Raw genomic sequence first — 126,359 nt, 5'->3', positions numbered from 1 at the left:
AAATAGGGCCATCTTAATTAGATGCCCAATCCACAATATATCAACTGGCTTTTTTTAATTGCTCTACACTGAGCCCCTCATCCTGTCCCCAAGGGTGAGCCCAAACAGCCTAAACTATGAGGGAAGGCAAAAACCAAGTGACTACCGAACAGCGTTGTTTGCACTCTACGGATGATTCATTTTTATTTTATTACACATTCTTCCTAACTTGAATAAACGCTCTTTTGCATTAGGCATGGAGCCTCTCCCTTTATATACCCATGTTGTCTTTTCGAACATTTTGCCCTTCTCCACCTTTTCCTCACAGATGAACTTTCATCGCAAACAAGAAAAATAAAACATCCAAACTGCAATTACTTGTTTTTTTGTCGTTGTTTTTTTTAACCCACTGCTGAGTCGTATTAAAGACCTTCTGATGTCCATTTCTGAAGAGGTGATCGGCTGCCCGGCTGCTCATCACATTTCTATTAGCACTGGAGCAAATGCTGCTGCAATTACTGTCACTGTTATGGCTGTCACAAGTGGCACAATCCTGGTGATTAGAGTCAGGCTTTGGCTCACTCTCATGGAAATGCAGTCACACACACACACACAGTTGGTAGTTGTAACTTGGCTAAGTGGATGCTCCATCGCTGCACTCAGCCACCTGCTGCCATCTCCGTACCTTCGCTTCAGGCAGGATCATAGCAGTGCCTGAGACATTAGACATTAGTCATTAATTGAGCTTAATCACCTCATTGTTTAATTGTCTGAGACCAGCCTAATGATTATGACAAACTCAAGTGCGCTAAACACCTGGCTGCAATAAACGTGAAGCCGTGAGTTTTTTAAGTTAAGGGTGGGGACTGGAAATGGGAAACGGGCTCTCTTCTGCTGGGTGCACCTGTGATGAGAGCCGGTAACTTTTAATGAGACAAGCCGGGACAAGGCTGAACTTGAATCCAGGGTTTAAATCTTTATAAACACATATGGAAAGTTTGTGTGTGTATCACCTGTCCATAAAAAAATAATTCATTTTAGGATGAATTGATTGTTAATATTAGATTTAGCGTTCAGGAACAAACACAGGCACTGTAATTGTCCTCATACCCATAGTAATACAAACGTGTGTGTTTGTGCCTGGAGCAAAATTCCAATTACTGCAACTGTGACATTCTTGTCTGGCAGGACTGTGACAGTTAGCTAAAATCTCCAGGATTTGTTGGGTAAGTGTGTGTGCACACACACTTACATACACACATGTATTGTTTCAGTCGGCTGGCTTCTGACTCAGGAGGCTGGAGCAGCCATTGACGGTCAGATCGAATGGAAGGCCATGTGGATGGAGGGATGGAGTGTGGGGCGATGAGAGGAAGGATGCATGTGGCAGGGTGGAGGGGGTTTTGAGGGTTATTGGGTGGACGACTGCCCACCCTTTGTGCTCCAAATCCGGGGGAATCTGCTGGCCATTGTGGCTCCCTGCTTGTTCACCAGCCAGAGAGCTGAGAGAGGGGATTTCAGCTCCGCAGAGCCGATGACAAGCAGTTTTTTTTCAAAATCGTCCTCTCTGGGTTTCTCTCTTGCTCTTTTTGTCTTTTCTCGCTGTCTCTCCGCTTTGTTCTGGATGCAGTGCACAGTCAGCCCCGGCCAGCTATAGTATAGTAATCTGTGAATGACTGAGGTTAGAGATCCAATTCTGGGGTCTCATTTAAGTTTTAGGGGTGCCACCTGTGTCTACAGTGGAGCGTGTGCTGCAGTTTATCATGCATGCGTGTTTAGTGCTACATTGTTTTCCATTTTGTCTTGGTTAACAAGCGAGGCAGAAATAGCTCGCATTCATTTAGACCAGGCTATTTTTGTTGAGTCAAAATCTCTGCTTATCCTCATATTACCTGCACAGCACTGTTCGTCTGTGCGGAGAAGCCTCTGAAAGAGCATGTAGACCTCAGACATCAGACAAGTCTCAGCTGAAACCAATACTAATGAGATTCTTTCAGGTGGGTTGGCAGTGTCTCAAGGCGGAGTGACACACCAATTCCAGTGGTAGAGAAAACTACTGTGCAAATCTATTTAATATGTCACAATCTGATTTAAATGTGCATTCCATTTGAAGTTAAATGAAATGAGAGATTCTACAGCTTACAGTGATATTCTTTTTAAGAGGAAAGGTCTGCTTGTTGGGATGTTGAGCCTCCTGTAGTTGCTATTGAATGGAGTTTTACTTGTTTCTGCTGTAGCAACATATGTGGGCCAACATGTACAGTATATGTCACTAATGCAGGATGACTCTGTGGTTTGCAGTATATAAGGTATTCAGGGGACAAAAACAATCTCTGGTGGTCATATTATACATTTTCAGTTATATATAACAGCTGATTGTGTTTCTCAATGTGCCACTTGGCCATCTTAACAGACCTCAGTGGACATGTTAAACGTCTTTGTCATTTTTAGGGCCGCTGTGGTAAGGACTCAGCCTTACACGTGGTACATGCTCTACCAGGTGTGCAAACCGTCCACCACAGAGTTAGAGGTCAAAATATTTCCTGACGTGAGATCCAAAGCATTTACAGCTTATTCAAAACTATATCCCAGCATGTTGGATATGTGGGGAATAATCAGTTGTGAACGAAGCAGAAAAGAAGTGCAGATGTGTGTGTGGGTTTGGGTCCAGTCTCGTGCTGGGCTGTCGTGTCTCTTTGCTCTGTGGGCTGTCGCAGGGCCTGTAGGAGGGGATGTGGTGGGAGGTGGGATGCCTGCTCTCCTTTAAAATGAAAAGGACATAACATGAATCAGTGGTTCATGATGAGGGGAGGGAGGGGTGAACTCACTCCAGTAATTGCAGGGACGATGGTCCAACAGTGCATAGTTTTTTTTATTGGGGTTGTAACCTGTTGACAAAATAAAATATAACCCTGAGAAAGAACTGGTGCTACATTGTGAGTTATTTGAAATTTTCAGAAAGTGATAATTAAGTAATGGCAATATTTTGTTGGTCGGTGAAAGTGACACTAACATCATCTTTTGAAGACTGTCTTGAGGCTGGGATTCATGCAGAGACACCAAAAGTTACAAAACACAGTGAAAACAAACTTCAAGAAATCAGTCTGGCTGATCTGTCTTTAATAGAAACGACCATTGAAAGGAAAGAGGAGAGAAAGATAAAAGGAGAGACAAAAGAAGGGAGGGAAGGAAAGAATAAAAAGTGAGAATGTTTTTATATGTCATGAGAGAAAGAGACAAAGAAAAATAAATAAATTAGGAAAGAAATGCAACACAGGGATGCAACGAGGATGCACCAGAAGTGATGGAAAAATTAGTGAAAATAGTAAAGATAGTCCAAATAATGAATGGAAGGTTGGAGGAGTCAATAATCAAGTAAAGTACACAGAGAAAGACTGAAACAATTCAATTCTATGAACATAACAGGAGAGCAAACAGGCTGAACCCAAACTCTCAAATGTTGAATCTGACAACAAAGTGAGCAGAGTATGAATGAATTTTTTTAAAAAAGAGACCGTGAACCGGTTCGAGAAGCTTAACGAAAAACGCAGCGTAACATCAAGATGAGCCAGCGATACATTAAACAGAGAACTTCCAACTGGAAGCAGAAGGAGCTGAAATACACAGCACGGCGTAAAGAAAAAAAAAAGAGAAAAGAATAAGGAACTGGGGGGATGAAAGACACGAAACAGGAGACGAGTTGCGTGCATGTATGTGTGTATGTATAAGTGTGTGTGTGTGTGTGTGTGTGTGAGAGTGAGATCCTGTGTGAGCCGTGTGGAGCTCGGGCTGCATGGCTGAGCAATTCCTGTGCAGTTGGCTGGTTGGCTGTGAGTGTGTACGGTAGGGGGTCCCAGGGAGAGCTTTGATCATTACAGAGTGTGACAGAAGACTTCTGACAGAGAGGTAACCCCCCCAACCCAACACACACACACACACACACGTACCAGTAACAACATCACCATGACCACTAATGTTACTCCTATACACAGGCAGAGGCAGAGATCTGGCAGACGGTGAACCTAAAGTCAGTTTACCTGCTTTTTAAATGACTGCAAATCACACTATTTGCACTGTTTTTTCAATTTTTGCTTCACCTGACTTGTTTCTCAAAGTAAATTAGCAGCTAACAAATGTTGTCCCTGTCATTTAAACTAAGTAGTGACTTAAATTAACTTATTTTGTCTGAACAGTCAAAAACAATGATTTCCAATGATTAGAAAGGGAAAAAGGCCAAATTACAGTCTATGCTCTATGCTACGCTATGAAAAGGGCCCTGAGATAACTTCAATGCTGAACAAACTAACAAGTACTGCCTAAATATTACTGTATGGGTTACAGCCACTAAAGAGTGCAGTCATTTTAATTCAAATGCATATACATCCGCTGCAGTGAACATGGTTAGTGTACTTTATTCTTGCCCAGAGATGCAGTTCACACTGTTTTACTGTTTGAGCTACACCGGCCATGTTTCAGTGAAATGAAGGAATGTGTCACCCAAATTCAAAGATGTGGCTCTTTGAAGTTTTAATAGTTTGTGGAGTTCTGTTGCACCGAGGCGGAAGCTACATCGTCAAAAGTATGTGGGGACCCAAACATTACACACCCACATGTGATTGTTGACATGGTTACAAGTTGTTACAAGCTGGTACAGCCATAAGACTTAGTGGTAATTAAATTCCCCAGACATAACCACAAATTATTTTATCAGTATTACCTGTGCCGTGACATTGTTGAACAGCTGATTTGAAAGCCATGAAATTGATACGCTGCTATAACAGCCTCCACTCCTCTGGTAAGGCTTTGTGACCTGGCTGCAGGGATTTGTTCCCATTCAGACACAAGAGCATTGGTGAAGTCAGCCACTTTGCAGTTGGACAATAAGGCCTGGCATGCAGTAGGCGCTCTGAAAATCAATATTCTTAGGGATTGTCTTATAGCGTTACACACACCTGTTATGACAACAGACTCACAGTATTCAACACTCTCTCACTCATGTCACACATGTGGTTCTACACAAAAACTCACACTCAGATATAAATATATATGTATCCACTACCATTTCTGCAGCACAGTAATGCACCATTTCTAATTTAAGTGCAAACACAGAGCAACATATAAAACCACATTAAACAACACAACTGAGGTCAGAAAAATAGGCTCACGGCATAATGCTCTGTAACATTAATACAGTCCAAGACAAATAAAAAATATGGGGGCCAAAATTAAAATGCACAGCCTCATGCAGCTGAAAAAGCATGTGCTTGTTTGCTGTTTAAAATTTGGTATTTGCTTATTTAAAATTAAAGGGATCTTAGCCTCACAAACTCAGTGTCTATTTGCCAATATGCAGTGCAACTGTGTTATTGTTCATAGTTCAATAAAACTGCCCAAGCTTGCAGATGGACCAAAAGTGACTCTAAAGGCGATCAAATCATCAGACACTGTGAAAAAAGCAGCCCACACACACTCTCTTGGTCCAATAATAGAACATTAATTTCCCAATTTATTTTGGCTCTCGTTGCCAACCTGCCAGTCCTTCAGGTGCTTTCATTGAGGTTCGGGTTTCTCAGACACTCCGTGAACTGGTAATTAGTTTCCCCTGGCTTTCTGTCTCATAGCCTCATAGCCGTGTGTGTGTGTGTGTTGGTGTGTGTGTGTGAGAGAGAGAGAGAGAGTCACATCCAGACAGAAATCAATTTCAGGCGGAGATCTATCAGCTTTTGTAGCCAGCGATCCAATCTTCAAATAATGCATCTGATATCACGCTGTCGAGGTGGTCTGATCAGGGAATGATTCACTCTCTTTCTTTATCTCTCTCTCTCTTGTTCACTTTCTCATTCACTCTCTCTCCGTCCAATTCTTGTCTCCACACACACACACACACACACACACACACACACACACACATACAGCAAGGTGATGGATAGTATTTGGAAACACGTCTTTACCTCAAAATCACCAGAGGGAAAACCCTCCTTCAGGTTCTTTTATACTGTTAGATATCATCAGTCTGAGATGTTCACAGCACGACAGGGGATATTTTCAGATTAAGTCTTGGCCAGTCTCGGCCAGGTTATTCAAAATCATAATGTGCTTTACCATTTTTATGCTGACGACAGCCTAGCAAATTTCCCAACTTGCCTCTCAGATATCAAATCCTGGATGTCCCAAAATTTCCTTAAATGTAATGACGATAAGTCTGAGGTCACTCTGTTCAGTCCCCTAGATTCCATCAGCTCTTTTGGTGCTAATCTTGGGCGGCCTGTCAAATAATATTAAGCATGCTGCTGGGAATCTAGGGGGAATATTTGAAGCTAACCTCTGCTTTGATGATCACGTCAAAAATGTACTTGCATGTGCCCTCTCGACCACTAAGATCTGTGGGTGGAGCCCTGCTGGTAACTCCCAGGTCACAGTTTGTGAGAAAAGGTGATCAGGCTTTTGCTATTAGAGCCCTTACACCATCGAACTCTCTGCCTACTGAACTCAGACACACTAAGTCTCTAAGTCTCTTCAGTTTATTGTCTTTACTTCCTATGTGCTTATGTGCTTATATATTCTTTGCCCTTATTCTCACTTTATCGGCCCTGTCTGGTATTATTTCCTTTTGTAAAGCACTTTGTTAACAAAAGTTAAATATTATTATTATTATTATTATTATTATTGTTTTTTTGTTTTTTTTTACCTCAACCGACTTTGTCTTCTTCTAATTCAGTAAGTGATCTCCTACTTGTCCCAAGATGCATTGAAATTGCATCCAACTGCTTTAAGCAACAGTCGGAGTGATAGCACAGTGAGAACAAGAAGGATGTTTGTTTTGAAGGTAAGAGCTGTGCCTCCTCTCATTTAAAACGGTCATGTGTTGCTGCTGCATTGTTTTCTGGTTCAACTGCAGAAATTGTACATCTACCTCTTGTTTCTCCCAGCATTCAACATCTGATTGCTGCTCATTAAAGGATAATTCCAGTTTATTGCAACTTGGATCTTATTTTCATAGTTTTGGTCATTATTCCTATCTGTAACAATCGTGAACTCACCAAATCAGTTACTGAGATCTGGGAACGCTGCAACATCGCTGTAAGCGTTTAGCTGGGGCTATACAATCATTCAGACGATCAGGCAGGCTGTCAACAAGACCCCTGCTTTGCCAAACTTGTTTTGAAGAGAAAACAGAGGTGAAAGGTAAAATTATTACCCAAAATGTCCATTGCAAACATGCAGTTTACAGACCAACTTCCTGGTCCAACTTTGACCTTGTATACCAGGGGTGCCCAACCAGTCGACAGTACCAGCTAGCCAGCTGTCCCATTGTCCTCCTCACTGTCAGTGTCAAACCGGAGAAGCTGAGAGCTGTCCGTGTACATCAATTAGCTAGCTAAGTTGATTCAGAACACAAATATGTACAAAAAAGGCAGGTACACACACACACACCGCTCTACAATGTGGTCTCAGAGTACTTCAGAGACCTGCACGCTTCCCTCTAAGTGTTAACAGGTTTTCTTCATGCTCCACTTGAGTGTGTATGCATCCCTCTCTCTTTCTCTGTGTGTGTGTTTGTGTGTGTGTGTGTGTGTGTGTGTGTGTGTGTGTGAAGTTAATAGCTGTGTGTGTTTCTCCACTTCAGGCTGGAGTGCCGCACACCTGCAGCTTGGCATCATGTGTTTGTGTGTATTTCTATGTAAAGCAGCAACTATGTGTGTGTGCTTACCAGCTGTATTCACTCACAGTGAATGCATGTTTTCTGTATATAGTGTGCGTGTGTGTGCGTGTGTGTGTTTTGGGGGTTAAACATTGATGTCATAATGCATTGAGACAGATAGCTTCTCCCACTGTGATGTCGTCATGGTTACCACACGAAGAAACAACACTTTGACTATATATACATATAATAAACCCTCATCGTCATTATTCTAATATGCAGTGTATGTATACACATCTCTGTCTGACAACACACAAACAATTATCTTTCTATCCCAGTAAATTATCATTCACACACATCACTACCTCTCTCGCCTTGTTTGTTGCCTCTCTCTCTCTCTCTTTCTCTCTCTCTCTCTCCTTCAGGAGAAAGGTCAGCTCTCACCAGGAGACCCACCGGCCTGTCAGAGAGAGAGAGAGAGAGAAGGGGAAGGGAATGATGGAGCACAGCTCAGCTGGCTAAATTTGAAAACGCCATTTCCATGTGAATATGAAGTGTGATTTCAGGTCGTTTTCAGATCTCCCACCACACTAAAAACAATTGAACAATAGGAAAATGGTTTATCTCTTCTTTTTCTTGCAATTTGGATTCACAAACAACACAACTGTGCATAGCAGCCAACATGTGGTAACAAGCAGGACGGACACAGCACGGTTACTCTGTTCTGTTTTCTTCCTGCTCTCTGTCATTTCCTGTACTGTGTTTTAATACTGTCATTCATTTACACATTTTTCTGTTGTCAGATAACTGAACAAGAGTAGTATAAAATAGTCACTCTTTGGTGATCACTTACACAATGCTACACTCATCCCCTCACAAGATGACGAGACAAAAAGATGGGGTTGTTATGACGATAAAGAACTTACACCATGACTGGAAGACTTCAAATGTCTTGGACAACAAAATCTCATGTTCCTAACATAAGAACCAGAAGAGGACTCTGTAGGAATAAGGAGGATTGCTGGGGATGTTACATTAAGCATTCAAGCCTAATTGTCTATATGGAGCCCCTTTGTTTTACTACGAGACCTGTTTTTCATACATATGTGAAAAGATATATACAAAGACTTTCTTAAAACATTAATGGCTGTTTTAGATTCTAGATATTCGTACAGAACCTGAGAAGATTCTTGGCTAAGGCTTATAAATCATATATTTTTAGGCTATGCCACCATAGATGATATATATATCTCAATATAAACATTTTCACTAAAATAACATACTGTAAATTGTAAGTGATTTTATGCAAAACAAGTCAAGTGAAAGCAAGACATACTACAGACTACTGTCACTGCTTCAAACCTCCAACAGAAAACAATAGCTGTCAGCCACAGTAACTAAATAAGCCAGGTCTCTTAATCATACTGGAAACCATACCGGGTGATTGTTATGACCCATTTAAAATTGTATTGCCAGCACTTCTAGATGTTACATGAATTCAAATATTGAAACACATGCATACAAGCATAAACATTTCCACTGCTTTGACAACGGAAGTTGATCTCAGGAAAATAATCCAAGCGACGAGGTCAATTTATGAGCTTTAGTTGATTTCAACCACATCTCAGTCTTGATTCAGTTAACTTAACGTGAATGTGGAACTTTGATGATAAGAGACAGTGATTATAATGTACTGCCACCTGTTACAGTATCATGTGACCAATGCTTCACTCTCAGGTCTTGAGCACTGATTCTCCTGGCTGATGAAGACTTTGAGAGGTGGCTGTGAAAGCTTGTTAGTGGACCTTGGCTCTTTGGTGATTGTATTACACATGTCCTTTGCCCTTTCAAAAAGTTGTATCCAATTGAAAAACCAAGATTATTCAAGGTAAAACCGTTAACTCACGCCACTTTAAGATCTGTTTTGCCTCTTACTACCAACAGAAGTATATAAAAGTGCTTCCTAAAAGAAAAAAGAAAATAATGAAATAATACTGGTGATACCCTTTAAAGCTGCAGGCATCCTTGACTGTCCTCTACAGAGACTAGACAGGATTTTACTCTCTTTTCATCCTGTTATTTTCTTTTTTCTTACATTTCACCTTGTCCTTGTCTGTTATATCTTCTACTTTTAGCGAGATGTCTTCTGGAGAAATTCAGCCACATAATGCAATTTTACATCCATGTGTAGATACTGAATGTACATCTGCTGATTGTGCTTTATAAACAGCATTTATGTGAGTATTTTTTCATACTTTTGAGTCGGTGTAAACAACAAAATCTGAAGTAAATCTACACAGACCATTATACTTACTTACTCACCCAAACACACACTACAGCGAGGAAAAGAATAGAGAAAAGAATAAGACCTTGAGCCGGAGAGGGAATAAGAAGAATAAAAAGATGAATTTGAAGGTGGATTTGATTCCCTCAGGCAACTCCAAGGAGACTGACACAGGTGGAATATGAATGAGGAAAGAGAGAGTGTGAGGGGTGGTGGGATGGGGGGCAAGGGTCGAAGAGCCTGAAAGAAAAACTGATGGAAGAGTGGAGAGACACACTGGTAAGTGAATGAAACTGAGGACAATAAAAGAGAGACAAAAGGAATTGATAGATAAGAGGTAAAGGAATAGTGTTGGCATTTAAGTGAAGTGAAGTGAATTACAAGCTATGAGAAAAATGGTGGGAAGGTCATGTACGAAAAGTCAGACTTCAACAAACATTTTCAATAACGATAATTTCCAAAAGTGGTTAAATATGACCATGCTGATGGTTTAGGCAGGAACAACTGAGCATTTGGAAAATTCTGACATTGTTGTGTGGCCTTTGTCGTTTTCTTTTTGTTCAGAAGCCAAATTTCTGTTACCTGTGGTGACGGATGGAAAGGTAATGGAGGACTGACGGTAGCGCAAGCAACATCATGGCAGCATAAGAAATAGGTGAAGTATCGACCAAATAAAATCCCTGAAATCCAAGTGCTTTTGTTCACTCAATCTGATCTAAATCTGGGGATAATGAACAAGGACAAAAATAGAGAGACACAGTCTGGCTGATGGGGCTTCACAGAGAGAGAAGTGGAAAAAGAAGCTACCGTTAGATGAAAATGGCAACTCTGAAGACGAAGGGTCCACACCCGCTACTACTCAACTCCATTCGTAAAATGGTTAGAGAAGTTATGGCCAGACAGATGAGTGACCTGAAGTCCGATGTGGACGCAACGGGCCAAATCAAGGAATCTGCCCGGCGCCTGGGGTAAGTGGAGAGAGATAGAAAAGTGTCGGAGACTCTAATCCAACTACTTAACAACCAACGAGCACTGCAGGCCAAACTGTCTGATTTGGAAGGCCGAATATACGGTGTCCCATGAAGGGCACCTCCACGCACCTTTTTGTTGAGGACTGAATCAAGACAGAAGTGAGAGATTTTATGGGCTTATGCCAGGGGAAAGAACTGGGAATAGAAAGGTCTCAACAAGCACTGGCCTCCAAACCACCAGCCAGTACATCACCACGTTCAATTGTGGTTCAGTTCCTGCGATTTACAACCAAGGAGTAGGTGCTGCACTCTGCCTGGAAGAAGAAGATTCATGTGCAAGACAAGAGGGTGTACTTTGAACATGACTATGCTAAGGGGGTGCAGCAGGAAAGAAAAGAATACACCCTGATCAAGAAAATGCTTAAGGAAAAGAAAGTTTGCTTCCAAACTCCACTAATCAAAAGGATTTGACATAGTGAGGCATTTCGGTGGGACCTATTTGGACCGCGGGCATCAAGGAGGAGACCCTCACCAGTTTTCTACCATGGAGTACAGCCAGAGTATGCTGAGCTGAGAGTAAACCTGACTTTCAAGAAGTCATAGGAGATAAACTCCAGATATCAGAGGATGAACAGAGAGGAAGATTGATGTTTTTATGTTCCCCTTCTCGTCTGGAAAAAGGTTTAAGCATCAAGTTGTGCCTCGCTGTAACAGTTTCGTTTGTGAAATCACCTGTTGGGGGTAGGGAACTTTAATCTATTTTTCCTATTATGCTTGACAGCGTGAACAGATAATGCACATTATAGTGTCCTAATGACCTCCATAAGACTTTTTGTTGTAATCAAGGGCCGATACAAAAAATGTAAACCATGAGCCTACCAGGAAACTGCAGACCTGGGAATAAAGCGTTTGTAATCATGGCTATCAGTTAACTATTAATTATTACTTTCCTGGAAATGTATTGAATAAATTATCACGCTTGAGGGACTATTATCTATCTACTCAGTTAAGATCACTTGTGCGCTGGTGTAACTCCAATACTATACTATAATACTAAAAAAGAAAGTCAGATGGAAATGTGGAAGATGAAGAGGACGAGAGACGGAAGAGTAGAAGGGTCAAAGAAGGGAAGAAAGAGATAATGTCACAAAAAAAGTAATGGGAGGGAAATGCAGAAAAAAAAATTGGGGAAGGTTGGATTAAAGGGAAGAAGATGGGAATAGGAATGGACAAAAAAGAATAGAAAGGTCAGGAGAGGACAAAAAGACACATAAGAGAACAGGAACTAAAAAGAAAAAGAAGAGTGAGAAAGGCAGTCAGATGAGCATAAGAATGAGAGAGAGTGAAAAAAAGGCAGACAATCAGGAATAAAGCGAGACTGACAGATCGACAGGAGGGAAGGAGGAGGGAGTCGGTCTGGGGATCAAACTGGTCTCAGAGATCATTTGACAGGAGATGAAAAAAGGAGGTGATGAGGAGCGAAATGGTGGAGATGAACAGACAGGGAAGATGAATGCAGACGAGGAGTGGAGGTGATGAGATAAAAGAAAGACAGGAGGAAGAAAAAGAAACAGCGATGGAAGACTTAAGCACCTGTGGTGTCACCTTTGTTGGTGCATGACGCCACCGCTCTGCAACAATATGAATGGAGACAGCGTGGGCTGCCTCGAATCCCAAATTCTCACTCATGCCATATTTACAGTGCCTACAGAAAATCATCATAGCCCTTTGAAATAAATCTTATTGAAGCCTGAAATCAAAACCCATTAAAAAATGTCTCCAGCTTTATTTACACATGAAGCCTCACAACATTCAACTAACGAAAAAAAACTGTTGTGAAAATCAATAAAAAACTGGCTTGGAAAGATTGATCAGTCCCCTGATTTAATACTTCGTAGAGCCAATTGCTTTAATTACAGCCATCAGTCAGGTTGGATATGCCTAGCTTTGGACACACAAGATTGGGGAATATTTGTTCATTCTTCCTTGCAGAATTTTTCAAGTTCAGGGCTCTGACTCTGCCGCTCAACGAGATTCACCTCCTTAAGCCACTGTGTTGTGCTTTTGGTGGTGTGTTTAGGGTCGCTGCCTGCCCATCTTCAGCTGTCTGGCAGAGGGCCACAGGTTTTCATCAGGAATTTGAATGTATTTGGCAGCATCCATTTTCCCTTCAATCCTGATCAATTGCCCTGCAGAAAAGGAAACACCCCCACAACATAATGCTGCCACCATCATGCTTCACAGTTGGTATGCTGTGTTTTGGATGGTGTGCTGTGTTTGGTTTTTGCCATATATAAAGGTTATTCAGTTATTTTACCACATGGCAAATACACGTGAAAAGCAACAATGAGATGAGACAAAAGAAGTGGGCTGGAATCAGACTTGGTACTGGCCTTGAACCACTGACCCACCCTGATACGTCCGAGGCTTGTTCACTTTTTGACACGTTACTTTCCTCGTTACACCATCATGAAGGTGTGAAGGATGCATCAATGTCAGCAGATATCAACACAGCATGTGCAAGCTGAACACTAGTCTGTCCACATGGATTTTCAACACATCTATGCCTTAATTAGGCACAATAAATCCACTATGACTCTGAACTGCTGGTGACATACTGGTGCCGCAACATCTTGAAAAGTGACCCAACAAAAAGGTTTATTAAAAGAGCTGTTGGTCAAATATTCTTATGTGGTGTTTTATTAGTAGTTTCCTGATCTTGAATTTTTCTTTTTCTCGTAACATTGTGAAAAGGGACATTTTTGAATATTTTCTCTCTTTATTTTGATCCTGATCCAGGTCAGATATCTTTTAAATATCAAAATATCACTAAAGTAACTACATTTAGATTAGGCAGGTACGGATGAGTGACAAATCAAGAAGAAAAGTCAACATAAAGTGTTTAAAGGAGCACAGGGAAGGCTTCCTCCAGGGCCGATGGACTTCAATTTTACCCAGCAGCTGGGAAACAAGACACGGGAACTTCCTGGGTAATGAGGAGCTGCAGCGTTTATTCATGGTCAAACCTACACTGTACATTTACTGCCCCTAGACAACTTCACTGCTAACCACACACTCACTATGCACTGCGCTATTCCTTAAAGGAGCCACGCTACCAGGAAAGACCAGGTGAGCTGGTGAGGACGGGCTGTGAGTAATTAATATTCAACATACATACATACATACATATAACAAAATATATAAAAAATGGTACCTTCTACAGGAGTAGCCCAAAAGATGATGACCCCCCCCACCAAAATAAAAATGTAAATGTATGTGCTGTTTTCATCCGCTCATTTAATCCAAGTGTCTGTTTTGATGCAACTCTTGTTGAGAAACTTACAGCAGTTGGTGGTAAAAGGAAAAAGAGAAGAAAATGTCTTTGAATTTGACTAAAATTTTGAAGTTTAGGGGCAAGTGTCAGTCAATACTGTATTCCTCCTATTGTCAACAAATCCAGTTTCCTAAAACAGCTGGGCACTGTGGTTTTTAGTAAACATTACTCAAGCAGGACTAAATAGTGCATTTAATAGGGACTATTTTCAATGGTGGATTAATACATATTTGGTGCTCTAGTGAGTATTTACAGCCGCAGAATGATGTATGTGGGAAATAAAAATAAACTACAGTGTGTGTGTGTGTGTTCATGGCGATGAAATAACATCCAGTGAAATAGTGATGCCCACTGATGTATTTTTACTAGTTTTCTTTATGGCAGAGAGGAATAAGTCTTTTTGTTGGATTTGTTGACAATAAGAACAATGTAGAATTTCACCATTGTTGTCCTTAATTAATAATAATAATTTTAGTAGTCACAGTAATTGAGTTATTTGTGTGCAGAAACCACACAGAGTTAAGAGGCGAGGAAAGGAAGAGGAACGTGAGAGAAAATAGAAATATAAGGGTTCAAATGAAGACAAGGAGGAAAGTGAGAGCAACAGCGTGATGGAGAGTATGATGAAGAGTACACCTGGCTGGTGTTTGAAGGATCGACTGATTTCATTCGTGAATGGAGAGAGAGACACGCCGAGGGAGGAGAACAGGGTGGGGTGGGGGGAGTAGGGAGCAGGAGAGGAGGAGGAGGGCGAGTAAAGTGAGTAACGGTCGTCTCCATGGTGAAGCAGTGGTTGTCATGGTTACCCACAGAGCCCGGGTCAGCGGCTTCAGGAATGTGCATGCTGTTTGCACACACACACACACACACACACACACACACACACACACACACACACACACACACACACACACACATACGCTGGTCATTATTTTCTCCACCTCTGTTGTGTGTGTGTGATGACAGATGAGCCCTGTTGTCAGAGTCACCAAGGGGTGTGAATGTCTACACTTCAGGAGGTAAGAAAAGAGGTGTGTGTTTTTAGTGTGTGTCAGAATGAAAGAGGCATTAAGTGTGCATTATTTCATGTTTTTACTTCCTTTTGGGGACACAAATACATGTTTGCATCTGGTGTGTGTGTTGTGTTCTGTTTGTGTAGGTGTGTGTGGCCGGGTCAAATAGGTTCATAGCAAGGAGGGCTGACAAGACAACTGTGACTCAACTGAAGCTACCACATGCAGGCGCCTGGCTGTTTGTGTATGTTTGTGTGAGTGTGTGAATGTGTGTGTGTGTTTAACACAGCAAGGAGCATGAGTTAACCAACGTGCACTGCTGTGCTGCCATTTCTGTATCAAAAAACATCCAAATCTTTTTGCAAGTGGTGGTATAGCACATAGAGACAAACACACACACACACACACACACACATACACACACACACACACACACACACACACACACACACACACACCCTCCGCCTCCAGACATGCTCACCCGAGCAGAAAATCAGAAGTTCAAGCAAGAAATTCACTCACTATTTACCCAGTGTCTTTCCACTACATTTAGGCTTCAACTGTGATCCACATGGTTAATATGACATGCAGGCATGCCGCAAACATGCAACACCACACTGCTCTAACGTGCTCTAATGTGTTTGGATACATGTGACTGTTTCTTATTGATGTGTCTCCTTTTTGAACCCCACCTGCTCTAAAGCCCCTGGATCCAATGAACTGTACCGCCGTCTAAAAACATACAGCTGGAACAGTGGATGGCACAGGGTTTAATGATCAGAAACATATCAGTTGATTGAAAACTGTAATATGTACAAATCTCCACACTGGAGTAACAGTAGGATAAGTGTGTAATAAATGTGTTCACACCTGTGGCTTTTTGGCCGTGCTAGCAGCCATTTTAGTAGCACGGCTAAAAGAAGATACCCCACAGTATGCTAATTATAGGCATGTTAACTTGTTAATGTCAGTGTTTGCTTGCTAATATCAATGTTACCATGGTACCATTAATGTTAGCATGTAACACAGCATGCCAAAACTACACTGATATGTGTTATCATATGATAACAGCCTATGCATAGCTGAGACTGACAAAAGATGAGCCAAGTTTGACAATGTAGAGATGAACCTGACAAGGGTCTGAAATGAGGTTTTTTCCTCACCTGCCACTGTGGCAGTTACTGAACATTACCTGCCACTCAGTGTTTATTTATTTGCCACTCCTGAAATCTACGCAGAATTGTAAACACTGAATCAGCAGGACCTGACAGTAGAAATATGGAATATATCATATATAACCTTAATCCCTGACTATTGACTGTGTTTATTTCCACCACACTATTCTTAAAGCTGGAGTGTGGGACTTTTACATATAAATGAACGTCCATTACAATCAAGCTGTTGCCAAACAGCTTTTCATAATGCTGATTAAGCCTATCACCGCCAGAGAAATCTCTCTGTATTTGTCAGTGTACAGAGTTTTCAAATCTGGTGTCTGTGGCGACATTCCTGTGCTGGTGCACCAGTATTGATGCGTTTTACATCAACCAGCAATGATTGGTTTGTGACAGAGTGCTACTGCCATGGCTACAGCCGAGCCATGTAGAGACAGAGCATCAAGGAAGTTCAAAATGCTTCACGTGATTCACATGGACTTCAGATAATTCCGGGAAGTTCTTGGCAGGCAATTTAAATGTGTAAAAATAATACATCCATGGTAAATACAGAGAGTTTTGGTAATTAGTTAGAGAATGGAGATGACGTAACTCTCTCTCTACATGGCTCTGGCATACGCCAGAAGGGGGAGACAAAAGTTCCGCACTACTTAACTTAATTGCTTTTTAAAAATAATATTTATTAATAGAAAAAAACGTATGGCACGTGACCTGAAATTTTTACCCGCCACAGCCAACATTTACCCTGTATCTGGCAGGTGGCAGATGCTAATTTCATTCGTTGCCGTCAAGCTAAGTCTGAACAAGGTCATCTCTCCATTTTCTGTCCATCCAGTAATTTGTCTTTGGTGTGTAATGAGCATCACAGCTTCATGGGACAAGCAAGCAAAGCATACCTCTGCCATTAAACCTTTAAACCCTGGGATTATCATGTTCAGTGGCAGTATTTTCTCATTGATTATTCGTACAAAATAATGAGTTAAGGTTAGTGATTAATTGTAGTTATGAATATTTTACAAAAGCTAACACTCCTGCTGGCAGGAGATGGAATGAAACCAGGGTGTCTGATGTCAAAAGCATTACACGTAGTTTGACAATCTTGACAATCATGCTATCCGCTTTACTATACTAACATCATCACTGCCCGCAAATTCCTGATGGAAAGGAAAGCCAGACATTTGTCACAGATTGTTTACTGCTAAAATACCAGACACTTTGCTACTGCAGCTTACAACAAGCAGTGTAAGAAGAGTGCAGATGCTTGACTGCTGTTGTCAAAATGCACCACCTCAAGGTAAAAAGCTGCACTTTGTTGCTCTGAGTGACACAGCTGAAGTGAAGCAGTGATGAGCAGCAGCGAGTTTCGAGCTTGACTGTCGAAGGACCTGTGATTAAGCTTTGTTACATCGACATCCACCCAGCTGAAGAGTGCCTGACGATGAGGACCCTGATGTCTGACCTCTCTGTGGACGAAGTGTTGGAAGATAAGGACAATGCCTCTAAATTATCTTTCTATGTTTTGTCTGTAACCTGACAAATCAGTTCATCCACACTGATAGGTTTCATGACCCGGGGGGGAAAGCAGACCTACTGAAAAGACTTTGTGAAAGGTCATAAATTCACAGACATAAACAAGGGAAGTGGAGCAAGTTCACCAGTTCCTGGATAGTCTCATGTAGGTCTTTGGTGTTTTGAAGGGCACTGACAATACACAGCATGCCTGGTTGAGCCAGCCAGAGTACTCCTAGTACGCAACCTGCTGCCCTTTACAGCTCTGACTGAACATTCAGGAGGGATTTCTACTGCAGTAAGTGTTGTGCATTGTTCACTCACTTCCACCTCATTTTCACACATGAGACCCTGAAAGCTAATTGAGCACTGAAATAATTTCCAAAGAGCCAAAGAACAGGAAAACATTGTGTTACCAAGTGAAAAATGTAACTATTGTCTGCTTTAGTGAGAACTAAGAAGAAAAAAAAGAGTTCTCTTTCATCAAGTCCTGGTTACTTATAAAAATTCACAATTTTCAATGCAGAGAGATTAAATGTTTTTAGTATGACAATGTTGAATGGCAGTTACAATGAAAACAACATCTTAAAGAGCAACAAATTGGGAACACACGTAACTTTGTGGGGAACCACAAACATGGAATTTTCTCAAGAGTATTTTCTGGAAAGAACATCAATAATATCACCAATGTGTATCAAATTATTAATTATCTGAAAATAGGCATAGAGGTATTTTAAGCCTTTTATTCTGTTGATAGGTAGAACGGTTCAGGCCACTGAGCAGGATACATATAGCCCGGGAAGCACACGAATCTGCAAGCTCATGCTTTATTTGCTCTGGTAGATACGTCTGGCCCCCCTCCCATTCAGACAGATTTCCAACCGACCTGGCCCAGGTCAGGCCAATCACAGCCCTTTATCTAATATGGAATGGGTTTGATACGATGACTGACAGAGGAGCGCCGTTGAAGCATTTTCATGAACAACCAAGATGGCTGCCGCTGATGTGGAACACTGTATTCACTATCGCGTCAGTATTAAATGAACTACGGCAGTTAACGTTACGTACTTGTATTATGTTGAACTAGAAGCCATATGATTTGGATGATGGAACTAGCTACCTAGTTTATCAGCTTACCACTATGTCACATGTTCGGTTGCTCTGATTGGTTGTAGCGTTCAGAGGCAATTTGGTCTGCGTCTGCTGGTAACGCCCCTCGGAAATCGAAAATAAACAGAGAGATTCCAGACTAATTTGCATTTGCGAACTAAAACTTCTGGATCCTTGAGTGGAGAACTCAGCCGAGCCTGTGTCATTTGTCATGAGACATAAAAATATCATAATTTGTGTGGGTTTTGACGACAATGAATATGTTTACACATTTATTTAACATTGTTTACACAGTCTTGTTGCTGTGACAGTGTTTGCATTAAGGACTTGATTAGAAGATATGCTGAAAGAAATACATATGGTGTCTTCTGTTATGAATGTGCGATCAAACATATAGTACACGTCTGATTAATAATTGTGCAAGTTTGTGATTTGAGCAAAGGCTTGGAGCCACGCAATAAACTATTACACGTCTTCGTATTAGTCGTAATATTTCGTATTAGTGTTTATATTTTCTAAACCTTCGACAACAAAAAGTTACACGTGAACTTCAACACTCTTGACCTTGACCCCACTCTGACATGCGACTCTGTGGCCCTACAAACATCTTTTGACCTTTGTGACATCTTTCATCATCAAACTCAAACCCTTGTGTGTGTTGTGAAAGGCCTTTGAATGGACTTGAATGGACCTCCCACTTCACCTTTATTGTCACTCTATTCAGTCTTGATCTGGGCTCTCAATGGTACGTCGGGCCCCATCTGTGAATACCTTGGGCCACACTGCATGATAGACACTGAAAGGCATTAAATACATCAACACAGACATCAACAGTCTTTTCTGAAAATGCCCCAGTTGGCGTACAATGCCACTTGAGGCTCCTTCAATTACATTTTGGACAAGGAACTCAAATCTAATGTCTCTGGCGGAGCCGAGATGGCCCCTCTGCCAAGCTTGTTTTGTGTGTTGTGGGGTCACAGTGCCTGTCTTCAGTGACACATATTGTAAAGTATTAAACACATCAAGATAAATGTCCACATTCTTTGAAACAAAAGGCAAATCAGAAATTTTAGTCAAACGTCACTTGTGGCGCCAAGATAAGCCCTCTGCTGTCCTCTAAGAAAGATGGAAAAATGACTTAAGTGTTACAACTGAGGACAATTATTTAAAGTCAATCAAACATTTGACATTCATGTCACTTGAGGCGCCAAGCAGACAACAATCTGGCTTTGCTTGAGGTGGCAGGGCCAGGGCGTTTTCAGCAGTATACACGGTACTTAAAAGGACAGAATATACATCAGTGCAGATATGTTAATGATCCCGTTTGAATTTCGCAGTGCCAAAACCACTCCACTGTTGGTTGTGTTCATTTAATGGGATTGATCTTTTCATTCACACACTGTTTGGCTAAGTTGTTGATGACAACAACACTGTGAACCCAGAGTTATATTTGAATCTATTCGCTGTCACACTTGGTTTACTTTTGTTTGGTCTGTAAAAAGTTGGCACAAAATCCAATAAATGACATTTCATCTGAAGGTATCAATGAGATTGTTTTACCTCAGCGTGTCTCACCCTTCAAGAAATTTACCTGAGTCTCAGACTGGAGCTTCTGTGTTTTGATCTTTTTTTTTTGTTTCTGTGCGGCTGCCTGGTGTGTTTGAGGTAAACAACATTCCAGTCCATTTTCAGCCCTGGGAGGAGGGCACGAACCATTAGCTTCCAGAGGCCAGCCCATTCCTCCACTGTCTGTCGGCCTGAGAGGGGAGAGCTGGCAGGCAGGCAGGCGGGCAGGAGAGCTGGCTTCCTGGTTCATTGGCTGTATGGCTGGCTGTTACACTCTGGTGGACAGAGATGTCAAAGAAAGTGGGCACGGAGAAGCCTCGGGGGGCCAGAGAATAACAAATGATAAAAAAAGCAACCTTGTAATTTAAATGCAATTGTGAGTTTTATTTGTGTTGTCTGAAATATACTGCTGCACACAGCAACAACACAAAGTGAGGTTTGTTTTCAGTACAAGAAATGAGCTCCACAAATCAGTCAAAGATGCAAAGATAGTCTGAAAGCTGTGCTATGCTTTGAAAAGTAACCAACTGGTGGAGGAAGCGTAGGTTTCAAGGTAATGTGCGAGAGAAAGGCAGAGATGAGCAGGATTTAAACAGGCAACAAGCAGGATTTGTAATCTTGCGCATGACAGATGGGAACATTTCATTGTTGTGTAATCAGGGTGGCTTGTCTGATGAAGAGTCAGAAAGAGCTTTAATCTTGAATAAAATCTTGATAAATGGGCATTCAGCATCAACCCAGCATTGACATAAGCAGGGAGAATCCACTCAGAAACCTAACATTGTCAAAAATACAGGCACTGCCAATCTTGCATTCACAGGGATTATAGGATTGTGATTTTTTTGTGACATCATGCCGAAATACTTCCAGTATCTCCAATACAGCTACAAGAGCTGAGGCTGTGATTTTGCACTGACGTTTCAACTGATGGGAGAAATCTATTTTAGAAGCACAGAGAGCAATTTGCCCCTCTACCACACACTGCGGGACTCAGCCCGGTCTGATGCGGCGTCCTCTCTGGACTCAACAAGTTTTGGCTGCAGACACACAGTGTTTTCCTCCATAACATCTCCATGATTAGATGTGTGGCGTTGCAGCCAGCCAGCTGGCACTGAGACTCATGTTCCTGAGCAACATCCACAGGGCTGGACTTTGGAGCTAAGATGGCTGCCATGTTATAAGCCAAAGTGTGGCCGCTTACACTGACTGGCATGATGAGTGCCAGTCCACATTCTGGCACCAAACCGGACTGTTTGTAATTACAGAATTGTGGCTCAGTGTGGACACCAGGCGCTCTGGGCTGGACAGTAAAGAGCCAACAAAGCCTTTGAATGTTGCCAAAGTCCCAGACAACATTTGCTGCTTCTGCACCAGGATGAAAATGACTCTTCTTTATGTCTGCAGCTTTTCTGTTTACTCGCCAACAAGTGGGTTCAAACAATTTGACACACATCCTCTTCATATCTGTCCAAACTGTCCATAAAGGGCTCCATTACTCCTGCACTCACATTCTGTCCTTTTTTAAATAGAGGCAGGTTGGCTGTGCACTGTAACGACTTATACACACAGGGGGGAGCAGATCAGTCCTTGCATCATATTGTAAATAGTAGCTTTATGATATGTTTATAACCCAAAAGACAATATTCTATGTATTTAGGACGGTTATATAGACCTGCTTTCCATCCACAGTAGCTTTAAGGCAGCCATTATTCTCGTATTATTGTGTTAGTGCAACACCTGTTCCTCACACATACGAATTAACTCCAGGTTTACCTAATAGTATCCTAAAGCTGTTTCAAATGAGAGGAAGTCAACAGCATTTGACAGGAAATTATGTTCAAGAAACAATTAGTGAGGACTAATGCAAAATATAATTGTTTGAGGAAATCTTTTGTTCTTGCTTGATTGAGTTGTGTATGGTGAACACTGGGGCGGAAAGCTTTAATATTCATGTTTAACACAAAGTTTATTGATAAAATTTATTTAAAAAAAAAGGGCGGTAGGACTTGATAAATATAAACTTATATATTTTTTTTAAATTAAATCTAAATCAAATCAATCAATTAGAGGCCTAGTGTCAGCGTAGAAACAGTGATATGTCTCCTTGTTCCACAGGGAAGAGTGTTGCTGAGCCATGAACTTCGGGTTAGGGTTAGACTTCGACTCGACTTGCAGCTGGACTGTGACTTCACACACTGTAGATGCCTCGGGCATTGATTTTTATGACTCCACACCAGCGATAGCCGTGGCTGGAGACAATGGGCCTCATTCATAACGTATGCACAAATCTGTGCATAGACAGTGCGTACAAATGTTTTACTGGGGGCGTGGCAGTATGCTGACTGCAAATGGCCGGCACCCACACTGTGTGGTGGTAAGAACAAAATTGTCCGGTGTGCAGTTGTCATGAATCCGACGGTAATTTTGCACTTATTTCTACACACATATTAGTAAATGAAGCGCATTATGTTTTCGGGTTGTCCGTATGTCCCATTCTCATGAACGTGATATCTCAGGAAAGCCTTGAGGGAATTTCTTCAAATTTTGCATATATAATTTTGCACAAATTCTACTTAGTTCAGTTTTGGATTTCACCCATTGACTGTCGTAGCATCACTGCAACACTAAATTGATGTGTTGTACATTTATTCATTATATACCTGCAGTAAATGTGTTTACATTTGTTCATGCACTGAGACAATTGCAGGGAGGGAACATTTGCACTGGAAATGGCTTTTCTGGTCTGCTGTTTAATGCTGGCCAGGTAGAGTACAGTGGAGTTTTTTAGCTTAAAACATCTGCCTGCTGTGGTTGAAAGAGAGAGGAACTGAAGAGTTGGGTGATCTTTGTGGGTCCATCAATATGAGTGATCCGTGTACATACAAGTAGTCATGTGAGCCATTGGTAATATAAAAATATGATCAGAACTGCTTTAAGGAAATCATCAAAATCATCATTGTTAGCTCTGTTGCGCTGATGCAGAGCTTACAACAGACTGGAAACACTTCAGTATTTGCTTGTTTACTCCATGCATCACAGTACGTTAGGAATGAGTGTAGTCTTGAACAATTCTACTAAAGTACTGCAAGAAAAAAAACACACGTCCAACATATGAAAAGTGACGGTGCACCCAGTATGCGTGGGAAAGTTGGTCTCTTGAAATGACTCAGCAGTGTAACAGATGCTAAACTGACCTGTGGAACCTCAACCAAGGTTTCCCTGCGTGACCTTTTGGGTGTTTTAAACCAAATAGAGGACTGTTGTGTTGTTCACAGATAAGTGGTTTCTGTCTGACAGCAGAGATGGGCACTGTGGCCAAAACTGCAAATAGCAGCAGAGGAAGGGAAACTGGCCAAACAGGCACTTCTGAGCTGAGCGCTGCTGCATGCTACTCACTGTGAGTGGAGCTTCAGATGGTTTATTTCACCGTGGAGGAAACCACTTTGTGCTAAATATTCCTACCTGCTGAAAATAACATGTGTGAGTGTGACTTTAATGAGACATCTTGAAACTTATCTTTGAATTCCACACCGTAAATTTGACAGACACGGACACAGTTAAACATTCCCTTCTTGAATTTGTCATCCACTGAACATACATCAACATAAGAACACAAATTAAATCAAGTGCTGCAAGCAAGCAGCATCTACTGGAAAGTTGTGCCGTGTCTGGTTTCTGACAGCTGCTGCGGACCCTCTCCATGAAACAAACAGATGAGGTATCACTCGCCTCTTTCTTCAAGTGTGTGGTTCTTAAAAGCCGAACCGCCTCTTCGAAAATCTCACGGATCGGCTGCTGTCAAAACAGGTATTTCTCTCTTCAGCTCGTCTCTTCTTTTCTCTCTGTGAAACATCCTTTTTGTGTTTGGTGTGAATACATTTCTACATTTCAGACATCCCAAAGTGTCTCAGATCTGTGGCGTTAACACAGGAGAGGCCACGCAGCAGCCAATTAACAATTGTTCAGAATAATAAACCAAGTGGTAACTTCTTTTCATGAGATGCCTCATTGGTCTCATCTTGGTGCAGTCACACCCAGAGACAGTTTGTCTTCTTTGGTCACAATCACTGTGGATCAGTTCACTTTATTGCATTTATGTGCTTGGTTTGTGTAAGCCCAGTTACACAATTACTTGCCAGCCAGGGGTGTTTTCAATGTGAAAATATTTTTTCAGTGTTTTCTCCCAGTTGCACACACCATTTTGCAACAGCCTGTTTGCTCCCATTCAGTGGAAGTGGAAAAAACAATATATCCTCTGTGAAACCCAACAGAGCAGTGATGTATGGAAATATTACAATGTTCCCAACAGCAACTGATGCACCACAATGCATTTTTCACCATTAGGGAAAATATTTGAGCCTTCACTTTCAAACTTCTCTAAGAAGTACTTGAGGACATTGCACACGCAACATTTGCTGATACCCATTATCACTTGTGTACTGATGTTGTTTCTTATAGTTGCTTGAGAACTAGACTTTGTTCTAATAAACAAACAGCACTACAGTTCCCTTTGCTCCGGACAGAAGTTACTGAATCTTTACAGTTAATCTAACGGCATTTTGTCATTTTTGCAACTCTGGTAGCTGAAGCTCCCTACGGTGTGGCAAGTGTAGTAAGTGTTTAATGTCTGCTGGTTTCCAACAGTAGGCACACACAAGGTCAGGATGCTCCGACATGACCAATAGAGGGCTTTACTGGTATTAGTTGAGGTGTTTAAATGGTCACATCATATTAAAGTAATGTTAAGCTGCTGCCTTTACTGGAACATTTTCCACAAGTTTCAGGAATATAGAAATGTTCAGAATATATGCATGAAAAAGTTTAGAGACTTTTTTTTTTATCTTGCTGGTATTGGATATTTTTGTTGAATACACCGAAGAATATGTGTATTTGGATGGCAAAGTGGGTCTGTCCGCCGGTCAGTCCACCACTTATGGAACAAACGGAAATATGTCAGCAACTATTGGATGGATCGAACGTGAATCCCCGACTTTGGTGATTCCTTGATTTTCCTCTCACCATGAGGTGGACATTTTTGGTTTTAAGTAACATATCTCGACCACTATTGGATGAATTACCCTGACATTTGGTACAGACATTCATGTTTCTTTCAGGATGAATTGTAATCACTTTGGTGATCCTCTGACTTTTCAACATCAGGTGTTTGTCCAACACTTGGTTTATGACCAAATACCTTCAAATCTAATGCCATTCCCACTAGCCACAGTTGTACTTGTTGTGTTTGGTGCTAATTAGCAAATGTTGGCTTGCTAATGTGCCAAACTAAGATGTGAACTAAGGTGGTAAACATTATACCTGCTAAACATCAGCATGTTAGCATTGTCATTGTGAGCATGCTGACATTAGCTTTCAGCTCTTCAGCAGCTAACATGGCTGTAGCCTCTATGTCTTGGTAAATAATATTAGGCTATAATATAGTCTATAATGATGGTTACTGCCTAGCTGTAGTATTAAAGATCATAGTGGAGGTTAGAACATGTATTTCTGTGTGACAGTGTCACGTTTTCTGCTGTATCAAATAAACTAAACCAAAACTAAATTCCTCAAGTTCAAACTACATCGTCTTTGCCTGATTTAATGAATTAAATTGATGATGTAAACAGTCTAAAGTTGACACATCACGTTCCCTGTAAACATGCTCGGTCTATCCAGTCTTAATCCTTTTGCATTTCTCCCCACTCTCTCTGTCTGTGTCTGTCTGTCACTTTCTCAATTTAATTTCCCAGCTTGAATTGCTGGACTGGCTCGCCTGTTAACTAGACGAAACACTGCCAAAGTAGTTTACCAAATCAAATATTTCTGCCAGCCTTTCTTTCTCTCCCTCCTGTTTACCCCCTGCCAGCCCCTCTCTTCCTCACCCGCCGCCGTCCCGTCTTGAAGATAGCATTGCGTTGCGGCTCTGTGCTCCTAAAGAGCTGAAACTGTCGGCCGGGGAAGCGGTGAAATGGAAAAATTTAATCGCATTAAGAGAAAAACCTTCTCTTTTCATTTGTAAATTCCTGGGACACGCTTTTTTCCCACCCTCTTTTTTTCCCCCTTTTACACCTACTTCTCTCTCTCTCTGTCCTTACCCCGACACGGCTGCTGAGCGCCGAAAACATCCGCCTAGGCCTCAACACACACACACACACACACACACACACACACACACACACACACACACACACACACACACACACACAGTACATGTAAGAACACACTCAAATGCTCAACTCCTCATTTTACTCCAGCAGAGGATTTGACAGGATGGAGGCCTATTGGATGGGCACACGAGCGCGCGCACACACACACACTCACACACACACACACACACACACACACACACACACACACACACACACACACACACACACACACACACATTGTAATTCCTTTCCTTTTTTTCCCTTAAACGAGACAGAGATCAAAGACCGTTTCACTGACTCCTCCTCTATTCCCTCCCTCCATCTTGCTTTCCCTCCTCCAAATCGGTCAATGTACCTCAAAGGTTTTTCCTTCCTCCATCCTCCCTCCTCTTCCTCTTTTTCCTTTTACTTGTCCCCCTTTTCTCCTCCCGCCCTCTTTCTCTTCTCCCTACATCTCTCCTTCCTCCATTGCTATCTTTCCCTCTTTCTTTCTTTCCTTTCTCTTGGTTCCTTCTTTCTTTTTCAAGAGCCACGTTCCGGTTTCATGTCGTGTCCACATCCGCCTCCATTGTCATTCAGCTCCACAGCAGCCATACCTCTGTGACACGGACGCACACACACACGCACACAATCTTCAACACTACCCACCATCCCCGCCTCTCTGTGGTTATTGACACACACACACACACACACACACACACACACACACACACACACACACACACACACACACACAGGAATACACACACTGCTTCCATGGGGATGAGCCACCTGAAGAGTCCTGAGGATTAACGGACCAGTTCAAACAGTGTCAAGGGCTTTTTATCTCTGCCCCCTGAAGAAACCCCCTGCACACACACAATACACAGATTGCATTTAAGAAGTTTGCTTCCAAAATGAGACATGACAAAAGTGAGATGCAAAATTATCTCCAACAGAAAATTAAACTCATCTGGGATTAAGGAGTTTAAGGAATTTGCCTTCGAACTATCACCTTTAAGGCTGCAGTCAGTCATGTTTTTCTTCTTCTTGCAATTATGATTTGCAGCTTTAATTCAAGTTCAATTAAAAGGAAAGCTTCCTTCAAAATTTGAGGGGAATGACGGACTTAAAGTGTCTTATTCTGATGTATAACATGTTGCCATTTAACGTTTGTGATTTTTTTTTTGAGATAACAACACACAAGCTGCAGTTCCCCTCCCCATCCGGTTTCTCTCTTTTCATGCTTTTTTTTGTACGTCAGCTCCAAACTCTGCGGCTGGTGTCCTCGCTGAACTCGATGGTATCTATTGTGTGTAAAAAAGACCAGTTAGCGTCACATTCCTACTGGATACTGTCACACTAAAAAGCACAATAGAGGTGCTTTCACACTGCAAATCTTTCAGTTCAGAGCCGCAACGTCAGCCAAACTGTAATACCACACATAAACTCACTCTGGTGTGTGTGTGTGTGTGTGTGTGTGTGTGTGTGTGTGTGTGTGTGTGTGTGTGTGTGTCCTTTGTCTGTCCCTCTCTCTCTGGCCATCAGAGGGAGCTCTCATGCAACCAGATCACTCTCACTGAACTTAATGTGGATTAGAAATTGTTAGTTGTGTGTCTTTCTGTTTACTGTCAGTAAATGTAATATATGTATTTATGTATGTACTCGCCTAAGAGTGAGATTTAATTGATAAAATATTCCTTTTTTAGACATGGAATCTGTAACCTTGCTGGCTTCATCTATATGTTGAAGTGATGGTTTATTGGTGTTCAAACATAGATATCTGTGACAGAGCTGTAATGGTGTTGCGATATTTGGGAGTGGCAGCACTTGAATGACTGTTGGCTCTGTGGCTTGATTAGTGACCGTCATCAGTGTGAGGGACGGCAGCCACCATTTCGCCAACCAAGTCTAATTAACACTGTCATCAGTGATACATTTTCACGTCAATGTCATCATCTCTGAGACGTGATGTTATGATGATTATTTTACGAGGGTTTTATCCATCTTTTGCACTGTGCTGCGCACTGTGGGGGGGGGGGCACATTTTTATAGATCTGAGGTGAGAATAATCTCCTCGTCAACGTGCAGTCCGTGTCAGACTTCAGTCTTATTTTACATACTGCAGGTAGGACAGTGTTGAACCAACATCCAACATTGGCCGAGCCAAGAATTGAGGTCTAACAGCTGGATTCAAGCCCTTCACTCACCACAATCGCTACACTTGAAGTGCCTGCACACCATTCAAACTGGGAAGCTCACCAGAATGGAAGTGAGTAACTGCGATGAATGAGTGAAAATCACAGTCAAATTATTCAAAATGAAAACATATCACACAATGCTTGGTGGTTTCCTCCGTATAGTACATGCCTTCCTGTAAGTGATCCTGTTTCCAAAGGCTGATGTTTCTCCATAAACAGTACTATTCCTGTAAATGCTGTGCTGTTTATGGTCTAGACCTGCTCTATATGAATTGAATTGAATTGTTACTGTACGCTAATTCCAACATCTGTTAGGATTTCACCAACTAATACAACTACTCAGAAGGACTTTGACAAGAACATCTGGGAGGTTCAACGTTCTCTCCAGACTTTATGAATCAACTAAACTGAGTGAAATGTTCAGGTCCCCCCTGATAGCCATCCACTGTGACATGTGGTATGACATCAGTGACACCAATGCTTTATCAATGACATGCATAGGGTCAAACTGATTTACTAAACGGAAGGGGAACTCAGCCTATATGTTACTATAAAACAGTAAGAATCGGAATCAAAACTCACAGTATTATCCCAAACGTCATCATCTGGCAATATGTGAATGGATTTAATTGTACAAAAACCTTCCAAATCCTTCCTCCCAGTTCTTCCTTGCCTCCTTGTTCCTCACCTTCCTCCTCCCTTCTTATCTGCTTCCTGTCTCCTTATCTGCTCCCAGCGTGCCCTATTTCTATCCAAATATGCCGGCTTTTGAGATCACAATCATCATCATCATCCCCTTGCTGATCTGTTTCCAGGGTAACATAGCCTCAGAACAAAGCGGGTGACCTGAGGGAATTGAATACATATAATCTGACTGGCATGCTGGTGTGCATGCGTGTCTATGATGGTCCATGTGTGTTTAACCTGAAGGTATTGTTGGCGACCTTTGTATAATCCGTGTACTCTGAGGGCTCCGTCTGCTCCACCTTGAAGAGGGCAGAAGACCTCACCACGTCAACACAACCCAGGTTCAACATGCTCTACAAGCAAAAGCGCAATCCGACCACCAGCAAGAGGGATGGAGACGCAACTGACTCGCAAATACAAAGTCAGACACTGGAACAACATAAAAGGCACTAAATAATGCACACATCAAAGCAAAGATTTACATGTGTTACGCTCACAAACGTGTATGCAATACATGGGCAAGTTCACACATACGGTTCAGCTACAGTGTAATCACACGTGAACACACTTGCGTACGCCCACGAATGAGGTTTTGCACGTGTCAAGGTCACAGGTATAATCTCCCCTTTTAAAAGCACACACAGATAACATTTGGAACTCGATTTAAAGTGTGACATACTCATATATGGACATTTCACATGTAATAGGCACATGTGATTTCATGTGTTGAAATGTAAGAAATAAAATGTGAAAACACACATTTCGCATGTAATGTCCCTTGTGAAACACACCACACGTTCACATTTCACAGGTAATAAAGTCACATAGAAACACATTTTTCTTCCTCACCTGTATTCAAAAATGTGTCATGTAAGTAATCAAATTTAAAATGTGCTTCTCTTGGTAAGGACTGACGGCCCTCACTCACACTTTTTGCTGAGGTGTCCTTGAGCAAGACACCTAACCTCCAACTGCTCCAGTGGGCAAAAGATCAGACCAGATGGGTGAATATGTAGCAGGGTGTTTCTGGAAAAAGAGCATTTACACTCACTTCCCCTGGTTATTTTATGACTGCAAGTAAACCAGATGCACAAAGATGAGAAAAAAAGATAATTGCAATATATCTGGAGTGCAATGCAACATATACAATAACACTGGTGCATACAGAGGAGACACACTGTGTACAACAAGTGGAAGATCTGGATTGGAAAATGTAAGACCCACGAGCATTAGCTCGATGTAGATACTGCGAGGAACACACAGGACTCAACCAATGAATACACAAATAAGCATTTAACAGTCGACGTGCACGGAGAACATATAAGCTAGGATAAGATGCTTATATATAAAAGTTAGTCTGTGCAACATTTTAATCATAATAAATCATTGCCATGTTCATGTGTTCATGTTATATGTTGATATAAACATCACAATGAGAATTGCTAGCCTTTATATAGCATTTTAAATTGTATTACATTTCGGTTCACAACATTTGGGCAAAACTGCTTCAGTTGAGGCAGCCGGGATGTGGAATTCTTTACCACTGAGTATCAGAGAGTGCAGTAGTTTAAAGCATTTCAAACTTAGTTTGAAAACATGGTTGAAGGACAATCAGGTCTGTAGGCATTAAAGAGACACTGAATATGGGCAGCATTGGTAAATTCTTGTATTGATGAACTGTCTGTTTTTGATGTTTTTGAGGTGTGTTTTTGAGGTGGTGCTCCCTAGTGGGGAGAATTGTTTCGTAATGCTTTGTAATTTTGGGTTTGGTTTCTTGGTTTTTCGTATGGGGTTGTATTGTGTCTGTTTTTTACAAAGTGTTATGTTTTGATTTACTGTAGCTGATCTTTTATCTCTGTAACCTGCGTCACTCGTGGCCTCTGCCCAGGGACTACAGATGAAAATTGGCTTCTAGCTATATCTGGCACAACATATGTATTGTGCATTGTCCCTGCTAAATAAACATAAATTACAAAATTTTAATTACTGTGCATTGTCAGATTTTGTGGGCATTTTTCAGAATTGGCTCACAGCAAAGAAATAGGAACAGATTTTACTTTAAAAGTGATGCTGAACTTATTCCTGATCCACTCACTACAAAGTCTCGTTTTCACATTAGATTACGTGGTGAGAATCATCTATTGTTAAGGTCTACCAACTTTTTATCCCAAACAACTGAATGAGGACAGACAAATACACGCATGCCGGAGGGTGACAAACATCTTTGTGAAAGGATGCAGCAGAAATGATAAAACTAATGGTTTTAATTCTAATAAAACATAAAATGCTGCGCTAAAAGAAACAGAAACTGTGACAGTTAACAGGGTAAAAATCTTACGAAAAGAGCAGCAGCGAGAAGAGGGAAGAAAAAAAAGGTGAAATTCATAGAAAAAGCATGAGAGCACAGGTGCAATTCTTTGACCAGGTTATTAGCTATTGTGTGCAGTGACAGCTGAAATGGAAAAAACGACAGGCTAACTTAGAAGAGAGAGATGGATTGCAAAAAGGTATGGAGCTTAAATTAAGGACTGGGATGGAAATATAAGAAGGATAATGAAAAAAAAGACAACAATAATGAAGGAAAAGATGATGTTGTGAGGAACAGAATATAGTCAGGAATGAGTGTGGTAGACGGAGAATATTAATATGTAATTTTGTTGCACAAAAGCCAGACATGGTGGAGCTGCATATTTCTGTATTTTGTGTAAGTTAACCCGTCTCCAACATAAATAAAGACCGTATGAAATATGTAAGATTGGCCCAGGCCTCCATTCAACACCGCAACGTGCTGAGGATCCTCAACTAAATAATAACATTTCATATGAGGCAATACGCCAGCAACGCAATACTTTTCTACTATTTGTGTTAATATGAACATCTTGTTATAAATGAACAAGGACTATATTGGTGAATGAATACTTTGTGGGGCTGATAAATCACAGTTTAAGGGATGAATGCATTGTTGCCCACCTGAAGTACTTCAAAAACTATATGTGGCTACAACAGCTTTAAGGTAATATTTCTCAGATTTCAGTTTCAGACTGCTCTGCTGTACAGGCCACAGAACGCTCCATCTTAACAGCACACATGTTGTACAATCATTGTGCATCATGGAGCAGGACTGAAAAGTCTAATCCTGCGTCCCTGTTTTAATTGTTCAGTTGTCTTTTATACATCAACTTTATGTAAAAAAAATATATATTTTTGGGTAGTTTTAAAGTAAAATCCCTCTTTTCTTGTAAAATATTAAAATGTTTTTGATGGCTTATTGTGAACTCGGGGCATTTGTATAAATGTATCCAACCGAATGTTATATGGGGTGACTAGCTAACCTCGCCCATTATATAAAACTTCACTTCAACTACTAGATCATAGGGAAGTAGCAGCCAGAGCGCAGCTAGCAGAGAAATATCATAGAGGTGTGTGTTTGGACACTTTTGACCAAGAGAAATGCTATTATGGATCTAAAATGTAATTACAGGTAGGAGTGTGGTTCGATTAAATGTTAAAATGGCTTGCCATACAATGCGTCCTCAATGCGTCTTGGGGTTAGGGTTGTGGAATTAGAGCTGTCCACAGGGCGGATGTTAATACCAGGTATGAACAGGGTCTTACAGCTACGTATCGAGATGTTTTCGCTTAAGCGACACATTCAGACTAAGTGTTCAGTCGGAGCGTCCTCCGCCATGCTCTGAAATGATCGGCATGTAGTTGTTCTAGATATGCCAGATGTCAGTCGATCAGTCTGTCATTTCCTCTGAGCAAAGTATCTCAAAACCTACTGGATGGACTGCCTCACACCACCAACAGGTCAAAACTACCACATGTTTAATTCCTCACGGGGGTGCTAGTGTGGCTCTAGAGTCTTGTGTAAAGCACAGCGAACAGACTTTCATTAGAGGCACATACATAGTGTATGCAAATGTGTCAGGCAACAGAGTGAATGGTGTGGATTAGTGGATTGTGGCTACTTTGTGAAAAAAAAAGGACAGAAAAGTATTAAAGAAAGAAATAAGACAGGAGGACAGGAAACTAGGGAGGAACAATATACAAGTGATTCAACAAAGAGAGACGGTGAAACATGAAGCATAGAAGAGAGTAAAAGAGCAAGCTGTGGGTTATTGCTGTGTCACACCATCCCAGACGGTGCTCGTGGGGGTTTTTTTGTGGCTGCTGAATCCTTGAAAGAAAAGTTCAACATAAAACAACAGAGAGTCAAGTGTGGAAGAAAAGAGATTAGGGAGAGAGGGATTTGGGAGGGAGGGAAGGAGCAGGAGGGGGAGGAGAGCCAACAAGAGGAGAAGGGAAGTTTAAGAAAGAAAGAAATTAAAGGTAATTGAGTTGGGGAACAGAGATGAGAGAGGGGAGGAAAGTGACTGAGAGGTAGAGGAAGATGAAAAGAGACGAAAGACAAAGAAGGGGAGGGGAGGGAGTGGGGGGAGGAGGAGGAGGAGGAGGAAGAAGAGTGTGATCCTCCACAGCTTGGGTGTTTGTTTAGCCAAGAGTGGCAGCGGTAGAGCAGAAGATTAGGGGATTACGGTCAGGGTCGTTGGTCATGTGAGTCGGTGTGGTCAACACTGACCCCGCTTACCTTCTCTTAGTAAGGAAGCTTAACCTGGCTGTGAAGGTGAGGTCACACACACGCACACACACACACACACCTGCCCACCCATCAGTCTATCTCCTGGACAGACTCTCAGCTCCGCCTCTCTTTGGCTTTCTTTCTCACCTGTTTTCTGTCTTTCCCTTCTTCATTTCCCACCTCTCTTCCTCTCCTGACACTTTTATCTGTCTTTTTAATTCTCTCGTCTATTTCCGTCTCTTTATCTCCCTCCCTCTGTGTCTTTCTCTATCTCTCTCTTCCAGATGTCAGGTTTCTTTTTGCTGCATGTTATACATGCACAGCTTATCCATGCCCCCACGAATCCAGCAGGATTCCTTGATTTCTCTTTCTGGAAGAGAAACGAATAAAACAGGAGACCGAGGACTAAAACATCGTAGTATCAGGAGCAGTCACTCAGACGATGTCCAGACTGTGAGGGGTAAATACAGGCGCAACCCCGGCCTTGGTAAGTTTGGCTTGTCTTGACTTGATGTGGTAGTAGTCAGTATAGCATTTATCCAGTTTTAGTATTCTCATTTGAATTTGCACCATGATAAAATATTTAAGTAAAGTAATAAAGACAAAAAAACAAACCAATAAACAATACAGAAATGATGAATAGTGTATATTCAGCTATGTAAGGTAAAATGCCAAATTAAAACACATATAGATTCACAATTAATTAGAAGTTATATGACAACACAACAGCGCATATCTCTTCAGTTCAATCACATTTAATCATATTGTTGCTCTGTTTTATTCATGACATCTGGTCCGGGAACTGAATTAGCATTTTGCTTCAAGTCGTTATGGATTGATTCTGTTGAATCCCTGAAAAGATCCAATCTGAGGTGTGGATCAACTATTCAGAGGTCTGGAGGCAGGCTGCTCAGGGATGGAAAAGTCAAAATGTTTATTTGTTTGTTTGGGGCACAATGAAAAATGTAATGTTTTGTTTTTAATCAGTGGCCTTAAGACATTGTGTCTATCAAAAAGAAAAACAAAAGCTTTCTAAAGTTCTGAATAGAAATATTATAGCAACCACGAGATGAAAATCCTAAAATAATATAACAGGTAAATGGATGAGTTGTTATGTCTTCAGACCAAAAGTAGACTGTTTTCTGTGTTTTCTAACTGTTGACTGTGAGATCATTGTTCAATGCTTTGAGCATCCCAAACGAAATTCCATTTACCTCCATTGTGTTGGAGTGGCCGCTGATATTTTTAAATGTCAGCATATTTGTCTGTTTGTTTATTTGTTTATCTAGGTGCCAGCGCATATTAATCAATGCTGACATTTAACAACATCAATGTAAATGTTCCACGGTTAGCTCACTGGCTAATTTGCACCAACAATCTGCACGGCTATAAATCCAACGAGGGTTAAAAAAATGAAGATCTCTTTGTCACTAAACAAGTCCCCTCTAATGCAAAGGCATTCATTTTATTCAAATAACTACTGCACATCATTTGGTTGACTTACTTCACTCTCTGTGTTGTTTACTGTTTCGAAAGAGCTACACAACTAAAAATCATAAAATTATTAAATCAAAATCTGCACGTAATGTCTTGAAAATGAAAACTGAAAATAGCTGCATGAAATAGAATTGATTATTATTATTGAAGGTAAAAGTTATGTTACTGATGTGGTTTTTAGTTTATTTTTAACATGAATATTTGAAGCATTAAAATGAACTGTAACTGTATGATTTCAAACTGCTCAGTGGATAAACTGCTGAACATTTTGACATATAAGCTTTGAACATATTTCATCATTGATACAAAGATTTACATATCTGCGACACAACACATCTTATTCAACTCATTTTTCTGTAGCTATGCACTTATGAAACGGTTGGAAACCATTTTTCCAGTGAAACTTGCAGTGCAGATTGATCACAGGTGTAAACAAAGAGGTGTACAGTGTACGTCCAGAAAGCGTTGTAGTAGGCGACAAAGTAAAAAGCAGGAAGAAACGTAGAAACAGGGTCACTGTTACAGCGGGCAACACCTGTGTGATGAGATTCAATGGTCCTACAACAAATATCACCTTTGTGAATGTCATGACCTTCTTGCTGAGAATAGTCCAGAAGGGTCTTGTTTCAACAATAGGGTTATTTGTCAGGCCGTAGTTTGTGGTGGTGTTTAATTGAAACGGGTAAAAATATTACTGAAACCATTCAATAGGTAGTTCTGTATTATCTTTTATACAGTAGTCAGGACCACAGCTGGGAGTTTACAGTTGGGAAACTAAGATATCTCATATACACTGTCCGTCCATCCAAGTACTCGCTCATCCTTTAGAGGGTTGTGGGGCGGGGGGGCTGGAGCTGATTCCAGCTGACATTGGGCAAGATTTAATCTCTGGGGCCATACGCAAAGAGCCACAGCAACTTTTACAGAAATCTGACGCCTACTGTTTGTCGTACCATGTCCAGGACCAAAGTGCTGGATGGGGATAAATTATGACTGACCTCTCTCTACACACTCAGGACGACTGCTGCGTTGGCTGTGCTGCTGAATAGAGGATATAATCATATATAAAAGAGGATATAAGAGATACAGACACAGACACTGCGAGGACTACAAATGTAGCATAACCCCTAAACGCTTAACTAATGGACTGTATGTTGAACAGCGACTTGCTGGAGCTGCACTGGTTCTTTTCTTGGCATTAGATTGGAGTGACGCAGGTATCGTTCTAATCTCAGCTGATTTCACGTCCTGATTGGATCCTGCTGCCGTTTCCTCTCAGTTCATTGAGCAACAGAAAAAGAAAACCTGTTGCACTGCACTGTGTCCAACATGTGGTAGTCAAAGTCAAAGACAGGCAGCGGCGGCCAGTGCGGCTATAAGCTCACAGCTTCCGGTGGCCAAGTTTCATAATTAAAAGAGTGTTATTAACAATCAGCTAAATGTGAATTTAATTAAGACACTTAATGAATTGATTTTTAAAAGTTTTAAAAGAAAGAGCAGCTTCTTTCCTCAGGCTGTGAGACTCCTCAACTCCTCCTCATCCTCCTTATTTTTAAGTTGTGTAGGATATTGGATCTTATGTACAATTAAAACAAACAGGTTAGACAGACTACATTGAAAATATGGGCCCCACAGTACAAACTCAATGCAACAGAAATGGGTGTGATCATTGCAACAAGAGTCAGTTTACCTGTGCCTGGACAATTAAGAAACCAGAAACCAGCCGAAATACAGCTGCGTTAGGAGGAATACTGTCCTGCCAATAACAGAAGGCACAGTGGCCATCCAAGAATGACGTCACGCACAATTTGCTATTTAGGCAACCTTGCATTGCAAAACAGACGGGCAAGTGCTTCTGACTTGGCACAAGGATTATCTGTGGAAACTGGGTGTTTCATTGCTCACAAAACGGCACAAAACTACAAGATTAAACTTTGCAAAACAACATGAAAAGAAGCCTGATGAATATGAATATGAATATGAATATAGATTTTTGGATCAGGTGGTCCAGCATGTTCGGCGTGGCCACAGTGATCGCAAAGTGCCAACCCTGAAACATGGAGGTGGGAGTGTGTGTAGGGAAGATGACATTTATAAATGATGCCATGAATGCAAGTTTGCATACCTAAATACTGAATGAAAAGATGACTCCCAGTCTCATGAAGCTTGACAGGAGAGGGGATTTTACAGCATGACAATGATCCCAAACACTCTGCAAAAAGATTTTTTAGAGGTGAGAAGTGAAAACTATGACCTGGCCAAGTATGTCCCCTGACTTGAATCCGACAGAACACCTTTGGGGTATTTTAAAGTTGAAGGTAGAGCGACAAAAGCCCTCCAGCAAAGAGCAGCTGAAAAGAATCTATAAAGGCGGACATACAAAACATTTAAAAAATAAAATCTCACTGATGAAGGGTGTACTGACTTTTGTTGCAGTTGGTTCTTAGATACGGACCTTTCATTACAGTTTAATTTGTCAAACATGTCTGTTTTTCAAATTAATCAGTTTCATTCTTCTTGGGCTTTGGCTAAAAGCAAAAATAAAATTGTATTAACTGGACAGGATTTGATTTTGTTAACATTTTAGTGATGTTGCACAGGGGTGTACTCAGTTTTGTTATATACTGCACATATATATACTGCATGTATTGTTTTTATCTTTATTGTATTCTAATTTTAAACATTTGTATATATGTTCTGCGTGTGTAGCGTGATGGGGGCTACAACTTTGATTTCGAACCTAATGTGTAATATATAGGCTGACACCTTAGAGGCTCAAAATATCTATCCATTAAAGGTTGAAGTGTCAGGAGGGGAAGAGAGGTGGGAAATGCCTTGAGCTGCGGAGGCGGTGGGCTCAGGATCAGCCTCTGCCCAGACAGACAAGTAAACACAGACCAGAGGCTTTGTCTGAACAGATTAGCCAGCTACCACGTTCACCATTCACCACTACCACTGAGTGAGGGAGGGATCACGTACTGTACAGTATGACAGGATTAGAGCCTTTAGAATAAAAAAGGTAGCAGCTAGAGAGCAGATTACTGGCACCTCTTAAAAAGCAGGCGATAATTATAATAACTTAAAACAGTAATTAGACGATTACAGTAAAAACTCAGGTTATTAGTGAGAAACTAAATCATACACCTGCCTTTAAATGTGTCACTTTGAAGGCCGATGGTAAATTTCAATTCTTAATTAAAACGAGTCTCCTTGAAGACAATGATAAATACAGATACAATTATGAAGAATTACTAAATCAGCTGACTTCATATTGTACTTGTTGTCTTTCAAATAATTTAAACAAGAAAATCCCTGCCCCTCATTTGTTCCTGTCTTAACATGATTAATTTAGAAACACAGGGATATTAACAGGACACTGTACATTCTGTGACCTTTGACCTTTGGCATTAGTGGCTTATAATGTTGGTGATCTGGGAGCTTATTCAACTGTTCTTCGGAAGTCTCTGCAGATAAGAACATCAGCCAAATGAGGTGGCAATCGGATGGATTGTAAATTTACAATTTGAAAGATTTGAAAAGAGTTAAATGAAGATTTTCTTTCTTGTTTTTTAATCCTTTAAATGTTGCTGCCTAATGTTTTAATCAATTTCAGTTTCACTGAAGCTGATCATCAGTCAATGGAGCATTCATGTGATGTATTTAGAGTTAAATGGTTGTTATTTTGAGATGATGATGATTTTTTTTCTTATTTAGGACTTATGGTTATCACTCTTTGTCTCTGGGTTTTATTACAGGACAAATGAACTGAACTAAACATCTAAATCAAATAATGGTGTGAAATAGCTTTCATTACACCCGTCTTGTCAACATCCTGTAGTTAGGTCCTTCATCAGTGTGTTATTTAATGCCCTGCACACCCACACAGGTGATTTCACCTTAGCCTGATCAGACCTCTTCTCAGGACTGTGTGGGCGTGTACAGACGACACTGGATTTGCAGCTCCTTTACTCTCCTGTTGCTCCTGTGTAGTGTGGGACAGCCGGCGTGATGCATTAACCTGTAAAATTGCAAGTGGTCTAACAAATGGTTGTTTCGTTTAAACTCCTAAAAAAATCTATACTATTTTATGAGCTTTGGCTGTAAAATTGTACTTTAGTTAGTTGTGAACTAACTGCAGCTGTCAGGTAAATGTAGTGGAATAAAAAGTAGAATATGTCAAAATAGAAACAGGCGATTTTCAGTGGCAGGCAAGATTTCAAAAGTGTACTTGAGTGTAGCACTAGAGTAAATGTACTTTTGCCCCAGTTTTCTGTCTAGCTGTTTGAACTGGCCGGATACTGTACTGCTAACGTATATTTCTTCATCATTCAGAGTCACACAGTGGTCATCTGTGTGTCAGTCTCATGGCACTGAATGGAAATCATAATATGACTCTTGAAGTTAATTGTAAGGAAATAGTGCGATGAATGTGACAGTGACTATGTTAACTAACCGATTCTTAAAATAAAAGACAAGAAAACGTTGTTATTTATATCTGTCTCATAGCACAAAGGAACCATAATGTATCTCCGCTGTAATGTTAGTGAGCTCAATAAGATAGCTATTTGACCTATATGAAGCTGTTTTATGGCATAAATGAATTTAAGGGTGATACATTTCATTTAATCAAATATAGAACAAAAACTCCCCTGACCTTCCAACAATGTCAACTGCTCAATGATGGAAAAGGATGCTGTGAGAGAGAAACTGGCACAGAAACACATTTCAGGATAAAAGAATAAAAAGCTTTTTTAATTTTTAATTTTTAAACCTCAAATGCAACTGAGAAAATACTATTGCTGTTGCAAGTAGTATTAATAGCACAGTAATATCACTTCTATAGTGTCTATGTGTGTGTCATATGTGTGAATCATGGTGCCAACATATTTTGGGCCTGCACAAATATGCATACAAGTTGGCTAGAAGATATGTGTACCTCAGTTATGGAATTGGCTACTTAAGAAAACAGGCTGACTGGAAGTGTATTTATTTGCGACTAGAAAATGCATTTCCTGCAGAAATGCGTTTGCATGCCGTCAGCTGAAATAAAAAAAAATTGCAAAGCATTGCTGAAAATGACCCTGTGGTTCCCACACGTTGTGTGGACGTGGGTCACGCCTGAGTATTCACACGACGATACTAATAATTAGTTGGTCAAATTGTATTATCTTGGTCAAAAGAAAGTTTCGTGGGGTATTTCTTTAATTATGAAAAGATCAACATAATTTCTTAAGAGAAGCCATGTTTGCTGAGAGCAACAGTGGGCTACTGACATATGGTATAAACAAAAACTGTGAACATTTAGGATGATAAAATATAAATATGACACAGAGATTTATGTTGTTTATCATTCATTTAAGAAGCAAAGTCCTTTATGTGCCCAGTTGAGATCTGGTATTTTACCACTCACTATTGAAACTGGATGTTATGTCGGTCTGGAAGACCATCTTAATGACGTAGAAAAGTTGTTTCATGTTGGTTTCTTTTTTACTGAGAACCACCAAATATGTTATTCAGTAAGAAGCAGATTTAGATTTCAAGGACGATGCAGACTGGGTTAGCTATTAGCATACAAAACATTTAACTTAGCCAGTAACTTGGAGATGATCCCTCCTTTATCTTTATCAGGGTAAACTTCAGGCAGTTGGCATTTATTTCCTTTTCCCCTACCTATTTGGTGTAAAATGTATAAATCGCTTGTTATTTTGTGTGGTTCATGCAAGCATTTTTCTGTATATCAAGAGCTGTTTGAGGCCAAAGGTACATTGCCAGACAATGAAGTTGTATCTTGAATCTCTGCTTAAATAAAATGACAAATACAGAAATGTGATTACAAGGCATCAATAAATCACCTTACTGTTCAAATTATAAGATATCCCCCTTTAAAAAGCAGTACATAGCTCAGCACAACCAGTTGTTTTTCTGTTTTATCACATTTAGTTGGTGCTACAAAATAATTTCTTCTGATTAAAGTGGTAATTTCTTCAGCTAGCAGTAGTAAATTATGATTAGTATTAAAACATGCGACATATGAATTATTGGTACTTCCAATCCAATCTGCATTTATCCTGTTTTACTACTGCGCACAGCCTTGTACGCGATCTGTAACCCTTTTAAACCCTACTAAGCATCTGCTCTATCGTACATCACTGAGTGTACAAAATATTCACAACACCAACTTTCTTCATGACATGTGTGACTGAGGTAACCCTTTAATCTGTCACTGATTTGACGACACCCACTTAAAACGGGGGAGATGAAGGATGGCAGAGAAGATAAGAACAGTTTGAGGAAGGCTTTAAAATAAGATACTGCAGTGAGAAAATAAAGTGCAGCTCAATAAAAGCAAATATCAGGAGATTTGTGTTGGTAAGGATACAGTAAAGCAGTAAACGGCAGATCAAATCACGAGGTCACTCTGAACAGTGGGGCTGTGATTTGTATGTACCGATCACTTAATGTTAGCTTTGCTAGATGATACAGGGGGATAATTCTGCTGACCTGTTCATTGCTCATTATTTGATGAAGACTTAGATTGGTAACCATAACACTACAGGTTGAAGAGGGTTTGACTTCTGCTATGTGTTTTACAGGAACATGATTGGCTGTGAGGGCCTGAAGGGGTGAGAGCCTGAGAAGTGGCCGCTTCAATGGCGTGGACCGAGCCACGGTTGCGTCCAGACCCAAAGCCAGAACCAAAACTGACCCCTCACAATCTCAGGACTCACACAACTTTTTCATCAGCCATCCTTCAATTCCGGCCTGCAGCTTTACTGCCCCTCCTTCTCCTGCTTTCTGCCTTTGCTGACATTGGTATTGCTGGTCCATCCCAGCCAGCTCGCCCCCCTCTCCTGTCTGGACAGCCTTTTATCATCTTCTGGGGCATCCCTGACTCTTCCTGCTCCGGTCGGCCAGATCCCAGATCTTTTGGGATGGAACGGGAGGGACGCGTGGCCGTCTTTTATGAGGACACACTGGGGAACTACCCGTATTTTGTAGACAAAGACACACCGGTCAATGGGGGGCTACCACAGCACACACGGCTGGACAACCATCTCCTAAAGACACAGCAGGACTTGGAGGCAGCTTTACCTGCCCCGAGGTACCTCGGGCTGGGGGTGCTGCACTGGGCAGAGTGGGTCCCCCAGTGGTCAAGGAACCGAGAGAAGCAGATAATGTATCTGGAGGCATCAAGGAAACTGCTGAGGGCTTTCTTTCCTAACTGGACCCCGGAGGAGGTGGAGAAGTGGTCACAGGTAAAGAAAGTTCAGGCAAAGAGGAAATACGAAGGATAGGTGGTGGAAGGAGGGAAGGAACGAGGGAGAAGTGAACATGAAAAGAAAAGAGGGATAAGGGAGAGGTTGAAGGAGATGGAGAGAAAACAAAGTTGTTGGTTGTTGGCAGGTGGTGGAGCTTGCACGATGAGGCGGAAAGAAAAAACACTCCAAAAGTGTTTCTTCTTTAGTCAAGAGAAAATCTTTGTTAGAAAATGCCAATATCCACTGGGACTTGGTAATAACACCACTATGATGATACATACATACGAGAAACATGTGCTAAGAAGGCGAAGATAGACCAAGGATGTTGATTTGTGGTTTGACTGGACCATTTTATGCTAAAATAGGGGTAGGGAAGATGGATACAATCTTCTATCACAGTATATGTACATTATATAATACGTAAATATATATCATTTGTAGAAGATTCCATGGAGAAACGTTTATAGATAAATATACTAGATGGTAATGTCTGGTTTTGGCTTACTCAGTGAGATTATTCACAAGAACTTTGAAAAACTGCTAGTTTTTAGATCACAAAATAGAAGATGTCAGGAGAGGACTGAAAGGTGATCTATTGATCTTGTCACAGGTGGACTTCGAGGCGGCAGCCCAGTCAGTAATGATGGAGACTCTACGGGAGGCCAAAAGGTTAAGGCCCAAAGCATTATGGGGCGTCTCCCCTTACCCCAGCTGCTACAACGGCAATCCCGCCCAAACCATGTTAGCCAATTACACCAACCAGTGCCCTGCTGCAGAGATGGCCCTTAACGACGAGCTGCTGTGGCTATGGAAACGATGCTCCGCCCTCTACCCCCTACTCACCCTGGAGAAGCTGCAGGTGGGTTAGGATATTTCACCTGTACTAATTGTTCATGCCCTCCCTTTCATTAAATCTAAACCTACTACAATAATAAAGAGAATAATCTATAGAGGGAACAGAGAAAAACTAATAGTTACTCAAGACAAAAACATCATAAAAAGTCTGTGTCCGTATGTACTTAAACTTGGCCGGACATAAGCAAGAACAAAACAGTGGGGAGGAAAGAGATTCACAAAAGTTGTGAAAACTACTGTCTCACTCAAGCTTGTCCCCGGAGCAGTTGACAACATCTACACAACTGCAGAGAACAACAACTTGTCAGGCTGATGTGAACTCATTATCTATGACACAGGAACAACTTGTGAAAGGAGCTTTAATGAACAAAACAGACAACAGTTTGTTGTTGTTTAAGCACTTCACTGTGAACCAAACTGAGTTCTGGTACAATTCCAATGATGATACATTTATAGGTTGTACAATCTGTCCCCCTTTTTTTATAGGGTGGGACCTCTGGAGCCAGGCTTTATTTTCCCAGTCAAATCAGAGAAGCACTACGAGTATCATCTCTGACTGGGACGGCGTTTGATCTTCCTGTATTCCCACTGGTCAAGAGTGTCTATGCCTCAACTAATACTTTCCTGTCACTGGTGAGATTATGAACATCTGGTATTTGACACAAGTGCCCTACACATGGAAGGACAGACGTAGATTCACATTGCATCATAGCACTAATTATTCCCTGGTTCTAAAGTCTCACAGTTTTGTTTGGAAAAGAGAATAATCAGAAAGCTGAAATGTGCTTTTGGGGTGCACTTGCATCATCAGGAGAAAGGGGTGAAATAAACAGAGGCATAATAATGGTGTTTATCATACTATGAGAAGTATAAAGAGTATAAAGAGAGAGAGTATAAAAAGTAATAAAAAAAAGGGCATGCTCTGCTTTGACTCTTTTACAGAGTCTTTTGTGTAATTTCCTTCTTACAGGCAGACCTGGTGAGCACCATTGGAGAGAGTGCTGCCATGGGAACAGCCGGAGTTGTCATCTGGGAGAGAAGTGAGACTAAGACAGAGGTACACCACCATACCATTTGCATATAGTGCACCCACAGTGCAGAGTATGTCTGCACGCTTATCAAGCCACTCATATTTATAGATGTGATCATTTTCAACTCGTTTTCCAAGATTTTGGACACAAAGTTTTTACCATTTCACTTTTTTCCTATCACTGATTGCTTTGTGTTGCAAACACACACAGAGTCTATTGGGTCTGCGACACATAACACTGTCCCTGCTTCCTGCGTCTTAAACTGTCTGGCTGTCTGTTTCCCAGAGAGAGTGTCAGGACCTGGCAGAGTTCGTCCGTAAGGTCCTGGGACCCTACTCAATCAACGTAACCACGGCAACCCGACTCTGCTCAGCCTCTCTGTGCCAGGGAAAGGGCCGGTGTGTCCGTCAAAATCCAGAAAGCTCCACCTACCTCCACCTCCCACCCCCATCCGAAGCGGCGGAGAAGGTGACGGAAAAGGTGAGAGAATGTAATTTTAAGTAGATTTCAAGATTTATTTGTGCTGGATTTATAAAGCCCTACTTATGCATTGTATTCCAGCTGTCATTAATCCTGTGGACAAGCTTGACGCCGGCTTCTACAATAAGCCACAAATAGATGTTGACAGTTTGACCTTGTTCAGATATAAACCAGATTTGTCCTTGGTCTAGCAATGGAAACATCATCAAAGCAGCTTTGTGTCATTATGCAAAGCCATGGCACACTTAAGTAGTTGTGGTGGGTGTCTTATGTCAGATGAAACAGGTCTAACTTCCAGTGAATTTCCAGTTAATTAGCTACACGTAGCTAAAACTACTGCAGTCTAACACAGCTGCCCAGTAATAAGTCCTAACTTCTTGAACGGTATCATGTTCAGTTTTGGTTGAAATTGTTTTAGAGAGGCGCTGATTCAACTTTATGCTCATTTTGGAGGCTGTAGTTTGTGGTGCTTTTAATGTTTAGTCACTCTAAAAAAATAAATTGACCAAAATGAAGTTTTAGCTAGGTGTATGTAACAAGCAACTGAGTGTATATTGCAGTGTGTTTTAGTCTTCAAGTTACTGCATTATTTGAGGAGCAAACTGTGCAGTAACTACTATGAAATAATGCTTTACATGAAGGTTAACAAACACCTACAGTATGAGACTGGTGAGATATAAGAGGCTCGTACAATATACTAAAAAGATGAAAGCTCCTTTAATAATAGCTGTGATTGCCTGAAGAGTTGATTCACAAAAGCCTGAGTATCAAGCACCAACCTCTGGGTCTGAAAAGTGAAGCCAATGCAAAAGTTCCTTAAACCTGCATTATTTCTAATCCACTATCCACTTCTAATGCCACTGGTTGCAAAAATAAGTTCGATTGTATAGAAGTCTATGAGAAAATGACCCTACTTGTCACTTTCCTAATGAGTTTATGGGCTTAATCACTAGTTTCAAGTCTTCTTCAACACAGCATGATGTTCATTTTGTAAATTATGGTCCCATTTAGAGTAACATAGACGATAAAGCATGGAATGCTTCAGGGCGTGGCTACCTTGTGTTTGACAGGTCGCTACCACAGTGTTTGGTTGTACTTTAACCAAAATGCCAAACTCGAGGCTTCAAAACGGTAGTCAACAAACCAGTGGGTGACGTCATGGTGGTAACGCCCACTTCTTCTATACAGTCTATGCTGTGTATACGTGGTGAAAGTTCTCAACTTATGTTCTTTCTGTGTGGAAAGTTGGAAACAGAACAACTCATTTTGAGTCACGACTGATAAAGATAACCAAGGCAAAATCAGCAGGGAGCTCTGCTGCCTGAGGATCTTCTGTGTTGAGACAATAAGAAAGCAGAGAGGAAAACAACAGAGAAAGATCCAGTGAAGCTTGATCCAACAGCACTGAACACAGGAACACTGTGTTTCTGTAACACTATGAACATTTTATTTCCTTTTGAATTTCAGCCATACTATTTACAGATACCGATATTATAAAACATTTCCCCGTTTCTTGTGAAATTGACATGAAAATTATGTAATAATGTTTGCTAATATTAGCATTATTTTCTATCTAACATCTCAGGCAGAGGCAGCAAAAGCCACAGATGGGCCGGACACAGGCACTAAACCAACTGAAGTAGACCCAGTTGAGATCTGGAAGAAGGACTTCCAGTGCCAGTGGTACAAGACTACAGACGGTGACGTCTCAGACCAGCAGTCCCCCAAAGACGGAGCATCTGTTGGGGGTTCAGTGGAAGAAAATGCTGGAGATGTAAGGGGGACAGCCTCAACCACAGCTTCCACAACAAAAGGTGCCTCTGTGACGGAGTTAAGAGGAAGCAGTTCACCTGATACTGGAAGTCCAACACCTTCACTGGAAGTAACTACAGACAGTGGTTCAAAGCCACTCAGTGCCCCAAACCTGACTATTCTGCTGTTGCTGGTGACTGGAAGTCTATGCCTGGAACCTTAAAATGTGAACAAACCAGCCTTCACCTGGAAGGTCTGGGCTATAACTGCAATATGAGTCCTTCTGAAGTGCCCTTGAGCAAGACACTGAATCCCCGTTAGCTGCAGGCGTGCTGCTTTGTAGCCAAAAATAACCTGTATCATAAAAAAAGGACAAGCTAGAAGTCCAAACCTATCACTGAATGTGCCAACTGGATTTTTTTTTAAAGAGATGTAACATACTAGATTTAGGCTGGCCTGACATCAGCTTGTCGTCACATCATATCAGCTGTTCATATATGCAAGCAGTCTGTGAAACCTGCACTGTTTTATTTGCACATTTTGTTGATACATTTACTTGTCAGTCCTTGGTTATGTGGAAATGATTTCATCAGTTTAAGGAGTTTCTCATTCCATCAAGTAGGTGTTGTGCTGGGTTGAAGGGCCGGTTCAACCCCCCCCAAAACAAGAAACATAAACACAAAACATGATTGTGAACAGATTTCAAAGAGACTATTTCTTCAGCTGTACGTAGTTCCAACGAAAACTGTTGACAGTGAGGAGTTTTATCCACAGTAACTTGATGTTGATTGTTATAAATCTTTCGGATAAACTGAATACTTGTCAACTTTGGCCTTCAATTGTAGCATATTGTGAAAAACATCCAGGCTTTTCATTGTGGCTTCCATCACAAACGTGAATATCATCTTCAAAATGCCTAAATGCTGAACTGCAGCACAAATTTTCTGAGCTCTCTAGCGTCCTCTGTCTGAGTCCTGGTGAAACTGCACCATTCAAAACGGTCCTATTTGAGATGTCCCACAGAAAAAACACAGGTGTAAATGATAAAATGAACGATGGCCTAATTCCATTTAGCTGCTTCAGTTTCAAGGTCCTCGTATTGTCTCCTGGCTTACTGGGACACTTTAGCTCAGAGCCATTGTTAATGTTGTTAGTAACACCTGTGCTTTTCCTACTGTGACAAGTCAAAATATCTGCTGTGGAAAAGGCCCATTGGTCTCACCAGCATGTAATGAAAGCTAATTTAACTATTGTTGTGGTTAAAATGTCTGTTATAAATGCAGTATCTTTTCAATCGAAAGGACATACCTCTGAAGAAATGTATTCAGTACTTCAGTCCATAATAGGCTACCTGCATATATGTATATTTTTGTAAGTCAGTGTTTATATCTGCTTCTTCTCCATCCACACCTTTCAGTGCTCCTTGAGGCAAAACACTGTACAAAAAAAAAAGACTGAAACATTTGTTTTTGCAGCTCATGTAAATTTATTTGTTATTTTTCATTAAAATATACACTCAAGACGAAGGGTATCTAAATCATTTTTTTTAGTTACAGAAAGAGATCATATGTACACAGGTGCATCTGATTGTGCAACAGAAAATGAATTAATCATACATTTATATATATCATGAACAAGAAAATGACACTTGCTCTCATATCTCCCATCTCAAGGATCCTTTCTCACGTCGAAAATCTACTAAGACTCCCAAATGTCCACTCTGGACATTTTTGCCTTCATCTGCAAAAGAGCATTTACATCTTTACAACCATGGACATGTTTTGAGTAAATTTCAGTATTATCAAGGGGAACCAGGATCATTATATTCTCTGATGTAAGCTTTTTAATGATGCTGTCCTTCCTCTCTGTATTAACGTTGAGGAGATAGACCTGGAAACAGAGCAGATTTTACACTGAAGTCAATAACATTATCTTTCCCCATAGCGGTGAAAACACATTAACAGGTGCAGCGCCTCACGTAGAGACAGTTCAAACAATGCAGAGCGAAGATTAAAATGTGTACTTACTTTGCTTGCAGTATTGCTCTGATAACATTTTTGTAGATGAAATATCTCAAAATCCATTTCAGCAGTTGGTTTGGAAAAATCGTACAATAACAGAGTTGAACAAGTCTGAAGTGTCCAATTGAAGAAAGTAATCACAACACCAACACTAGTCACACCAAATTACATATTGCCTGCCATCAGTAATAGGTACACGTACGAGTAATAGTACGAAAATCTAGTACACGTACAATGATCTATCACAAGGCTACCCACCAGTGCAATGACAGAAGTTCCACCTTCATTAAATCAAGTATGATGCTCCATGAGAGCAAATGGCTTTAGTGGCTGCAGTCTTTCAGTGGCTTTTATCATTGAGAAAATGAGTAAATGCTCACTTTGTAATCTATTAAATGTGAGTCGAGTCCATGTTAGTGGGCAGCGTCCCGCCTCCCGTCTTCCCAGATTTGTGTCCAATCTTTTTAAAGTTGAAGAAAACAAAAGCGACGACATGCTGCACAGCAAGTTAACTGCTGTTTGTGTGATTTCTCTGCGACTGTTCAGTACAATCAGAAGCAAATCTTAACCGATTCAAATTTAATTTACGGGATTGTTTCTGTAGACTTTTGTTCCAAATGAAGGTATCCACCTGTAAACCTCAAACTAATTCATATACGATTAGCCGCTAAATCAAAGATTAGCCGCTAAATTCTCAGCTGGCAAGAAGAATTTAACCGATTTAAAACTGAGCTCTTCTTATGTGTGCAGAATTTCTTTAAATTGGCTGAAATAAAACTGAAACAACATGATCCAATTAATGACACAATGAGCAATTTATTAGCTACTTACATGCCTGGAAATTAAAAGATTTTCAATGGCTTCAGATATCATGAAAAATCTTCCGGTTGGCTAAATTAATCTGCTCCAGTGGGGCTGTTCAGTGGCCACCAGTGGAAAAACTCTGGCCATACTGGTCAGTTCCCAGTGACACAGGTTAGCAGTGTAGTTGAATAAGCAAGCCTGCTGAGAAACTGAATAAATAAACATAAAAAAGACACAGACAGGCAGACATGATGCTCCCCTCATTTAGCCTGCAGTGAAAGAATCAGATCTTTGTTGCATAAGATTAAAAAATAGACTTTCTGTTCCTGTGCAAAAGTCACCGTCTTCTGAGCAGTTCATACTGGCCTCTCCATAAGCCAAGAGAGAGACAGAGAGAGAGAAACATCACCCCCATGTGGGGAGAAAAGGTTAGTGCAATCTGAACTAAGTGGGCTGGACGGATAATAACACACTCTTCCTCCTGTAAAGTAGGAAAACAGGGCATCTACCCACACATCTTCAAGGATCTGTTTGTTTGTTTGTGTTTGTGTTTGTGTGTGTGTGTGTGTGTGTGTGTGTGTGTGTGTGTGTGTGTGTGTTTGTGTTCAGGGCACTTGACCAAGTGTCTCCAAAATGAGTTAATTTGTGAGATTTAGTTTCATGGCAACATCAATAGAGGAAGTGAAGTTGCTTTAAAAAAAAAAAAAACAAAGGAAGAGAAAGCTCAGCCCCAAGAGCAAATCAAGCCCAATTCAAGTGAAATCTCACAACACAAAACAAGGTCATCTTCGACTGATGAATAAGCAGAGGGACTGTGAGCGCCAATCATCCAGCATGCCTAGTAGCAATGGTTCCAAGAATCCCGAGGTGCACTTAATCTTGGCTGCAGTGTGTGTGTTCTACCTGCAGAACGGTGGGTTTACTTGCAAACAGCCTCGTTCAGGATGTGCTTGATGTTGGATCTTTGCAGCCGGGATGTGTATTCGTACCGGACAGGCGGGGGTTACTTGCAGATCCCCTCCAAAGCATCCAGGGTGCGTTTGATGTCACGGATCTGTGCGGCCAGGGTGTGTATGGGCTGCATGGAACGATCCAACTCCTCGCAGCGAGCCATCAGAGTGTACATGCCCTGTGGCAGCAAAAGTACAAGGCAGACAATAAAAAAGGTGATGCTTTGATGAAGTCCTCAACCAAATCAGAAGTGGATGAAACATGACAAGAATCTATGATAGGGTTGCCCATCGTGGCCCTGATGTAAGATATTGCAACTTTCTGAAAACTTTTGCTTCCTGTTTTTCAAAGCTTAACAGTCTGGTTTCACGTTTACAAGTTGTAAAATACATTCTGGTAGTCTGTATTCCTGTAAAATGATTATGACATGATATCCAAAGAATAAAACGGTAATATATATGTCCGAGAGGATCTAGAAAAGATTTAAATTTGGACAAACTGAAAGAAAAAGCTCAGACATTTATAATTTATGTCAACTTGAACACACGCACACACACACACACACACACACACACCTTTATACTCATGTCCACAGACTCTCCCAGGCTGTCCACTGAGTCTCTGTAGGTCTGGATGTAGCCCACACTCAGAGCTGTCATCTGGATCAGTAGACAGAAAGATCAATCAATTACAAAGACAGAAACAACAGAGATGCAGGTGAGAAATATACAGTATGTGAGTGTGAGGGACAGCAAAAGAGCACGAAACTAAATGATGAAGCTGAATACACTATATACCATGAACTGAAGACAGTTTTAAACTCACATTCTGGATGGTTCCATTGAGGCTCTGCATCATCATCTCTACACTGTGCGCCACTTCCTGTGTGTGTCTCTGAAGATCCAGTAGGACAGCGGGATCGATGGGAGGGATATCAGCTGGTCTCCGCGACAACCCCCGGCTTCGGTAGATGGGACCTGAACAGTCCGCTGGTAAGAAACAACTATGAAATTAGATGGATAATACACAACAGCAGGGCTGCAACTAATGGTTATCTGCAACTATGGTTATCTTCCATTTATTATTCTTTAGGTTACTCTATAAATAGTAAAATCTATAAAACATTTAAAAATCAGTGAAAAATGCCCATCACAAGTTCCCAGAGCCTGTTTTGTTCAAATAACAGTCCAACACCCAAAGATATTTAAACTATAAAGATTTAAAAACAGATAAAAGCAGCAAACCCTCAAATTTGAGGAGCTGGAACCAGTTCATGTTTGCATTTTTGCTTGATTCATCAATCATTAATTGATTGACAAAACTGTTGATGATTAATGTCTAATTAATAAATTATTTCAGCATGAACACACACACATACGTTCATACGGACCACACAGAAAGGCGCAATCTCTGTGCAAGCACAAGCTAAAAATGACAACCTCAAACAAACTGTGTTGAAAGAGAAAAACAGAACGATTATTCCATGAAGCAACTGAATAATTATTCCCATTTGAACAAAATACATCACAAAAAGACGGCATGCACAAATTACACCACTTAACTAGAAAAACGCTTGTGACTTCAATCGTTAAATCTTTGAATACAAAAAAACACGTGTGACCAGCGGACCAAAGGTTACCATCTCAGAAAATGGTTCCTGTCAGGCTGCAGCAGGACCTCCGTTATAAATCCCTCCAGTCTAAACAGTCTGTGAGTCATCCATCCTAATTGAATCAGGTAGAGGGAATGAGCTGCCACAGAGGGCATATTGACTGTGCTCCTGTATATAAATTGAATGGCTAGTTTATCTGACGCTCTGGTCCAGAGGGGTTTTTCTCTGAGTGAAGGGCAACGGTTCAGAGTCTTTCTCCTGGAAAATGTGACAAGACAGATGGCAGCTAGTGGACAGGCTTGGCCGAGTCAACCTGCTGAACTTATAGAGATGATTTGATTTCTGAAATTGCTGTATATGTGTGACCTTTTGGAAAGTTATCTCTGTTTCAATTTCTGTGAGGTGGAGCCTCTGCTGCCTCGTTAAAACAGTCTGAAGTTAGTCTGAGGCTAAATTTACCAGAGGCCATCATGTTCTATATTCATATATTATATTCTCCTGATCAACCTTTCTTGTATCAGTCATCAGCATTTAAATCAAAATATAAAAATATTTAAATTAAGCACAATTTGCCCAGACTAGGGTAACTTTACAAATCTGTGAACACTGACGGGCGACAGATGATTCATGTAAGCCTCCATCAGTTCATCATAAGACAACAGACACAGCAATTAATTTGCTTAAGATAGTGTATCCGTCCTCCATTATTTCTTATGGATATGACCAGGTTATGCATAAATTATGAGTCGTGGCTGACCGGGCCTATTAGCCTCTGCAGGGAAAAACTGGCTGCACGTCAGATACCCTGCACTGCAGTTACAGCGCCACTGCAAATAAAAATGCTACTGCTGAAATGCCATTTCTGACACCTCCCTCTGCAGAGGAAAATACACACAGTTCATCTGTTAGAGCCTCCTGACCCTCTAATATAATGCAGTTGAAAGCACACAACAAAAAAACACCAATAGATATACAGTATATGCTGTATATACACACTGTCTGTGATACACCAACAAAACAAGCCTACTTCTCTGTGAACACACACCTACAGGAGATCTAAATCCTCTCCACTTAAGGACTAAATCTATCTTCACTTTAAAGTATAAAGAGAAACCTCCACTAACTGGGTTACGATTTACAATAATAAAAGAAGAAAAGTCACTTTATTTACTTAATTTAAATCTGGTGAGGTTTGCTTCAGCTCCATACTCACAGTCACTGCAGTCCAGACTGGGTTTGGAGCTCATCTTGATTTTCTGCTCCAGGTTCTTGGTGATGAAGTTCGTTAGGTCTCCTTCGTGGCTGACAGTCCCCTCGAGCTCCAGAGCCGAGGAGATTGTGGCCCGTCGGCCCTCTGACTGGCCACCTCTGCCCCCTCCCCGGGCCCCCAAACCACCTTTGGAGAACACAATCAGCGGAATAAAGTTGTAAAATATTGCAGTAATTAATGACATTTAAATATGGAAGCCCTACTTAATATAGTTACAATTTCCGGTACCTTTTCTGTTAATTTATTGCTTTACTGAAAGGTTTTATGTGTATTTATCAATTTATCAAGTATTTGACAGATATCTACCTCCACACGCTTGGCTGATTTCATCCAGGCTCTTGCTGTCCTGCATCCCCCGGACATTTCGTACCCAGACCTGGGCCATGACGTGGGGAGGGCAGGGGGTGTCATCCGAGGGAACACGAGGAGGCGGAGGAGAGGAAGAGGACGAGGTACTGGGACCAGGGGCTGAGGAGGAGTAGTGTCGTGAAGACTACAAAGTAGGTGAGAAGAAGTTAAATCATTGAGTATTAAAACACGATGACAAATCATCATGAAACCAGGCCAAGAGATACACATTTCTCTGGCTGCTTATAATCCCTCCCTTGTCTTTGAAGGACAACTTCTTGGGTCACATTCATATTTAGTCATTTGGAAAAATTATGATCAATTGTCCGATGTAGTCTGTTAACGTGTAGTGGTTTATTTGAAGCGTACTGAAGTTTCAGCAGAGAGTCTGTTTAAAAGCAAGCAGTTAAGTCCTGATGGCTCTACAACATTTACTTGCACTGCCTTTAGTTAAAGCAGCATTATGTAAATAACAGCTTCAGCATCATTTATATGGTACACTGACTTGTAATAGGGAGATTGGTGCATCTGTCATTCCCACTCTGAACGCCTCTTCCTGCTCTATCTAACTTGGTTGAACGGGTACGATCTTCTGGGAGAAGTACGTAACGCTTTCGGCACTACGTCACACACGGGTCTAGCTCTCTATTCTCAGTGCTGACTTTGTGGCAGAAGCAGAGAAAACGAAGAGGACGTGAATGGAGGAAGCTAAGAAGAGAAAAAGAGAAAGTGACCGAGCAAGAGGCCGGACAAGAGTAAATCTCTGACTGGCTTTCAGTCGTTGGCGAGAGCTTTTTGAAATAAAAGGCTGCAGGACAGACGCCGAGTTGGTTGCTTGATGTTTGTTTGTGTTAGCAAAGTTGACGACTTGCTAGTTTTTGATCATAAGCCCAGTCAGCCCACCAAATCAAAATCCTTCAACTTGTTAACAAATGCACGTGTACAGCAGTCCATGAGGGTGAATTGCGAACTGTAGGGGCGCCAAGTCGCATGGCATAATGTTTAAGATCGTGCTCATTACATCTGTTGACTACTTTCTAGTACATATAATCTAATAAAGCTGAAAATAATCCTACCCTCCACTCACCTCCACATCTGTTCTCCCTCCTGCACGCTGATGAATCCACTTTTTTTCATTCTTCTCATCGTCCTCCTCATCCTGTTTCTCCTTCTCTCCATCTTCCTCCTCTTCCTCCTCCTCCTCCTCCTCCTCCTCCTCGTCAGTGCCTCCATCTACAGTCTTTGCCTCTGTCTGCTGTCTGTATGTGGTGGCAGGGCCTCCTCGCTGAGATGAGTCTTTGGAGTGTGCATGCTGCTCTGAGTCCCACAGCAGAGCAGCACCAGGAGGCTCAACAGGAATGTCTGTCTCTTTGGAGCGTGATTGTGAGTCTCCTGTGCATGTGGCAGCAGGGAGGGCAGGGTCTGTCACATGAGAGGTGTGTGATGATAAACTAGATGTTCTCTCATTATCGTACGTCTCTGTGTCCAAGCTGCCTTCGCCATCGTAAACTCTATTTTCCACATCTACGTGGTTATCTGTGTGTCCAAGGGCTCTGTCCTCTGATGTCTCCCCAGGACAGAGCACTCTGCTCCCCCCATATTTCACTGAGACTGGAACGTGTGGGCCGTTTTCTGAAGAGACAGGTGTCGCAACCCCGTTAGCGGTTTCTGGCACTTCTGTGCCAATCACAGGGGAGAGACTCATCTCTCCACCTGCTGATGAAGAAAGAGAGAACATTAAAGGAAGAGATTCTGCTGTTTAGATCCATATTAAATCCATAATTCAATTAGTGTTCTACCATATATTAAAAGGGTTTTTATCATGTACTACTGCTTACTAGGGCTGGGTATCATTTGAATTTCAAGATTTCAATAGCGGACCGGTGTCAATAGGATACGATTTGCTTCTACCAAAACAATGCTGTTTTTCATACCTTTGTTTGGGGATTATAAACATGTTTTAACATCTTTCCTTGCTGGATGCATCAGTGTTAAATTAAGGAATTTAAAACTTAATAAAATATAGTCTGAAGTTAAAAAAGGTTTCCTGATTTAAATCAAAAAATATTTGACAGTTTTCCTTATTTAAGGCTACGGACACTTTTCAGTTGGTACTCATTAGTTTTCAGGTTCACACAGCCATCGGGGAGGATGATATGGGTAAAATAAATTCAATTAAGGTTCAATTAAGAGAGTAAATAATCAAGTAAAAATTCAGTGAATTGCCAACAATGGTCTAATAAAACAACCAGATATGAAAAGGAGAGCTACCATAGTATAATCTGTACGGCACAACGTCTGAAGGTTGACAAATATTTATTATCTCAAAGATTATATCAGGTCGCACAAACCTCCCCAGCCCCTCCGCGTACAGATGTTTAATTTCTCTTCAAAGTAACAATAAATAAGACAACTGCAGTTTGTCTCTGGGTCTCCTGAATGAAGTAGGAGAGGTGTTCATGAAAACTGGACAATTTAGATTCTGAGGAGGGTTAGGACTGTGGTGAGGACTGGGATCTACCCAGATGTGCCACGACATTTGATATGACACAGGTTTATCCTCCACATCTGGACCTGAGATCTTAACCATATGTGTGCTAATGTGAAGACTGTAACTCAAGCAACTAATCTAATCATTATATGCCTTTGTATCCTATAATGTTCATCGTGGCCAAGACTATTGGCCCATAATAGTAGCTGCTGTAACGTTATGAGACAGTTGTGCCACTTCTGTATTACAATTATTTTCCCTTAAGTGTGAAACGACGTAATATTAGGTTGCTTATCTTAGCACTAGACTAACTTAGTATTAACACGAGCAGCATTAGCTTGTTTTGTATTCTGAAGACTGCATCTTAACAACGCCCGTGAAGGTTGAACAGAAGTCCGTGGACAACGACTAGGGTGCATTACAGAAAAACAAGGACAAAGAAATGAAGAAGACATAAAAATCTGCTAGTCAGCGTTGAGGAAGTTGCTATTGTGTTGCTGTCATTAGCCGCCTTGCTAGCTAGCTGTCATCGGTGAATGTTATGGAGTGATGTTAGCGCAGCACTGATAACGTTTTCTGTCCCGGCCTTTAAATCTTTTCACAGCTCTCTTTGTATTGTCTCACTCAGTCACATGATAGAGTAAATGGTTGTAAAATGTGTACTTATCTATTGATAAGGTCATACAATAGTGCCACCGAGCTTAATCTAATGAAGAAAACACTCACCAGTGTAGTTTCTATTCAGACAAATGTAAGGAGCACCGAGTCCGATATGAAAATCCTTCCCCACGGATCTCAGCACAATAGTTCCGCCTTGCAAAAATAAAAGCGTTTCAAGCGAAACAATGCAAATAATGATGCCAAACCTTTTATGTTGACACAGCAGTATGTCATGGAGAAACAGATTTATTGAAATAAGTAAAAACACATTTTGGACAACATCTTTTGTTGTTCAGTTGTATTTTAAACAGACAGACAGAATATTTAGAGCAGCGCTGCTTCATGCCAAGCAACGTTTAACTCCTGCATGTTGCAGCTGTGTGAGTTTATTTGGCTCTATCCGCGCCATCGCGGTTCAGCCTGCATGTATCTCTGTTCTCCCACAGATGGAGACAAACACCACTGCCCCTCAGGCAATAACTTCCCCAAGAATACAAGTGTCATGTAATAATCTAATCTCACAATGCAAGAGGTATAGAGGCAGAGTGTGCTGGTGGACAAAGACACAGGTGAGCCTGAAGGGTCCTTGAACTAGATATTGAACCTCTTTCAGCTGTAGGTTGTGATGGGCGGATAAAGCCTTATGAAGCTTTGTGGCCTTCTTTCTATCTTCAGGACTTCAAACTCAGCAAACACAGGGACATCTGGTGGCTTGTAAAGCCTATAGCAGCCCTTCAAGACTGGAGCCGAAGCACCACCACACCTGACTGATTTTAATAGTTTTAGTGTGTGCAATAAAAGTCCACAAAGCCTGCATATTATTATTCAATCTGTATACTATAGACATAAAATATTTTTTCTGAGACAAAACATTAATGTACCTTTTTGGTGTAGTTTAGTGCGAGTGCCACTGTGGGCTCATGTTTTTAAACTTTATGGTTGATATTTATGTGACATTTCATAGTCGCAATGTGATTGGATAGTGGTATTCATTAATTCAATTAAATTTTATTCATATAGTGCCAAATCATACACAGAGGTTATCTCAGGGCACTTCATATAGAGCAGGTCTATTCTTTATAAGATAAATTAGCCTTTTACTTTTATTACATTATTACTTGGTATCAGTAACTGGCCGCTTTGTACTTGTAGTAAAATGCCGTTATTTCATCAGAATCTGTATGTTAGTCTCTCGAGACAGAAAACAAATGGTTTCACTAATGATATGATGCATCACAACACAGCAGTGTTGTGCTCAACTTCTAGGTCAGTTGCATTGTTTTCATGAGGTATGACGACCATGCAAAACAAGAATTCTCAAAGAAAATGTGCAGAATTTAAATTAAAAGCAAAAGCAGGTGTTCAAGCAGTGAAATGCCACACAGATAGACTACTAAATCCTTTCTGTTTGTAACATGATATTAAAGAATTTCCCACAATGGTTTGGGGGAATTTTGGGAATCATAATGATATAATTGTATAAACACAAGATTCCTTCTTGTGACATCATATTCACAGGATCGTCTTATTGTATTATTCCCATCAATTCCAGTCCCCATTAAAACAAGTTTCCTGCGTGCAAAAGGATAATCAGGGCAAATTTCACACAGTTGTGTCTACCTTAACTGCACAACTGCTGCTCTCGTTATGTCTCATAAACCAGTGATGAATTTAATAAATGTGTTTGGAATTATTTAAATTGATAGTGAATAGACTGGAGAGGAGGCTTAAGTAATGAGAAGGCCTCCGTTCAGCCTGTTTGCCTCCACAGTGGAAGCCAGGCCAGCGTCTGTGGCTTTTTAATCCCTTGAATGGCCAGAAATGACAAACACTGCTGCAGAGGAGGAGAGAGGATTCAAAACCACACTGTCACCGCATCTAAAGATCTTTAAAATGTCTAATCTACCGCATCCATCCAGGCCAGCTGCTCCCTCTCTCTCGGTGGGGATTTTGCTGTTTTATCCCAATTGTTGCCTCTCCTTTTGTGCCAAACATCAAAGCCTCAGTCATTTACCTAAAGACAATTAGTCCTTTGAAATACGCCAGTGGTTTCCAGAGTTTCCTCAATAGAACACTCAATAACCACTGTGACCCCCACCAGATTTTCTTTTTCTTTTTGAGGAGATTACTGTCAGAGGGAAGCTATTTTAACAGACAAGTAACTGCTACAAGAAACGCAACATTTAGGAAAATGAGGGACACAAAGCTAATTAAAAGCACGTGCCTTCAAACAGATGTGGTTTTTCCATAATAAAAGCTGGAGACTGCATGTTGCACATATGGCAAGCAAAATGACAGTCGTGGCCCATAAATCATATTCCCATAAATCACAAATATTAATTGCATCCCAGTTCAGCGGCAGGTCGACCGCATTCATCAGAGGACCTGAGCTGAACCTGGTCCTGCTCAAATGAGACCAAAACTAATGCTGCATTCAGGTGCTCCTCATCAATCCTCACAACGCCAGGAAGTTGCCTTCAAATTTCAGACAGAGGGGTTTATAACAAGGACCACAAGGCAAAGCCACACACTTTCTTTTAAATGCTTCAGATTAACATTTCAGCAGGACCCGCTTTCCGTTAAATTAATCTCAAATGGAAGGGATCTGTGTTATGAATCTGTGTTATTTGATGTAAGGCTGGAAGGCTACCACGGGTGTTTCCAAAACCAAGACAATCTTCAACATTAATATTTTTAGCTATTTACATTCCATTATGTTTATGTCATGGGGAGAAATTGTGAGCTTTGAGAGGAAATTTCAGTGACTTTTTGAAAGGCTGTCGTGGCTGCTCTACAAGAAAGTGTGGGAGGAAAGGACATCATCAAATAGAGGCGTCTGTGGAAATATGTGCATATTCAACAACCACGATGTCCTCAAATGTCCAGTGGAATTAGTTTGAGATTCACGGGAAACTTCCCTGAAAGGAATACTGCGGCAAAGTGCACAAACCTCATATTACACCTAAAAGGCACTTTTATGAGCAAAATGGTGAAACGAAGACTTTCTGGTCGACTGAGCACTGGGGAAAAAAAGTCAAATGAGTCGATGAGTCACTCTGCGTGCAAATGCCAAAAGCGTCTCCTCCTGAGCACTTGTTTCCTACGCTGAAGTGTTCTGAAGCTCCAATCTGTTGTTTGGTGCATGCTCCATTGCTGTATGTTGTTATTGAGTCCTATGGAGGGAACGGAAAATGTCAATAAATATAAAGCCATTTTGAGTCACTGCTCCTGTAAAATCTGACAGCATGTCATCATGTTGCAACTGAATTTCTGTTATTTTGGTGGTCACCCTGATAACTCTAAGTCCAGAGGTGGTTAGCTGAAGTTAATCTGTCATTTTGTAACAGGAATACTGGAGACAGCTGTTGAAATTGTGGCTGTGGATTGCTGTGAAATGATCACTGATAATGCCAGGCCCCTCTGGGCTTTATTCCAAATCTGTTGCAGTTTGTGGTTTGCATCGCAGCCTCACCATCAAACCAGCATGGCTGTTTAATTGTTCCCAGCCACATTTATGCCCAAACCCACCACAGCTGTCCTCAGACTTTCACTGTACATAACTGGCCCTGCAAGATTAGTAATAAGGTAGATAGGCTTTGTTCTGCTTGGAGATCTTTTTAAACTAAGCAAGTTTTGCCCAGTTTGACCTTGATCATCTGTTGTAAAAATGAGTGCCCTGTTGGTTGTTCACTCTGGTGGTCCATGATAACTCAGCATGTGTCAAGAGACACAGCTATGCTAGCGGCTTTGTGAGACTGTACTTAGGCACAGCAGTGCTTTGAGCTAAATGCTAACGTCAACAAGCTAATATGCTTACATTGAAAATATAAACAGCTTGCTAACTGCTACTAACTGTTGCTTCCGTTAGCTAGTTAGCCGTGCAGCCAGAGGTCCAGAGCTTCCAGTCTGGGCAGAGTCAGCTAGCTAATAGGACCACTAGCTGCATGTGTAACTGAGCTAATGGCAGCTACAGTTAGCAGTAGTTAGCAATTACTTTAACAACAAGGATATCCATCTGTCCATCAACAAACAAACTAACTTTCCTGAACAACCAAAAAAGCACTTTCTGCAAGACATACTGAATATCCTCCAAAAACTTGAAAAGTAATTCTGAGCAGAGCGGTCGAATAACGTATACAGACTGAACGGGTGGATGGGCGTGTCCCTGTACTTCATGGCTGAGTGCTCTGGCTGTATAGTTGTGACATCACAACCTAACGGAAGTCCTGGCGGCACATTTAAAGGCACAGTTTCTGAATACGGGCTGTGTGCATTTCTAAGTGGAGATACTTTCACAGTAATTATACAGCACCCAGACCTGCTTTATAATCACAAAAGACATGGAAATCACTTTCTACAATATGTGACCTTTAAGGCTGATGCTCTGGTTGAACATCTGATCTGACAGTAAGGTTGCTTTGTGTTAGGCAATCACAAATTAGTGGGAGATAAATACAAGGGTAATCATGCTGATACTGAATGTGCTTTATTTTTAACATTGCAACACATTACACACATTACATTTATTGTATTGGCGTGTTAGAGAAGTGAATATAGTCAGATATTTACAAAGTGTGACATTTCTATTGCATAATGTCTCCCATGGGAGAGCTACTTTTTATTTCTTGAGTGCTTCTAATCATGTGAAAAGTACATCCATTTAGCAAAACATGAACCATATACACTGTACCGACTTAAGCCCTTAACCCTAACGTCCCTGCAGACAATAGAGGCTTGTAGGAAACACTGGAGGAGGAATGTCTCATTCCTAAGAAAATACAACACTGCGATACACTCATTGCTTTTTAATGCATGGTTTTGTTGTGCTGCAATATCCTATTACTCAGACTGGAACTCTACCAGTCCACCCATTTCTTCCTCAAGGAGATTCTTGTCCATGATTATGCTTACAGTGCATCTCTGCAGTAAAAAAAAAGTTTAAGCAACAGTTGCTCAAAGTTGATCAGAGCCTGTCAAGTTTCAAAAGTAGCGTGCATTCGTATATTAAAAACAAGCAGCAGAAAACAATGAAGTACTGCCAAACCACTTATCACGTCAAGGGAATGGAAATAATAAAGTGAAGCGTGTGGGGGATCTGACTCGATTGGAAGGCATCTTTCACCCATCACATTGCTCAGCAGAACATACCAGTTGTTTAACATTTGTTGAGAAAGTACTGTATGTGGTCACTTTGGCAGAGATGGATGGTGGTTTGGTATTACATGGTATGTTACTGTTTTGGAGTGAAGACAATGACGGACAGTGTGCATGAGAAATAACGTAGCTGGAATGGAATGAATCCTTGTAATATAGCTGAGCACTGATTTGTGTCCAAACCTTTTGCATGTCTCTAAAATATGAATGTATAAATAAAGCCATGTATCTCCAAAATGTGAAAACAGCCTGTCTATTGATAAGGTAAATGTTTTTCAAACATGCTTGTTTATGCTTAAAAACATGAATTTGAAGAAAGATCTTCCCGATACTTTTCATAATTTTGTATATTTTATTATCAGACATTCACTCATATTATATATATATTCAACTAGGCGAAAAAAAAGATTTACATTTACCTTATTGTCGTACATCAAGAGGTCCACAGTTATGAAATTCATTGAATATGTCAATGAAATCGTTATCTTCCTTGCCAGCTTTTAGGTCACATTTTAAAAAAAATCTTATTTCCTCTTGAACATTACAGTTATATGCTTCTGTTGGTCGTACATATACACATTTTCTTTCTTTTCTTTTATCTCCTTTTACTACTGTTTATGCTTGCTTGTGCGTTCTGTATATTTGGATATAGTTTGTTCTATGTGTTGTTTGGTTAGCTTGTTTATTTGTTTTATTTTGTTTTTGATGAGTAACCATGTCATTTTTTTTATTTGTTTAAATAAGGGGAGGACTCTGAATAAGCCTCTTAGGCTTCTTTCGTGAGTTACATAGGGTTGAATCTTCACTCTACCATGACAAACTACATGTTAAAGCACCAAGCTGCGCGACTCTTCCTTTGTAAAATATTTTAGAAGAATAAACATCTTAAAAGATGAGAAAAGAGTTTGCTTGTGCCTCTGTAAATGTGGTTTAGTATCATTAAGACTAATAGTGACTTTCTGATAGTAAACTCCAAAGAGTTGCCTTTCAGAAGAGACCAGGATTGTGACTCACATCATTACAGTTCAAGAAGCAATTGATTGTCATTTTCAGGCTTGCAGGTTTTGAAGCTTGATGACAATTACAACTAACAAAACATTAATACGGTTTTCACTTCTCACTGTTGTATGTTATATTTACTGTATATTTGCATCTATGTGTGTAGTTCAGTATCTGGATATATTCTTATGGCACAATAAACCATCAAACACAAACACACTCAATTGAAAGCAGACCTTTATACATATTTAAGAAACAAAGTTTCTACACATGAGAGATCAGCTGAAGACAGTTTCTTTCCACCGGCAGAGAAGTCGTTCTACAAATCCACAAGAGGCGAATGTTGACGCTGAGATGTAAATACAGCATAACAGAGTGAAACACACGAGGCCGTTAATAGACGAGGAGCAGCTCTGCACCACGTCTTTCAGGGAAAACGCTAAATGTTTAAAATGGTCCGCCATACAAATGCCTCGTAGGAGTTCTGCTTCCTACTCGTGTGGTGTTTGGATCTGACACAAATATACACACATTACACACTCACATGCACACAGTATCCACAAGCCAAAGTCCATACAAGCTTGATTATTTTCAGATTTCTTTAGGTTGTTGGATTTGATGCATACTTAGGTGAGAGCAGAGGCATAATAGAAACTGTTCAACTGGCAGCGAATTCACGATGAAATCAAAGTTGGCATCTTCTCCCAAGAAAATGGAGGGTTTAAGACCAAAAACAAGCACCTCATTTGGCTTTGGCTTTGTTTGCCTGAGGATGTGCATTCTGGCCAGCAGAATATGTCAATGTTTCTGCACAGCCTGCAGTTTCCACTCGCCATCATGATGTTGTCTGATTGCTGCCTCGTCACGTCAGATGGATTTTCAAATCGGCAATGGTGATTGTTTAACAATGACAACAACTCCCACGATCCCATGCTACTTCACAACATCATCAAACTACATCTTTTGTTCTTGTTTCATCTAGCGGCAGAAATGACAACAAGCTTTTGACAAAGACAGGAAACCCTTCAAGTATGGACTCACAGGTTTTATCTGCAGTATTAATGCCATTAAACACACCTGTACTCACACTGACTATGTTTACTTGTTGACCTAAATGTCAGCAGTCTGAGAACACACCAATTCTAGATTTCATTTGGATTATACTGCCAGCTTCACACTCACGCACACACCCTTTCATCTTTGAGATGTGGCTGTACACTCACAACACTTTCAACATTCAACAGTTACTCTGAGCCACACACTCCCGTATAAACTCTCTCTCTCTCTTGACTCAAGCACACACATGCAGAAGTAGCTCAGCGCTGGTTAGCTCTTTCATGTGGCCAAAGCCAAGGGGCTCTCTCTGCTCCGAGTCTTTCTGGTTTATTTTTCCTACAGCATCAAAAGTGCCTCCGACCCATTGCTGAGTTCCCCATTAGACAGATTTACTGGCTTGGCCCCCGAACCTTCGTTTGAGCTCTTCTCACTCTGATCCCACTCACATCAAACACACAAAGACACACAGATGTATACAAGCACGTATTAAATACATACAACCAGCAGTGCAAAGGGACTGGCATGCTGCAGGAGCCAGCATGTATATTTACTCTAATATAGGTGGGGCGAAGGCGGGAATGCGTGCTCAGCATTATTGTGGGATCCAATTAAATATTTGAAAATATGAGATGTTGTTATTATTGGACTTGACCATGCATGTGTGGTGGGGAATGCTTCCCTATTACAAATGTCTGAGCATCATGTGCAGTGTTTGAACGCAGCAGTTACAACGCACAACGCTTGTTCTGCTGCCTATTCATTTGACTGCTTCTGTTTTTAGCCCCAGCCGACATGTTGGCTGAGCTATTGTGTGTTGGAACCCCGATGTTGTCTTGTGTTAACTCAGAGGTGGTGAGTAGGGCCATGACGCAAATGTTTTAACCTTTAGTAGTTTTAATTTTAGTATGCAGCATGGTGAATCCGATTAGTTTCTGTTCACCCCTTTTTGTAGGTTTACCTGCTGCTGTTTTTGTCTTACCACTGTTTTGTCTTGCTTTTGGTTTGTTTAGTTTGTAATGAAATTACTGTCAGAACCAACTGGGTTGTTTTTGTTTGATCTTTTTGTATTTAGTTCTTTCTTTCAGTGAAGCAGAGCACCATATTGTGGGAGGCTAGGCACTCATGGTGAGGTCCCTACACTTTATGCATGTGAGTAAAAGCACTGGGACCCATATGTATATTTCACCCTTTTTGCTGTGAGGACTGCTGTGTTGCACCCGAGGTGAATTAGTGGTAGCACTCCTCAGTGTAGTCTCCACAAGTGGCCTCAGCTCACTTTCCCCAGTTTACTTAGTTTATGTTGGACTGGCAGTTTTAGATAGTACTTACGGTTATAAATTTTGTATGAAGGTCTTTTTAGGTAAATCTAAAAAATATTCATTTTATCCCCCTTATTGGTTTCATTAACTTTGTCTATTAATAATCTTTTCTCCCCAGCAGCTCCAGTCCCTGCCTATCTGACTATTTTTGATATCAATAAAACATTTTGTCTATTTTGACACAGGTCTGTGCCTGGTCAGTAACAAACCTGTGTGCCTTACTATAGCTTTCCATGCAATAGTCAAGGTTTTTGATAGTATTTCCTGGGTGCAATGCCCAAGTGGCGTTGTTGGTCCTCTCTCCATTCATCCCTTATTCTGCCCCCCCAACAGATGGAAACTCATCATCTTTCTGTAAATCATACAGAATAAAGTTAAGTTTCAATTTAGTTAGTCTGTTAGTCTGTCTGGCTTTCTCCTTCTCCAACTCCATTTTCTCACATTAATCTTTCAAACCTCAGTAACATTACATATTTTCATCCCTAATGCAGTCTGATCTGTAAACTACAGCGCTATCACTGCTCAGTTCAGTTTCAGCATTTGGTTTGTATCCGTTGAACGGACATAAACTATCAGGGTAAAAAAGAGAAACAAACCATAACACTTTAAATACACTTTTATTTCCTGCAGCCTCGAAGTGAAACAGTTTTTACATTTAAATGCCTGCGGGATGGACCAGGCAGGACTGATCTGGATTTCCGCAGGTGAGAGTGGGACGATGCATCAACAGCAGCAGATGCTAACAATTGGAAATCTCACGAAAAAGAAAAGTACTGTGCAGACTTCAATGTGTGGACATACATACAGTACCTGCATACAAAGACACACACACACAAAATAAGCGTCCAGTTTGTGAGACGACATGGTTGAATTGGAGCTTGAAGAGTTTCCCAAAAGAAAAATCTGACTTCACAACTTCTGAAACAAGCAGTTTCACGTCAGATGAAACAAATAAATACCACTAAGAAAAAAGTTAAATAGAGGTGGAACAAGTTGTGTTGCTTTTTTTTTTTAAACATGAAGAACAAATCAATTTACGGCCTTGCAAAGTCACAGTAGCTGCTCAAATCCCACAGGTCAGAGTCCACCTGACACCAGTCCGGTTTAGCACTTTCTCAAGCGGGCCTGCGTCATAATTTACAGCCAGATGTCCTTACCAGCTGGAGCTACAGGACCAGCAATATATTACTCCACTTCCTTAGCTGGGCTGGAACCCACTCAAAGTCACCAGTGGCCCACTTTGGGTCCTGAGCCATACGTTGAAAACCATGCATGTTCTGTACAAAGTCTCTTGGCGGTTCAGCTCATCGTTCATTCCTCTTCGAAGCACGTTTTCTTGTCCATGTCGCATCAGATACTACTGAAAAGTCTTTAAACCTTTTACCTTGTAAAAATGTATATTTTACAAGTTCAGAGTGCTGAGTGAACTGTCATGGCCAAAGACTATGTTTTTTTTGTCCAATAGACACTGAACCTTGACAAAATCAGAGTTTTTACTCGCTAGATGATGATTTTATTTTAAATACTACCGATTACATTATCCCTCTGTGTTTTGCCAAAACGGTCTGGTAGTTTAACCCTGGTTATGACGGTTAGGCTCATTAAAACCATTTAAAATAGATTCAATCATGAATGTCCAGAGGAAAGTTTTGAGTTGCTGGAAAAGCTCAATGGTGCCTCATTTAAAAGCAGCTAAACATTTTTTTTTCCCAGAAATGTACGAAGCAGAAAGGAAAATGTGTAGCTTTGTCTACAGATGTTACTTTTGTCCTGCATAACAATAAACTTAACACATTTGCTAAATCTGTACACTCAACATTTCTGAACCTTGAGGAGAACATAATGGAAACACGTGCCGTGTGTCTGTGCGGCTGCAACGTCGTGGGAAAGTAGATCTGTAACCTCATCAAAGCCGTCGCCGTGCTTTTCTCTGCCTTTCATGTCTGTGGACGCGGTCAGTCATCTCGCGGTCAGACCCCACCTATCTGAAGAAACCACCAAAACTCTCACTGTAGGTGAACTGTTGGTATATATCTATTTGGGGAAAAGACGCATAAAAGTCATCAGTGCCGTTTACTGCTATTTATAACCCACAGTAAATAATTACCTTCTCAAAGCCCTTTAACTAACTATCACCACTGATTATTTTCCAAAAAAAGTTTTCAGATTGACGGCAGCTCCATCACAGAGAATATTTTAATAAAACACCTTTCTTATTTGTCTAAGTTTAGCTGCTGTTAGGCTGAAAACACAATCTGTCTTAAGAACAGTCTCTGACACTCAGGCATCTGTGATTGGCTGCCGAACAGCAGCTAAATCCTTTTGACCATGTTTTCTATGTTTGCTTGTGTGTGTTCTTTGCTTTCACTTTCTGACAGCACAGCTTGTCAATCAAAAAGGCTTTTGAGCAGCTGAGCCTCAATTCTATGAAATCCAGGGATGGAGTGTCCTTGAAATTTGAACGCAACACAAAGTAAAGTTACTTTGAAAGACAAGGCAACATATTGTTCACTATAATGAATTACATATCTCAAGCATTTTGCAATTTTCTGTAAGATGATTTTCAAAGCATTAATGGAAGCCAGTGTCTGCCTGGAAGGTAGGAAATCAATCTAAAAACATCTGCTCTGCTTTGGAGAATAATTGGCGATGTATATGTCATTTGTAATTAATGAACAGAAACATGCAAAGCCACCAGTATGGTCCTTCAAGGCAGCACTCATTTCAGAAGGATTAGACGATTTTTCAAATGCTCAATGTCAAAAGACTTTCCTTTTCTCCAAATCCAAAACATCCTCTCCCATGTCCTTGTCTCGACATAGAGTCAGTTAAACTGAAAGATCTGGACATGCCAGTCATCCTTCACTTAATGAGCCTGATGAAGCACTAGTTATTATTCATCAGGCTTATTATCATACTTCTTAATACTCTTCATCTTCCGTATGGATTTGCGCTGCGCTACTCTTCTCATACGCAAAAGATACATCAAAGCATGCTGATTGATGGGGAATGATGTTCTATGACTTTTCTTAGCGAATCGCCCAATCGACTCGAAAATCAATCAAAAAAAACTGATAGATTTCCACATACACAACAATGGGAAACTGACGTGAACAGAGCTCAAACCCAACCCTCTTTGGGGCCCCAACTTACATACTTTAATGTAGAACAATCATTCAAAGTTTAAACAGGTCATGAGACTTGGGACTTTATTGGGCTAAAAGGGCATTTTGATAACTAGCACTATTTTCATGAAATCACAGTTTACGTTTTATGCCTTTTTAAGACCGTTTCATATTTTATAATGGGTGTGTATGGGGTGAAATGTTCAGTCCAATGTCAGTGGGTGACAAAGTGAAGAGGAGCTGTAAAATCTTACGTCATTATTACTTCAAAACGTAGCAAAATGTGTGCTGGTTAAGACATTTAAGTATGGAAGCAAACAGACTTGCACATTTGGCGCTGTGAGCCTCAAAGTGACGGGAGTGCCAAGAAACTGCCCCATAGACTCCAATGTTAACTGAGAAAGGAAAAGCAGAACATGGGACTCTTCTAACCCGCTCTAATTCTCTAATTTTTCACAGAACACACGCAAATTTGCACGGTGCGTTCGGCAGGGTCTCTTGTCACAAAATCAAAACTTTGGCGATTGGACATACAGTCTTTGAGTTATAAGCAGATGTTTGAGAACCCAGCTCAACTGTTTGACCTGTCTAATGCTTTGGCTACACTGAACACATATGTTATGCGGACCTTTCGCGGTGCGGCTGCTGCAGCACTATGATTCCATAATCAATGAAACTGACTGCACCAGGCGTGAGAGCAGCGCGGTGGTGCGTCTACGCCGCGGAGATTCGCAGAAATAGGCCAGTCTTCTATTTATACTAACATTATTTGTTACTATCACATCCGTGCAGTGCTCCCTCACATCCATTGGATAAACACCCAGAAACAGAAGACTAATTGCTGGGATGCAGACCTAGCATCAGGCACACATTTTCTAGTTCAACATGCTATGACACCTAAGGTATTCTACTGTTGCTTTTTTATTTACAAGTCTTTTGCTCAGGTGTAACAATCTTTGCTGTTCACATCCTCCTGTACATACTTCAGTTGTTTGTGTGTAGCTTAGTTTTAAAGTTTGTCACTATAATGAAAGGATGCCTTTTTTGTTTGTAGATAAGTGCATGCGCATGTTGTAGTCTCTGTACATACAGTATATGGTTGTCTCAGTGTATAAGTTAAGTGTGTGTTAGTGTGGGCATTGACATGGACATGAATGTGTGTGTGTTGAAGCCACTGGAAATTTGCTGTTCTGTTCCGTGACACATTCAAGTGCTCCTCGGTGCCCTCTGCTGTGGCTTGCTCCTGCTCTTCCTTCCCGCTGCTCTTCCTCCTCCTCCTCCTCCTCCTCCTCCTCCTCTTCCTCCTCCCCCATGCTTGTGCCTCTCGCCCTTCTCTTTCTCCTTGTTTGGCTCCACCATGATTTCACCGTGACGGCGGTGGTTGCGCGGGGCGCGGTATCCTAGCGCCCGGCAGTGCTGGCCAAGGTTTCCCGGGTGAATCAGCGCCATCACATCCTCGTACCAGAGTTGGGTTCCTGCGCTCTTATGGGACGAGCTGGACCAGGAAGCGAGGAGGCGATTGGCCGAGGGGCTCCAGACGGTGAGGCGGACGGTGACGGCGGTCCAGTGGTAGCCATGCTCCTCCACCTGACAACTGTAGACACCGCTGTGAGACAGCTCAGCTTGACGAATCAGGACGCCCCGCTCGATCACCACCAGCTGGTCACCTGTTACCACCTGGAGAGAGAGCGAGCGAGCGAGCGAGCGAGCGAGAGAGAGAGAGAGAGAGAGAGAGAGAGAGAGATATGAATGCTGAGTACTTGTGTTTTTGTGTATATGGCAGTCTGGGTATATATGCCCATAAACTGGTGATGACAGGCTTGTGGATGACAGGGAGGCCCATAACAAAGGCTAAACACGTAAACGTACTCTGATCTGGGGTGAAAGGGGTGCTACCTGCATCCTTAATTAAAGCTGATCGGTGGTCTTAGAAACTTGACCGTATAAGTGTTCAAGTTTGTGTCCTCTGCAAAAAATGAGAACATAAATAAAAGTATTACAGTAAAACGTGTGTGTGTGTACCTGGTTCAGTTCAGGACTGTTCTCTCCAGCCTGTTTGTACCAGGTAACAGCAGCATGTCTGGATCGGGGCAGACACTCCAGGTAGGTGCTGTTACCCTCTGCAACAATCATCATCCTCTGCTCCGCCTCCACCTGCAGCCCGGCTGAATGAAATCGAGGAACAAATGTGACAGGTTAGAGATCTGTTTGCTTTATTTTTCTTTTTTTTTCTGCAGATAATAAAAAAAAAAAAATGTGAATTAGGCATGTTTCCATCAACTTGGTTCGGAGCGAATAAACTATTGCAAAGCGTAGTTTCGTCAGATGTTAGCAGTATAGGCTGCGCTTCATGCATGGCTGTAATCCGCCAGTGAACAGAGTAGAAGAAGTAGAGGAAACTAAACAACTATCTATGGGTCCTCTGAAATTTGTTTCTATTGGGCAAGTTTTAACTGTTCTTTCATGGCAGCTTGTATTGGCCATGTTTCACGCTGTCTGGAGACTAAAACAAATGAATGCGGAACGTTTCAGTGGAAACAGCTGATCATGTATCATGTAGTTAAATGTTCTCTACGTCAGAACTTATTCTGCAAATGTGTTTTCATAGACAATTTATCATATAAACTCTCAATTTATTTACTTTGCACTTATTTTCGTGCACACGTTTCATCTCTATTTATGTGTACCAAATAATGGCACAGTGGAAGGTCTTAAAGATAACAAACTGTATATGTTTACTAACTGTAAACATATAAAACATATGTACAACATACAGTGATATTTAAAATAAAACTTGCAGTAGCTAAGGCATTGTTAAAGCACAAGTGTTATAGTAATTGCCTGCCTTGTATCTGTAAGAATTGATGAACGCTTTATAGTAAATTAGCTCCTCACCTCCCTGTCTGACACATTGAGTTAGTGGATCCTCGTCCTCTCCTAAGTGACGAGCATTCCTCCTGTAAACAAAAAGACATGAAATGACAGTAAACAAAGAATTACAACCTGCTAGTCGCTCGAGAGGCTGCAATGCTCATTACACCTTGTAATGTGGAAGCGTTTGATGTAACTAACAATATAGTGACAATTTCACCTAAAATAAAGTCGGACTAACAATGTAGTGTTAGTCCTGAGAGAGGAAAGGCCATGAGGACATAGAAATAAAAAAAGTTTAGTCCATTTGGAGCATCAATTTGCTCATCAAATCTCACGCCAATCTGCCTTTTGCATTATTGGATTTGTAGAAATTTGACGGTGATGATGGTCGCACTACACGAAAGGTAAAAACATTATAATTGTCAAATTTCAAGGAAATATGTCAATTTGTCATGCTTTGAAATGTTGGTCAAGTGGCAAAAATGCATAAAATTAAATGTATTTTGAGCCACATTTCAAACTATCAACAACTATGGTTTAAATCTGATTCGACAAGATTGATTCCATCCATTCCATTGATTTGTCCTTTGCTATTGAGACTTGAACTGAACTAAGTTATATCCAACATTATCAGATGAGTGAACAGATCTAATTCGTTGTCCCTACCTGCGTACGGTGGGCATGTAGGGGCTGCAGGCGTGTCCGTCCCAGGTGCAGTAGGGATCTCTGGCCAGGCAGCACTCAGCGCAGGCCTGACCGTACAGCTCACACTGGTACAGGGCCAACTGGGACACGCCCTCCCTGGAGCCCACAAACAACCATTGCTGGAGGAGGAGGGAAGGGGGGGGGGGGTGAAAGATAGAAATAGCGATGGAAGTAGGAAAGAGGAGGAGAGTAATAAATGAGAGAGTCAAGAGAGAAAGAGGGCCTTCAGTTTGCTCACGTAAAACAGAGAGACACATTGACAATCAACAGCTAAACCAGATTCCTCATCACTCTCTGAGTCACACGTATTCCTCACAATGTAACAATGTCACTGCATGGCCACTGGGAGTGTGTGTGTGTGTGTGTGTGTGTGTGTGTGTGTGTGTGTGTGAGAGAAACATGGTGATGCTTGCTTTCTATAATCTTGATGTGTGTGTGGTTGTGTGAGCGAACTTTAGATTTCTTTTCATGGAACCCAGACTTAATAATGCAACATGTATTTCTGTGTGTGTGTGTGTGTGTGTGTGTGTGTGTGTGTGTGTGTGTGTGTGTGCATCTCTTCATTATTGCTTCGACTGAGGTAGGGTAACCATAGCAACTGGTGATGAAGCTTTCCTTGGAGATACAAGGTGGAGAGATGAGTGATAAGTGTGATGATGTGCGTGTTTGCGCATGTGTTTGTGTGTGTCGGGGAGTTTGACAGTTTGAAAGTGAGTTTCTGTCTCTCTCATCTGTTACCTTTTTCTTTGAGAGTGTCATGGCTGTCACAGGTGATTTGTGCTGTGAGGAAGAGAGAAAAGAAAACTGAGAAACACGCAAACAGACAAAGAGACTGTCGCACACAGTACGCAGTAATAATAATAAATGGCCTGAAACTCTGGTATGGAGATGCTGTACCTGAAAGACCTGCAGCTGCTCCAGAGTGACTTCCTGACTCTCACCGTGTTGTCTGGGCCGATGGATGGCCTTCAGCACGAGGCCTGAGTCTGCAGAGGAACAAAAAGGTTTTATTCTGTTTTTACTGTGGAAAAACACACACACACAAACACACACACACACACACACACACACACACACACACACACACACACACACTCACACACCCTCGCACCCACTCTACCTGTGCCGATGAACAGGACGTCGTAGGTGCCGTCCACAGCCTCCACTCTGTCCACCAGCAGTTTGCTGAACTTGTAGTGAACACCCACTCTGACCAGGAGGGGGCGCTGCCCCAGCGGCAGTACATTTTCCTAAAAAAATTGAGTTTTATCATCAGAAAATGTACATGTGAAATGTTAGACAGATTTATTTTACTGAGTATTTGTTAAATCGAGTCGTTCATCATTGATACAAGTTCTCAGTGTTGGACTGGTGTCCCTTTGGTGAGGACTGTCGGCTAATTTAATTTCTTCATCTCACATAAGAATTCAGATAAAAATAGACAAGTAAGAAAGTATGCTTGACCCCACTGTAAAAGAGGCCACAGTCTAATTTAATTAGATTGGTGTAATTTAATAAAGTGATATATCAGCTCAACCTGCAGCAGCGGGTGAGTCCTGCTGAAGAAGATGACGTCGTCAGGATACTCTCTGGTGGAGCTGTGACTTCCATATGTGCTGCTGGGACACTGAGAGAGCGAGAAATAAAGAAAGAGAGGGGAACAACAGAGGATAAGAAAGTGAGATTTTCTTACAATACTTGGTGGTATAATCAATAACTTTTCATCCTCATATGAAATAAGGTACCTAATTTTGTTGAATTGACTGGCTTTGTCCCAATTTCCGAGTATAGCTATCAATATATAACTGTGAATGTAACCCAAAACAGTTGCCTGAAGGAGAGAGTTTTGAGTATCAACTTACAGTTCCTGGTCGTGGGTAAGGCACCTTGCCTGTGAACTCTGCCCACTTATACTGAGGTCCCTCCTTATGCAGGAAGTTTCCCTTGAAAGCCCGAACCACATCCTCCATTCGGTAAACGCATACTGCTGAACCATTCAGGATATCACTGAGGATAAACAGGGAAGAAAGAAGGAGAACTGTCAGACTCATATCATCGCACCATCCTTTATTCCTTCAGCGTGCGTTGATAAAAACATAAGCTGAGCATGTTTTTGATGTTTCACTTAATGAGTTGCAACGATCTTAAAGCAGTAGATTCAATAAGAAAGTGATGTACTGTATGAAGAGCTGTGAGTCACTGTGGCTTTTCAACTTGAATGCACCAATTCACTGAAAGTGCTCCAAACCAAAGTCCAGCTTGGATGAATGCGCTGCTTTCAGCACATCAGTCACCACCACAACACATCCCATCCACTGTAGTTCAGATCATGGTTAAGATTTTGGCAAAGTGAATCTGAGTTAAAGATGCCATTTGGGTTTGTTGGGCAGAACTGCTCGAAACAGAACAGATAGAAAGGCTGTGCTGTGATGTGTCATGGTGGTTTCCTTCAGCTCAGATGGCTGACACATACTGTATGTTTAGTCTAATTGGTTTTCTAGAGGGAAGCTTTCTTTCCTCCCCTTAACAGAGAGTTTAGAGGTCTCACTGACGACAGTTAGTTACATAGGTTACATAGGTCATATTAGTAGGGCTGCCTCCTGGAAGTCGAAGATTCAAATCAAATCATGAGTCCGAGACCCCTCAGTTGACTGAGATTCTTAAGAGTCAACAAAAGAACAAATCGCTGAATATTTATTGTGTTTTGTCAGCCGAATCCGATTTGCCTGACAACATTCTGAGTCGGGTACAGCCCTAGATTTTAGTGTATTGTTTAATGGCACTTCAGATGGGAAAAACCTTTTCCATCTCCTGCTGAAGGACAATCTTCCTTTTCACTATGTAATCCTGGTGAATAAAAATACCAAACAACGCTGAGATGCCTATTTCTCCAGTATGTATATATTTTCTAGTTATATGTATTCGTTCCCTTTAACTAATGTGAAAATTTATCAGAAAACAACTTAACACTGCAACAAGAGGCTTAATTGTTTGTAGAAATATTATTACTGGTGTCTGGCCTCTGAGATAGCATGTGTGATGGGCGTGAATCCACACATGTGGACAGGAGTTCAAGAAATTAGCTGCTATTCCATACACAGTCCTGCCATAACCCTGCTAATCAGAGTCATTTCAATTCACATTTTGTAATTATTTGACCAGATATGTTTGAGATCTTAGATGAAATGCCCAAACAAACAGATAAATGTAAAGGCAAATAGGAATGAGTGAATGAATGGAAATCAAATTAAGAAATTATCAGATTATCAGCAAATAACAGAGGACAGATCCACAGTCTACTCCCTTGATTTCATCACAGAGGACAAAAGCCTCTGTGTGTGCAATCATGAGTGAACCACAGAGAGAAGTTTCCATGCAGATGGAATGACCTTTCTGCACTCTGCAGTTCTGTGGTTGGGACCCCACCCTGGGTCATGACTTGGATTTCTATCCGTTCCCCGCTTAGATTCCAGACACTTTCCAAAACCCAGAAACCAACTCCCTGCTCCGCCATGCCAAAAGTTGTCATACTCTGCTGCTACTGTGGAGCTCTGGCGTCCACCTCAGAAACTGGGTTATTCTCAGAACGTTTGGTGCCGTCAGTAAGTTTACAGAAAATGTAAGCCTTTTTAGTTTGTTGCTCCTCATTTGTTCTGGCCTTCCCTCACTTTATTCCCCCCCCCCCCATTTTTTTTCAGCCAGTGTATGTTCTTCAAGGTTCAATGTTCAAGGTTCAGCTTTACTGTCATTACATAATACAGGACTGCAAAATTAAGATGTATGGTAATGTTCAAAACCCGCAAAACAAAAAGTTCCTCATAAAAAAATGATTATGAGAGGGTCATTTATTTATGGTACGGAGGATGAGGTGGAGTTGAGGAGTCTCACAGTCTGAGGTAAGAAGCTGCTCTGTAGTCTGGTGGTATGGCAGTGGCTACTTCCGTATCGCTTGCCAGACAGCAGCAGGGTGAACAGGCTGTGGCTGGGGTGGGTATTGTCTTTTAGTATCTTTTGGGCTCTGCGCAGACACCTCGCCCCACAGATGCACATTAGATAAGTACAAATAATGTTCTGGGTGGGTTCTGGATTCACCCCCTGCAGAGCCCTCCGGTCCTGGGCCGTGCACATCCCATGCCAATTTGTAATGTTTCCAGTCAGGATGCTTTCTATTGCTCTTCTCTAAAAGGACTTGGCACTTGGAATTATGCCTTTCGTAAGTTTCCTTAAGAAATACAGCCTTATCTGAGCTTTCTTTACCAGGCAGGTGATGTGTGATGTCCATGACAGGTCCTCTGTGATGCTGATTCCCAGGAAACTAAAACTGATCACCTGCACAACCTCAGAGTGGCCTTGGGGGGCTCTGGTGTTCAGCACTAGAGTGAAGGAGGTGTGTGTTCGCCAATCCAAACTGTCTGGGGTCTGTTTGTGAGGAAGTCCAATATCCAGTTGCAGAATGTGGTAGTCAAAGCCAGAGTGTTGAGCTTGCCAACCAGTTTCATGGTTGTGATTGTGTTAAATGCTGAGCTGAAATCAATAAACGTCATTCTGATGTAGGTGTTTTCAAGATGTGCGAGGGCTGAGTGGAGGGCAGTGGAGATAACATCCTCTGTGGATCTGTTGGCTCGGAATGCAATCTGGTGAAGGTCCAGGCCGGCTGGGATGTTGTCTATGATGTGAGGGACGATGATGACTGCCTTGAAGCAGGTGGGAACATTTTCCTGTGACAGTAATACGTTAAAGATGTCAGTAATGACAGCGGCTAGCTGGTAGGCACATGTTCTTAGAGCACAGCTAGGGATGTTATCAGGCCCAGCAGCTTCACTCACATTCACTCTCAGCAGGGTTCTTCTTGCTCTTTGTTGAGGAGATCAAAGCGAGCATTGAAGGTGTTGAGCTCATCTGGCAACGTGGCCTCACACGTGATGGACTTTTTCTCTCCATCTGTTAGTCTTTAAATGTCTGTCCTTCTATTGTGCAGTTTCATGTGTTTGTGTCATTGCTCTGTCCCAGAAGGAGCAGAAAAATGTTTTTCTCTCCCTCTGTTATGACTCTCTTACCAACATTCGAGCACCATTTTGTAGATACTAACACACAGCATATTGTCTGAGGACTCTAATCAAACCCATTTCAGTACTGCTTCATATTTTCCATGTTTTGTCATATTTTTTTAATAAAGTTTGTAACTGTACAGCATATGTTGTTGTTCTGATTTGATCTCTGAAACATGTATAATGTATTCTGCAATTTGTCTTCATGTTTTCATCTGATGTGATGATGTCTCACATGAGCTCCATTTTGTCAGCTTGAATGAATGTTGATGATGGCTCACAGTATGTGAGATATACAATGTATTCTCCACATGATAACATTAACCTGTTTCTTATGAAACTTAAAAAAGCTTTTTGTATATTTCGTAAATAAAACATTACTTTAACCTTTTGAAAATGGCATGTCATTTTCATTTTATGGAGCGCTAGAATTTACTTAAAGGTTCCACCTTTCTGTCATGGATTTTTGAACAGGTGTCTGGTTAGTGGTCAGCAATCTCCACATGAACTAAAACCTCATGATCACCTCCACTGACAACTGTAGTTTCATTTATGGCTGTGATATATTCCACGGTTTTTAGCTATTAAATTTCCTTTAAACTTTTCATTTGAACAGTTACAGTACTTAACGCTGTCACTTGGGGCCACAAAAGTGCAAAGTCATACTGCCAAGAAGAGTGACTTTCGACCTCCCACCATCAACGTTTGGTTTTATTTCAAAATAAACTAGTAACAAAACATCTATTTTTTTCTCTTTTGTTTGTTTTTGTTGGGGGTTAAGTGCCTTTGCTTCTCTTCCATTCCTCTGAACTCTATCTTTTACGTGACACTCACAGGAATGAATATTTTTTATTGTTCTGTAATGTACTGTAGCACAAAACAAGTGTGTCTAAATACATCTGCAGGGGCTGTTAATCAATACCAATGACTCAGTGCATTTTTTTCACCATGAGCAATCTCTGTAGGAAAGAAAATTCTCCACCCAGTGGAAATTAAAGACACTCCCAGTGCTTCCTATCCACCACCATACTGGCTTTTTCAACACACAAGGGTGCACAGATTAGTACAATCTGAAGTTACTACAGTAGTAGTAACATGTGTTCCGCTTTTCACAGGTAGATACCTTGAAGTGGTAAACATGCTGTAGATGAGAGGATTCTTCTTGTCTTTCCCATGGAGGATAAAGATGTCCTCTGGATTGAGAGACAAAGGAAAGGAGAGAGAGATCAGGAAAAGGAGGGGAAGGAGACAAAGAGGTAAAAAGTTATTTAAGCCAGAGTAAAAAACACAACAGTCTTCATTCTATTAGTGTTGCACAGGTTTGTGAAAACTGTATGCGTGTTTGCGTGTGGGCATCAGTCTGGCTGTGTGACTAGCGACGGGCGTGCTGGCAGCATGGCTGACTGGCTGCTTGTAATGAATCTGTAGCCATTAATAACCAGCCACAGTGGGAGAGCGCCGAGTCTGCCACAACACCTGCTGTCGCAGACACTAACACCACACCTCAGTCCTCACCTTTTGTTTCAAACACAGCACATCACAACATATGATACGTTTTTCTCACCACCGACTGTGGTCCGTCATGCAGTGCAATCAGGTGGAGGGTGGATTATCTTCGCCCTTTTCATCAATCTGTCTTTCAAATCGTAAATCTCAGACCCCACTGGCGAACATTTGACTGAACTTGAAATTGTGGATTTTTTAATAGTGTTTATTATTATAATTATTGGAGAAATTACACTGACTGTCTCAGCGGGGATGTTTTTATTTATATAGATATATCATCTACTGACACATTTTAAAGAGGTGATGCATCTTTGCATTGTATCTTTGACAAATTAAAGCTCTATGTACTAACTTGGCACAATAGCAACACCCTGGACTGTAGGTAACTACAACATTATAAAAGGTACAGCACACAAAGGTTTAATTAAAGGTATCCTGCAGAGGTTTTGACCACTAGTGCCACTATGTAATAATGCTTTGGTCAGCGTGTCCCCATTTTGTTTGCATCTTGTAATTCATCAGCTTCAATGCAAGTCCATCAAGTCTATACAGGTTATAATTACTTTTGGTAGACTTGGATAAAAAACACAATTTGTGTAACAAATAAAGGAAATTGTTGTTCCATATAATACACATACTGTGGTTTCTCTCCTTGGGATAATCACTGTAATTTGCAAAATCCTCAAATTACAGTGGAAATGAAGCATGTCGCAAATAGATGAAAATGTCAATGAACAGATTGACAGGAAAACAAACAGATGGCAGGAGACAAAAAGTTACAAACTCATAAACAAACAAAAATAATGAATCATTTAACATATGATGAATGTATTTGTTTACAAAGAACTCCACAGGGTATGGTGCAGTATTCCTAACTCACACATCCACTGATTGGCCAAATGGAGGCTCTATAATCGCAGCACAGGTCGACATTTCATACTCAGTGTGACCCATCAGACATCACTGGTCCAACTTTGACAAACTCTAATGAGTTCTACACTGAAGCACAGCGTTGAAAAGTTTGATTTTCAACTCATAATTACGCTGTCAACATTTTGGTCCCCATATTTCTTGTGTTGCTCATCGTTGTATAATTCAATTGCCTGCTGTCACAGCACAGACGAGGCCTTGATTTTCACTGTTTATTTAAATCAAAATAAATCAAAGTTTTGCACTTTGTCTCAGATAAGAGTTTGAAATGTTTTTATCATCATATCACAGCAGCAGAGAACAGAGCCCTCTGTTTTTTTCGTGGCATGCTGTGATAATCTATAAATATAGGATTTGACTCGGCTCCTAGGGTTCGGTGGGACAAAAAACTTTAAAAGTCTTAGAAACTCTATGAAAAAGTTTTACCCGGAAAGTACTCAGGTTGATGTTGAGATACAAAGAGTTTGGCAACCTTTGCAGCAATAAAGATTGAAAAAGGATGTTCAAAACAAGATGTGGATGAGCTCTATGTGTCTCTGCCTTTATTTCCCTCTCCTCTCCCACGAGATGTTGTTGTGGTGACAGAGACAGCAAAGCGTATCACTATTCCCACATTCCCATCATTCCTGCTGTTTCAAGTGGCCTCCATAGAACTACAGACCTGCAGGAAGTCTAATCTCATCTCATCTCACACACACACACACACGCACGCACACACACACACACACACACACACACACACACACACACACACACACACACACACATTCACACCTGCCACACACAGTGACAGATTCGGTAACAGTCAACTCTTTACTTCTGTTCCTGTCCTCTATCACTTCTTACCACATTTTACCCAAACTGTATATCATCCCTCCTTTTTTTCCACCTCCTGTTCACTTTTCTTATAATTGCTATCTTTCTTCTTCGAAGGAATGCCCCTCTGTCTTCAACTCCTTCCATTAGTTAAAACCTTTATCCTCTCTCTTTTCTTCTTTCTCTTCCCCCCTACTTGTCATAACGTTTCTTTTATGGCAGTTTTGCTTTATTACTTTGGATGATATATATGCTGTTTGGTGAACGCTTTCATCCAAAGCAGCTCAAAGACAGTCAAAAGGCCACTGGAAGATTTACATCTAAACCTGCCGAGCTGAGTGTTATATCCACACAGCCAGTCTGGTGGAAGCCATTTCAGTACAGATGAAAGACAGACTCCCTTTAAACCTGGTGGGAACATGTTTACCGTGTGATCGGATCGTGATCAGATGGAGCAAAAACTGATAAAGTTCGCATTTTGTCTGCAGGGCACAGGTATGAGCTGTAGAATGGTAAATAAAACTTCATGTGCAGAGGTGAAGAACACAAAACAGGAAAACAAGTAGCTTAGACAGATATTGTTACAGTAAACTGGGACCTAAGCAACACAAGGACACAAGCAGAGAGCAGCTGATGATTGTGCATAACAACTAATTGAGCATAAATGTACCAAAAGTTCAAAAAGTTGCTTGATCAGAACTACTTTTGGGGCCTTATTTGCCTTTGTTCAATAGCTGATAGTAAAGATAGCCAGCAAACATGGGCAGAGGTGGGATGACAAGCAACAGATGTGCCCAGCACAGAGACACCCACACAGGTGATCAAAATTCTCAGAAACTGGAAAACAACAACCACAAGACTAAGAGTTTACAGCCATGCTAGTGGCTCTGTGAGGCTGTACTGTGGCACAGACTTGCTTTGAGCTAAATGCTAATGTCAGCATGCTAATCTGCTCACAATGCTGATGTTTAGCAGGTATCATGTTTATCATGTTCACCATCTTAGTTTAGCATCTGAGTATGCTAACATTTGCTAATTAGCTCTAAACACAATGTCCAGCTGAGGCTGATGGGAACGTCATTAGGTTTTCAGGTATTTGGTCATAAACCAAAGTATTGGACAAACAGACAAAATACAAAATACTATATTTCATGGCAATAGTTGTTATATTGATATTTCAGTCTGGAACAAAGTGGACCAACTGACCAGTTGACACACTGACACTGCCATCCATAGAGCCATGCCGCTAGCATGGCTAAAGATCCTCCAAAAACCAAGTAAAAACCTGCACATCACTTGCTGGCAAAGGAAACAAAGGGTTGTGTTTTAAGGCAGGTAGAAGGGAGGCCACGTAGCATGTGAAAGTAAATATAATCAGTTCAATATTGAGAAAGTACTGCCTAAACTTAATACAAACTTTGGTGAACCCTATTGGGAAAAACTCTGCCTTCTGCTTGAAAGTTAGTCAGACTCTTTCTCTTCTCAGCAGCTCACTGTGCATTCAGCTTCACACAAAGAACATAGTTCAACTTTGAAAGCCAGAACAACATTTTTCTTTTTCAGACTTTGAAGAAGACGTCTCAGTTATTTACAGCTCAGCTTGGCAAAAATTCACTCTTTCTGCATGACAAGTTTAAATCGCAACTGATTTAGCGCAGTTCCACCTCGCCTCCACATCTCTAGTCTGTTTGATTTATGAAACTTCAGCGACTTTAATGTCATTAATCCTTAACAGGGGAGGGAAAGCAAAACACACACACATTCATCACAAAGACTGAGTGCAGAAAATATGAGGTCAATCTGTTCCTGTCTGCAAAATGATCTGACCAGGTGAGTCAAGGTGAACGTTTGATCGTTTTTTAAGATGAAGCAGGAAGGAGGAGTGCGGATTATGAAATATGTAAAATACAGCATTTTAATCGTGTTGCAGTTATAGGAAACATCTTCATGTCTTCTTTTCTCCATTCTTATCTTTTTAACCACATCTTCTTTCTCTTTCACTGTCAGACAGCTTACACTAACAGTATCAGTTGTTCTGAGCTGCTCTTTGTCTCCCTCTGAATCTTCTTCACTCCTTTTCTTTCTGTCTCTTTATCTTTTCGTCAGGTGCCCCCCCGCTCAAATGCACCTGGATGTCCCAGGAGCCCCCTGAGCGTCGCTCATTCTCTTTGTTTCTCACTTTTCGCCGTCCCTCCTAGTCTCCATCCCTCCCTCCCACTATCTCTCCATTCCCCGATCTCCACGTCCATCTGTCTGTCTGGCCTATTTTCTCAGGAGGACTGTTCTTGTGTCTTCTTCTCTAAACAAAAAGAGGCTGCCTTCCCCTGAGGGAAGATAGTCTTGTCGAGCCCGCAGACCTGCAGCCGCAGCCCCTATCTTTTCCCTCCTCCTCCTCCTCCTAATTGTCTGGCCATAGCCCCCCAGGCGAACACCCATGTCCTCCTCATTTCGCTGCTGTTCCCTCTTTCCCTCCCACCCACCCTCCCTGTCCAGCCATGAAAACCAACATCCTCCTCCTCCTCCTCCTCCTCCTCCTCCTCCTTGTCATCTTTCTGACCACACACCCTGTCTTTAATTCTTCCTGGCCATCTCACAGTAATTTGCCAACAATAGCCCTCCCTCAATCTTCTTTAACCCCTCCAGCTATTAGCCCTATTCCTTCAGCCACAGTTTTTTTCTCTGTGACACATTTTTCCCCTACAGCCACTGCTGTTATCCCCATCTTGATGTCTCTCTCAATTTCAACATTTATGTCCAGACTGAGATATCCATGTGGAAGATGCCTTCTCTTCCAAGGTGGCAATGAAGGACATTTCCTCCTTGGTGGTACAGCTCATTGTCTGGACACCGTTTTGTCTCATAAAATGCTTACTTTTCAGGATAAAATTGGTCAAGTTCTTCAGAGTTATTAACCAGTAAATCTAAATGATAATTATATGAATATAAAAATCAACATATTATACAGCATTCTGAAAGGACACTCTCTATTGTATGATGTTCATTAGAGAATGTTTTCCACATAGAAAAATAAATATTATCTGAAATTCTTCTTTTTATACCTTTAAAAGCTAGCCAGCATTAATATGGCACTTGGCCAAACCAAAAATGTATACTAAGTAGGATATAACTTTTAAAAAGCCTCGTATTTGACATAAAAATAAAATGTTTAAAAATCTATAACTTCTGCCATCTCCTAATGAAACCCTACATTTCCATCTCTTCCTTGATGTTTTCTCCTCCGTCCTCCTCCCTCCCCTCACACTCCACATTACTATCTGCTCCATCCTTTCCTATTAACCCCATTCCACTCCTCCCCCCTGTCTCCCTCCCATCAGCCCTCACGCCCTTTTAGCTTCACTTCACCTTACTCACCCCCTCCATGTCCTTCGAGGAAAAAATGCCTTTTGTTTGAGCTGTAGTATTCCCTGGTACATAAGCATCACCATCCCTTCTCCCTGTTCCTTCCCTGTGGTTTTGTTGTTCTCCTCCCCGTCTGTCTATCCATTGCACCCATTATTCTTATTTCACACTCCTTGGTGGCATCAGCACTTAAACTAATGTTCTGCATTGTGGAGAGTATTGCCGATGATCAGTGAGGACCTTTCTTACTTGCAAAACGTTTTTTATTCATGCCTCCACTTCCATATTTCTGCACTCATTAGCTTTCTTATTCCTCTTTATGTAGTGACAATGTGACTTCCCTTGTGTCACTTTCAGGCTCAAGGGGAATAGGAAACTGGTGGCAGAGGGCAGGCTGTACCAGACGCTTGCGTATGTGGAGGCAAATTCGGCAATTTCCACTTTAGAAGTCTTAAATAACCTTTAAATATCAACCACATCTGAATTATTCTCTTAATTTTTCCTTTTTCGTTTATTCCTGAGGAACAAACCCCTCCCCCTATCGTTTCTTCATCATCCACTTCCTCCTTTGTTTCTCACTTTCTTTACTTTTCCTATCCTGAAGCCAATTTTATTTCCAATCCTCTTCCTAATCAGCTATTTATTCTCTCTCCCTTCCAGAGTGTTAGAGCAGTAACACATTGATAACAGCTTCTACTCATCTTCTTTCCTCTGCCTTTATTTTCCTCGTCTCCTCCTCCACCCCCTCCTCCTCCCCCTCTCCTCTCTTGTCTGGTCAACACCTCGTGCTAGGACCTCTACCCTCTTCCTACTTGTCCTACTTCATCTTTTCTCTCTCACCCTCTTTCTGAGCCCTCCTCCTCTTCTGGCCAGCAGCTCCTCTCCTCCCTCCTCCATCTTTCTCCTCTGTTTCTCCCTCTGATAAACTGGGCTTCCATTCAAGTATTTTCACACAAACCTGGATGGATTAGAAAGGCTCAATGGAGGCGTCAAAACATGATTAATTTACCTCAGTATCACAAAACAAGTTTTCATACCCACTTTAAACAGAAAGTGTTTTGTTGATGAGGTAATTAAGCAGCATGGTGGAAAAGCATTTGTCAGATTAATCTGACAGGCTTGGGCGTCCTGGTGGCTCAGCCAGACATGTAACGGTTCTAGCCTCAGTTCATATATGGAGTGAGATATTATCTCCCCTTTCACAAGCTTTTTGACCATTTTGATCTCTTTCTATTATCCAATAATGCCAAACAGCCCCAAAGAAGATGCAATCAAACCAAAGGTTCAATTTTGGATTAAAACAGTTCAAAAGTGGCTTCAGATAAAAAAAATGTTGCCTATAAAACCGGAAATGTCACACCTGCTGTCCCTGAATTCAGCTCCCATCCATCATGGCTGTTGGGTCAATAATATAGTTTGAGCATTAGAACGCTACAAAGTGCATTTGTACTTTGATGCTGAAAATCTGTGGACATTATCAAACATTATTGACACTGACCAACAAGAACATGCCTTATTCAGCTTTTAATCTTTTTCTTCTTAAAACAAAAGAAAAATGTACCATTCAGAATAAAATTCCATTGTTTTTTCTACTTTCAGACATCTTCTGGTAATGAGTGTTACTTTCTTGAAACAACACAAATTAAGAGAGATCACTGACTTAGCACAGAAAAAATTAGCCTTGGTTGCACAAAGCAATTTGTACAGATGTAGATTTTATTTGTACTTATAATTTCTATATAACTACCCCCATTACATAACTCATGTAATGATGTAGTAATGACAACTGAGTGCTCATGGATCAGAACGTCAACACATTGACATGTTGCGTCGCAGCTGGTGTGATCCCATCACAAGATGGTCTCTAGTTTGTTATTCATTTGATTGCTTGGTTTTATAGCACATTGGCACTTGTTTTATTTAGCCTGTTTTTATTTATGCTCTGGTATATTAATTTTATTTTAAAGCACTTCGAGCTACACCCTCTGTATGAAAGGTGCTATATAAATAAAGTTGTATTATTTTTATGAAATATAGCTACTGTCTGTCTCTCCTGGTTGGTGAGTTATCCTTTCCTTCTGTGACCCTCATCTCGCCCATCCTTCCTTCATCCCCACTGCTCCCTCTTTTCCATCTTCTGATTTATCTACCAAATTCTTTCTTTCTGTCCTTTTGCAGATTTCACCTCATATCAAGGGGTTGTGAAGATGACAGCCCTCATCTTCCTTCCCTCCATTCGTCATATTTATTCAGATGTAGCACTCTTCCTTCAGTACAGTCCCAGACTGCTCCAGTGAAAAACTCTTTCTTTCTCCCCTATACTTTCTTGTTTGATCCTCTCCCTCCCTCGATTCCTTTCCAACATTAGCGGGTGACGTAGTGACAAGGATATGGTTGCTGTCTTATGTCTGGAACATCGAATCTCTCACACACAGACAAAAATAGATGCCTGAAAATACCTCAATGTCTCTAGTGTCATGACACTGAGTCCGGCCACAGAGGGCTGTCTATCTCCAGCTCCAAAACCTCATAGCCTCATAAACCTCCACAACAGCAACAACCACAACAGGGACAACAGCGGTAAACAGCAGATAATCATTTCCTGTGAGCTGGACTCTGAGTTATTTCAGCTTGAATGGGCAGCAGGTTGAATGTCTGTCCCCTACGAGAGAGAAAACAGTAAACATGAACCACTTCCACTCCACTGTTTGGTTTTTGAATAATTGTGGTTCAATGAGGCAAGTGACATTGACAACGAGCCAGCCACATTAAGGGTGAGCCTGGTGGAAGTGAATGCAGCCTTTACAACTCCAGACACAAAAACAACTGAACAATAAACTCAAAGCGCTCCTGTGTCATGAGTCACTCCATGTGGCCATCAGGGCCCAGATGCTCTGTTCAAAACAAAGCCGACTGCGGGGGCATTCAAAAACTTCAAATATGTGAGTCAACCACTACTTAAATATGTTAATAAAAAGAGAGGTGAATTAACTATTTACAAAAACAGCAACAGTGTCACAGAAGACAGGAGCTGAACCAAAACATGTATATTTTGCAAACACACACTGACACAGCTTGGTACTTGATGTTTCATTTGAACTCAGTTGATTGATTTCCTTCATGTTTTCTGCGACTCAGCACCCTCAAAATGTTCTGAAAGATGTCATAATGTAATAACTTTATACACACACACACACACACACACACAGCAAGCTGGTATCCATAGCTCTGCTGGTATGAAGGACCCACAGACCGTCAAGGGTTTATGAGATTTGTAGTGTTTCTGTGGGGTGGAGTGTCTGTGTGTGTGCTGAAGTGTATCACAAACACATTTGTATGGACCCTTATCAGATGTATAAAAAGTGGCCACAGGCATGCTGGGTTGAAATGTTTATGCTCCTGACAAGTCAGAACTGTCTTGTGTACACAGACAGGCTGAGGCTCGAGTACCCGTGTGACCGCTCAGAATCTAGCTGTGTGTGTGTGCATTCAAATGTTTTGTAATGTTGCATGTGTGTCTGTGAAAGAATCAGTGTATGATTTACTGTGTGTGTTAACTTACTGTATATGTTCACAAAAATGGTATCTCTGTGTGTCTGTCCAGCGTGGCAAATGTCTTTACACTTCTTTTGACTGACTCGACCTCTTCTCAAGACTGCCTGGGCATGTGCAGACTGTGGCTGATTTACATCTCCCTCACTGTGCTGAAGTTTGGCTGCACTTTTTTGCAGCTGTTGCATTATTGATATTGCTGCATGTGATCTGCACACTTGGCACTTTAATTTAGCGGATAACTCCATCTGAGCCAGCTAAATCAAATGCTGGTCAATAATGATCAATGTCTTTTTTATTAGTACCGGAAGTTTGGTGAACTCACGTAATTCCCAGCACTCAGCAACTGAAGACACCTGTGTGGGTGTGCTGGGCTTTTCGACACTAACACTGATGGCAGGTTATTGCAATGTGTTCATCGCCACTGATATGTGTGAAGATACTAATCGCCAGGAGTGCAACACTGGTGCACAGTTGAATGCAGAAAAACCAGAGTACCTCATAGCGCATGGCAGATACCAGTTCAGATTGACAAACAACAGAGAGCGAACAGAGACCAACATCCTAATTCGTTCAAAATACACATCAAAGACTCATGCCTACATAGACCTGCTCCTAAGGACACACACACATGTACACACACACACACACACACACACACACACATAGAGCAAACCGGAGGACACTGGCAGGAATCCTTGATAATGAATAAACCCATAGCAACTGAATGTTGAGGCCAGTTGCCATGGTTACCAAGGCTGAGGCACGAAGACGAACCCAAGGTGACCGACAGGGCTGTTGATCACCGTGGTAACGGTGGAGCCATTCAGACACATACACACACACTGAAGCTGTGGCTTGGCACTTCTAAGTTACTTTAGTCTGTGAACTCTCCTTCGTCACCTTAAAATATTTGAGTTCCAACTCTTCGTGTATCACACTCATTAACACACACATAAGTATCTGAACTCACTGCCTCTTATGAAGCGTTCAGTGGCAGATCTCCAGTCGTTGATGTGACCCGTGGTTGAGGCCTGTCCGATGTGATTAGTCTTACTGTGCATGTAATGTGTTTGTCATATACTCACGCAACTGGTCGAAGTGCGTCTCTAGGCCGTCTGGTCCTGGGACTGAACACACCAGACGAGCCTTCTGGAAGGTACTCCACTTATTGACTAAACTCCTCTGGCCTCCGATGTCATTCTGCACAAAAGGGTTTTAAAAATGACGCAAAAATCTCAGTCATCACTCATAATTGTCTCACAAACACAACCTACCTCAAAGAAATTCAAAGAATGCTAAAACATAAATATCACTGGTTTATTTTTATTCCAAAAAATATTTTATATGAACCCCAGGATGACTAGCCCCCTGTGGAAGCTAATGGGTATCCAAATAAAGAATATAGAATATAAAGCCTACTATAAAAATATTTAATTGATTGATTGATTAATCGTTGCAGCTCTAAAATGTGATAACTGATTGATTTTCAAAACATTTTCCCAATTTTGTGAAACACACATCCACATAAAGAGGCATGCAGTACAAACATTCACAGTGGATTACAGTGGAGCAGAAGACACAGTGAAGACACCGTGATAGCGACAAACATAAACAGTCCCCTATACACAGACTTCAAATACGTATCTATACAAACCGGCAGGAACAGCCAATCACACCAAGTTGCTTTTTACGTAAACACACCTCAGCAGGAGCAGACACACACACACACACACACACTGACCAGCACGTACATACTCGACCTGTTCAGCCAAGCACATGTTTACGTAAACTACATGCAGATGGTTTCTGACATGAGCACACAAACACACAAACCTGGTTTCTATCTTTCTCTAACAAACGCACTCCATACCTTGCACACACGTGCCACTCTGGAATAGAGCACTTTCCCAGCAGCCCCCTCGGCCTCCTGAGCGCGCTCAGAGAAGAACACGTAGACCTTATCATCTTCTGGGTTATCAGTTTCAGACAGTGGCGCTACCCGCACAAACTGGGCATCTGGGGAGAGGGAGAGAGACAGGTAAATTATATATCAACTGTAACGCAATCCACCTCTGCTGATATGCACGTAATATGCATGTAAGAGTGTACAAGGAACAGAGATAGAGCAAAGGGATGATAGAGGTACAATTGAATTTACAAACAGCAGTGAGAGTCAACATGTATCTTGTTGTTATCAGCAGCAGACGTCGACACGCTGGCCTGATAAAACACCAAGCGGGTGTTTTAGAGATGTTGATTTAGAGCAAGAGACATCCAGTTCAGTCCAGAATATTCCGTTTACAAAGCAAGAAGTAAAGAGAAAGATGGTTGTTAAATGTATTTATATCAATCTAATGACTTGAAACAAAAGAGACCATTGAGAAAAAGATGTAGAAACAGCATAGAAATGTTTCAATGGAGCAGCTGTTTGATAAAGAATTCCAATGTTACTGATAATATATCATTATTGGATGATCTAATTGTTTTCTACTTGCAGAGAGCCAGTAGAAACTGAACTGTTAGCATGTTAGCAGCTAGCAGTGTGCCACATGTTTTAGTTCTAACCCATTCATGATATGTACGACAATGAACACGTTACAAAGAAGGCAATAAAGAGAAATCCTTGGTAGCATACTAACTATATGTAATACAGGTGCACTTACCCTGCAGCCAGGTGGAGTCGTACTGCTCGGTGCGGATGACGTGACGGCTGCCGAGACTGCGGAAGAAGGCGGAGTCCCGGCTCATGAAGTCTGAGGTGATCCCAGCATACAGCTCTCCATCTACACAAAACAACAAAAGGTTTAGGTATTCTTCGGCAAGACAAAATTGAACAGAATGTTTTGGTTTATTCCTACAAATTCTCACAATGGTTCATCCTAAGATATCTGTTGAAGAGCAACTTTTCATATGACTTCTAAGGAAAATGGTACTCTTGTTGCAGACATACTGTAACTAATTTACACCTTTCCTGTGACAAGTGGGCTGGGGTTTTTATGATACATTTTTGGATAGATTTTGGTCATCTAATTCATGAAATATCTTACAAATTAATTTGCATTTACAAATTGTCTGTGGAAAAAGGATTCATATTCACATAAATTTTTTGGCTCATAACTCAAACAGCATGTCTACAGGAGGCGTTTCAGTTGTGTTTCTCAGTCGTCTCACATATGTATGACAGAACAAATATACTCCTACTTGAATCAATCCAGCTGTGTATTTTCTTTCATTCAACACACGTGACTACAGTGATTGGGTTGTTGGGCTCTGACCACTGCCAAAACGCAGGGGTCCTACACTCAATACTGTGTCTGAAAGCATCTTGTGTAGACACAGACGGAGCACTGGAGATACTGCTGTTGCTCTGCTAACATGCTGCTCACGCTACGCCTCCTGTGTAGACACGCTGTAAGTACGTTTCACTCCTCCAGCAAACCTCCCATTTTGCAAACAAAAATGTAGAAATCATGTTCAGATGGTTTTGTGCAAATGAATCATAAGATTAACAAAGTCAGTAGTGGTAGAGGGTGTCCTACAGTGCTGCAACAACAAACTCATATTCTTTACTTAGTTGTTTGTTTGATTAACAACTGGTCATCTACACCTAGCTAAAACCTCGCAGACAAGTTGTGGCTGCTCGTATGATAACATTGTAATTCATGGTTTATTTGAGGGAACAGATGATCAGCTTACCAACGACAGCAGAGGCCGTTTTCTGGAGTGGATCGTAGGGACATTTCCCCTTCCCACACTCTGTCTGGCTGTAGGAGAGAGTCTGGTGCTCTGACTGGCGAAGACAACAGAGACAGACGTCACTCAGACAGAGAGGGATAACAAGACAGACAGGCTGTGACTCTCATTTTCATTCAAATGAGCAGAAATACTTTTCCAGCCATCTGATCTAGTCTGCCACAAACACGCGCAAACTGTTAATTGAGGGTAATCGGGCTAAGTTGAGGGATTTCAGTCTTAAACCAGTCAGCACCACCAGCTCCTCTAAGCACCACGTCTGAACCTCTCTGATCTCACACGGCCTTTCATGAGATTAGCTGTTCCCTGACACACACACACACACACACACACACTGCTGAAAGGCAGGCATGCAGCCTCCAAAAAATACGAATGCAGGAATGTACATACCAACACACACAGTCTCTGATCCCACACTCACACAACTGGCACGTCACATACATGCACACACAAACACACAAACACCGATAGCTGATTACATTTACATTATATTTTACATAAAATGTCAAATAAAAAATCTATGATGTCTGGTGGCACCCAGAGTGACGCCTCAATGACAAAAGGTACAGTGTATATTATAGACAGATGGCAAAGGCTAAACCCTGATAGATATATGGGCATAGGGGCAGACACCACACATGTGATATTTCAGCTGCGGATAGGCCTGTGTATAGGGGCTGGGACTGGGGGTCAGAACACAAACACAGGACGGAGGGTGGCAGGACAGCATCGCTTCAACATTTAAAAAGTGCGTTCTATATATATTTCACATATTTCATATATTTGTTTATCTAAAGTTTGTTTATATATATTATATTGTATGATCTTATGTCTGAAAAAGCTTGACTTTAGCTTTCTGGTTAGCTAGCTAAGGAGCTACAGCTGTTTGGATGCAATGGTGAGGAAAGGCCAGTTACATGTTAGAATATCGGACTATTGAGAGCTACCACAGCATTTTGCTGGATTTAATAAAGTGGGGGGAATAAAAACAAGATTTCGAAAAAGGATGTTATGCCCAAGAAACTGCACATTCTGCTGCTTATTCTTCACTGATAGTGAACTGAAGTCATGTCAGATGGTATGAGCGTGAATATATGTGTGAATGTAAAGTGGCGCTAAAATGAAATCTTTCACAGGTTAAGTAAAGATGAAGAAACACAAGGCTGTTACTTTGGTACAGTGATTCCCCTTCCAGACATTGTGACAGTGAAGTGTGTGCTTGCAGTAATACCTGTTGGAAGACGCTGGTAGCTATGAAAGCACATCGGGGGTTGAAAGCCCCAGTGCCACAAATGTACAGGTGAGTCTGATTAAAAGGCTGCAGAACTCTCATGAAGTTAGCACACTCCAACTGGATAGAAAGAAAGACACACACACACACAGAGGGACCACAAAGTGAGAAATAATGGAGGAGTATTTTGTAATATTGTTTTATTACATATATAAAATGAAGGTTATTTTATGTTAATGGTTGAATTTCTATCACCAGGTAACAATATTGGAAAAGTAATGATAAAAGGAGCCAAGTTAAATTTTATTGAAAAAAACGTCATCAAAAACATGAACTGCATGTTTCTCATTAGGATCCATTGTGCAAGTTAAATGCAAGTCAAACTTCAGCCAGAGTTTGAAGACAAGACATGAAGCTCTGCGGCTACTCTGAACTTGAAAGCAAGATATGTTTATGTTTACCTGTTTAGTCTGGTGATATCCATTTTGTTCTGTACCTGTCGTTTTGTTGGCTGACTAAATCCAGCTCACCTGAATCTTGATATCACCGCCAGTATCAGAGCTCTCTTGTTTGTTTCTTGTACCCAAATGGATCATATCATTCAACTTTAGTTCCGCTCAAGATTGTAATCTATCGTGCAACTGTCTGCTTTATTGTTGCAAAAGTCTTTAGACAGTTTCTTGTGTGGTTGTATAACATTGCTGATATGACCTGAGCTGTAAGCAACTGATCCATATCTGTGTAGAATTCTGTGTAAAAATACTTCCTTCCCTGTGTAACTTAAAAATCGATTACCTGCATTCACGGTAACACATATTAGTTACTGTGGTACATGTTGCTTTGCTTATGCAATCTAGTGTGTTTGTGTATCTGGGTGTGAGTGTGTGTTGAATCACCTCTGGATCCTTCCCAGCCATGAGACATTCTTGGACACGGTCTGGACTGGCTGGCCAGTACAGCTACAGAGAGTGACAGAGATAAAGAAAACAAAGAGTGAGAGAAAGAGATTTCCAAACTTTTTGCTCCTCTCTAAATTCCCGACAAAAAGCTTTTGACATTGGCAGGTGCTTTATGCGGAAGCGAGGCTGGGAGAGTCAGCGACACATGACTAATCTAGATGAAAAAAGGCAGGAGGAGAAGAGAAAGACTTTAATAAATCCTGGTGATGTGCTGTCAGAGCAGCAGTGATGGTGGCTAATGATAGCTCATAAATCTACGGTTTTGACTGTGACTACAGAGTCTTTAGCTAGAGTTACATGTGCAAAATAATGCAACAATTGTCATTACTTTGAATAAAACAATCAGTTGATTTCCTTGTTGACTGAATAAGCACAACTTCTTGTAAATGTAAACCATAATTACAAGATTTATTTTGTCAATATTACTATTTGTGTGATTACGCCACTTCCAGTTGTGCCAGTTGTTTTGTTACAGCAGAAAACTATGTGGCGGTATTGAAGACTGACATGATGAGGATGCAATTTAACCCGGATTAAAGACAACATTTGAGAGCACCTATTTAACTGACAGGACCTAAAAAGAATCAGATTTTGTGCCTCTTGTGTTAAAAGAACAGCACTCTGGCCAGGAAGCAAGCAAACAAGTGTTGGCTAATTTGTTTTGGTTCGACAGTTTGCCCACACAGAAGCCTGCATAGATGCCAAATGTCTTTTTCTGACATCAGTCGGCCTGTAATGCAGAAAATGAGACAAGCAAGGAAGGTTTTTCCAGTTATGGCTCAGGGGAGGACATGGAGACATTAACAGATTGGAGTCTTTTGTGAAGGCATGAGACAGTGTTTAGCCACTTTTTTAAACTGCCTGAGTCACTTTGTCTGAATAAAATCCACAGGTGGTTTTAGAATCAGGACCCATTTGCTTCAGTTGTGTGTGTGTGTAAAAGTAAATGGATTAGTTCATCCTGGGTAGATAAAGTAAGAAAATCACCCACAAAAAGTGGAGTCATTTGTCCAAAAGTGACTAATAGCCTAATGGAACTGATGTAATCAAAGCAAGACATGAAACTGCATTGTTTGTGTGCATGTAGTCTTAATCAGTGTATAAGAAACACTTCAAAAAAGGGGATTATTCCATTGCTTTTATGTCAAGGCTTTATGCCAAATGGCAGCTATACGACTAATCTATTTTCCTGAGTCAGTCATTCCCACGAGACAAGACCACGATGACGAAGTAGAGATTGAATCCATACGATAAGTGACACTGCAAAGTTTACTGAAGAAAATGCAGGAACTTTACACATCACTTTAAAATGAAGTGGCAAAATATCAGCCAAATGAAAACTCTCACCTCTCACCTCATCATCAATAGTGAGGGAAATAAGACACATGAACAGGAAACTCTTGAGCTGCTGGGTTTTTTGGCCTGTCAAAGTCTGAATTTGCTTCAATCTAGACAATGTGACACCAGCTCTTCGAAAGTGATTAATGACAAATGATGGTGCTTTCAGGAAGCAATTTCTTCTGCGTGTCCAGTAATCGTTGCCTGATGTAGTCATTCCCACAGAGCCCGGAGCGAAGACGATCAGATTAGATTAGAGACCACGTTCCCCCTTATCTCCAAATACCACACACTGACAGGAACACGGACCACCAGTAAAGGAGTCCCGCCAGGTAAAGACTTTGGTTAATGGAAATTTACCCCTCTGTGAAGAGCGTGCTGGTTGACAGTTTATACAACATACAAGAATGCGGGTCCTGGCAGGAGAAAAGGGAATTATACAAATCAAACAAGGAAAAGTTGATGTTAAGAAATGATAAACATTTATGTCCTTCTGTCCTAGAGAATACCAGTGCTGAAAAGGAAAGAAAGAAAATGGAAGTAGTGAGAATGAAAAAAGACCAAATATGCAAAAAAAAAGCCACAAACATATACGCAAACCCTTGCTGACCCTTGACCTGATGTGAGTTGCCAGCTGTAGACTCACACAGAAGGAACGCCTTGAGGTTTTTGGCCTGATCAAAGAAAAGTGCAACTGAAGGCAACAGCGTCACGTTCGGCACTCTGCCCTGAAGTGGAACAGACTGGAGGAACTGATTACGTGTCCATCTCTCTATGCCAAAGTCAGTTTTATCAAGCCAGTAAGCCTGCACATCTCAGTATGTGTTAGGTTTAAAGTCATGAAAAAGTAGGAATAACTGCACTGATAAGAAGATCTGGATGTCAATAGAAGAGAAAAATAAACAGAAATGTAGAGATTATGGCACTTTGAGTGGTTTTAACACCACAAGGGGGGAAAAACTGCACACAAGCTGAAACAGTATAAACAGACTATAAATACTGTATGTACAAATATATAACTTTACAGCCAGCACGGAGCAATCACAATCTATCCTTTTGTTGGCTGACTGCCTGGCCGAGTGGGTGGCTGGCCGGCTTGATTGCTGTTCAATGGTTCAAGGTTCATTTATTTGTCATTTTTCAACACAGGCTTGCAAGTTGTCGCCCCCTTCACACTACACACACAGAATATATACACAAATATTGAAAATTAGAATAAAAAACAATATATGCAGGTATAGACATATATTATGCAAAAGTTAGAGGTCTGGTAACGTGCAAAAACGATCTCTTATCGTTGTTTGAAATCTGGTTGATTTGATCCGGCAGGGCAGAGTTATGAAAAGGCAGCACTGTCGCTGTCCTTGCTGTGACCCTGAACTCAACCAGACTGGCTGGAAAACCATCAACCTGTCTGGATATAATGTTAAAGCTGCAGCACGAAACCTGTTACTCTAACAAACCTGCAACTTATATCTAATACACATTGTTGATTATATACATATTTTTTAAGAAGCAGATTGGTTTAAACTCATTTCCACCTAGATGCTATGTTCCTATGCACCTAAAAGTTGTTGTGTTTCCTGCTGCAAATCTTGGATTGGGCTCCTACGAGTATGAATATTGTTTGCACTGATGTTGGACACATTTTCTCACCATTGCAGACATGCAATGGTGCAGTCATGTGCGTGGCAACATGAACATTAGCTTAGCCTCATTAGGATGAGTGACATGTGTCAGGGCGGGAACGTGACCAGCTGAATCAAGAGAGGGCAGAGTTGACAGGGGGGCTACCTCAGGGTTTTAAGCTTCATATTATTAAAGTTCATATCTTTGATGAAAATCAAGTCCTTAAAATGTTGAAAAAAAGAAAAAAAGAATGTCCACTTCATCGAAAAACCTCACTGGTATAAGAAACTAGTATAAGATAAATTTACAGGCTGCCATGTTTATTGATGATTCAAAAATGGAGAAAGCAGGTGATCTGTCCCTGTTCTTGTCTAAAAGCAAATTAACTCTTCAATCCTGCCGACACAGAAGCAATTGAGCAGTTTGGCAGTAAATGTGAAAAGTGGTGGACGTGGGAATGTGGGAAATGTGAAGAAAATAATTTGTGGCCTGACTGGAAGCTATTATGTCGCTATCCGTTTGTCCATTTCAAACAAAGGAGCTTTTTACCACTTTCAGAATCCACATAACAGATTAACAGATAATTCAAAGTACATATCAGCCTCAAGTTCTAATACTAAAGAACATGTGGACGTCAGGCCAAAAGCAAGCCTCTTTTTAGTGAAAAGGCATTTTGAAGATGTTTTACCAAACTGAGTGGCTGGTAGCAAAGGCAGCCAAGTTGGAACGAGGTGGAAAGATGAGACAGGGGAAGATACTCTTAAAGAGTTTATAAAGGTACGAAGCAGAGAAAGACACATGTGTATTACTGCAAGAAGAGAAAGGAATTAGAGATAGATAGGCGATCAGAGGGGATATTAGTCAGAGGGGTGTGACCTTCCTCTTCCTCATATCATCAATAATTAGTCCCATCAAAGCCCTGACATCCCTTATCTGTATCTGCTGTCATTTGACTGTTGTTTATGGTATGTGAATGTGTGTGTGTGTGTGTGTGTGTGTGTGTGTGTGTGTGTGTCCACCAGTTCTAACCGTGCGTGGGTTCTGCGTTATGTCATCCAGACTGGTAGACAACAGGTTATCTTTCATGGCCACGTACAAACGCCTCCCGTCTTCATCAGGCAACAAGGAGTGCAGGTCTCCCGCCACTAGGGGCAGCGTCAGCAGACGGCCATTCTGGATTAGCTCTGACAAGGAGTAGAAGAAGAAAGTGAAAGGTGACATGAGGGATTTGCATAAGGGGAGATTGCCTAGCAGCTTGATCAGTTTTGAAAATGTGCAAGGGAATCTGGAGGACATGAACATGAAATGAACATGAAATTAGCATATTGGGATAAGAAAAATGGCTAGTTTGCAATACGAATGACCTGCCGTATTCGCTTCAGTTGCCAGTGTGCATACACTAAGTTAGTCAAAATCTTCACACCACAGTCACTGATGTCAGTCATCATCTTTTAAAGGTTTGAAAAAGACATTAACAAACAACAACAAACAAACCAACCACTAATTTAATGGTATTTCAAAGGAACAGTTTCACGTTTTTGGAAAAATGCTTACTTGCTGTCTTGCCGAGTTAGATGAAAAGACTGATACCACTGTCGTGTCTGTGCATTAACTATGGAGGTAGCACTACAAGTCTATTAGCTTAGCTTAACATAAAGACTGGAGGCAGGGGAAACAGCTAACCAAACTTTGCGCAAGGTTAAAAACTACACTTTTCAGCACCTCTAAAGCTCACCCATGAAATGTGGTTTATCATTATTGTATCTGTACACAAACGTACACAAACAAATGTAAAAATTACAAGTTGTTGTTTAAGCGGGAGTTACGACAGCCTGGCTAGGTGTTTCCCCCTGCTTCCAGGTCATGGTAAGTTAAATTATGCTAACCGACTCCTGGCTCTAGCTCCATAGGGGAGAGTAGAGTCTTCGACGTTCCCAAAGGGGAAGTTGGTTTACACACAGACATGGGTATAAGCAACAATAAGTACAAAATTTTTTATTAAATTTAAAAAAAAAGGCACATAACACCCAATGCAAACATCTGTTAAAGTCACAGATGGTCAGAGTTTTTGAAGCCAGTTATGAAACAATTTTTTTTTCAACAGACAATCAGATAAACTGACATACTGGACAAAGACACAAACTTTCCCACACCTGCAGTATCTATCACACACGCAATTGTCAGTTGTTTGTTTTGTAGCTTCATTTCTCTTATCACGCTCGACATTCGGGTCAAACAAATGAAATGTATCTTTTGTGAATAAACAAACACAGACACATGCACTTACACACAGACACACTGCACTTGAACTACATCTCCAGACACACTGCATGATAAGGAGAGATTCTGATAACGAGCATGCAGATTAAATGTTTTTTGAATGATTGCACCATGTAAACTATGAGAACAATGAGAACATTGCACGTCCGTCTGTCTTGTGTTAACTTTCATATTTTAACTGCCAAGTGTTCTTCAGTGGATTAGACTTGGCATCGACTCACAGCTAAAAGCATAAACATATAGGCTTTAAAGCAGCACCAGGCATGGTTTAACACACTGGCAGCTCTAAATAGCAGTTACAAGCAGAAAGAGCTTATAAAAAACAGTTTGAACTTCAAAACCCAGAAACCTTGGCCCATAATGTTAGTAAACTGCACACAGCATACTCTTGTTTAGCAACCAGGCCGCTCTGCTATGCTGTATACCAAATTATACCAAAGGGACGAGAGTCAGAAGAATACATTTTTTAAAAGTGTATAAACCAGACCCTAAGGAGAAATAGGATATATGGGATAATAATACAGCTTTAGCGCAACATATTGGTTCACTCTGGAACATTTAAAGGAGATATTAATGATTTATCATCTTTCACTGCAGCAGCAAACTCAGTTCACTCTTATTTTAACTGAGAGATTATGTCTAGTTTTGAATTGTTCAAGTGGTGGGCGTTCATGTGGTGCTTCTTCCTTTTGCAGTGATGGATAACCCCTCTCAAACTCAAGCAGCCAAATCTGAACTGACACAGAAATCATACAGAATATAATCTGGCCAGTATTCCTTACAGCATCACAAATGTGTTAACTTGCAGCATGGGCAGCTTTAGTTAGAATCAATCATTCATCATCTTATCAGCTCTACCTCACTGACTTACACAGAAGGCACTGGATGTTCAAGTAAAGTGTGTATGAGAAATGCACTCAATCAACCAAGTTTTGTAATGTAAACCTGCAATAGCAAACTAACTCATTTGTTTTTGTGCGTGTACAGACATGGCTGTCGAGGTATCTGTCTCCATGAGATTTCAGTGCAATCTGATAAAGTTCAAACCTGCTGAACTTCTTCTGGACTGATGGATCTGTTTTGACAATTTGAGGCATTCTCATGTGTGATTTATATAGTGAAAAAATATTTATAAGTGAAAAAGATATTTAATTAGCCAACACTATCCTGTTGTAGGATTTGTCAAAGGATTACAAAACACAAACGCAAGCAGTTTCGTCTTACGGTACCTCTGCTTTGCCCACCACATTTACAAAGCAACAAAAATAAATCTATCCATCATCTGTTTGCTGATACATCACTGTGGCTGCCCCTTATTCTTAAAAATTGCCCAAACAGCATTGTCTATGCAATTATCTAAACCACAGCTCACTGGAGCAGATGTGGGATCTAAGACAAAAGTGATGAATGACTCTGAACACCTTCAAAACTCTGCTGTCTCTGCTCTTTATATGCTACATATCATGTTAGTTGGCATGTGGGTTTCATAGAAAAAGGAAAAAACATGGTTTGAGAAGAGTTAAGAAAAGATGAGGAGACTTATAGATGAATGAAATGTATTGAGGAGTGAACACTGAGAGGAAGAGAAGGAAAACAGAAAAAGGATTCAAGGATTTTTATTTGTCAAATAGATTACATTGCACAGTGAAATGCAGTTGTAGCCCCCTCCATGCTACACACACAGAACAAGTATACAACAGATAGTCAAATATTTTAATTAGAATAGAATATAAAAAATAAAATAGAACCAACTATTTGAAAAGTAGCACTAAAGGAAGAAATAAAAAGGAAAACTAAATTATATTTACACTCTGTAGGCACAAAGTAGGTGCAGCTGTAGGGGAGCTGGACATTGAGCTTAAGCACATAAAATCACATCCTTTGGGTTCTCCCACAAAACCCGCCCCAAGTCCTCTACATAGAAATGTAGAGGACCACAGGCTGTTACAGGCAACGTGAAGTGAAAAATGATGGCTAGATAGGTGGATTGAGGAGGAGGAGGAGAGTGGTGAAAAGGGCAGATAAAAAGAGGCAAAAAGCGAGATGAGAGTGAGAGGGAAAATTATATGATGACAGGGTTAAAAAAATATGATTGGATGGATGATGGGTGAGGGAAAGAGCAGGGAAGACAGAGCAACTAGGAGAAGAGGAGTAGAACGAATGACAGAGAGGAAAAAAAAGAAAGAAAGACAGATGCTGGAGACAGCTATGAGAAGAACCACAACATGCTGACAGTCGGCTGTCACAGTTTGCCTCTCTGTAGTCGCACACTCTCATCCTCAGCCCTCTGCCTGTCTGGCTCTGTCTCCAGCACCTGCTCACTTCTGCCAGGTCATGTACTTTCTTCCTGCTCCTCAGACTTGCCATCTTCGAGCCGTCCACCAGGTGCCCTCAGACTTTGCACCAGACTTCCTCATTCCCCTGCTCACCTGTTCTTACTTCCCTCATCAGCCACTTACTACATCTGCCAGTCCAGGGGTCTCATTTATAAAACAGTGCACCAAAAAAAATCGGACTTATAAAACCATGCGTACGCAGATCTGCAGGCAGTGTTCCCTTTATAGATCACAGTCCATCTGTTTTTTCACTGTGATGTCATTATTCAGACTTAACCATCAATATTTGCTCCTTTTCTCATTCACGTCCATGTCACCTGTTGGCATCCTCATGCTCTTTACTCTGAACGCACCACAGTGAAATATCATCAGTAAACTATGATGTTCAGGAATGGATTACTATCCATTTCTGATCTGAATGGCAATGATTATTATATCAAGAAACATTAACTCATCTCTTGTACTACTTTATACTTCTATCATCTGACTGGTACTCATTTTCTCACTGCTCTCAACTTACTTTTCTCCATTTCTGAGGCAGCAAAATGTTCTGATAACCAATGGGAATTATAACCAAACCTTTGAAAACAAACCCCCGAAAAAAGAAAAAAAAGCTCTTTGATGTCCAAATCTGAATAATAATCTATAAAACATTAATATCTGCTTTTTACTTTTTTGTCTTGAAGTATTTTTCTGCACTTCACATGTAGACTGTGCCCTGTCCTCTTAACATCAGAGTCATACTGGTGATTGACGTCTACACTTTATTACTTGTTTCTGAATATTATGTTCAATCCTGCCACTCTCTTCACAGGGAATCTAACCCGCGTGGAATTCATGCCTTGGTCTGCCTACTCAAGCATCCAGCACCTCATCTGAATTATAGTGCGTGTGCCACAAGAGCGGCATGACCTTGCTTAATTCAATATAAAGGGAAAAGCTCAGACTGAATGTGAAACCACCTCTCCGTTGGAAAAACAGCAACATTTAGAATCTGTTACCGTCACAAGATCCTATTGGGTCAGACAGGCTGAAATCCACCACATGTCCTCACTTTGGAGTACATTAAATCAGCATTACGGCAAAGAGGATGACACTCAGATCTGAAAGAGGGAACTGAGAGTGGCTTTGTAAACACACACACACACACACACACACACACACACACACACACACACACACATATACAGACATATACATTTGCAAAGATAAAGAGTAAGTGCAATTGGTTCAATATTGAAACAAGTTTAGATTTAGCATCCACACACACATTTGGTTACAACTCTGCCTTGCTTTCTTTTTTGAGAAGATTTTGCCCCATCTTGACCTCAGAACAATGAATGGCTCTTATTCAGCATAAAAAAAACCCATTATTTTCTCCACCATGCAAGCACACACACACACACACACACACACACACACACACCCAGCTGCACCCACCCCACCCTTACTCTTGGGACAGTTGCCTTGGCAACAGCAACCATGCCGACATAATTTGTGAGGGGGTGTGTGTGGTGTGTCAAGGGGTGTCTCTTGGCCTTGCCTACTCACTCCCCATGTCTCACACAAACCTCCACAGGGGTATCAAAACCAAACATCACAGTAAGATACAATACAACAAACTAAAGCAGGACACAGTATACTCTGCAGAGTGATGGACTATATTCTATAGTTTGTAGGCACAAATAAGACATGGACAGGTCAAAGCAAAACAGCCTATAAGCACACAAATGTGGGGATTAAATCAAAAACAGAGCACACCAGGCTGCCTACAAGGGATTGAGTCCTCATCAATAAAGGTTAAAGTTACCCATAACATACAGATGAGCAAACTAATTTCTTGGTACAATTAAGACATCAAATGAGAGGGTCACGTATCGACAAAGCAGCCTATAACAACACACACACGAGCATGCATGAGCACTGTAAATACCAACATAAATAGGCCAGGCTGCCTACAAAGGATCCAGTCCCACACACAATACAGTGACTAAAACAGTTAATTGGGAATAGACCTTAAAGAGGAGCCAAGCTCCCCCTGGCACCCCTGTAGTTTGCACCCACCACACACACACACACACACACACACACACACACACACACACACACACACACTCACACACACACTCACACACACAGACTGATTGATGATTTGCCCACACCTCTCATCAACACTTTGGCTGAAACAGAGGGCAGTTTGGAATAATGGTGTCTTTTCCAAGACATCAAAGTTATTTAGTTAATGGGAGGGCACACACACACACACACACACACACACATACCATCGACCACACACATTCACATACATCAGTGCCCCACAGCCTGGCTATCTGTCACTACCAACATTCAACAGGATATTAACACACACACACACACACACACACACACACATCTGCCAAGACTAAATTAAATCTTCGACCATTATTAACCAGACACGGTCAGGACAGGTCAACCAATTCACCTCACAGTCTACAATAACTTCTGAATGAATGCTTTGAGGAGTCGTAGTGAAACTGTTAGCGAAATGTTCAGTAGTGTTTGTGGCAGATCATTTTATCGACCCAGAGGCAATCTGTTCTTCAACTCTGCAGTCTTTTCAGAAACAGAAAACACATTTATATTTGACCAATTCCTTTCCCTTTTACTTGTTTGGTTCTCATCTCTGACCTCTTAACATTTCAAGTGTTCCTCTATACAAATTGTTATGAGTGGTTAATCCTAATTCCAGCAGTTGCCGGGGCCACCATTGTTATTACCTACCTAATGTTGCTTTGTTATTGCAGGTTTTTAGTTTCATGTTTCGGGGATTGTCTTACCACTTCTAAACCCAAACCAGGAATTTGATCACACACTCCCAGGGCTATTTTTATGATACACAACCTGCTGAGACATTTATCTATAGAACTAATATCATGGGTCAATTAACACGCAGCTCTTGGGCAACTCACCAATTAAGAGGAAAAAATTCTAACATATCTAAAGAGACAGAATAGATATTGCATTTATCTAAGAGAGCCACCTCACAGACTGAGAGCAGTTGAAACTGCATAGGGAGTGGGTGGGTAATGTCTCCTACTGTCCCGATTCCTCAAAGACAAGTGGAGTTGCTTTATTCATTACTAAAAACCTGAATTTTACATTAAATTCAGTTGAAAGATTGGGGTGGAATATTTCTGCTTTTAGATTGCATTCTAAATATGAACAGCTTGTATTGCAATTTGGCACAAATATATAAATAAAGTCTGATTTGATTTGATTTGAGTACAAGGGTGCCACTATTGTGTCAAGTTATCCCATAAAACTTTATTCAAGAGAGCCAATACCAATTAATTGACCCTATTTAGTTATGTGATCCATAGAAGAAAAAGATAAAAGATAAGATAGAGTATAGAAATCTAAAATTAATTACAATAGCAAAAAGAGCTTGTTTGTTCTATGAAAGCAGCACAATCTGCACATTCTGCACAAACATATTCAAGCTTGCATGTGCCTGCTTTGTGCAGCCATTCTTATCAGCATCAAGTTGACAGCGGGGTCAACGAGGGTCGTGACCTCTGATCCGAGCCAATTGGACTCTGACTCCTGTCACTGTGAATCAAAGACGGACGAGGTTAAGACGTAAAAGAACAGAAACGCTAAGATATAATCCTACTGGTACATGCATGCACACACACAGACTCACACACTGAAAATGTCTGCATGAATGGTTCCTTTATATTAGTGCAAGCGTCTGCCTGTCCATCTTTGCCTCTGTGAGCGTTTGTTTTTGTTTATATACTGTTTGTGCATTCATTTGTGTGCGTATGTGTGTTAGTGTTAGGTATTTTTATCCATGGTGAACATTAGATTAAAGGCTGCTGGTTATGGGAACTCTGATGAACCTCGATGTGATTAGAGTAAATGTGTGGCATGTGATACAGGTAAGAAATTCCTGCATTGTACCCCCCCCCCCCCCACACACACACACACACACACACGCACACACACGGTAATGCACCTGGGTGAAAACAAGTTGTCAAACACGGATCTACACGGACAACGGACCCGTCTTCAATAACTTCATGAGTCACAAACCACTGCAACCACTAGCTCGTCCGAGCCATGTTCAACACTTTTTAGTGTCCTCTGGAAACACGTGCTACTTGCAACGCGTTTCTGTATTTGCTTGTGTTTTCTGTATTTGCTTGTGTTTTATCTATTTGCATTTGTTTTCATAAGTTGCAGTTGAGCTCTCAGGGCCACTGTAGAGATGTTTTTTTTTGTTTTGGTCAGTTAGTAAAAATGTCTTTTAATCAAAAGGCAGTTACTCCAAAATTGAAACTAGAGCCGTGCAGTCAAAAACAACAACCTAGTTCACTTTATTACATTTTATATTAAAGCTGCTATATGCAACTTTTTTCACATGGAAACTTAAGATGTACAAAAGGGAAAAGACACAGCAAGCTTGTCTTTATGTCCGATTAAGCCCAGATGAGGCAAACCAAGATTTTAAATGAATGATCAGCTCTATGTGCATTATTTCATCAACTACATGACATGACAAGTCATTGATAAACTAAGAGTATGTTCCTCTTGATACATGTGTTTAACATATTTCCTAATTAAAAGAAAGTGAAGGTAAAAGTGATGGCCTGAACACAAGCTAATGTAAACATTTCTACTTTCTATCTGCTAAAATTGTTTGTCAAGACGACTCAAATGTACAGTAGTTCGTGTCAACAGTTTAATGCAAGTAACCATAGAGGTAAAAGAGATAGAGCCAGAGATTCTCAAAACATGGTTATTTGCTGTGGGATTCTACAAATATCCAATATTGCCAGACCTAATCGCGAGCACACCACAGTCAATCTCAGCTGGCAATCATGATGTTTCACCCCGTTTTTATAGCATCAAATAACGAATTAATACCAAACTAATCAGCGTGATAAGAACTATCTAAAATGACATAAACCATCTTTGGGAAAAATGTATTCGATGTGTACTTTTCTAGTTTGGCCCATGTCCCATCCGCTAACATGGGGGAGGCGGGGCTTATGACCTATACTGCAGCCAGCCACTAGAGGGCGATCGACATGTTTTGGCTTCACTTTTGGGAAGCTGTCATGTCATCCATCTTTATATACAGTCTATGGATACAACAGAGGAAAGTAGTGAGGAGGAACAACTCTGCTAAATATCCATTAAGCATACAGTGAACGTCAGCACTGCTTTTCCATGCTGGCATCGCAAAAACACATCAGGGCTGAGATGACAATGCCGGACAGGTAGGATGTTTGCTAATTTGATAAGCAAGAAGGCAGTACAGGGTTATTCCACAGTTTATGAGCAGAAACAAGTTTTAGGGAGGAAACTTTCTCAACTGAGTGCAGGACATATATCAAGTAAAATACATATCAAGTAAAATATCAGAATAGCCTTGCACTGGCACAGTGAAAACATATATAAGTGACTTATAAGACACAAATGAAAGAAAAAAGATGATGAAAGAAACAAGTCTCTCTTTCGATCATTATCTCACTCATGGGCGTCCAACTTTGTTATTTTCCTGGTGATTTACAGTGAGTTATTCCTGTTTCTACATCTAGTGTGACACACCACTTGCTGCATACACACACAAGCTACATCATTCATCTATCCAATTATTTTCTCTCAGCCTACAGCATTACCCATGTGAGTGTGTTTTTAAGGGACACATGTGTAGTTTTGTTTTTGTCTGTTTGGGTGTTCGTCTTTGTCCATCTGTTCGTCTACTCACCAAGCCCCAGGGAACTTTAGCTGTCTGGTTCAACGTTCCCAGGGGGAGGACTTTGTTGGCTGCGCCACCAGAGGGGGACGATGTTGGCGGGGGCGAGGAAACCGGGCACATTTCCTGTGGAAATGGGGTTATCACTTCACCAATTACTGGTGCAATTACAGCAGGGGGGCCTGCAGAAGCCTGGGAACGAAGCCTATAGGCATACAGATGGGCACTCATGTGAAGACATGCACAGAGTCATTTCTAACACACATGTCGCTATGCATCCACGCAAGAGTTATAAAATCTCAATTTCTTCACTTTCACCATGCTACATTTATGTCTGTCGAGATGTGTGTCTGACTATCAAATCAGGTGTTCCTGTGCCTGAACTTCCTGCCGTGACATGTCAGAATACACGTGGAATAATCATGGTGTCCGAAACTCTAATATGTCTTTCCATTGCATATGCATAATTAGTTGTCTACCACTATGACACAGTTCATGGGATACAACAACAATTTGTTATTTTGTTCCAGACATCCCAAGCCTTCAGATGGGACCATCATCAGGTAGATATCTGTACTGTGATGCTGGCATTACTCACTCACCTGACTTGAATCAAACTTTTTTTTTAATAATCTTGTGACTTGACTAATTTATCCTGGGGGTCCTAACCCCAGGTTTGGAACCACTGTTGTATGGCTTCTGTCATATAACCATAAATATAAAATAATTTCACATACAGACAAACTAATCTCTATTTATTGCTTGTTACTGTTCCACATGGAAGTCTTCTCATACATATGCGCCCCCACACACACACAAAACACATACCGCAGCAAAATTATAGCCAAACACATTACAAACTGTGTCTGGACTGTGTCACCAGCAGACCAGACCCACGTGGACAGCTTGACCTTCGACCTCAGCATGTATGATTATTCATCATCATCAGACTGTTCGGCCTGGGTCGCCATGCTACTGCATTACACACATTAGAGTCCATTCACTGTTTACTTTTTGATCTAATTTATTTTTTCATCTTTATTTAAGATGAGGTTCACTGAGAACACTCATTGTTTTCTTTGCACACATAGAGTCTCACAAGGGTGCCACCAAGCACAGAAAAATGTTTCTTTGCGTATATACACTGTTTTCTTGTTTTTATGTACAGTTAAAATCTATTGCTCCTCAGTCCAAGAACAACGAGTCAACCAAATCTTATTGCAAGACTGAAGAAGTGTAAAACATAATCTCTTTGGCAAAAATGGTCAAGAACTGGTCAATTGATATTTGGTGATTAATGTGTTCTTTTTTCAATCCTGCTTTAAATGTAATATATAATATAAATGTATAAAGATAAACTTGATTTCAGAGCTGTAGATTTAGTTGAGTCAGTGCCACATCTGTCTCATCATACTGGTGAGGCTGAGATTTGAGGTTTATGACTCTGAAGTTGACTTATAGTGGCCGAGAGACTCACTACTGTGTTCCCTCACAGACTACTGAGTACTGAGTACAGAAAAACCATTAGCATGAATTTAACTACGTAAGAGTTAAATCAACACTTTGCTAGAGATTCTGTTCTTCTTCACACCCATCAGACTGAAAAAGCAGTGCAGTCTTTACATTGTCTGTGGCTTCTACTTCTTGGCTCATCTTCAAAGCATGTTAGACATACGGTATTCTTCGTGGTGGACATTTGTTTTGGCAAATGGGCAATAACAATATCTCTAGATCTTAAAAATGGACAACCATAAAAAAAGTAGCTGTCCAGTCAAGGTTATGGATAGTCTTGATGTCTACAGTCAGATTTATATTTAATCAGCTTTGAGGGTCACATTTATGACGAAACTCTACTTCATAGCCCTACCAGATGATAAAAAACACTATCTGTCCTGTTTAAACAGGAAAAGGAAGTCCGACTTCCAACCTTTTGTGGCACTTGTCTGATCTTTCCATCACTGACAAAACGGGGAGAATAAAATTCTTGTGGCTTCTCCTTGTTTACACAGCCATGGGAATGTCAGATCGCTAACACAAAGGGCTAAAGATCAGATGTATGTAGGCTTGACTGGAGTTATACTAGCTGCCACTTTCCATTATCTTAAAGTCAGTCAATCAAATTCCCTTTCTTCACGATCATTGTAGAAAAAATGACAGCTTGCTATATTTAATTTGGGAATGAAGCTCTGATTGTCCGCTACGTGTCTACACGCCCTCACATCCTGCGTCTCCAGCCTGCCCAAATCTACAGCTAGTAAGGTAACCTACTGGTTAGAGTTGGTCTTAGCACTGTTGATCCCGTCCACTTCTGACTTCCAGCAGGCCAACAAGTCAAGTGTGTCTTTGTGGATTAACTTCGCCTCACGCAGCTAAAGTGAAAGGAATGCAGTGAGAAATATATGTCTGCACAAAGCGGAAAAGAGAAACAACCCAACAAGTCCAGTTCAGAGTTACTAAAACCTTTCCTGGCCAATATAACTTAAACTTCTACTTATTTTGCCTTAGCTCATAAAAAAACAGTTGGGTACATTTCTCTTAAATTTCCATTGCGTTTGACTTACAATGAGCAGAACACTAAAATTAAACCCCCTGGCCACTTGTGCACAGCACCTGAGTAATAGGAGTGAAAACTTTTCTTGAATGTTATATAGGAAAGAAATGCTGACACACAGTAAGAGCCAGAGGTGAGAAAACTCAGCTCTAGATTATTGACAGCAGAGCAGATTGGAACAAATTAATACTTAAGGGAAATGGAAGAAATGTGAAGCTTGTGGATTTTTGCTTAATTAATTACCAGGCTTCAGGCTAAAGATAGCCTCTGATATTAACACCAGGAACCTCTCAAGGGTAAATTTACAGCATGACCACTGTTGTCTGGGGCTGTTCTTGCCAAAACAAGGGAGTAATTACTCCTTTCACTGTCTCTGTCCAGAGAGAGGAGAAAACCCTCAAGCACCAATCCCCTTAATCAGGGGTTTTTCATGTCGTAGTAAGGACCTAGTCTCCCAAATATTCTGGACTTTTAACAGCAGAGGAGGCTAAAGTCTAAATATTTTGCCAGATTAGTGTGCAAACGGCCTGCTAAATAGGGTCTTCCTCCAGAGAAACTGGCTGCCTTACTTGAGTCTTTTCTGAGCAAACAGCTGCCGTTTGATTTCAGTAGTGACAAGCAATGGTAGGGCCACCATTGGGGATTGCTTCCATTAAAATTAATAATAGAGAATAGCCTGATTCTGTGCCAGATAACCGCCCCAGTGAAATCCACATCTCAGCAACATCTCCAGCCCTGAGCCTGGAAAGCACTGGCCTAGATAGAAACAGATCTGAAAGAATAAATGAATAATGAAATATCTCTTGATTTTTAATATCACTCTGAAGGCTTTTGTGCTTTATTAGTACACAGAAAGAAAAGAAAGGTGAGGTTGGAGGAAAAAGGAGGAAGATGTGCAACAAGAAGCACGTTTCACTTCTTAACTTGCAACCTCAACACCACAAAGAAATATATAAACATAGAACTAATCAAATACAACTGGGGCTTAATATAGACACCCTGGAACATATAGGTAGTCGTCCATCTGTTGAGAACTTTACTTAAAATTATAGTTTCATCTAAGTGCAGATTAGCTAGACAAGGAGAAAATAAACAAGCTCTCTATAACTGACTCTTGAGGCGCTTGAAAGATGTTTCTACAGCTGAAACATGTTTAGAGGCGCACTGCATACAGAACTATTGAACTAATCACATATTCACCATATTAAAGAACACATGCACAAGTACTGCATACCTGAACAAACACAGTCATATAGAAGCAAGAAAATTCAATAGACTGCAGATACACACACATACACAGAAAAAGGTCATATATACAATTTTGCACACACGCACAGACAAACAAAGTACGTAAACATGCAACACATTTATGGGAAGCTCCTATACCTACATGTGTGAAAAAACACACACACAACCACTTTAACAGCTGTTACAGTTCCACCTGCAGCTACTTTCAAACTCATAGCTGTCACATGAGAATATAGTTGTCGTCACAATCACAGAATAAAACCAGTTCCACAGCTGAGAGGCCCAGAGAGCAAAGGCCCTGTCACCTTTAGTGACAAGTTGAGATTTTGGAAACATTAGTAGGGCCCTGCCAGAAGATCTCAAGCAGCAATCAGGCTCACAGGGAGTTAGCAGATCACGGATATATGCAGGAGCCTGACCATTCAAGGCTTTACAAACTCACACACAACCAGGGAAGAGCAGCAAGGATTGGTGTGATGTGGCCGCTTCTCTTAATATGAGTTAAAAGCCTGGCAGCAGTGTTTTGTATAAGTTGCGGTCTTTGGATGTTTTGCCTGCTGATACCAGTGCACTGCAACAGTCAAGTCTGGAGGAGATAAAAAAGCATGGATGACCTTTTCAAAATCTGCAGAGGAAAGGAATGACCTGATCTCGGTTAAGTGTCTCAGATGGACAAAGTAACACCTACTCCTGATTTGGAGTCATTTAAATGCAGGACATTGGACAGCGAGGCAAGACATAAAACAGGATACATGTGGTATCAGTCTTTAAAGGGACATACAGTTGCGTGTCATCTGCGTAGCAATGAAAGTCAACAGTATGTCTACACATAATTTGTCCCAGGGGTCTCATGTATATGGTAAATAAGAGGGGACCCAGAATAGTGTAGGTATACAAGTCGCTGATGCCAACACAGTTTTTTCAGACAGTTGATTAAGACATTGTGGTCCACTGTGTCGAAGGCTGAGCTGAGGACGAGCAGCATTCAAATTGACAAGCCTGTGTCGGCAGCAAGCAGTAAGTCATTTGTGACCTTGACCATAGCAGTCTGTGGAGCAGAGAGTGGAGACCAGATTGAAATTTTTCAAAAATTTGAAAAATGTTAACAGTGTTTTACTGGCAGCTGGTTGGCCTTTGGGTACTTAAAGGGGGAGTTTTCTTGTTAACAGTTATGTTTACATTCAATGTTACTCACCAAAAAGCATTGTGTGTCTCCATGAGGTCTAACAAATGTGTCGAGTGCATATCCTTCCTGATAAAATATTTGCAAAGGTGATTTCTTTGTCTTTTAAATCCATTATTGTTTACATCCATGTTTACCACCTTGAAGTCTTCTTCTTCCCTGCCTTTGCGGGCACATTGCAACATATCTTGGCGTATTACCGCCACCTGTTTTTCCGTGGAATAGTGTGACATCATTGGTAGGACTGTGTATCACATTACCTGCATGCACATGCAATGTGCGTGTGTGTCCTCTTGCACGTGCACAAGCCAATCATTGAAAAACAGCTCCATACTGTCACTAGAAGTCTGAAACTCGACAGGGAAACTTTAAAGAGGTACTCCAACCAGTTTGCAACAGAGGCTTTCTGCTAAAATGTTGTAGTCTGCAACAATAAACTGACAATTGATGTCATTTGAGTAATTTTCTTTACAAAGCTCCTCTGGAGCCAAAAAAGACATTATACAAGTGTTTTCAAAGGCTGAAAAGAACTCCCCATGACTATTAAATTGACTTTGACATGAAAAATTGGTGAAATTATCTTTTGAAGAAAAAGAAAATGTTTTCCTAAAGATTTAACACAATTTTTCCCCTCCATCAATTTTTCTAGCTGTGAGCAGCTCCTCCATTTCTGTTGCACATTTTGTATGCATTGGGACATTAACACAATCAATTACAAATACCCAAAGCCCTTTGCTGCATGTCATCCCCTCTCTGCCTCCCACCTTTCCTCTCTTTATAAAAAAGTGAATTAAGTATGCTCACTGACATCTTACTGAGTGAGTATATATGCACCACATAGCCCTGTTAGACTCAGTGAGGGCCACGGCTTCAGTCTGATGAGTACCTCCCTGCTTCAACTGCTATGTTTGAATAAAACTGTTCTCTGTTGCTGGCAGGTGAAACCTTTCTATGTCAAAAAAGCCTAATTTTCAGCTTGATGGATTTCAGAGTTTCTTCAGTGTGGTTTTGAACATGTTTCGAAGGCAGTGGTTGGAGCAGTTTCTCAGCCAGTAGAGGAAATTAAAATCATTTAAATTATGAGGGTTTTAGTTTGCAGTGTGCAGTCCACGGTTTGCATCCAATATCATGCATTAAAACATGGTCACACTCTTTGACAGATTGTTTGCTAGCATGACAGTGAAACGGCACTATTACAGTTTTGACTCAGATTAACACCCTTGTTTACTAAATTGATGTGTTTATAAAATTAACCAGTAATTTCATATTTAGTTTTTCTTCAGATTATTTATTTCTTATCATTTGCTTGCTTATACTTGCTTGTCATGTTGTATATTATATCATATATTAACAGGTTTATTGAATTACTGATCTCAAACTGCACATGTTCCATATAATTTGGTTCGTAGATTCTCATAATGTTTTGTTTCTTTTTTTATCTTCTGTAGCTGTTATCACATTGTTGTCTGTTTTTCTTTACTCTATCATCATTTTGCAGTTAAATCACTGGGATGAGTTGGGTTTCTGCTTCGCAGTTCCTTATCAAAGCCAATTTTCTTCAAACACGGGATGAAATACTTAACGTAAACGTCAGACTCACTCTACCGGTTTTTCAATTAGTTGTCAGCTATGAGCTCAACAGATGAAGGAAAATCTAAATGCACAGTGTCTCTGAACTGCCAAACAACCTACGAGTTGAAGTGTTTAAGTGGAGCTGAAATCTGCTCCTTCAGTCAAAGAAAATGGTCCGTGATGATGAGAAGGGAAATGACCACAGCATGGGGCTCCCACAGAGAGAGAAAAAGAGCGTACACAAACACACACACACACACACAATCACACACACAGGCACGATCCCTACACACATCATATCACACATTTGGTTGTGTTCTCTTTCTAAAGATGAGCATATTGGCCAGTGTAGATATAAAAACACACAACCCTCTATTGTTCAAAGACATGAGGATTCGTGTCACCAGAACACACAACAAAGACTGAGGTGGGCAGAGATCCTGGAACTGAAACAGCTCTATTTAAAAACACAAAAGCTCATATCTTCAAAATGACTTAAAATTACACGCACTAACACACACACACGCTTTCATATAGCCTGCTCCATACACACATTCAAGCACATCCATTGAAACACGTACATAGTCAAGGACATACAGGCACACAGTTCATGTGTGCTCACAAAGACATAGACACACACACACACACACACACACAGACACACACACACACAGCTACTTCAGCTCTTCACATTTTCACAGTCAGATTTCATTAGAGCTAAATTCCCACCTGGGAGACTCCAACAAGGTTTCGCCTCTCCCTTTCCCTGTACTTTCTAGGTCACGATTGACTGACTTCAGCCTCATCACATCTACTTCACAGATCCTTTGTGTTTAGGCTTATGTAAGAACGTGTAATCAGTTGGTTTCTTACTCTATGGTGTCTCTGGGAAACATGATTAAAGGGAGATGAGTTTATCTCACCGTAACTAAAGGCCTGGATGCCTCAAAAAAGCTTTTAATTTGAGGGCGATTCACTGTAAATATGACTGGACAAAAGATTGAATCTCAAATCCTCTGTTAATTAGAAGATTTACATCTTTGCTTTTTCATTACTTTTGACTGTCATGTTTGTCATACCCAAACAACAAAACACCCAAGGACACCCAAGTCTTAAAGCCTGCCCTATTTGGAGGAGAAGACTGATGGAGCTTACTGCTTCAGGACATTGCAGAGAGCTTCAAATACAGTGTCCATCAAATCTTTCTTCTATTCTTCAATGAGACAAACCCCCATCCCACAGCTGCTCCCACAAGGTTACAACAAACGGAACTATTAGAAGTTTGTGCAGCGCCGCCTCACCCTTTAAGAGGACCCGTCGACTCCAATTCAACCATGCATAAACCTGCTAACGGGAGAGACTGTGCTCCTGTTCATCACTGGCATGCTGATTCAACAACATGTGTTTAAGCAATGTGCTGCAATTAGCAAGTAGGAGTGAAGAAAAAGAGGGTGACATACACCTGCATACAAATCAGTTCTCCACCACAGCATATGCCAAATATCTAGCTGGAATTTCATATTTTACTTGAAAGAAGTTTTGGCTTTCTTTCCCCTTTTTAAGGAGGTTGTGTTGTGTCTGTCTGCAGGTTTTTTTCCAGCAACCTCTGCATGGATTTCACTGTGGTGGACAGATCGGCCCAGGGCCAAGAAATAATTAATTTGGTGGTGATCTGGATCTGGGATTTCTGCCATCAGATAATTATTTTTACAGACATAGACACTTCACAATCCTGAGAGAGTGTTTGTGCTGTCAGGAAGTCAGTTTAGGACAGGGAGGATGTCTTTGGTGTGAAGCTTAATTGCCAAATTGTTTGAAAGATGTCGGTGAAAGATTTTTCTACAGGAAATACAAGGTAATAAAATGGCCTCCTATCTACTTTCTTGTTGCTATCATTATGCTTTGTATCTGCCAAAGAAGCTGTAAGTAAAGGTCTTCAAGGATGATTCAAGTTTTTTCACAACTTATTTTCATAGTTTCGTCCATAATAATTCCTATCAGTAATAGTAACATTGTACTCGCTGTACTCAAACGTATTTGGAAGAGAAAACTAAGGTGAACGATACAATTATTATCTAAACTGTCCACAACAGATTATAGACTGACTTTCCGGTTCAACTTTGATCTACGCTACTTTCTGTAGTTTTGTTCGCTCAGTTTTCTCAGTGATTAATTTGGTTAGTACAATGTTATCGTAACTGAAAGAAATGATGGACGAAACTATGAAAATGAAACCCAATTTGAAATAACATTGGATTTCTTATATCCTGGACAGCTGCCCTTACTGCAGTATGCTGTAACCATTTTAAATGCTGAATGTCTGACATTGTGACTGTGTTGGAGAGAAAAAATGAGCACTTAAACGATGCCACTTCTGAACAGAACTAGCAGTGAGAGGAGAAAGTGAGGTAGGCGGCGAAACTTGACTACTGGAGGAAGATTAATTCAATACAGGTGATTACAGAGATGAAGGACGTGAGGCAGTATGGGAAAGAAAGGTAGATGGAGACAGGTAGGCAAAGGTATAATTTGTGCTCCACATATCGCATGACAGTGTGTGGGCATCAACAGAAGAGATAAGTAAGAAAAGTGAAAAAACGAAGACCTGTGCGTGATTCCCGTCACCTGCATGTGTGTGACAGATGTATTAGACAGTAAGCGTGAAGAGAGACTTGACAAAAAAAACAAAAGAAGAAAAGAAAAGAAAGGAAATATTAACTCTTACCGGAGTGTGTGAACTGCAGTCTTGGTTGAGATGCTCTCCATGCCCCCGTTAAGGTGGCCCCAAGGTGGGCAAGCAGGACCGTTGTCACTGGCCAACACATCCTCCTTCTTATCACACACTGAGTCCAAGTTCAAATCTGCTGAATTCAGGCGACTAACAAGTGCTAACACAGTTTCAGTCAAAATCTCAGTGCATTCAGGTGAAGGGATACACACTCTTAGTCCAAAGTGTTGCACTGTTAAAAACACAATTTGAATCCAATTTGAGTCCAAGTCACAAAGATGCTGAATGCGCACACTCCCACGTGAGTCCGGCTTGAGCAAGTCCAGATCCTGAAAATAATTCCCAGGGCAACAGCAGCACTCACACACGCTTAAAGATCTGTGTGTTTTTGTGTTTATAATTTTTTGAGTGTGTTGCGGGCTTCAGAGATGGAGGGGAAATGTATTCCAAGAAAAAAAGTCATCTCTCTGCTGTCCTCCTCGCAGCTTGACAACTCTCTTCTGTTCTGTCTCTCGTCCCTGCTCCTCTCTGCATGTGACTGCTCTCTCTCTCTCTCTCTCTCTCTCTCTCTCTCTCTGGGAGGCGGAGGGAGCCAGATCCCAGATCATTGTGGCCACCCTGCACACACGCGAAATAAATGCAGGCACGCACGCCCATTCACTGCTCCTGGAAAACCTAGTTAAAGGGGAAATGAGAGAGACAAATCAGCTTTCATTTGCATTCTCATTTTTCTCAGTCTCTCAATTCTCAATTATCTTTCCCTCTTTTCCCTTTTGCACTTACTCTCTCTTACTGTTTTTCCTTCCTCCTATCTTTCCTTCTTTATAATGATTAACACTTATCAAAACCAGTGATTACTTTACAAAAGGCCCACAAACAATGAAACAATAAGACAAACTAAGTGAATAGTAAACATTTAGATCAAGTAGTACGAATAAAAATGAGAGAAAGGTAACTAATAAAATACCAAGAAAAACTGCAATTACAAACAAGGATCAAAAAAGCAACAATGAGAAAAGTAATCTCTACATGCATACCTACATACACACTTGCACACGTATTAGTATTAGCAGTATTTGCTAATTAGCCAGAAGTCTTGATATGGGAAAAGCCAACAGGCTCCTGCCTCTGGACCTCAGATTATGTGCAGGATGATAAGAGTAAAGAGACTAAGGAGATAAAGCCTGTGGCAAAGCCATGAAGTGCCTTAAAAGTAATGAGCAAGATCTTAAAATCAATTGTAAAACAAACGTTCCCTTTCTATTTCTTGGTACCAAAGTCTCCTCCTTAGTCTCTTTCCTCTTACTCATTATTTTCTTCAATTCCACTCCCAACCCAAATGCAATCATTAAAGCATGTGCCTTCTTTCTTGCACTAGGTTATTTTCATTAGATGGCGCTTCACCAGGGTACGGCAGCTCAAGTTCAATCACAGGCTAGCGGAGACAATTTATTCATTCTCTGGGATAAATAATGAATTTAGGTTGTGTGCAAACGAACAAGCATATACTCCCTCCAAGGATTTCTGATTCGTAAAGGATTTACTCCCCACACTTGTTTGCTATTGTATAATTAGTACAGATATATTTTTTAAAATATGACCCAGCAGTTTAATTACATGATTAGATGTCCTGTAACCTGGTGTTTACACAACATCACACAGCTTTTAATTGGATGAGGGTTAATATGGTCAAACCCGCTCATTAATGAAGTAATTATTCAACAGAAGAAGAGGAAGAAGTCACCTTGTGGTTATACAGACTGACTAACCCTTCTCCAGTGATTGGCACTGGAGTGACCTCGAGCAAGATGCTTCTGAAGCTTCATGTTTTAATAATTAACATTAAATGTTTCTGTTGCTGATATCATTGGGCAAAGTGCTGTTCTGCAGTAAAATCCCCAAAAGACAACATGTCTTTGCTCAATTTCATGAACAAGATGTCCATCATTATTATTACCATTATATTATTATTATCATAGTAGTATTGCTGTGGTGTTTCTATTGTGGCCCTAATCCTGATCCCAGGATCACCTATCAATCAAACAGTGGAGATCGTACTGTGTGTTTGATCATTGATTTTCTGTTGATGAATTTCCTATAGATGGCACTCTTTTCTTTGTTACTGTTATCACTGCCAATAGCCTACTAACCATCCAGGCCAGTTCTTGTAGGTATTTTAGACAAACTGGTAACATAAAATACATCAATTGTGTGCAACAGACAATTTCCCCCAGAAATACCTACCAGATACTGTGTATTTAAAACTGCAAATGTTAAAGTTTGAAGTGTGTATTACAAAATGGAGGATGTGCTGCCCTTTCTCACCAAGGATCCAGAAAATACAGTGTAGGGGCAACTAGAAATGTTCAGGAAATATAAAGAAAGAACTACAAAAGTTCCTGTTGAGATTCTGCTAATTAGGAAAAAGTGACTGTAAAGGTTAAAAGTTTGATATTTTGCAATAATATTTCTGCAAGAGCAAAGCAGGAAACAGTGGACACTGCAGTCATCATTTAAACATGTGAGCCAATGAGTCACCACTGGCTTGCATTTGACCTGTCAGCAATGTCCTATGCTACAGAGCCAAACAGAAATGTTCAACAGCCACTCAAAGGTACTACCACAGAGGTTAAGAGATTCTTCTTGGAGCAGTTGGATATATGGCCACCAAAACAGAAGAGGCTCACGATGATGAAGTTGCTGTGTGCATCACATCCCTGAGGAGAAAAGATGGAAAAAGACAGGCATTCAAGCAGTCTCGAAATCATGTCACTTTAAGCTCTCGCCATAGAACTGACTTTCTAAGTCCTGCTAAACTCTTGTGTTATTAAGACGGGATAATTAGAAGCTGTTCACCAATCTTACCCAATCAGTCAGCTGTTAATTGCAACTAATGACCTCCCTGCTAGCCCGAACAAAAGGCCTGATTTCTCTTTGACAAGTGACGTCAATTAGTCAATTAGGGAGCACTGGCTGCTGAGATCATTACTGGTCTCTCTGTCACACACACACACACATTAAATCATGCACATTCCCTGTGTTTCATGGGTTGAGTGAGAATGCATCAGTTAATGAGCACTCATTGCCATCTTGCTGTGTTTGTTAAGTTACATGAGGTTTAAAATATAATACTATGGGTTTCAAAATACACTAAACTTGTTTTATCAGAGCTGAGAGTGACAGCAACTTGTTGTCTCCTTTTACAGATAGCAATGGAAAAACAGAAAGTTGTATTTCTTCTATAACATTTTTATCCTGTTTAATAAAGAGCTAACTGGCAAAGTGCCAGTTTACAGCACATACATAAAATATTTTTTTTAAAAGAACATATGAAATAGTCATTATTGGGGTAGGTGGTAGCCTCTGTGAGACTGTTAGCTAAGATGGTAAATGGGTGTTTAAGCGTAATGTTACTTAGCAACATTTCCTATTTTTTTTAAATGTCATAGTGAGACAGTGAGGGAATTAAGTTATCAAAAAATAGCCTAAATCCAACAGAATCTTACCAAAGTGTGGCTATGGTCCGTGTCTATTTGTGTCTTCAAGGAAATAAACTTCCTGGGAATATAACAGATTCCTTCAAACAGATATGACTGTGCTGCCATCTTACGTTTCTTCGCGCCACCTACCTGTTTGGGGTCTCGCGTTTCGAAACGCCGAAATCCCGCGAGGCTCCAGGAGAGTCGAGACTTGGTTCGTATATAAAAATCAGCCACTTCCCAAAGTGAACATAACATTTCAACAAACCTCGAAAAATAAAAGCGTGAAGAAGAGAAGCAACCGTTATAAATTCTGACTTGCTGACTGGCTGAATTCAACACACGTAAGATGTAATGACAGCATCATACCACTAGAGGTCAGTGGGAGACTAATATTAATACAGTACACTGTACTTAGGAGAGGGAAAACATAGCGTACATTAATGTTTCAGAAATGTTCAAATGTTCAGAATATGTTTAAGACATTTAAAAAAATATAAGCCTACAGAAAAATAACAGCAGTTGAATTTGAACATGTCTTTGATGTCTTGAGACTCTGCAGGGATTATTTTCCATTTCTTTCTGGAAAAAGTGAGAAATAAATATTGATCTAAATCTAAATGCTGCTGTTCCGCCTGGAGTTGGACTTGATAACATCACAGTGCCTGCTGGAATGAAACTTTGGCCTCTCTTGAATTAATTCTAGCTCCTAATTTACTCTTCACATGTCCCTCTTTCGGCTCCCTACCTGCTGTCAATCACACAGGCCACATTTTAATAGAGACTTTGCTCCATTACAAGGGTGGTGGGAAAGACATTTAGAGGTCGAACATAATGTATAATATGCCCATTTTTTAACATCAAATACTCAAGAATTGCCAGAACACCAGCACACACACGATTTTCCATTTAGAGTCTTCTAACAGAAGATTCAATAAGCCCACTGTGCCAACATCCTTCAAAGGACATTAGTTTTAAAAGGCAGAAATGATCTGTAGGCTAATGAAAAATGAGACTTGTTCATCTTAAAAACAAAAGGCTACTTTATGATGTTTTTAATGTCCGATGGTAAATATGACATTAGTAACATGGAAACATATACATAGTTACATAGCATTCCCATAGGCTTCATTCAAGCCTTTGCTGTGATATTTGATTTCAGCATAATCTTCATTAAGAGCTACATGTTTGGCCGATCAGGTTTAATCCCAGAGAGTCATTTAGATTTGAATTGTTTAACAGATGTGATGGAGTTTATGACAGGGTGGAGTGAGTATTTTAGAGGGAGTGGGTCTGACTGATGATGTGTTGGAACCTTTTGAGTGGGGACGCGATTGGCGGGAGCACGATTGGTGGCCAGTGGTAGTGGTGGTACAGTGGCCTAAAATAAGAACATTACCACTGTGGTTGAGTAATCTCAGCAAGGTTGAGAAGTTAAATAATGGGTGCAACCAGTGCTTTTTTGTTTATTTAAAAGTGAAATGTGTCATGGGGACAATAAACTCTTGTTCCACCGGAGAAAGAGATACAGATGCGTCACTGGGTGTTGTGTTTGTGACAGCCTAAAAATAAAAGTTTGGGAAACAACAGAGTAGGTGAGTGTATGGATGACTCACAATCACAGGGCAATCCTTGTCAAGGCCTTACTCCAAAGTCACGACAAAAAAAATACACCTCAGACAGACAGAGCAGCCGGTCCAACGATCGTCTATTGAAAAGATGAATAGCACAGTAGTTAAAAGAGGAATCACTCTCACGCGCAAGCTACAGCAGCATACATAAGCACAGCGGACCTGTGGATTCTCAACAATTACTAATCAGAAATGTTTCAGTCTAATGTTAGAAGTGTCTGTAAAGTCTGCATGCATTAAGGCACTATAAACCACATTATGGCACACCCCTGTGGCTTGTAAGTTAGCAAACAGGATCTGCCATGTGTTTGCCATTTCCTCATTCACTACATACTAGTAGTAGCATTCATTTGGAAGACATCTGGCTATAAAACAGGACTTTTAACACCACTTTGATCAATTGTTGTTTTTTACTGGGTGTTGATCCAACTCCGTCTCATTTCAGGGGCCCCCTCCTTTGGAAGACTAATGAACACTCTGACTGTAATTGGAAAGGTAATATTTACTTGCACTGTTATTGACATGGGCAACCATAAAACACAGGAGCTTAATAAATAATAAATGAATTAAAATAAATAGCCGGCTAATGTTAGTATCCCATGGGTAACAGGCAAAGTTAGTAAAGAATTGATCAATACGCCCAAGCTCTCTCTGAAATTGGCTGGACATTGGTGGGTCTCACAATGTCACAGGTCAAAGTTCAGCGAGGTTGAATCCTACATGAAATGAGAGCTCTTCTTGACAGGAAGTTGAATGTTCATTGAAACAAAATAAAAATGAATTCTGGAGTGAATCCACATTAAAGGCAAGTGTGGGCTGAACCTTTGTCTCCTCCCATTAGGAGCGTCATCTTAAATTAGCCTTGGGTGATGGTGCACAATGACTTGGGGGGGAATTGAAGACCACAAGCACACGTGTATGTCCCAAAAATTCAGGCCAAATGTACCTACCACATTTGTAGAAGCCTTTGGAGTTGGACGGACCTGTCGGCCATCGTGACATATTGGAGACTTCAAAGGAGACAACCTTGAAAATGGGAACAAGGCATGCTATGAAAGCTTTGAAGCACAGAAGGGTTTCTGTGGGAGCATGATTTGTTGTTGTTGAATGCTAACATGTTATTTTATCAACATGCTTAATTTTTACTAGCCAGAACATAGTTCATTTCTCTTCATATGGACAGAATACCCTAAAATCACGTTTTAGCTCATTGGAATGAAACCCTGTATGAGAACATCTATTGTATCACTGAGGCTAGTGGAACAGATAGCTTGAAAACTGCTCTTTAGACTCAAAAGTTTATGGTACACTGGAAAAGCGGCAGAGTGAGAGGTCTTCCCCCTCTGCCTCGCTCGCTGCCTGTTTCGTTGCACATAATAGGCCCTTGTGTATCCCGCCCCCCTCTCTCCTCTCGCTGCCTCCCATTTGACGGCTTCCTTCGTCTCCCTCTCATCCCATTGGACAAGTCTGGCGGATGATGAGATCATATTGGTTAACTCGAGTTGGGCTCGCGAGGGGCTAAAAATAGGCAGGTATATAAAGCCGGCGGTTAAGTCGCGTTGCGCGTTACTCCTCTCTCCGGCCGACAGGCTGCCGGAGCAGAGAGCGGAGGGGGGGTGATACAGAGAGAGAGAGAGACAGAGAGAGACAGAGTCTGGGGACAGTCTCGTCACCCACAGCAACCTCCCTCCAGCTCGTGCCCCTTCAAGTGTTGCACCAGCGGCAGCGTCTTGTTTTACATGGTGCCCCGGCCACCAGTTTTGGGTGGAGTAGGCACCGGCAGTGACAAACTTCCTTCCTTCCTCTTTAACTCTGGTTTCGCTCTGAATGTCTCTCTAGAGGGCCTCAGTCATTTCCCCTAGCAGAGCGTTAAAGCTGCTGTGGGCAGATGAGTAGGACTACATGTTTTGAATCAGTGATGAATAGCCTTAATTTAATAATTTAATAATGCTGATGGAACCGACCCACTGTGGTTCCAACAAGTTGCCTCCTATGTTTAAATCTTACTCTTACTCAAAACCCAGTGATGTGTGCGTGGCCAACATGGCTGCACATGTTGTTGCGGTCTTTGTGCCAGTGTGTAGCGTCTGCTTATGACCTCCTCTGGATGTAGCCTTGTCAGCGTTCAGCAATGTGGATGACAGCAGTTTAAGACACTTTAAGCCAGTGTGCTGCAATTCAAGTGGGCGATGAAAGCACTAAAATTTACCCATCACTGTCCAAACTCCTTGTTTAATAACAAACAGCAAGATCTGCTATTACAATGTAAAATGCAGCTAAGTGTTCTAGCTGATGCTCTAGTGTTTCACAGAGAGGGTAAAAAGAGCTCTTCTCTCATTTGCAGGTAGTCATTTTCAGTCAGAGAAGCACAAGCTGACTTCTTGTTTCTTCTCACATCCACCCACTGAGCCTCTTGTAATACATCATTGCTGCTACAACCCATCCCTCCATTTTCTATAGCTGTTCATCCCTCTTCCTCCTCCTCCTCCTCCTTCTACCATACCACACAAGTCTCCTATATAAGCTGCCAAAGGTCACTCTGGGCACCTTTCTGATGTAACAAGGTGGAAACTAGAGTTTGACCTGTGGTCTGAACTGTATGCAACGGAAGGAATAACAGCAGGAGAGCCAGGAACAAAGGAAATGTGGCCCAACACACACTCTTTTATTTAGATTACTGTTTTCACATTCAGTTCTAAATGACTCCCTATGGCTGATTCTTGATCAGTGACAGTGAAGGAGACCTGTTTTTGTGTCAATAGTATTTTCCATGAGGTTTGGAGTTATTAAGTTACCTCTATGGATATGGATGGATGTTTTACTTAATTTTTATTATTGTGTCTTCTTGTCCTCCACGCTAACAGTGGCACCAACATCATAACAGTTGAATCTGAACATTTATTGCTCTGGTTGTGTCAACAAATTGATGATTTCAGTGTTCAAATTCAAGTGGCTTGTAGCTCAAAACAGAATCACACATGGAGAGATTTTGGCCACCACATCAGTTGTAGAAATTGTGACTCCATTGATTAGAAAGCATGTGCGCTGCATGTAAGGCTAAATATGTATGCTTCTAAATGAAAAGGTTACTGTATATGCATGCTCCTTGTGAGCACTATCCAGCTCATACATTTATCCATTTTGTTCCTAGGTTTCCACTCCTCCACACTGCCTTACACAACTACTGTCTTTTATTGTTGGTTACAGAGCAGCTCCACACTCTCTATACACACATGCCTGCAGCTTCCCGATATTACTCCACAACATCCAGCATCATCCCACACAGGCTGAAACTGCCTCACCTCGGCATCCCACACACTCTGTTCTCACTGCAGCACAGGCCTCAGAGTGAGGCTGTTGGCACATGGTGTGGAGTGGTGTGGTCTCAGCAGAGTGTATTACACCGGTTGTAGCCCATTTAATCAATCTCTCCGAAGAGCAAGGGAAGCTACCCATAGATCTCAAGAGTGCTAGAGTCATTCCTCTTTATACGAAGGGTAATACGTTTGAGAAAAGAAATAATAGACCAGTTTCAATTAAAGTGTCCTTTTCAAGGTCATTGAAAATATCACACATCTCTCTCTCCCACCTTTCCTGTCTTTCTCCAGCTGTCACTATGTAATGAAGGCAAAAATGCCGAAAAAATATCTCAAAGAAAAGATCACACATGAACAGATTAATACATACATATTAATTCACAACATATCACTTGAACAACAGTCAGGATACAGAAAATCCCATTCCACCGAAACCTGTCTTTTTTATTTAATAGACAACATCAGAGAGGAGGTTGATTCTGTGGGATGGTCATGTTAGACCTTCAAAAGGCCTTTGATGCTGTAGATCAGGATATCCTGCTGTTTAAGCCAAAGGCCATGGGGTTTAAAGGTCCCATATTGTAGAAAATGAGATTTCCATGTATTTTGTGGCTATAAAGCAGGTCTAGGTGCTACATATATAAATACTGTGAAAGTATCAAAACACATACAACACGTATTCAGAAACTGCTTAATCAATAAGGACTTTTTTGGACAAATCACGCAAAGCTACTCTTGAATAAAAATATAGAGCTGAAATGAGAATAATATGAGACCTCCAAGTTGGCCATTCAGTGGGTCAATTCTTACCTCTCTTGTAGGACAGATAGTGGACATCAAAGGGACATTTTCCAAAGCTAAAATCAGTTGTGGGGTTCCTCAACGGAGTGTCCTAGAGCCTCACTTTTTTTTATTATATATTAATCTGTTGAAGGATGCCTGTTCCTCTAAGCTTTTTCTCTATGTGAATGGTTGTGCTATTTTCATGTCTCGTTAGCAGTTGTTGAAAAGTCTGAGTGAGGAGCTTCAGCATGTTGGGACTTGCTTCTTCTTCTTCATCCAGGGAAAACAGAGGCCATCCTTTTTGGATCCAGAACTTTCCAGAACTTGTAATTTCATCCTTTAAACCTTTGTAAGTGTAAGTGTTTGTAAGTGTATGTGATAACCGTCTCCAGGTGAGGCTGTTATGTGTATTTTATGATTGTCAAATAAATCTAATCTGTCAGTGGTATTTGGGGTTTGGATGAAATTCACGCGTCATTGTGTTTGCTGGCCCTGGGTTATGATCAGATGACGCTGTGTGGGACTTCTCATCCACTCAAAAAGGTGCTGCTGCGGGATTTTATTGTTGCAATGATCTGTGACTCTGCACCAGGAAGATTTAAAACCTACTACTACATGCATCACTAGTACACAATCTGTATTTATTGATATATCGCGTCCAAGAGAAGCCATGATCACCAAATGCATTGTTAGGCCACAATGAAGAGGAGCAGGGTGTTATACAAAGTAATTTATTACACAAACCAAAGCTAGTTTACAAATACAGTTTCCAGTCCTGTGCATGTGTATAGTCTAGTATGAACAAACCCACATTTCATATTTACAGACTTTGCATACAGCTTGGTTTTCCTGTCCCGGTTTACATCACTGCTTCAGCATCCAGAATTAGGATTTAAAAATAAAATAATAAGTAGAAATAAAAATGATTTGTACATAAGGAGA

At 41.0% G+C, this 126,359-nt stretch overlaps 3 protein-coding genes across 4 annotated transcripts; 1 reads left to right on the top strand and 2 right to left on the bottom strand.

Annotated features, from left to right (window-relative positions):
• Positions 1 to 42,325: 42,325 nt before the first annotated feature.
• LOC139289506 (hyaluronidase-1) lies at positions 42,326 to 47,275 on the top strand. The gene is made up of 6 exons (XM_070911119.1): positions 42,326 to 42,931; positions 43,545 to 43,793; positions 44,276 to 44,422; positions 44,760 to 44,846; positions 45,106 to 45,300; positions 46,886 to 47,275. Exons 1-6 carry the CDS (start codon positions 42,326 to 42,328, stop codon positions 47,273 to 47,275), a joined length of 1,674 nt encoding a protein of 557 aa, XP_070767220.1.
• Positions 47,276 to 50,467: 3,192 nt separating this feature from the next.
• On the bottom strand, positions 50,468 to 57,299 carry borcs6 (BLOC-1 related complex subunit 6). The gene is made up of 7 exons (XM_070909783.1): positions 57,276 to 57,299; positions 55,146 to 55,774; positions 54,023 to 54,203; positions 53,654 to 53,836; positions 51,654 to 51,817; positions 51,404 to 51,487; positions 50,468 to 51,006 (listed from the first exon to the last, which is right to left on the bottom strand). Exons 2-7 carry the CDS (start codon positions 55,761 to 55,763, stop codon positions 50,881 to 50,883), a joined length of 1,356 nt encoding a protein of 451 aa, XP_070765884.1. The 5' UTR covers positions 55,764 to 55,774; positions 57,276 to 57,299; the 3' UTR covers positions 50,468 to 50,880.
• Positions 57,300 to 68,919: 11,620 nt separating this feature from the next.
• sema3h (sema domain, immunoglobulin domain (Ig), short basic domain, secreted, (semaphorin) 3H) lies at positions 68,920 to 117,910 on the bottom strand. Of its 2 annotated transcripts, XM_070909961.1 has the most exons (19): positions 117,903 to 117,910; positions 116,205 to 116,308; positions 97,596 to 97,750; positions 93,537 to 93,599; positions 92,641 to 92,760; positions 91,353 to 91,446; positions 90,320 to 90,439; positions 89,527 to 89,672; positions 88,742 to 88,856; positions 78,613 to 78,682; positions 74,304 to 74,448; positions 73,979 to 74,068; positions 73,562 to 73,691; positions 73,339 to 73,427; positions 73,180 to 73,221; positions 72,403 to 72,560; positions 71,758 to 71,819; positions 70,885 to 71,027; positions 68,920 to 70,539 (listed from the first exon to the last, which is right to left on the bottom strand). In XM_070909961.1, the coding sequence occupies exons 1-19, from the start codon at positions 117,908 to 117,910 to the stop codon at positions 70,069 to 70,071; spliced, it is 2,325 nt and encodes a 774-aa protein (XP_070766062.1). In that variant the 3' UTR covers positions 68,920 to 70,068. The 2 variants fall into 2 exon arrangements, with proteins under 2 accessions (XP_070766062.1, XP_070766061.1); XM_070909960.1 differs by lacking the exon at positions 117,903 to 117,910 and having other exon boundaries at positions 116,205 to 116,494.
• Positions 117,911 to 126,359: the final 8,449 nt, after the last annotated feature.

This window comes from Enoplosus armatus, chromosome 8, assembly GCF_043641665.1.
Source record: "Enoplosus armatus isolate fEnoArm2 chromosome 8, fEnoArm2.hap1, whole genome shotgun sequence".
Classification (NCBI taxonomy): Eukaryota; Metazoa; Chordata; class Actinopteri; order Centrarchiformes; family Enoplosidae; genus Enoplosus; species Enoplosus armatus.
Note: the sequence above shows the minus strand (reverse complement) of the source record. Positions and strands in the feature narration are given on the sequence as shown.

What these genes read in the sequence shown, in the direction of transcription:
- borcs6 (XM_070909783.1), bottom strand. Translation starts at nt 55,763, where the DNA reads ATGAGTCTCTCCCCTGTGATTGGCACAGAAGTGCCAGAAACCGCTAAC. An exon ending in GGATGAAATCAGCCAAGCGT is followed by an intron (nt 53,837 to 54,022) that starts GTGGAGGTAGAT and finishes TGTTCTCCAAAG; the next exon opens with GTGGTTTGGGGGCCCGGGGA. An exon ending in TCAATGGAACCATCCAGAAT is followed by an intron (nt 51,488 to 51,653) that starts GTGAGTTTAAAA and finishes CTACTGATCCAG; the next exon opens with ATGACAGCTCTGAGTGTGGG.
- LOC139289506 (XM_070911119.1), top strand. Translation starts at nt 42,326, where the DNA reads ATGGCGTGGACCGAGCCACGGTTGCGTCCAGACCCAAAGCCAGAACCA. An exon ending in TCACCCTGGAGAAGCTGCAG is followed by an intron (nt 43,794 to 44,275) that starts GTGGGTTAGGAT and finishes CTTTTTTTATAG; the next exon opens with GGTGGGACCTCTGGAGCCAG. An exon ending in CGGAGAAGGTGACGGAAAAG is followed by an intron (nt 45,301 to 46,885) that starts GTGAGAGAATGT and finishes CTAACATCTCAG; the next exon opens with GCAGAGGCAGCAAAAGCCAC.
- sema3h (XM_070909961.1), bottom strand. An exon ending in GAGTGGCACGTGTGTGCAAG is followed by an intron (nt 88,857 to 89,526) that starts GTATGGAGTGCG and finishes CCTTTTGTGCAG; the next exon opens with AATGACATCGGAGGCCAGAG. An exon ending in TACATGCCCACCGTACGCAG is followed by an intron (nt 71,820 to 72,402) that starts GTAGGGACAACG and finishes TTTTGTTTACAG; the next exon opens with GAGGAATGCTCGTCACTTAG.